This window comes from Syngnathus floridae, chromosome 19 (genome assembly GCF_059516105.1).
Source record: "Syngnathus floridae isolate MCC-2025c chromosome 19, RoL_Sflo_1.0, whole genome shotgun sequence".
Lineage (NCBI taxonomy): Eukaryota > Metazoa > Chordata > Actinopteri > Syngnathiformes > Syngnathidae > Syngnathus > Syngnathus floridae.
This window is the reverse complement of record NC_142431.1, coordinates 7475083-7576033: the sequence shown is the minus strand read 5'-3', so window position 1 is coordinate 7576033 and position 100951 is coordinate 7475083. Positions and strand designations below refer to the sequence as shown.

The window sequence follows — 100951 nt, the reverse complement described above, 5'->3', positions numbered from 1 at the left end:
ACAGAATTTGATTAAAGTCATTACGTGCAGCACATCTTAACCCCCTTTATGAATCTATAGATTCAATTTAATATTGGACCCTGGAGGGGGAAAAAAATAGTATCCAAACTTGTTGTTATTCCACTGCTACCTCACACTTCTAATTAATAAGCAGTCACTAGCCAAAACGGCAACCCATTATTCTTTGGCGTTTTAAGTCCATTACATTCGACTCACAACGTTGCCCGTGGGGCATTTTCACAATGCGCTTTGTTAAATGAAGCACCCGGGGTCTGCTCATTATTTCGACATTTAAACTTTTAGATGCTCCCTATTGTTGTTCCAAAGCTTTTTTTTTCTGTCTACACTAAAGTCGATAGCAAACACGTAAAGACCCTAAAAAGGTTTTTATATTTATTCAACATGTCGATTAATCAGTTATCAGAATTTAATCGGCTAAATATCGGAATCCATATAGGACAGGACAGAGAATAATCCTGCATCGGGTTTGAATTACGCGACATTCACGTTTGACCGTGTCTGCTTCCGTGGAAAATAGACAATTTTCTGCAAGCGGCGAAGCGCGGGACGCCGCACGTTTTCCAATTCTCTCGCCGTGAAAACGCCAAATTGAATCGACAGCAGACACGAAATAATGAGGCAGCGCGAGGCCTTCTGTCAATGACGCACCGAGCCGTCTACGGGCCGCTATCCAACCAACCGACGGGAGACTACATCTTACTCGCGGCGTAAGCGAGGGAGGAAGTTGGAAGCAAAGCGAGGAGGGATAAGAGTATACGTCACCGTGGCAGAATCGGGCCCATTGTTAGGCAGCCAAGGACAAAAATGAGCCGCGCAATTTGGAACGCGGCTCCATCGCTTGTGAGTGTTTATTGTTTCCCCTCTTTGCAAACAATTTCATTACGAATGACAGCGTTCAAGTTGGAAGTGATGGTTTGATTTTTTTTTTTTTCCTCTACTGGCCCTCGTCGTGATTACATGATCCAGGCTGTTATTCGCCGCATCGCGCCGCTCAAAATTTGATCCAAAATTACTCGCATTTCCCTTCTAGCCTCTCGCAAGGAACTGAAATAGAGATAAGTCATCTTCTCAGGTGGAAAAGATTGACATTAACGGGGATGGAGCGTTGTTTCTGAAGATAAATTCAAGTCAGCTCGGAGAGCCGTCTCACGTTAATGCTTCATTTGCAAAGTCGTTATGGACGAAACTAGGATTGAACGTTTTTGACAGCGTGGATAAAATGTTGAGATGTCTCCAGCATCTCCCAGCTCATCTTAATACTATTTAAAAATTGACAATGAGCGTAAAGAAGTAGTTTGTGAATCATGATTACCGTATTTTTCCGACTAAAAGTCGCTCCGCAATATAGGCCGCATTAGCCATAAAATGCACAATAACGTGAAAAAAAAAATGTTGCTCAGGCGTATAAGTCGCATTTTGGGGGAAATTTATTCGGCAAAATCCAACACCAATAACAGACAACGAGCAACAACAGGCTAAACGATAGGTATGCTAACGTGACATAAACACAAATGAAGAGCTGATAACGGGCCTGACGTAACATACAGAGTTATTCAAATAACTATTACATAAATAACACGTTTATAAAAACCACCTGTGTCACTCCAATTCATTAAATCCATCGATCGTCCTTTATGTCAACAATGCCGGCCGGGTGCGCGCTGCTGACGGCGGTTGCACTTCAAAAAATTCCACAGGCCCATATAACGATATATAAATTATATATCAAATAACTATTATATAAGCAATAATAATATCAAACCATCTGTGTCACTCCAAATCATTAAATCCATCGATCGTCCTTTATGTCAACAATGCCGGCCGGGTGCACACAGCTGGCGGCGCTTGCACTTTAAAATATTCCACAGGCCCGTATAACGATATATAAATTATATATCAAATAACTATTATATAAGCAACAATATTATCAAACCATTGTCAACAATGCCGCGCGTGCGCCCTGACGTCAGCGTCGTCGTTATTCCACAGATCTAGTATATACGTAACTATATTGTAGCGTTAACAAAGTACAAGGAAAGAAGTGGGTTTGGTAAATGTCTCTTTATTTAACAAAACAAGAGTTCAATGAGCCAACAACTACTGAACTGTAACGATAAAAACATATACAAGTTGCTACACGAAATAAAATATATCAAATAACTATAACATAAATAGTTCACCGCCACACGGCCCCGAGCAGCAGCGTGGACTTCCAGGCGTGTGGCGGCATGGACTTCCATCCCTGGAGGTGGCACTTGCAGCCATGGAGATGGAAGAGAGCTCCATAGAATAGGACCGGGCGTGCGTAAAAGCCATGTCCGAGCCCCATCCACCGTCCCCGGACAGCCACCTGGCCGAGCGCCGGCTCCCGACTTCCATCCATGGAGGTGAAAGAGAGCTCCGTAGAGTAGGACCGGGCGTGCGTAAAAGCCATAATATTTTTTCAAACCTTCTGTGTCACTCCAAATCATTAAATCCTTCAAACTCTTCGTCCTCCGTGTCACTTACAAACAAAGCCGCTAATGATGCGTGGGGCCCTTCGTCATCTTTGTCATCTCGTGATCGAATCTTTGTCCTTTATGTAAACAACCGCTGAAATTCAAATTACAATAATCCCTTGCTACATTGCAGTTCGTTTATCGCGGTTTCACTTTTTTTTTTTTTTTTTGAAAATTTGTAAAAAAATTCACATATACATAAGTCGCTCCTCAGTATAAGTCGCCCCCCCACCCAAACTATGGAAAAGAAACGCGACTTATAGTACAAAAAATACGGTATGTCATTGTCTTCATTAAATGTGCGCGACCTGGCCACAAGAGGGCACTGTTTCACGGAGACACAAATGAAGACTTTCATAACTACTTTAAGTGACTCAGCGACTGCAGTAAGGGATTTTTTTTACTAAGGATATACAAACCGAATCGGTTGAAGTTGGGAAATTGTGTAGTCAAGTCAAGTCAAGTTTATTTGTATAGCCCTGAATCACAAAGAGTCTCAAAGGGCTTCACATAGCCTAAAATTGACAATTATTCTCAAAGCATCCCCTGATCATAAGCTCCCAAAAGGGCAAGGAAAAACTCAAAAAAACCCTCTTAGGGGAAAATGAGAAACCTTGGGAAGGGACCACAGATGGAAGGATCCCCCTTTCAGGATCACCAGGTTGTAATGGATGCAGAGAGGGCACAAGTAATACATAATATGAAAATCAATGAAAAAATGGATGTCGGAGGTGCCCTCGATTGTCCTGGCAGTGTCTTCAAGGAGGTTGAGCAGCAATTTCTTGGAATTGGTCCCCGAGAATCCAGCTAGCCGCTATCAGCTTTTGCACCACCTAACCCCCTCCCCAGCCAGGGAGGGGGTGGGCAGAGAGAACAACACAAACTCCGGCCAAATCGGCCACTCCAAGTTAGTTAAAGGCCATCTCATAGAAATGTGTCTTTAAACGTGTCTTAAATGTTTCTACTGAGGTAGTAGTTCTAATATCCATTGGTAGGGCATTCCAAAGCTCTGGAGCCCGAATAGAGAATGCTCTAGAACCTGCAGACATTTTCTTGGCCCTCGGTGTAACTAAAAGACTAGAGTTTTGCGAACGAAGGTTACGAGACGGAACATAAGGAACGACTAGGTCGACGAGATATGAAGGCGCTAAGCCATGCAGTGATATATAGGTTAGTAGAAGAACCTTGAAGTCACATCTCAAATGGACCGGGAGCCAATGTAATTTGGCTAATATTGGGGTAATGTGATCAAATTTTCTTGACCGTGAGAGCAGCCTCGCAGCGGCATTTTGCACTAACTGTAGACTTTTGATAGTGGACTTAGGAAGACCAGAGAATAATACATTACAGTAGTCCAGGCGCGACGTGACGAACGCATGTATAATAGTGTCCGCATCCCCGGTCGAGAGGATCGGACGAATCTTAGCAATATTACGAAGGTGAAAAAACGCAATCCTGGTTATATTCTTAATGTGTTTTTGAAAGGAGAGCGTTTGGTCAAATATTACCCTGAGATTAGTTACAGTATCACTCTGAGTGATAGTACGGTTATCTATAGTTATAGTGGTTTCCTTAAATAAGTGTTGATAACGAGTCGGACCAATTATCAACATCTCAGTTTTATCTGGGTTAAGACGAAGGAAGTTGAGAGACATCCATTGCTTGATCTCCGCAAGGCACGCCTCGAGATTACAACAGTCCCGCGGATCTGTCATCGATAACGGCATATATAACTGGGTGTAGTCCGCGTAGCATTGAGAACTAATATTATATTTACGTATTATGTCCCCAAGCGGAGTCATATAAATATTAAATAAAATCGGTCCGAGTACCGATCCCTGTGGGACACCACACGTAACATTATAGAGCTTAGAGGACGTATTGCCTTGGACCATACGGTGCGTCCTGTCTGATAGATAGGAATTGAACCAGCTGAGTGCTGACCCTGAGATACCAACACAACTTTTAAGACGCCCTAATAAAATATCGAAGTCTACAGTGTAAAAGGCAGCACTAAGCTCGAGTAGTAACAATACAGACGACGTATTTGAATCCATAGCTATGAGGAGATCATTAGTCACTTTAGCAAGTGCTGTCTCTGTGGAATGATTAGCTCTAAAACCAGACTGAAAAGCGTCATATCGATTATTGGCGACCATGTAATCAATAAGCTGCTGCGCTACTACTTTTTCAAGAAGTTTTGCTATGAATGGAAGGTTTGAAACTGGCCTAATTACTAATTTACTGTAAAATGTAAATAAAAACAATATACAGTGGAGCCTCAGTTTTTGACCACAATCCATTCCAGAAGGCTGTTCGAGAAGTGAATAGTTCGAATTCCGAATCATGTTTTCCCATTATAAATAATGGGAATAAATTAATCCGTTCCAAGCACAACAAAAAGGCCTTTTTTAAGCATATTTTCATTTTCTCATTTTCGTCCGATCACGCAACTTCAGCACACCACCGAGCGTGCAACCGTAGCGCGTCGCCGACCGCACAACTGCACCGCGCTGGTTGCATTATTGTGACAGAGCCGTCGCTGAAATTTAGAAAATATTTTTAAAGTCCTAATGTACTTTCCAAAATTTAAATGGACATCAGTGCGCAGGGAGAACAATATAGAAAATATTTTTAAAGTCCTAATGGGCTTTCCAAAATTTAAGTGGACCTTAGTGCGCAGGGAGCTTAATTTGGTCCGATCGCGCAACCGCAGCGCGCCGGGCACTCACTGTCGCATTGCTTTAGGTGCGTCTTTGTGTTTTAGGATGGCTTTACTACTCCCACTTGCTTCCTTTGGAGGCATGATTAGAGTTGATGCAATCCTCAGAGTAACGAGAACGTAATAACGAACGAGTCAGTTGGCATGCGGGTCCTCTCGGCTTATCTCGCGAGGTTCGACAACCGAATTTCATCCGACATCCGAAGCAAAAAAATTTCAAATTTTTGTTCGAATACCGATTTGTTCGAGAAACGGGACGTTCGAGAACTGAGGCTCCACTGTACAATGATTTGAAAATCCTTCTCAACCCATATTCAATTGAATACACTACAAAGACAACATATTTAATGTTCAAACTGATAAACTTAATTGTTTTTTGCCAAATAATAATTAACTTGGAATTTCATGGCTGCAACACGTCCAGTAGAAGTTGGGAAAGGTGGTAAAAAATACTGAGAAAGCTGAGGAAAGCTCATCAAACACCTATTTGGAACATCCCACATGTGATCAGGCTAATTGGGGACAGGTGGGTATCATGACTGGGTATAAAAGGAGCCTCCCAAAACATGCTCAGTCATTCACAAGCAAGGATGGGGCGAGGTTCACCACTTTGTCCACAACTGCGTGAGAAAATAGTTGAACAGTTTAAGAACAACATTTCTCAAAGCAAAACTGCAAGGAATTTAGGGATTTCAACATCTACGGTCCATAATATCATCAAAAGGTTCAGAGAATCTGGTGAAATCACTGCACGTAAACTCCACGGCCGGAAACCAAGACTGAATGACCGTGACCTTCGATCCCTCAGACGGCACTGCCTTAAAATCCGACATGAGTGTGTAAAGGATATCACCAAATGCTTCAGGAAAACTACAGAAAACCACTGTCAGTAAATACAGTTCGTCACTACATCAATAAGTGCGGGTTAAAACTCTACCATGCAAAGCAAAAGCCGTTTATGAACAACATCCAGAAACGCTGCCAGGTTCTCTGGGCCAGAGCTCATGTAAAATGGACTGATGCACAATGGAGAATTGTTTTGTGGCCTGATGAGTCCACTTTTCAAATCGTTTTTGGAAACACTGGACGTAATGTCCTCCGGACCAAAGAGGAAGCGGACCATCCGGACTGTCATCAACGCAAAGTTCAAAAGCCAGCATCTGTGATGTATGGGGGTGCATTAGTTCTCATGGCATGGGTGACTTAGATTTCTGTGTAGGCAACATAAATGCTGAAAAGTACATACAGATTTAGGAGCAACATATGCTGCCATCCAAGCGACGTCTTTTTCATGGACGCCGCTGCTTATTTCAGCAAGATAATGCCAAGCCACATTCGGCACGTGTTCAAACAGCGTGGCTTCGAAGAAAAAGAGTCCAGGTTCTACCCTGGCCCGCTTGCAGTCTAGACCTGTCTCCCATTGAAAATGTGTGGCGCATTATGAAGCGTAAAATACGACAGGGAAGACCCCGGACTGTTGAACAACTGAAGCGGTTCATCAAGTAAGAATGGGAAAGAATTCCACGTGAGAAGCTAAGAGAATTAGTCTCCTCTCTTCCAAAACGTTTATTGAGTGTTATTTAAAGGAAAGGTGATGTAACGAAGTGGTAAACATGCCCTTTCCCAACTTCTACTGCACGTGTTGCAGCCATGAAATTCTAAGTTAATTATTATTTGAAAAATAAAATAAACTTTATTAGTTTGAGCATTAAAAATGTTGTCTTTGTAGTGTATTCAATTGAATATAGGTTGAAAAGGATTTTCAAATCATTGTATTTTGTTTTTATTTACATTTTACACAATTTCCCAACTTCAACCGAATCCGGTTTGTGTAATGTTTGTTTGTGCCTATTGTTATTTTGTCTGTCTACAAGTGTTTCTGCACCTTTTGTGTTCATATTGGTTGTGTGGCGTTTCTCAGTAGTACAACGTTTTTACTCCCACTCCTAATTTATTGCCTCTCTGGTCTGAACGTTTTTTTTTTTTTTGGTTCACTCTTGTATGTATGTATGTATGTATGTATGTATGTATGTATGTATGTATGTATGTATGTATGTATGTATGTATGTATGTATGTATGTATGTATATATATATACTTGTCGAGCTAATCCTCTGTGATTCATTACATGTCGTGACTGGTGATTTATGAGCGCACCGCCTCGTTGAGGCTAATGGCAGCCACATTCCACATACCTCGCACATACATGGCCATCCTAGCATTAGATTGAGTATTTCGAGACCAAGCAAAGAAAGAAAGAAAGCTTCTTGGAGGCCTTCTTTCAGTCTTTGACACGCTTCGCTCCGCTGAGCGGGGGCCTTTAAATTGGAAGAGAAAATCTGCTGAATGTGCCTCTGTTCTAATTAAGCGTGTGCGGTTTCCACCCCAAAAATGGATTTTCGACTGTTATTGCTGGGTTGGATTGGAGGACAAACCAAGTTGTTGTAATTGCGTGAGTGCTTAAGCGCATTCACACCACTGTTACTCGACACCTTCAAAAACATTGCAGAGGGGAGTTGAGTTATCGTTTTGCTAGGTAGACATTTATCCCAAATCAAAATCACAATTGAATTTCAAATCATTTTCCAGACCTAGTTTGTGATTATTTATTTATTTTTGTCAGAGTTGTTTTGGACCGGTGTCTCTGGATCATTTATCCGATCATTAGCAAGCTAAATGCGCTGTCGGTGTTGGTATCTTCTGTGATTGATGAGTTAGGCGAGTTGAGGTACTGGCTAGGTACGTTTCATCGTTGCAATCTATTTTCATCCATAAGAAAAGTCTGTCAAATGTTTTATTCATGTAAGCTAAGCCATATGTGAGTTGAGTGAAAAATGAAACAATTTTTTGCAGCCTCAGAAGGCTGCGTTTTGAAATTCAAAGTAATATCTATTCAAGTTAAGTGCATGTTACATCCATGAAAATGAAATGCATAAAGGAAAGGCAAGCGTGTGTCCGTGATTATTAAAAAAAAAAAAAAAAAAAAAAACATAAAAAGGGCCACTCTGAGTAAAGTCAAAAAGGCAACGATAAGGGAATTATTAGGATGCGTTTATGCGAAGCAGTAAACACTTTTCATATTTTGCACAGTCGGCAGAGGACAGAGCGGCTGCATATCAGTGCGGCCATTATTACAGCGCCCGGAGACAATGGCTGCTTGTCATTGAATATCATCCGGGGCGCTGCCTCAAATTGCCGTTCCAATGACTGCAAATGCAAATGATGCATTCAGGTTCAACTGGCCGGTGAAGGAGGTTTACAGATGTCTGCTACTGGATAATTTCCCTCGTTAGCCTCGCCCCCCACACCCCAAGGCTTAATATAATTTATTTTTATATATAAAAGCAGAGTGATTTAAAAAAACAACAACAACACACAGTTGAGCAACATCCATCCATCCATCCATTTTCTGTACCGCTTTGTCCCCACGGGGGTCGCGGGCATGCTGGAGCCTATCTCAGCCGTCATCGGGCAGTAGGCGGGGGACACCCTGAACTGATTGCCAGCGAATCGCAGGGCACACAGAGACGAACAACCATCCGCACTCGCACTGACAACTAGGGGCAATTTGGAGTGTTCAATCGGCCTACCAAGCATGTTTTTGGGATGTGGGAGGAAACTGGAGTGCCCAGAGAAAACCCACGCGGACACGGGGAGATCATGCAAACTCCACACAGGGAGGTGGAATCAGACCCGCACCCTCCTAACTGTAAGGCGGACGTGCTACCCAGTGTCCCACCAAACCGCACTTGAGGTTGAGCAACAACCAAAGCTAATTATTAACCCATAAGTGGCGTTTTCCATTTTATGTGTCACGTGCCTGTCACGTGCCTGTGTCACTAGACTCCCAGCCACACCCCCAATTAAGCTAATCACCAGCACCTGCCACGGCTCGTTGGGCCCGCTCTATTTAAACTCAGTGAATCAAGCCAGCGGTTGTCAGTTGGTCTCTTTACCCTGCCTGTGACGCCACTGCGCACTGTGCCCTGCCCGAACGATTCCCGTTGCCAACTTTGCTCGTGTTCTGACCTGACTCGCCTTGCTCGCTGCCTGTCCTGACTACTCGACCACGTTTTGATCGCCGCCTGCCTCGACCACCAGCTTGCCTCCGACTACGCGCTTCAATGTCCATCAAGCTGCCGAGCCTCACCTGTTAATGACATTCCACAACCTCAAAGCATCATCTCGGTAATAAAAGTTGGGGATGGACTCCAGACCTCTGGCGGCGACGTCTTCCGGAACACACAGCGACTCGAAGGTCATCTGGGCAAGGGCCCTTCTCATGAGCGCCACTTGTCCTTCTGCAGAAATTGAAGACTTGGGGAAAAAAAAAAAAAAACGTGTGTGTGTGTGTGTGTGAGTGTGTGAGACAATAGGCTTTCACTTTTTCCACTGTTTTTCTTTAATACAATCCTGATATTTGCATCCCATTACTCTTCGTGTTGCCGAATAATGCCTCAGATGGTGTGAAATCGCAGGGATGAATCCTATGTCTTAGGCCGGGTTCATATGAGGGTGTCTCCCTGCCTGGAAGTCAAAAGTCATCGCAGGCTCCTTTCCGAAGCAGCACGTTGACAGAGCGCCTGAAACCCGGCAAATGCTACGACTTGCAACGAGAGAATAAAAAGGAAAGCAGAGCTGCTTTCAAACGGCCGCCGTGAATATCAATCTGCTGCACCCGCACGTATCGTGTGACTTGACGAACAACCCCAGTTCGAGTCCTCGTGATAAATGAGGGCGCCGAGACCAAGTTTGAAAGTCATGAAAAATGTATGGCGGCCTAAAGTTCATGTCGGAGGAACCTTTAGTGAGCCTAAAATAAATACTTTTTGTGATCCAGCATTCACACGTGTGTATGTCAAGTTATTAGCTAACCTTGCTAGTCACTTGAAGGTCCCGTCCGACACAATTTTTCCAATATTTCTGTCTGTGAACTGCCAATGGGAAAAAAAAACCACACACAGACAGTCTGGGAACCATGAAGAAAGTCCATTTGCAAAGTCTAATGGCTTCAATAATTTTCCAAATGACTTCAACTCATGACCCATCGTTTCATTTTGATGAATACCTCGATTAATAACCACGTTATGACTTTGGAAGACTCGAGTTGAGTCTTTAAATGTCCGAAGCGAGGTCACTCTAGTCTTTACGATTCTTACATTTCTAGCAATCTATCACGATTCCAAGTCCATGCTACTATGAATCAAGCTAATCAGTTCCAAAATGACAACAAAAAAAGCCCAAAGGCAACATTTATTTAAATTTAGAGTTACATTGAAAGTAGGTTATCTCCCTTCAAGAAGCCACATGCATCTTCACTCATTTTAATTGCAATGTATGTAAGTCTGTATATTTAGCCTCTTCTTTCCACATGGATTTTTATTCCACACGCATGACTCAAAGCGCTCAGCCATTCTGTATGCAAGCATGAAAAAGTCTTTGTGAGCACTTCAAAATGTAACACAAAGAATATTCCAGTAAGGTGCGTTCAAATTCTTTGGCAAGCCTTTTTGGAGGATGTCCAAGTCTCCATCCTCACGTCTCTAAGACGGAAGATCGCAGCGTGCCAAACTTGGCAACAAAGTCGTCCCGGGCTCGCACTAGAGCCTCCTCGTCTATGTACACGACGGGTCTCCTGGCGGTCACAACGTACTGGACCTTCCTGAGGCTCCAGCCCAGCACGTACATGAGTAGGCCGCACACGACGGCCGTGGAGCGGCCCACGCCGGCGTTGCAGTGGACGTAAACGGTGTGGCCGTTCTCCAGCAGACCGTGAAGCAGGAACACGGCCTGAGGGAGCATCCGGATGCGACCTGGGAAGGTTCTGTCGTTGGTTTTTGGTGATATGGATCGGATCGCCTCCATGATGGGAGGTGTTACTGTGGTTCAAATTGTTGGCTTACCCTCAGTGCTCATGTCAGGCGTGGGGATCCTCACGTAGGCGAGGCCGCAGCGGTTATACAACTTCATCATGGCGTCAGGCGTCATGGCTTCGTCAAGGTTCTCTCGGCAGCCGTGGGAGTTGTTCACCACGTCCTCCTCCGTCTGCAAGTTCATCACCGCGCTGATGCCAAGGTCATGCTTCATTTTGATAGTCATGTGTTCCACTCGCCGAGGACAGCTCCCCAGCCAAAGCCTCGGTAGCACCCTGTGGGAGCGACAAACAAGGATGCGCTCAATGAGTTGGAAACGCATTTGCCGAGGATTCATTCTTTGTAGCAGATTAGAACATCTCATGTTACATTTCTGACAGCAAATTGAAAAGAGCAAAGTGAAAGGATATAAAAGGCTAAAGAGGGCAACTGAGGCGCTTGGTTAGTTTGTTTCACCCATACAGGAAAACATTTCGTGACTATACTGGGGATAGGCACTCGATAAATTATTTGACAAACGCTCTGGTTGCCTAGTAACCAAAAGAGATCCTTTTGCCTGTTTCAATTGTGAGGATTCCTCAAGTGAAACTAACTTGTTAAGAGGCTGCTTTTGTTATAATTGTGTTAGAAGTCTCCAAACAACAACCGAAGAATTTGTATCTTAATTATTCATTTGGCACCATGTTGCCGGGTAACCATGTTGACTTGAGGGAAGCTGGCATTCACTGTATAGGCATTAAATAAGAATCTGGCACTTATTAAATTGGATTGATGAAAGCATTGTGGCGTTTTTTGTCTTACCTGGAGAAGTGCATGGCATTCTGACCAGCCACGCTAAAGTAGAAGTTGGTGGTGTGCTTCATCTCGTCCGTGTGGCCCGTCTCTTCGATCCAGTGGCCGATCGGGTGGCAGTAGACGCCGTCCACCACATTCTGCTCATCATAGGTGCATGTTCTGTCGTGGTGTGGCCCGTTGCCTGTGGATAAAAAAAAAAAAGTGCGGCTATTAACTACTATTCACTATTGGGATATTATATTTTTATGTATACGCCTGTCCGGCTTGCTCAAAGTTTAAGTTTGTTGCTGTCAAACAAACGGAGCAGAACATTCAAATTTATCAAAACAGTTCATAAATGGACCAAATAGACTTCCTAGTTCATTTAAAATTAGGTTCAATAAGGAGCACTGACGAAAAGACTCAATTCATTCTCGGATATTTGCTGCTACCGTGTGGTCAAAAGGTAGAATTACGTCATGTAAATTGACCATTTAATTCAACTGCGTCGTGAAGCTTTTTTTGCTTGTGCTGTACCTTCCCAAACGTAATTGCCGTACGTTCTTCGGATGAACTTAAACCACAGTGTGTCCTTAAACGGCTCCCGCAACCGCACGTCACCGAGCCACAGGCACGGCTCCCGGGTCGACACCGAGCTCCGACAGGCTCTCATCCGAACGGCCTTGCTTGGATCCCACTGGCCCATCTCCTCGCGCGAACCCAAAATAAAGAGCTCGACGTGCGGCGAGTCCGCGGTGACAATAACGCCGAATCGGAACAACATGCCGGACATGGTCATGGTCTCATTTGTAGTCGCGATTAAAGTGCAGCTCTTAAAATAAACAAGAGTCCGGTATATTTAGAAGCGTGTTGACGGAAGTAAAAATGTTAACAGTAGCGTTGTCTAGTGGTGGTATTTGGAAATACAGCAGCCCCCACTCCATTTCTTTTTTAATGCAGAAAGTCCAAGTGGTTTTATTCCCTAACAAAGGTTTGTTTAATTAGAAGCCACCAGAATAATTATACTTAGTTTCAATTTATATTGGGAAAGAAAAAATAAATGTCAGTAACAATTCAATTAGAATCAATTGCACTTCAATAATTGTTCATAAAATATGTTTGAAACATTCATTCGAGTACCGCTAGAGGACAGTACTGCCTTGAAAAACAGTTTTGTGATTATAATCCCTCAAGGGAGAATTCAATATATATTTCAGAGCAACATGCTTTTATTAGTGTACAATTTCAGCTTTTCATGTAAAATTCAACGAATTAAACAAGTCTAAAAAGACAAGGAATTGAATCCAACAATTTATTTATGTATTTACTTTTTCAACCACGACCTAAACTTTTAAATGATAGAATCACTCACCATAAAGAATGTTAACGGTCTAGAACAGAGGTTCTCAAATGGGGGTACGCGTACTCCTGGGGGTACGTGAGATTTTACAAAAATATACCGGTATTTAAAAAAAACAAAAAAACAGTAAGCCTGATTGTCTTGAGAATTAGTTATAAAAAGTAAAATACAAAGGTATGTTTTGTATTCAGTATTCAATTTTAATCCTTAATAAAGGGACTCTCCACAAACAAATAGCAGTCACCTGCGGTTGCCTTGATGACGCACTGTAACATGGAGATGTGGCTAAAGCGTAGCAGCGATGCTGCTGTTGAAAACACGGAGAAACAAGTAAAAATGAAGGCAAAACCAGAGCCGACGAAGTACCGACAGTCCATGGAAGACTATTGTTTGATGGGATCTACGTCCACAAGTTGTAACCCACCCAAAGCGCTGTGCTTTTTTTGCGGGGAGAAATTAGCCAACGCTAGCATGAAGCCGGCACATCTCCAGCGGCATCTCGCCACAAAACACGGATGCCATGTTGGTAAGCCACCGGAGCTCTTCAGGAGGAAACTTTCTGACTTCAAGTCATCCCAAGACACAATGCGAAAAGCCTCCATTACATCAGCCAAACCCCTGAAGGCTTCTTATGCGGTTTCTTTGCTCGTAGCTAAAGCCAAAAAACCGTTCACCATAGCTGAAGAGCTGCTGCTCCCCGCCGCTGTTGTATTGGCCGAAACTATGCTAGACAAAATATCTGGGGATACATTAAAAACTGTGCCTTTGTCTAATGACACCGTTTGCCGCAGAATAGACATGACAGATGGGTGCAGACATTTTCGAACAAGTTGTGGGAAAACTTGGCGACTCTTTTTCACTCCCGCTGGATGAATCCACAGATGTCAGTGGAAATGCACAGCTTGTTGCTTTTGTGAGATACATTGAGACTGACATTTGTGAACACATACTTTTCTGCAAAAGTCTGGAGGGGAGAACAACCGGAGAGGACATTTTTAATGTCGTTAACGCATTTTTCTCTGAAAATTGTATCAGCTGGAAATCCTGCAGCAGCGTCTGTACAGATGCGGCTGCATCAATGACGGGCAGTGCGAAAGGGCTCATTGCGCGGATTAAAAAGGAAAACCCGACATTAAGTGGACTCACTGTGTGATTCACAGGGAAGCGTTAGCGTCCAAGAAAATGAGCCCCGTGTTGCATGATGTTTTGAACGACAGCATCACAGTGATCAACTTCATCAAGTCAAGGCCACGTTTGTTCCGCCGCCTCTGTGAAAACATGGGAGCTGAACACACGCAACTCCTCCTGCATACAGAAGCTGGCTCTCTCGAGGGAAGATACTCAACAGGCTGTTGGAGTTCCGAGCTGAAGTGCACACCTTTCTGACAGAGCACGGATCTCCCCATGCCACCTTCGAGAATACGGACTGGCTTGCAAAGCTTTGCTATCTGGCAGATATGTTCAGCAAACTGAACGAACTGAATGTGTCTCTGCAGGGCAAGGACACCAGCATCCTGAACCTGTATGACAAGGTGGGTGGTTTCCTGAAGAAATCAGAGCTGTGGAAAAGGGCATGTGGTCAGGATTTCCCCTGCTTTCCTCAGGTGGATGCTTTTCTCTCCAATGGAGATGTGGAGACAGCACCAGTGAAGTTAGTCATAGTGGGACATTTGGCTAACTTGATAAAGGGCTTTCATTGCTACTTTACTGAGATGGAGGAGAAATCTGCACAGCTGGATTGGGATAGAAACCCATTTCTCTTGTCTGAAGCAAAGAGAAGCAAGCTTCCTGTCACTCACCAGGAAAAACTGATGGAAGTGGCATCTGACCGTGGCCTGCAGATGAAGTTTGGCGCATCCACTCTCACACAGTTTTGGGTGTGTGTGAGGCAGGAGCACCCTGAGCTGGGACAGAAAGCTTTGGAGCAGCTGCTGCCCTTTGCCTCCACATATTTGTGAGACCTCCTTCTCTGCAATGACTGTGAACAAAACAAAGCAAAGAAACAGACTGAGCCTGGAGAAGAACTTGATCACAGCAGTTGCCTCCCTGCCACCAAGGATGACAAAGTGAGGTACAAGCCCATGTTTCTCTCTAAAATGTAGTATGAATGCAAAAGACTCATTCAAGCTTCAAGACTGTTCAATGCTTGTTCAATGCTTGTCAAATCAAAATCAAATGTTCAATGCAACAATTCAATTTTAAGAGAGAAAAAAGTTTCTTTTTTATCCCAAAAGAGGTAAAGTGGATTATTTTTTATGAGCAACTCTTTATTTATTAAGTTATCAATTTATTTTGTAAACAAGATATTATTTATTTATAATTAAGTTAATTTATTTTTGTGAACACATTTTTAGTTATGTATATTTTTATTTCCTTGCAAGAGATTATTACAAGAAAGATTAATATAAATTAGCAGTGTTCTGCATACAGTATTTGAGTTTTGAAAGGGTTTATGCCTTCTTGGTGGTCATTGTTTACTGTTCATCGTTTTTGTTTCTATATGCAATGTTTGAAACATAAATGTGTCTGTCAGGTACATTGCTACAAGTTGTTTAACTTTAATAAATCAAACACTGATGGGACAATCCTGTACCTCTTTCTTTTCGACCAGAAATGTGTTGCGCTGGTCAGGGGTTACTTGGCTGAAAAAATATTTCAAAGGGGGTACATCACTGAAAAAAAGTTTGAGAACCACTGGTCTAGAAGACTAAACAAGAGTTTTTACCTCTTACTCTATAGAGGAATTTGGCTAAAGCAGAGAAGCAGAACTGGTAATATGTAATGCTAATGTTTAAAGCCGTTTAACACTCAACACATGAGTAGAACAACCATGTTGATGCCATGAAAATGATCTTGTCATTTACATGCAGTACTTAGGAAAAGCAGAAGAAAAATACAATTTGCATAACTTTGAACACATTGTTGTAGTCTGTTAAGTGGATATCAAGAAATATAGAATAAATGTTGAATTTTGCATAACGCTCTCGGTTTGGAACGTAACGCCTCGTGTCTCTTCTTACTTCATAATGCTGCTGTCTAATTGACTCGGGTCCAAATTTGTGTACGGCACTTCAAGCTTAGCGTTTCTGGCCTTGATAACATTGCTAAGGTTGGACAAGTCTGCTTGAAACTTCATCATCATCAGCTTGACTTCGGGCTCCTGGAATCGTTCCTCAGGATAGGAACACAGAGAGAATTTGTTTTTGAGTATCACCCCCCGAATTGTCTTTAATGACACTCAACTTACAGAATCCGAGTAGTCCTGTGAGAGCACGTACAGAAGCACGATTGTCTTGACTGACTCGCCGATGTTTGGGAGCGTCTCCAAAATGGTCGCCATGCTGGTTTGTCTTTTGGTGGTTGGAGACGGCTTGCGCAACAGTAAAGAGCCGTTGGGGATGAACATCTGGTAGTCAAACTGGAGGAGCAGATAACGGGTTAGCTCGTCCTTTGTCCTTATAGCCCAGGGGTGTCAAACTCATTTTTGTCGCGGGCCATATTGTAGTCATAGTTTACTTCGGAGGGCCGCTTTGACTGTCAACCCAAATAAATGTATGAACGTCTCGTATACAGTATAGGCTACAAAACAACCTGCAGAATAACAAGTTTTGAAATCAGAGACTAGTAAAAACTGTTCCAACTTTTAAAAAGTTGAATGGTAATAAAAATTGCTTGAAACATCTACTTTTTAAAAATGAAGACAATTTGCAATTTGAGTTTTGACACAAAGTCGATGCACAATTTGTCTTTGCGGGCCAAATATAATTACCGTATTGGCCCGAATATAAGATGATGTTTTTTGCTTGAAATAAGACTGAAAAAGTGGGGGTTGTCTTACATTCGGGATCTCTACATTATACCCATTCACTTGTGCGCAGCGGTAAGTTAAAGGTTGCTGGTATCGACTGAGTATGTTGCTGTGATCGTGTGCGTCTTTGACACAAAGTGAGTATTTCCATTTCATTGTTACTACTGTCCACTGTTGTGCCGTTTGTCCGATCGCGGTTTGCTTCGTGTGCGTGCCGTTTGATTGACAGCTCCGGCTCGCTCCTTTAAGTTTGCCTCGCATCATACGAGTAGCCGTTACGCAGTGCCACGGCGACTAGCGGTCGCCTGCAAATGTATTTTGTTGTCTCGATGACTCATGTTTGGTGTGTTGCAGAGAGTATTTCATTTATGGTTATTTAGTATAGTGGAACCATTACACACAGTTAGTCATGTAATGTGTGTGCCATCTACTAGTGTTGTGTGATGTCAGAAGTTGAGTGTTGACTTACGAGCTGTACTTCTGTCTGTTGCAGAAACACACACACACACACACATACACACACACACACACACACACACACACACACACACACACACACACACACACACACACACACCCTTCACACGCTTCATACAGTAATCACACACTAGAATCACATTCACACACCCAAAGACTCACCCATGCACACTACACACGCCTGCTCTCACATCCTTACGACCAAACGTGTGCCTATATCCTTTTGCCAGTTTGCCTGTATGCCCCTATGAGCCACAGTGCCTGTTACTTTTTTGCCAATAATTCAGTATAGCGATCAAAACTGAACCACGTCTTCCCTCCTGTGTTCTGACCGACACCTGGGGGCGAAAAGAGCATAACCATCCGAGCCAACCTCCTATACAGTCCTCAGGCTCCCCAACAATAGCGGTAGCAGTTTGCATTATTTTATTGCAATGTATTTCCTTATTCAGATTTGTTTCAAGACTACGGTTACAGTTAGACTTCACTTTGATAGTTAATGCAGTTATTGCAATTTTGTTGTTTTATCACAGTAGATTGGTTTATTTATGTATTTATTTATTTAGTTATTTATTTATTGCATTTCAAAAACCAGACGCCATTCATTTACATATGTGATTGCACTTTAGTTTACACATTTAAAGGCTGCCACCATCGTTCCTGTGCCGAAGAAACCTGCACCGTCCTGCTTCAATGACTACCACCCCGTGGCCCTGACGCCCATCATCATGAAGTGCTTTGAGCGGCTTGTCATGGAGCACATCAAATCCGTTCTCCCCCCCACCATTGACCCTTTCCAGTTTGCGTACCATGCTAAACGGTCCTCTGAGGATGCCATTTGCTCTGCCCTCCACTCGGCCCTCACCCACCTGGAGAGAAAGGACTCATATGTGAGGTTGCTGTTTGTGGACTTCAGCTCTGTCTTCAACACTATTGTGCCGCAGCGACTCATCTGCAAACTCGACGAGCTGGGCCTCAGTACCTCCCTCTGCAACTGGCTACTGGACTTTCTCTGTCAGAGGCCTCAGGTGGTGCGTGTTGGCGACAAAATCTCTGCCAGCATCACGCTGAGCACGGGGGCCCCCCAGGGCTGCATGCTCAGTCCACTGCTCTTCACCCTGCTGACGCATGACTGCACTGCGACCTACAGCGACAACCGCATAGTGAAGTTTGCTGACGACACGACTCTGGCGGGTCTCATCACGGGGGGCGACGAGACTCGGTACAGGTCGGAGGTTGACCTTCTGACCACGTGGTGCAGGGACAACAACCTCCTGCTGAACGTCAACAAGACCAAGGAAATCGTCGTTGACTTCCGGAAGGGTCAAGCAAAAGACCAGCCGCTGATCATCGACGGTGCTGTGGTGGAGAGGGTGAGCAGCACCAAGTTCCTGGGGGTGCACATCAGTGAGGACCTCTCCTGGTCGGCAAACACCGCGTCACTGGCAAAGAAAGCTCAGCGCCGCCTGTACTTCCTGCGGAAGCTCAGGCGTGCATGTACTCCTCAGGCAGTCCTAACTACATTCTACCGTGGCACTATTGAGAGCGTCCTCTCCAGTTGCATCGCTGTCCGGGGTGGTAACTGCACTGACCAGAACTTGAAGGCCCTGCAGCGCATAGTGAATACGGCTGGTAAGATTATTGGTGCTTCGCTCCCCTCCCTGAAGGACATTTACACCTCCCATCTCGCCCGCAAGGCAACCGCGATTGTGAGTGATGTGAGTCACCCAGCTCACTCTTTGTTTGACCTTCTGCCCTCTGGGAAGAGGTACAGGAGCCTGCGCTCCCGCACCACCAGACTCGCCAACAGCTTCATTCTCCAGGCTGTTAGGAACTTGAACTCGCTACCCCCTTCTGCGTAGCGTGCTGCACTCTTGCGCCATTTTCTGGAATGTCTGCTGTACGCTCACTTGCTCCTTTTTGCTCTTCTTATTTATTTGTTGTTATTTATTCATTATTTATTCGGCACGCTGTTGTTTACTTGATTGTCTATTGTGTGCCATGTCTTGTCACCGGGGGATAGCAGGGAACGAAATTTCGGTTTCTTTGTGTGTCTTTGGCATGTGAAGAAATTGACAATAAAGCTGACTTTGACTTTGACTTTGACTTGAAATGTTCAGATGTTAAGATGGGATAGACAGTTTTTGCATGATTTGAATGAGGCAAAATAACATGCTTTTTCTCTCGAATATATTGTTATAATCAGATGTAATCATTTTCTGTATAAAAATTAAATTTGGTGTTCAAAAAGTCTTTCTTCAAACTTGAGTCTTGAAAAAGAGGGGGACGTCTTATAATCTGGGTCGTCTTATATTCGGGCCAATACAGTACATTGCGGACCAGAGTTTGACACCCCTGTTTTAGCCCGTCTGTCGGATGTGAATCGTTGCTTCACCTGTCCGTTATTGACGGCAGCATGCTGAGCCGAAACCGTGAAGATCACCAAGGTGATGAACTTGACCACCTCCTCAACATTTTGGAAGGCCTCGGGACACCCTGTGACAAAACATGTGCAAAAAAAGTTTGCTATGCACAGACATTATCTTGAGAAATTCAAATGGGCTTATAACCTGAAGACTTCTTTCCTAAAAAGTAGCGAGTGAAGACCTCCTGGATCCACGCTTGCAGCTCCGAGTCTTGGACCACCTCATTGTTTGAACGATAGTAGTGTCCGACTACAGCCTGCACAAATCTGACAAACAAAAAAAATCACAATCTGACTCTTGGATAGTTCTGGCAATTATGATGATGAAAATTAAAAATAACTACTTGTGGATAATGTTCCAGATTTTAAGGCCATCATCTCTGTAGTAGAAGTCGGGGATGGACTCGAGTCCTCGAGCGGCAATGTCATCCGGTAAGCAGAGCGAGGTGTACGTTAGCTCATCTTGCGCCCGGGCCATTAGCTCGAGAGTGCCATCGACTCCAATTGCACTCTAGTCACAAAATATAAATCACACGAGCCTGGAACACACAAAGGGAAGTTATTTGAAAATCAAAACGGAACTTTTTTTTTTAGGAGATTGAGTCTAAAGGGCAAGACCAATTCCTAGTTGATTAATCAGAGGACAAAAAGCTCATTTTGCTGTGATTGTTTTGTCAGGGCAGTTACTGATCTACTGTACCTTGTGTATGGGGTGAATGGCAGAGATGTTGCGGAAGAGGCTCATGGCCCAGACCTCAGACAAAAAGTGAGTGTTCTTCAGGAGGGAGATGGCCTGGTGAGTCACCATATTTGCATTTGACAAAAATCTTGGCAAGGAGCCAATCCGTCTCCGAGTCACTTGGCAGGAAGATTGGGTTCTCTTCTGAGGGTTCTTGATGCACCTGCCGCAAGAGCGAACCACGTCGGAACACTGACTGAGTGGCGGTACCGTTGCTCTGCGAACTACCTGGATCGCGATGGGCACCAGTTTTTTCTCAGGGTTCACGTACAAGAGACAGAGAGAGGCGGGAACTTGGAGTTCCTCCCCGTGATAGAGTTTCCCAGGTATTCCACTCAGAATCTTCTGGTCGTAGAGGAATATGTTCCCCATCTGTGTGACATTCCAGTGAAGGTTTTAAAATCAAAATGTCTGCCGGGCGATGGAAGTTAAACAATACCTTCATTTCATTAGCCAACGTGCTTCTGTCCTCTAGGAATGGCTTCACCGATTCCTCGCTGACGGGAAAATTTGATGGAAGTTCTGAACAGCGGTTGATGGAACAGGGGTTGGCGCCGTTCAGGAACTGGGCTCCATAAAAGTCATCTTCCTTCCAGTGCTCGGAAACGTAATCTGGCGGGGACGATTCAAGCTAGCTAACGAGACTAATAACAGAAAAGCTAAGCTAGGACCAACCCGACAAATAAATGGATCAACAAATATTTATGAGATCGGCAAAGTGAGTGACTCACCTGATATTTGCGTCTTTCTGGTCCAGAAAATTCTTTTTATGTCTTCAAGGCTCTGCCAATTTTCCTCAGATGTTAGCATCCCCTTCAGCATGACTTCCAAGATCCTGACGTGCAAAAGTTTTCAAATTGTGACTCTTCACAATTCAAGTTTAAAGTCAGATCTGTGAGCTTACCCGACGTACAAAGCCTTCTTTGACTCAAGAAATCATGATATGGACATGCGGGCATCAGCCGGGACATTTGATGCCGTGAAGTCGCTGTGGTGAGGAAGGTTTTCATTGATGTAGGTCCATCTGGAAAGAATTGGCATCGTAATTGAAACCACAATCATATATCTTCTCATTTGCATTCTTACCGGAAAAAGCACATTTTGGATGCCAGTTCGTTTTTGCGATGTTCGATCAGCAACGGGTGCTCGCCTTCGAAAGCCTTCATAGCTTAAAAAAAAGAAATCTTAATGTACAGTAGAAGATAACCGAAAGGGAAACATGAAGCCGAACCTTTTCCCCCCTCTCAGCTCCACGACCTCGTTATTAGAAAGTCATTGGTGACACGGGAAAAGCAGATTTTTCGCAGACGGTTATTTTCGTGCAGAACCACTTGCTTTCGAGGAAAGGAAAACGTTGGCTTTTCTCCACCAAGAGAACTTTCCCCAGAGACGAACTGGTTTGGATGGTGTACGTCCCAGTCTAGAATTTGAAAAAAATAAAAACAAAATAACAAAAATAATATATAAATAACAATAAATAAATAAATAAATAAATAAATAAATAAATAAATAAATAAATAAATAAATACATGATAAATAAATTTGCAATAAATAATAAATAAAAATAATTTAAAAATAAAATCCAATTGTTTTATAATGCGTTAGCATTAGTTGTCAAGCAAATTGGGCAACTCACCGTCTCGGTCATGAAGTTGACACCCCAGTTGTTCGAGTCTGTGGTCTCACTCCGCCCTTTACTCCCGAGCAAGGTGATGAGAATTCGGTCGAACGTGGCCGCAAAGGAGCGCTCACCTGTCACTACTTGCAGTTTGTACTCTACCATACTCGATAAGTATTTGTAGTCCTTAAAAAGCCAACTTGATGGTCAATCGGGTGTCTGCTCAACTGGCACGGCGATGTTCTCTTTTTAATCTTTTCCTCTCTCCCCCTGCAAATGAGTGATCAAATGCAGTATGTAAAATATAAAAAGATTTAAATGTCAAATAGAGGCAAGATTGACAAAGAAATCGTTGAATTCAACAGGCAAAACACACGTAGATGGAAAAAACAAAGTCGAGTCACGACTTAGTCAAACCCCGGAGGACTTGCGAGCCAAGCCGAACGAAACAACGAGCAGAAGCGCAATTCTTTTATTGTTTGTTGTTGACATCAAACAGCAAATATAAAACAAAGTATCACTTCTGTTTTCGGATGGACTCATGGATGGATTCTCAGGTACTTGTTTGCATCTGATACAAAATTGACAAGTTTCCACTTTTTGTCTCAGCGGGTAGACCGAAGAATAACAGTCGCAGATGACAGACTTTAAGAACTGTCAAGACTGTGAAACGTTAAAGACATTACTGCCATCTAGTGGAAAAGCCTTTAATTGTTTTTTTTCTATCATGGCGTAAACGAAGATATTACTTCTTTACTAAAAAACAAAACAAAACAAAATAAATTTACTAATTTACTGCCCCCTAGTGAAAGAACCTTTAATTGGTTTTTAATCACTAACGTCACTGGTGTAGACAAAGATACAAAGATTTAATTTTGCATTTGCAACTAATATAACACCGGTTATTGTCCGAGCCCATATTTTAGTCATTATGATTACCGCCACCAACTTAGAAAGTGTAATCTTGAAAGATAAAAAAGTTACACAAGACAAGTGTTTACTTGTCACCCATCAAGAAGCGCTAATTTACTTAATAATGCTGCTGTCCACTTGACTCGGGTCCAAATATTTGTACGGCACTCCGAGCTTTGCGTTTCTGTCCTTGATAACATTGCTAAGGTCAGCCAAGTCGTCTTGAAACTGCTTCATTATCTGCTTGACTTCGGGCTCCTGGAATCGTTCGTCAGGATAGGAACCCAGCGGAACCTGCCAGCATCGTAAAACAAAAAGTTGTTTTCATCACCTCCAGAAGGAAATCATCAAGTCTTTCATTGCTCAACTTACGGAATCGGAGTAGTTGAGCGTGAGCGCGTATAGAACGGTTGCCGTCATGACCGTCTCGCCGATGTTCGGAAGCGTCTCCAAAATGGTCGCCGTGCTGGTTTGTCCTTTGGCGGTTGGAGACGGCTTGCGCAACAGTAAGGAGCCATTGGGGACGAACATCTGGTAGTCAAACTGGAGAAGCAAAAGAAAACCGATTAGCTCGTCCTTTGTCCTTTTCGTCTGTCTGTCGGATGTGAATCGTTGCTTCACCTGCCCGTTGTTGACTGCAGCATGCTGAGCCGAAACCGTGAAGATCACCATGGTGATGAACTTGACCACCTCCTCAACATTTCGGAAGGCCTCGGGACATCCTGTGGCAAAACATTTTCCAGGTGGAAAAAAAAAGCTTGCTATGCACAGACATTGTCTTGAAAAATTGAAATTGGTTTATTACCTGAAGACTTCTTCCCTAAAAAGCAGCGAGTGAAGATCTCCTGGATCCACGCTTGCAACTCCGAGTCTCGGACCACCTCGTTGTTTGAACGATAGTAGTGTCTTACTACAGCCAGCACAAATCTGACCCCAAAAAAAATCCACAATCTTGGATAGTTGTGGCAAAGACTTATGATGGTGAAAAAAAATATATACTTGTGGATGATGTCCCAGATTTTAAGGCCGTCATCTCTGTAGTAGAAGTCGGGGATGGACTCGAGTCCTCGAGAGCGAATGTCGTCCGGTAAGCAGAGCGAGGTGTACGTTAGCTCGTCTTGCGCCCGGGCCATTAGCTCGAGAGTGCCGTCGACTCCAACTGAACTCTAGTCACGCAAAATATAAATCACACGAGCGAACAACTGGGGCGCAAGGATGGGCCGTACCAATGCAAACGACCCGGAAGGTCCCAACAGAAGCTCGCGGGCCTGAGTGTTGACGTGTAGAATCCAGCGGAAATGAGGGATCACTAACTACACAACAAAAGGAAGTTCAGTTGAAAAGCAGAACATAACATTTTTTTAGAAGATGGTGTTAGACGATGGGCAAGACCGATTCTTAGTCGATTAATCGGAGTACAAAGAGTTCATTTTGCAAAAATTGTTTTGTCAGGACAGTTATTGATCTACTGTACCTTGTAAATGGGATGAATTAGCGGGAAGTTGCGGAGGAGGCTCATGGCCCAGACCTCGGACAAAAAGTGAGTGTTCTTCAGGTGGGTGATGGCCTGGTGAGTCATCATCTCGGCATTTTTCACGATTATCTTTGCGAGGAGCCAATCCGTCTCCGAGTCACTTGGCAGGAAGATTGGGTTCTCTTCTGAGGGTTCTTGATGCACCTGCCACAAGAGCGAACCACGTCAAAACATTGACTGAGCGGCGGTACCGTTGCACTGTGAGTTACCTGGATCGCGATGGGCACCAGTTTTTTCTCGGGGTTCAGGTACAAGAGACAGAGAGGGGCGGGCACTTGGAGTTCCTTCCCGTGATAGAGTTTCCCGGGCATTCCACTCAGAATCTTCAGGTCGTAGAGGAACATGTTCCCTCTCTGTGTGACAGTGACATCACAATTTTGAATGCTTGGCATGGTCAAGTTAAGGAACACCTCACGCGTACCATGAACTCGTTGTACAGAGGCATTCCGATCTCTAGGTACGGCTTCACCATTTCCTCTCTGACTTTGAAGTTTGGAGGAAGTTCTGAGCAGCGTCTTATCAAGCAGGGGTTGATGCCGTTCAGGAACTGGGAACCATAAAAGTCGTCTTCCTTCCAGTGCTCGGCGACGTACTCTGGCGGGAACAATTCAAGCTAGCTAACGAAGCATTTGCGCGGCTGATAACAGAAAAGCTAAGCTAGGACCAACCTGACATTTCTGTTTTTCTGTCTTTGAAGATTGTTTTTATGTCTTCAATAGTTTTCCAGCTTTTTTCATTTCCGAGCATCCCCTTCCACTTGAGCTCCAAAGCCCTAAAGCGCAACCGGATCGAAACGCTTTCAAGAACGCCGACACGATGTTAAACCCCGGTCAACTTACCCCAAAGATAAGGCCGACTCAAATTCTTTAATTCGTGACTTTGACATGCGGATTTCAGCTGGGACGTTTTTGGAACTAAACGAGCTGTGTTGAGGAAGTTTTTTGTTGCTCGAGGCCCATCTGGAAAGGAGATTGTTGTCGTTTAAGACCAAAACGGAAATGTTTTTGTGCTTGCGAAAACTTACTGAAAGTTGCTCTTCTTCGACGCCAGCTCCTTTCGGCGGTGCTCGATCAGCAACGGGTGCTCGTCTTCTGACGCCTTCCTAGCTAAAAAAAAAAAAATATTTTCTTAATGTACAGTAGAAGAAAGATGACAAAGGGAAACATGAAGCCAAACCTTTTCCACCTCTCAGCTCCACCACCTCGTTGTTGGAAAGCCATTGATAACACGGGAAAAGCAGACTCTCCCCCTCAGGGGTGCTCACGGTTATCTTCGAGCAGAACCACTCGTCGTCCCCGAACAAAAAACGAGGGTTCTTCTCCACCTTCACCAGCAGAAGTTTCCCCAGAGACGCTTTGGTTTTGACGATGTACGTGTCATTCTGGAATTTCAAACAAAAAAGAAAATGGAGGATCCAGGTGTTACTCACATTGTCCAACTCACCATCCCAGTCTTGAAGTCAACGCCCCAGTTGTCCAAGTCGGTCTTATCGCTTTGCCCTTGGCTTCCGATCAAGGTGACGAGAATGTGGTCAAAGGTTCCCGCGCATTCCCGCTGGCCCGTCGTTACTTCCAGCTTGTACTCCGCCATGGTCGGACTGTCGTGAGACTGTTTTCAAAGCTGAACTATAAAATGTCTTTGTGGCAGGGGTCGGCAGACGATTCGCACGACAAGAGGCAACGTCGATCTTGAAGTGAGTTGTTGAGCAAGCAGGTAGGTCATGCATCTGAATATTTTAACAACAAAAAAATGCAGGTTGACGCATACCTAGAGACCACAAATGAGCCCACGGGGACATTGTTGTGTTTGCAAGTACAGCGCACAAACTTGTCGAACATGTCGGATCCGTCCAACGTTTCAGTGAGGGGGCAGACTGCAGAAGATATTTGACATTCTTAAGGCTTAAGTGTTGAGTTCTTTTTGCCAGAGAACAAAATGGAGAGCAAAGTTCAAGATTTCAAAACTTTATTGACCAACAATTGTCCCGCAGTTAAACAGCTATGCTGTTTTCAATTTCTTTGGGGTTCAAGTAAAGGTAAGGCAGATGAAGCTCCCCGTTCCTCTTCTCGATGGCATCGCCAATGGTGGATAATTCGACTTGAAAATCTTCAATCATCCTCAAGGCTGCAGGCTCGCTGAACCGTTGAGGGTAGTGACCGAAAGGGATCTGGCCGAGACATGAGGAACACTTTCAGGGCTCGGTGACAACCCACGTAGCTGCCTTGCTTTCCAAACTGCGGCGTCAAACTTACAAAGTCGTCGTACTTCTCGCTTAGGAGCCAAATGACAGACACGGCGAGCGAGCTGAAGGATTTGTTGGGGAGAGTCTCCAGAATGTCATCCATGGTGGCGTTTCCTTTGACGGTTGGTGGAGCCAGATGGAGTTGCAGCGGACCGTTGGGTATCCAACTCAGATAATCAAGATACAGGGAACAAATGAGCGTCAAATGTCGACTTGAGGCAGAGAACTTTGTCTTCACCTGTCCCATGTTAAGTGAAGAATGCCAAGCAGACGCGGTGAAGATCACCATCGTGACAAACTTGATGAGCTCGTCCACATTTTGGATGCTTGAAGGGAAACCTGCGACGATACAGACAAACCAGGAAGTAGATCGCAAACTGATGAAAAAAAACAAAAATCGGCAATACTTGAAGCGGCATTCCCCAGAAAGCCATAATTGAAGATCTCGCTGACCCATTGCTGAAGCTCAGAATCTTCAGACACTTCACCATCCAGCGGATAAAAATACGCCATCACCGCCTTGACGAAGCTGAGTGACGAAATGACAAAGATCCAATATTCTGAAGAGCATCTTCAATGTCCATCAAGCTGCCGAGCCTCACCTGTTAATGACATTCCACAACCTCAAAGCATCATCTCGGTAATAAAAGTTGGGGATGGACTCCAGACCTCTGGCGGCGACGTCTTCCGGAACACACAGCGACTCGAAGGTCATCTGGGCAAGGGCCCTTCTCATGAGCGCCACTTGTCCTTCTGCAGAAATCGAAGACTTGGGGAAAAAAAAACAAAAACGATGAGTCGGCCGATTGGAGGTCAAACGCAAGACAAAATGTTCCTACATGATCAAGTAATCTTCCCGGGCCGTAAACGAGCAACCACGTTGACAAAAAGGATGTTGCGATGATGCGGGATCAGAAGCTGGAAGACATAAGACGTTGACATCACCCGGAAATAACGATGTCCCGCCTTTTGTTTACCTTGTGCAGCGGGTGGACAGCGGGCAGGTTGCGAAGAGTCGCCATTGCAAAAACCTCGGTCATTGAATGAGTGTTGCCCAACCAACAAGCCATGTGAAGTGTCGACGTGCCTCACGTGCACTTTAGCTAATAGCCAATCGGACTCCGAGTCGCCGGGCAGAAAAATGGGATTGTCCTCGGCGGGCCGCTGGCCGAGCTGTGGGAGGGAGCTTGACGATTATCGGAATGCAGATGTGGAACCAGCCGCTTTAAAAAAAAAAAAAACCGAACCTGAATGGCAAGAGGGACTAATTTTTTCTCAGGCGTCAAGTAAGGTAAGCAGAGGGCGGGCGTCAAAGGAACCCATCCATCATTTTGTAATCGGAGATGAAAATGTCGTTCTGGAAGCGCCGTGAGGAGAAGCACAAAAGGTTTTCGCTTTGTCTCGAAATGAGTTTCACCTGTGTTGAGTCACCTCCATCTTTTTCTTCAGAGCGGCGCCTCGGGCCAAAAACGGCTTCACCATTTCATCGGTGACTAGGAAGTTGGACGGCAGCTCAGAGCAGCGTCGAATCACATAAGGGTTGATGCCGTTCAGGAACAGGGACGCGAAAAAGGAATCGTCCTTCCACAGCTGCGAAACGCGTTCTGGACACAGTTCACGATGTTTTAAAATTATTTTCGCTAATCTTTTTATTTTTACTCATTACAATACCTGCAAAGCCCCTTATGATGAAAACCATAAATGGACTTTGTTTTCCCTCGCCCGGACGCGGGTCACCGGGGCCCCCCTCTGGAGCCAGGCCTGGAGGCGGGGCTCGAAGGCGAGCGTCTGGTGGCCGGGTCTTCGCCCATGGGGCCCGGCCGGGCATAGCCCGAAATGGAAACGTGGGTCCCCCTTCCCATGGGCTCACCACCTGTGGGAGGGGCCGAAGGGGTCGGGTGCAATGTGAGCTGGGCGGCAGCCAAAGGCAGGGACCTTGGCGGTCTGATCCCCGGCTGCAGAAGCTGGCTCTTGGGACATGGAATGTCACCTCTCTGGCTGGAAAGGAGCCCGAGCTGGTGTGCGAGGCAGAAAGATTCCGACTAGATATAGTCGGACTAGCCTCCACACACAGTTTGGGTTCCGGTACAAGCCCTCTCGAGAGGGGCTGGACTCTCTTCCACTCTGGAGTTGCCCACGGTGAGAGGCGTCGAGCAGGTGTGGGTATACTTATTGCCCCCCGGCTGGGCGCCTGCACATTGGGGTTCACCCCGGTGAACGAGAGGGTAGCCTCCCTCCGCCTTCGGGTGGGGGGACGGGTCCTGACTGTTGTTTGTGTCTATGCACCAAACAGCAGCTCAGAGTACCCACCCTTCTTGGGGTCCCTGGAGGAAGTGCTGGAGAGCGCTCCTTCTGGGGACTCCATCGTTCTACTGGGTGACTTCAATGCTCACGTGGGCAATGACAGTGAGACCTGGAAGGGCGTGATTGGGAGGAACGGCCCCCCTGATCTGAACCCGAGCGGTGTTCTATTGTTGGACTTCTGTGCTCGACACGGATTTTCAATAATGAACACCATGTTCAAACATAAGGGTGTCCATGTGTGCACTTGGCACCAGGACACCCTAGGCCGCAGTTCGATGATCGACTTTGTAGTCGTGTCATCGGATTTGCGGCCGCAAGTTTTGGACACTCGGGTGAAGAGAGGGGCGGAGCTGTCAACTGATCACCACCTGGTGGTGGGTTGGCTCCGATGGTGGGGGAAGATGCCGGTCCGACCTGGCAGACCCAAACGCTCTGTGAGGGTCTGCTGGGAACGTCTGGCAGAATCTCCTGTCAGGAAGAGCTTCAACTCCCACCTCCGGCAGAGCCTTTCCCACGTCCCGGGGGAGGCGGGGGACATTGAGTCTGAGTGGACCATGTTCCGCGCCTCCATTGTTGAGGCGGCCGACCGGAGCTGTGGCCGTAAGGTCGTTGGTGCCTGTCGTGGCGGCAATCCCCGAACCCGCTGGTGGACACCGGCGGTAAGGGATGCCGTCAAGCTGAAGAAGGAGTCCTATCGGGCCGTTTTGGCCTGCGGGACTCCGGAGGCAGCTGACAGGTACCGGATGGCCAAGCGGAACGCGGCTTCGGCGGTTGCTGAGGCAAAAACCCGGGCGTGGGAGGAGTTCGGTGAGGCCATGGAGAATGACTTTCGGACGGCTTCGAGGAAATTCTGGTCCACCATCCGGCGTCTCAGGAGGGGGAAGCAGTGCAACGTCAACACTGTTTACAGTGGGGATGGCGTGCTGCTGACCTCGACTCGGGACGTCGTGAGTCGGTGGGGAGAATACTTCGAAGACCTCCTCAATTCCACCTACACGCCTTCCATTGAGGAAGCAGGGCCTGGAGACTCTGAGGCGGATTCTCCAATCTCTGGGGCCGAAGTCACTGAGGTAGTCAAAAAACTCCTCGGTGGCAAGGCCCCGGGGGTGGATGAGATCCGCCCGGAGTTCTTAAAGGCTCTGGATGTTGTGGGGCTGTCATGGCTGACACGCCTCTACAACGTTGCGTGGACATCGGGGACAGTGCCTCTGGATTGGCAGACTGGGGTGGTGGTTCCCCTCTTTAAGAAGGGGGACCGGAGGGTGTGTTCCAATTACAGGGGAATCACACTCCTCAGCCTCCCTGGTAAGGTCTATTCAGGGGTGCTGGAGAGGAGGGTCCGTCGGGAGGTCGAACCTCGGATTCAGGAGGAGCAGTGTGGCTTTCGTCCTGGCCGTGGAACAGTGGACCAGCTCTACACCCTCGGCAGGATCCTCGAGGGTGCATGGGAGTTCGCCCAACCAGTCCACATGTGTTTTGTGGACTTGGAGAAGGCGTTCGACCGTGTCCCTCGGGAGGTTCTGTGGAGGGTGCTTCGGGAGTACGGGGTGCCGAGCCAACTGATAAGGGCGGTTCGGTCCCTGTATCACCGATGCCAGAGTCTGGTCCGCATTTCCGGCAGTAAGACGGATTCGTTCCCAGTGAGGGTTGGACTCCGCCAAGGCTGCCCTTTGTCACCGATTCTGTTCATAATTTTTATGGACAGAATTTCTAGGCGCAGCCGAGGCGTTGAGGGGGTCCGGTTTGGGGACCTCAGCATCGCGTCTCTGCTTTTTGCAGATGACGTGGTGCTGTTGGCTTCTTCAGGCCGTGATCTCCAGCTCTCGCTGGAACGATTCGCAGCCGAGTGTGAAGCGGTCGGGATGAGGGTCAGCACCTCCAAATCCGAGTCCATGGTCCTCGATCGGAAAAGGGTGGAATGCCCTCTCCGGATCGGGGATGAGATCCTGCCCCAAGTGGAGGAGTTCAAGTATCTTGGAGTCTTGTTCACGAGTGAGGGGAGGATGGAGCGTGAGATCGACAGGCGGATCGGTGCAGCGTCGGCAGTAATGCGGACCCTGTACCGGTCCGTTGTGGTGAAGAGAGAGCTGAGCCAAAAGGCAAAGCTCTCAATTTACCGGTCGATTTACGCTCCTACCCTCACCTATGGTCACGAGCTATGGGTCGTGACCGAAAGAACGAGATCTCGGATACAAGCGGCCGAAATGAGTTTTCTCCGCAGGATGTCCGGGCTCTCCCTTAGAGATAGGGTGAGAAGCTCGGTCATCCGGGAGAGACTCGGAGTAGAGTCGCTACTCCTCCACGTTGAGAGGAGCCAGATGAGGTGGCTCGGGCATCTTATCAGGATGCCTCCTGGACGCCTCCCTGGGGAGGTGTTCCGGGCATGTCCCACCGGTAGGAGACCCCGGGGACGACCCAGGACGCGCTGGAGAGACTATGTCTCTCAGCTGGCCTGGGAACGCCTTGGGATCCCCCGGGATGAGCTGGATGAAGTGGCTGGGGAGAGGGAAGTCTGGGAGTCCCTCCTAAAGCTGCTGCCCCCGCGACCCGACCCCGGATAAGCGGAAGAAGATGGATGGATGGATGGATGGACAATACCTGCAAACCAGGAAGTCATGTCCTCAAAGTTCTCCCAGTGCCCCGTATTGGTCTCGGTGACTTCTTCCATTCTGGATCAAGTACGTGAAAACAAAATCAGCAGCGTTCGGTCGCCCGCGTGAATTCCAGAATCCGTCAAAAGACTTGCGCAAACATTAGCCTGTCCGCAAACTGCTCCATTTTGGAGATTGAGAAGCGACGTTCTGCGGGGAGCCAATTTTGATTTTTACCACTTAAGACGTAAGACATCCGTTCGGCGTACTCGTCCCATCTGAGGATAGGAAGAAAAAGTCACGCCTTTGCAAAGAAAGATTCTAGCGGGGCGTACTCACTCGAATGTCAACTTCTGTTGGACCAATTCTCGTTTCCGTTGGTCTTGGAGTCGCGGGTACAAGTCTTCAAACGCTTTTGTGGCTGACAGAGAGGAGACAATTTTTTTTTTGTCCCATTGATGTTAAATGCTGAACCACAAACCTCTGCCTCCTCTCAGGAGCACAAGGTCACCCCTGGACAACCACTTGTAGCAGGGGAAGAAGACGTCATCATCCTCAGGAGTCCTCATGAGAACAGTGGAGCAAAACCACGCCCCATCTTGAGATTCCTGGAGAGGATCTTTCTCCACTTGGAGGAGGAGGAGGAATCCCAAGGTGAACGCAGACATCACAGAGAAACTTCCCACCTGCAGGTGACAAATCCCCCCCCCCCCCCCCCCCCAAAAAATGCATTTAAGAACCAATTTTTTTTTTTTCCCCCAACATACCTTTTGGGTTTCATTAAGTGGCCCGGCGCCGGTCAGCTGTATGCGGTTGGACCGGCCCTCGGCACCCAGCATTGTCAAAGGTGCCAGTGTGCGGCATGTTGCCCGTTGTCACCATCAGCGTGTACTCCGCCATTTTACTAACAATAGCGAGCAGGACACTGAATTCATTTTAATTAGACCGCCACACTGCTCTGCCGCTCACCTCGGTTCTACACAAAAACCCGGGTCGAGGCTTCTCTTTTAAGGCCAACCCCCGTTGAGTAGACACTGGTGTGTGGTGTTGACTACTTGATGAGTGAGTGGCGTCAGGTAAGAAAAGCGGTGTCAAACTGAAGGCCCGGGGCCAGATGTGGACCACAAAAGCAGATAATTTGCCTGTTTTTTTGGGGGGGAACCTCCAATGTTGCCAAATAAGTTTAATTATGAATTAAGCGACATTTGGGGAAAAACAGATTTTTTTTTTATTGACATGTTCTCACTCAAAGCAGTCCAGTAAAGCATTTACAAGACCCTGCCCACTTCCGCCGACGGACGTCAAACACGCCATCATGTAAAAACACAATCTTTATTTGATTCAACAGACTGTTAAAGTGAAACAAATACATCGGCTAATAATTCTTAAAATAATTTCACAACATGGACGAATGGCTTAACAGTCAATCAATATAGATTAGAAATATTGTGAGTAGCGTCATTCCTTTGAAATATTTTTTGGGGGAATGATGTAGAAGTAGATGATTGTGTTTCAGCCTTTTTGTGTTCTGATTGCTTTTAAAGTGCATTTTCAGATGCTTCAGTGCTTTTGGATCCCCTGCTAATAATGTTCTGACCACCGATATTTTCGGAGGTTGGTCATGTGCTCCTGCAACAGGCCCATGGCGGGGAGAGGCACTGGCTCGGTCCGGTTCACCACCGTGTTGTACCGGCACTTCTTCAGGTGGTTTGACATGCTGGGGATGTCTGCGAAGCCCCACGACAGAACCGGGCTGAACGCCGTGCTGAACCGCCACACCTGCAGTCCCACAAAAACAAAAACTCAGCATTTCGTACACATTTTAAGTTCTTGGCTGAACTCACTTTGTGTTTAACCTGCCACAACGAACTCTTGTGACCGGCAGAGCATTGCCTGCTCTCCCACTGCAGTTCCACGATACCTCTGGTGTGGAGTAGACCGGAGCACACCTCCCTCATGGTGTGCGACACCAAAGACAGTTGGCACAGGCTGAAGCCATCCAGGAAGCCAGCGATGTGCGACAGTATCTCCAAGGGTAGTTTACTGAACTGGTCCGACTGGTAATCGACTGAGAGTTTGGCCCCAAGATGAGGCTGCACCCCGAAGGACCTCAATAGCCTGTCGTGGACCACCCTGGCCCCCGGGAATGTAGGGTAGAACCTCCGCTGGGAGAAGGTGCAGCCGTAAAAAGCCAGCGGGCAACGGTGCTCCATCCAGCCGTTAAGCCCAGCGTGAATGTCTCCGTGGACGTTGGTGAAGTGCGAAGAAAACTCATCGCGGCGGAAGGACTGAGCGCACACGAAAGGGAACATGTGTTGGTAGCGGGCGTTGCCTAGGACCGAGTAGTTGCTCGGGATGGCCTCCAGGGGTTCTTGAACGAGGCCCAGGCGGAGGACGTGGAAGGGGCTGGGGCAGGAGATTTGCGGGGAGGCGTGGTCGCAGGCGGACGCCGAGGCCATATCGCCGACCCTCGTGTTGGTGACCAGCACGGCCGCCGGGAACGGGAACGTCTGAGTGCCCGAGTGGACCCGACCGCCGTCCAGGTGCAGCGTACCTGAGATCCTTCTGTCCTCTCTGGACTCCTCCAGGCAGAAGATCAAGGCGGCTGTGATCAAGTCCATTTCTCTAAGTCCCGTGGGGTCGTCCTCCTGTTCCAGATCCGAGGTGTCCGCCGCTTTGTCCTCAGTCTTGGTCTCCATGTGACTCTGGCCACAGGGGAGCATCTGATCTTCTGGGTTGTGGTTTTCTAGAACCAGCCCTCTATCTTGTAGCGCCACCTGAGCCCTCAAAGGGGGCGTGGCCACCTCCTGAGCAACCAAGTCCTCCAGACATTCATTGATTAACAAGCTCATTTCTTTTTCTATAGATTCGTTTGTGGTTTGTCCGTTCTGAAACTGCATCGGTCCGTCGAGTCTGCTGGAATGCCAAGTGGCTTCTACTCCTACACCTTCATTAACTGAGTCAGCACCACGAACCAGGTTGGCTCTCTTACTCTGTGCCACCTTGTGCAAAGAAGTCAGAGAAGCAACCAAGTCTTCCAAGCAGCCATTTGTTGATGAACTAGTTTCTTCCATAGCCTCACCCGGGATTCGCCCATTTTGAAGCTGCACGAGTTGGTCCAATCTGCTCACCAGCGTCGTTGCTTCTGCTCTCACACCTTCAACATGGCTATCAGATGAGTTTGCAATGCTAAGCAGCTCCAAAGTGCTGGCTAAGCTCCTCGCCGTCTCCAGAGAGGCCTCGTACAATTCAGGGTAGTGCTCCACGTACAGTCCCTCAATACCGCCGGCAATCCGCTCCCTCGCTGTTCGCAACTCAGACGATCCCAGAGCCGTCACCCTGACGAGCTTACTCGCGGGGTCGGGGGAGTCCCTCTTGATAGCGGGTGCGATGGCAATCAACCTGAGCGACTCCAGTAGAGTACACTGGTCCTGGAGGGCGAGGGCCATGTCGAGCTGCTCCGCTTCACCCATGCCGCGACTCAAGCGCTCGTACGAAGAGTAGTCCGTGCAGCTGACCGGCCAGCGGTTCCACTGCATGGTGCAGCAGACCACCCCGGCCGGACACACCTCCAAATGCGCCGACATCTGGTTGCGCGCCACAGCAGCAGGGCAGCCGGATGCGCTGTTCAGGCACGGCACCCTCAGCAGCGGGCACAGGAGGTGGTGCTCCTCGGCTTTGCACGAGTGAAAGGCCACGCCGCACGCTAAAGTGCAGCCGCTGAGTTCGCAGGAAATCCCTGGCTGAGGTCTGACCGTGCATCTGAGGTTGAAACAGGACATGCAGTGAGCGTGCTCCTCAGCCATTTTGAGGACCTGTGGGACAGACCAAACGTTACACCATTCGTTCATTCATTTTCGAATGTTGTGCTGTCATTAAAGGAAAACTCCACACAGGAAGAAAAATGAAGCCATATTCATGATGCACGGCTCTGAAAGACAATCAACAACATAAAAATAACTACTTTTCATCTTCCAAACTTTTCCATGTATGTAATTCATAAACCTGTGAGCCCACTAAGCCCTTGGAATAGGCACTTATCTGCACAAAACATTTTTTTTTCATTATGCTAAACTATAAAAGCCCATTGTATATTTATGTAGGCTCTATTAAAAAAAAAAGTTTTACTTAAGTACAAAAGTTGAATGAGTACTTCAACTTTTTTTGACTGCTTTTGCCATTGCAGCCAAGCTGCTGGACAGGACTTTGCATCACTTGAATTCAGCCACATAAATCCAAGTAACCATCCAACTTGTGCTGCCGGCCTGTTCAGTCTCAACTCCGTAATTGTTAAGATTACTTTACTTTAGCCGGGGGCTCCTTTTAACATAACAACTGCAAAGCTAACATTGGCTAACAACAATAACAGTGTCGGAAGTTTCACTAGCACCTTCTCCATAAATAAAACAAAACTACACGTACGAGCCAAGCGGGGAGCTTCTCACCTTTTTCTTTATAACACTATGCGTTCAAATAGACAAGAATAAATGCTGCTGTGCGAGTAGTTTATGAAGGATGAACACGGTACGTATCGGTACCTCCACTTCCTTCTCTCGACCCAGGCAGGTCACGTGATCGACGCTTTAGCCTAGCAGCTGATAGCCAGCAAAATCGTAAATACGGTCGTTACTATCGCGTTTATGCGAACTACATTAGACCGCAGATGCAAATCCGCGTGTTAGGGATAAATGACAACCGTGACAAATTCTTGTTAGAATATATTTGCGTCGTACGCTCGATATGGTCGCAACATTGACTGGCTCCGTCCGCTACATACACGTCAACTGAGGCGCCATATTTGTCAGAGCATGAAGCCATTTGTTTCGAACAATGAGCCGGCATTGTGAAACGCAATGCTCTGTAAAGCACACGCGAGGTCAGTGTTGTGCCATATTTGCAGGCAAGCCTCCTTAAAATAAAAAAAAAAAGAAGCCATTTGTATGGATTTGGCAACGCCGCTGCTTTTATGGACGAACATTGGGTGGCACAAACAGACTGCAGTCGCTGTCCTTGGTGCTGAAACACAGTTGACGCCCCCGAGTAGCTGTCGCTCTTCAAACCCCTCAATTCAAACTTAGGACGCTCCACGTCAATCACACTGCTTGTTGGTGACGTCATTCGTATTTCTGAATACGTGTGTGCGTGTGCGTGTGTGTGTGTGATTAGTATACGGCAGCCATCGTTTATGAAAAATTAAAAGAACAAACACGAGATAAAAGCAACAGAACTGCTGGAAGGGTTGCCTCTTGTCCGTCGCCGGAAGTAAAAAAAAAAGTAAGCATTGACCTAACTGTCACGTTAGAAAATTGTCGCCTTTTCTTGCAGATATGCTAATGAGATGGGTGAGAGACCTCTGTGGAGAAATGGAGAGAGACAGCGAGATTGCGAAATAGCAAGGGAGGGTCGGAGAGTGTGATGTGTTAAAGAGAGACCGATGGATGGAGAGAGAGAGAGAGAGAGAGAGAGAGAGAGAGAGAGGGAGAGAGAGAGAGAGACGGACAGACAGAGAGCGAGGGAGTAACAGGGAGTAAGAGAGAGTTGAGAGAGAGACAGAGGGGGGCGCCATGGTGCAAGAATCAAACTAGCGCGATGGTATAAAACTTTGGCGTGGTGAGAGAATGCGAGAGAGAGAGAGAGAGAGAGAGAGAGAGAGCTGCAGATGGTTAAAAGAGAGAGAGCGATGGTGTGAGAACGGGAGGGAGTGAGGGTGAGAAAGAGAGAGCGCGAGAAGACGAGCGCGCGAGAGCCACACGCGCTCAAGAAGACGAGCGAAGGAGGCACGCGGCATGTCTCGAGGATTCAGGTAAGTTTAGACGCCCTTTAGTCACATTTCCACCTAGACTGCATTCACGTTACATGCACGCGGATGAAAGGGCCGCTTAGTGATAGACTACCGACGAGATGCGGCGTGACAATTCCACGGACGTTCTTTTCCTGCTTGTGCTGTCCACAGTGCTGGAATGCGCCTTGAGGCTCAATGGAAGAGTCCACGCCTTCCATTCCAAATGCACGGCGCACAGTGTGACTTGTTTCATGCGTTATTCCAAACAACCTCGTGTCTGATAATGGTGAAAATCATCTTAGAATCTCGATTTAGACTTTAATTATTAATGTAGGCTACAAGTTATCAAACCTGTGCAACTTTCTACTTCCTGTCTAGATGCGCGTACGTGAGGTGCTGGCGCGCCGTACGCAGGTGGCTGAGATAAACGGCGACGTGACCGCGGCTGCTATGTGCCCCCCCTCGGCACAGCCCCGCTAAAGATGGCCCCCCTCGCGCTGCTCCTACTCCCCGCCTTGCTGTCCCGCCTTCCCACGCCTTGCCACGCTGCCGGCATCCACGAGCGGGCCGCCGTGCCTCGCAGCATCTCCCGCTCAGTGGCCCGCATGGACGGCGACGTCATCATCGGCGCCCTCTTCTCCGTGCACCACCAGCCCTCGGCGGAGAAGGTGGCCGAGCGCAAGTGCGGCGACGTCCGTGAGCAGTACGGCATCCAGCGGGTGGAGGCCATGTTCCACACACTGGACCGCATCAACGCCGACCACCAGCTGCTGCCCAACATCAGCCTGGGCTGCGAGATCCGGGACTCCTGCTGGCACTCTTCCGTGGCTCTGGAGCAGAGCATCGAGTTCATCCGTGACTCGCTCATTTCCATTCGTGATGACAAGGACGGCGGCTCCAAGTGGTGCGTGGATGGCCACTCCCACTCCAGCCAGCCGCCGCCTACCAAGAAGCCCATCGCCGGTGTGATCGGGCCGGGCTCCAGCTCAGTGGCCATCCAGGTGCAGAACCTGCTGCAGCTCTTCAACATCCCGCAGATCGCCTACTCGGCGACCAGCATCGACCTGAGCGACAAAACGCTCTTCAAGTACTTCCTGAGGGTGGTGCCCTCTGACGTGCTCCAGGCCCGAGCCATGCTGGACATTGTGCAGCGCTACAACTGGACCTACGTGTCTGCCGTGCACACCGAAGGTGAGCCCGTCCGTCCAGTGACTCCAGGACTGATGTCACAAACCATACATTTCAAATCCAAACTCTGGAAGTATTCCACATGGAGTCCTATACAAGGTCTTGATGTGATCAAGGTCCGGGAACTGGGATGCTCACACACACGTGACATTTTCCCTGGTCTCGTTAAGTGGCACACTACAACTAGCAGGTTAAACATACTCATTAAAGAACATTGTGTCATTCAACAAAACGAGACAATCATTAAAAAAACATTTATGGGAAATAATCACAGTTCAGTTTTATGCCTGATGTTTTATGTCGTCAATGATGAAGGTTTTCTCCGGGAAATTATAAATGCAGCTTGGTTGCCGTGGCAACAGTCAAGGCTGGCTGTGAAAAATGCAAGCCAAGTACCTGCGCGGATGCTGATGTACTCGCCCGGGCTGTCCGCTAATGTGCCCGCCAGATAATTACCCGTAAATATTGCCATGTCGCCGTGGGAGGCTCATATGAGGCTACTGAAAACATCTTAAGAGCAAAAACCTCAACATTGTTTTTCAACATTGCTGTATTTGTCCCGTTAATTTCACCATGCGACGACACGCACGCTCAATTGGATATGTGCGTTTGTAATAATCCAGCGCTCCAGCTTTGTGGTCAGTCCAGACACGGCAGTCCACGCGGATGTAGAAGATTTAAACGAACGGAAAAAAAAGAGAAAAAAACAGCTTTGCTGGGTTTCTTGATTGGGATGCGCTTGGTACCACAGAGCAGCCACGGCCCGCCTTGCCTTTGATTACAGTGGCGAAAATCCCCGACACTCATTATCGCAGGATCAAGTCCGAGCTAACAACACTGAGCCGGAGGCCTTTATAGAAGGGGGCGGGCATGTATTCATTCTAATTAGGGACGGGCATTTCATTACATTTCCTTCATCAACTATCAGGAAGATTCATGATGAATGGAAAATTACCACTGAAATTCACACTATAAATTTTCCCAAAATCAACACAGGCCTAATGTGTTCTTGGCTTCCACAGGGAACTACGGCGAGAGCGGCATGGAGGCCTTCAAGGAGCTGGCCTCCCAGGAGGGCTTGTGCATCGCCCACTCGGACAAGATCTATAGCAACGCCGGCGAGAAGCAGTTTGACCGCCTCTTGAGGAAACTGCGTGAGAGGCTGCCCAAAGCGCGTGTGGTGGTGTGCTTCTGTGAGGGCATGACCGTCCGCAGCCTTCTCATGGCCATGCGACGGTTGGGGGTGTACGACGAGTTCCTTCTGATCGGCAGGTAACTTTCGCTGTAGATGGTGGATGTGCTACTGATGCGCATCGCCAGAGCAACAAAGAAGGAGCGGTGTAGGAATAGCATCGGAAAGACATAATGTGGTGGTCCGCAAGGGTCGATGTTTGGACCACTTATGTTAATGTTTTTTATGAACTTTTAAGTACAGTATTTTTGGGACAAATATTGCATAGGTTGTGACGACTTCATCTATAAGAACCTCTTTTTGAGAATATATCCAGAAGGAGGCGGATTGAAAAAGAAAAGGGAGAGATGGATGCTGTTCTGTTTCTCCGTTTATGTTGTACGGCTAATATTTAATTCATTCCCGTATGTTTAAGTTGCTGGCATGGGGATGGCACTCATTCTTTTCCAATGCAGCTTTTAAATTATCCATAGTGAAGACTCTCTCGGGTTATGAGTTTCTTTTACCGGATTTTTTATTTTTATTTTTTCCCCCCACGTCCATCGGCGATGGGGTGGGAAAGTAGGTCTATAGTTTAGCTTTTTGTGGATGGTCTCCACGGATGCCGATATGCGCGCTTCTGGGTCACAGGAAAAGAGGCGGTCTGAGCCAATTCACGTGATAAGCTGTGTGCTCTTCTGGTTCTCCAGTTTCTCGTTTGCTCATAAACAAAATGGACGCCATACCCGCCAAGTTGGCTGCTGTGATCATATCTCAGGAGCTTGTGGTCACAAAGTGGTTACGACCCGAGTTGAGGAGAAAAAAATGGTCCTCCTTTTTTATTGCCGGTGGGACACATTCAAATTTTGCCTGAGCAAAAAAGAAGCAGGCTGTCGAATACACTTTGTAAAAATGTTTTTTGGACAGCTTTTGTTTTGGCCGCCGGGCGCCAGGCTGCTCATCAGACGAGAGCCAGGTGTGCCAGGTGCTCGACCCACACGCTTTGGCCCCCCGACCTGCAGACTGCTCTTAGCACCACACTTTGCGTCCACTTTCCTCCTGAGTATCTCTTGCCTTTTTAACACAACAGTTTGGCTCTGTGATTTAAAATAATAAACAGTATAGTTGGTTCGGCCAACTAGTGGTTAGCGTTCATAGTTTTTTGTAATCAGATTTTCTGGATGGATTCATCACAAAAATGAAGTTCTGCTGTATGATGGAGGTTCATTTCAGATCACAACAATACATCTGACATCTGTGCTATGTTGAAGGACGCGCTTCCAGTTGATGTGATAAATGATGCTGAATGAACACCTGCTTGGCTCATTACGGTTATAATAGTAGTTTCCCCCCCCCCCAGCAGCATAAAAGCCTTTGGGCCATTGAATTTCTGTAACCGGAGTGATGACATGCTTTCCATATCCTGACACTCTAATTGGCAGAGCACACATGGCCATTGACCTTCCTTACATAACATAATAGACTGGCAAAGAAGAACCTTGTATAACAACTTGTGTCTTTTGTGTTCTTTTTGCGTTCTTTCATATTTTTCTGTCGGTGTTTTCATTATGTATAGCATAGCAAATCACCTATAGCGAACCCTGGTAATTGTATTTAATTTTTATTAATTATTTATTTAATTCCCTTTATTTTCTGTCCTTTTTTAATTTTTGTAAGCACATACTAGCCGTTTTCCACTAAACCTTGGCCACATAGTTTTACAATATTCGCTACATGTCAAGTTTATTTGTATAGCCCTAAATCACAAGCAGCCTCAAAGGGCTTCACATTGACAAACAAATTGACAATTATTCTCAAAGCATCCCCTAATCTTAAACTCCCAAAAGGGCAAGGAAAAACTAAAAAAAAAACCTACCAGGGGAAAAATGAGAAACCTTGAGAAGGGACCACAGATGGAAGGAGCCTCAGGATCACCAGGCTGCAAATACATTATTGTCACAATTGTCTGGCATTATGCCAGAAAGCTAGCGATGTTCAACAGGGCTCAATACTAAGTCCACTTCACACAAAGATTGGCTTGACTTTCCTGTATCAAAAATCTGTCATCGTTTTAGTGATTTAGTTGACCCACAGGCAGAAAAACCAACTCAGACGTCCAGAATGAGTGAAGAGTCTTTATTGGAGGAGCTGCGGTGGAGGTAGAGCGGGATGATCGGAGCCAGGGGCACAGAGCGGGAGCAGCAATGGCGGAGCGTGTGGAGGTAATCTACAAGCAGGATGCACAAGACTTGGTCAGAGAATTCAACGTGGTTGTGGCGGAGATCTTACTGCGGACCAGAGGATCTGAAGAACGTGGCGTTGAAGAGCAAGGCGAGAACTATGAGCGAGGAGCTAGAGGCACAATGTGGAGAAGATCACACTGAAGGGACACTCAGGCGACGAGCAGTTGACAGCATGCTCCTTAAGAGCTCTCCTTTAACGAGCATGATGAGTCGCACCTGGGCCCTATGTACTCTGCCACTCTGCTCACAGTTGCTCCCTGTGGACAAAAGAAGTATGCCACCCCTGACACCACCTCCCCGGCTGCCCAGAAGAGGAAGACGGGAGTGACGACCAGTAGTCCGAGATGAGGGTAGGGTCGCAGATGTGGGAACGGGGCACCCACGACCGGTCCTCATTACCGTAGCCCTCCCAGTCGACGAGGTACTGCCACCCACGGCCCCGCCAACGGGCGCCCATGATCCGTCGGACCGGGTAGACCGGGTCGCCATCAAGATCCCGGGCAGGAGGTGCGGATTCGGCCGGGGGAAGAAGCGCACTGGACTCGACCGGCTTAATCTGTGAGACGTGGAAGGTGGGATGGACTCGGAGGCTCGGAGGAAGATGGAGACGGACCGCCGAGGGACTAATCACTGCCAGGATCTCATATAGCCCGATGAAGCGGGGGACCAGTTTTCGGGACACGGAGTTGAAGGGGACATCTCGAGAGGAAAGCCAGACCTTCTGACCTGGGGAATAAAGTGGGGCAGGCGTGCGTCGTCGGTCGGCATACTTGCGGTTCTGTTTGATGAACTGGTGAATGGCCTTGACGGCGTTGCACCAAACGTTCTTGCAGCGCCGTATATGGTGGCAAACAGACATGACCGCTATCTCCATCTCGTCAGCTGGGAACAGCGGCGGTTGATAACCTAGCGAAATCTCGAACGGGGAGAGTCCTGTAGCAGAGGAGACATGAGAATCGTGGGCATACTCTACCCAGGGGAGAAACTTGTTCCACTTGGATGGGTTATCGGAGCAGAGACATTGGAGCGCGACCTCGAGCTCCTGGTTCAAGCGCTCAGTCTGCCCGTTCGTCTGGGGATGGTAGCCCGATGTCAGGGAGACCTTCACATCGAGGGCTGAACAGAACTGTTTCCACACCTGGGATATGAACTGGGGACCTCGATCGGACAGGATCTCCTGCGGGATACCATGGAGACGGAATACGTGTTTGACGAGAAGCTGAGCTGTCTGGAACGCAGAGGGGAGTTTTCTGAGCGGTACAAGATGACATGACTTGGAGAAACGGTCGACAATGGTGAGGATGGTGGTCATTCCCTGTGAGACGGGCAGGCCAGTTACAAAATCCAATGCAATATGGACCAGGGGAGGTTGGGTATGGCGAGAGGCTGTAGAAGAACAGCAGGGGGTCTATGGGAGGACTTGTTGCGAGCACAGATGGGACAGGCGAGAACACATTCCCTGACGTCCTTGTGGACGGATGGGCACCAGAAGCGTCTGGTGATCAACGCGATGGTGCGGCTGGTCCCGGGATGGGCTGAGAATTTGGCTGAATGAAACCAGTTAATTAGGCGAGGACTGAGGAAGGGACGTAGGTCTTTCCCCGTGGCCCCGTGCCTGAATCGGGTTCCCGTAGCTGAGCCTGAGCAACGAGCCCCTCAATATCCCAGGAGAGGGAGCCTATGGTGCAACTGGGGGGGGAAGGATGGGAGCTGGTTCCTCCACTGACTCGCCGGGAGTAAATTGGCGGGACAAGGCGTCTGGCTTCGTGTTCTGGGAGCCTGGGCGATATGAAATGGACAAATTAAAACGAGAGAAAAACAAGGACCAGCGAGTCTGTCGAGGATTCAGGCGTTTGGCGGACTGTAGATATGACAGATTCTTGTGGGCGGTCCAGACCAGCACGGGTTGCTCAGTGCCCTCCAGCCAGTGACGCCACTCCTCAAGCGCCAACTTAATGGCCAAAAGTTCATCATAATTCCTCTCTGCGGGTGACAGATGTCGGGAGAAAAAGGCACAGGGGTGAAGTTTCCCATCAGAGTCCGAGCGCTGAGACAAGATAGCCCCTACTCCACTGTCGGAAGCATCGACCTCCAGGGTAAATTGTTTGCAGGGATCTGGATAAATCAGGATTGGTGCCTGTGAGAACTTCTCCTTTAAAGTGATGAACGTGGTGTTGGCTTCTTGAGTCCAAGTGAATGTTGTCTTGATAGAGGTCAAGGCTGCTAGGGGAGCGGCCGTCTGACTGTAGTTGCGGATGAATCGGCGGTAAAAGTTGGCAAACCCGAGGAAGCGTTGGACCTGGTTGCGGTTCTCAGGAACAGGCTAGTCCAGGACAGCCTTGATCTTGTCGGGGTCAGGCCGAACTTGACCTCCTTCGAGAATGAATCCCAAGAATGTGACGGACTCTTTGTGGAACTCGCACTTCTCAGCCTTAACAAATAAGCGATTTTCCAAGAGACGCTGCAGCACCAGGCGGACATGATGGCGATGTTCAGAGAGGTTCCGTGAATAGATGAGGATGTCATCAAGGTAGACAAAGACGAATACGTTGCGGAAGTCCCGAAGGACATCGTTGACTAAGGCTTGAAAGACTGCGGGGGCATTGCAAAGTCCAAAAGGCATGACAAGGCACTCGAACTGGCCTAGCGGGGTCTTGAAAGCGGTCTTCCACTCATCTCCCTGGCAGATCCTGACCAGATGATATGCATTGCGGAGGTCGAGCTTGGTGAAGATGGTGGACTCCTGGACTGGTTCAAATGCTGATGAGAGGAGGAGAAGAGGATACCTGTTTTTGACGGTGATGAGGTTGAGGCCACGGTAGTCAATGCAAGGGTGGAGAGTCTTATCCTTCTTGCCCACAAAGACGAAACCTGCCCCCAGGGGTGAGGAGGACGGGTGAATGATGCCTGCGGCCAGTGATTCACTGATACAAGTCTCCATAGTTTGTCTCTCAGTGCGTGAGATATTGTAGTCTACTGGACGGTAGCGGAGCTCCGGGAAGAAGCTCTATGGTGCAATCATAGGGGCGATGTGGTGGTAAGGATGAAGCCTTGCTCTTGTTAAAAACCTGTCCTACGTCATGGTATTCTCTAGGCACTTGTGAAAGATCGATCAGACCAGGTTCCTCAGGTGCTAGTAGGGGCGGACGAGATGGCACAGCAGACTGAAGACAAGAGGACAAGCACGTCGTGGACCAGGACTCGATAGAGCATTCTGACCAGTTGATCTGAGGGTTGTGTCTCTGAAGCCAGGGGAAACCAAGTACAAGGGCTGACAGTCTTACGGGGAAGACATACAAGGAAATGATTTTACGATGGTTGCCAGAGATTATTAGCTCCACGGGTTTGGTGCGTTGGGTTATGCTGGAGAGCCCTCTCCCATCCAGGGCAGAGACGGCGAGAGGCTTAGGGAGAGGTTCCGTCTCGACTTTGGCTCGGGAGACAAATTCCTGGTCGATCAAGTTTCTCTCGCACCCCGAGTTGACCAGCACGCATAGCTTGTAGTGATGGTTGTGCACAGACATCATGGCAGGTAGGGAGAAGTGAGGAGACTTAACACTTGTCGGCTGGTCCGGTGGTCCTCCCCTCAACACCGTCGGACCCTCTCTTTTGGCCGAACCGCACAGTAGGCGATGAAATGATCCAGGGAGCCGCAGTACAGACACTGTCGGGACTTGCGGCGCTGCTGCAGCTCCTCCGGGGAGAGTCGGGCCCGGCCGATCTGCATGGCCTCGGGTTCTGGAGAGGACTGGCTTGGCGATCGCCTGGGCGGACTGGGCCTGGCTAAAAAAAAAAACCTGATCTCTCCTTCGTCTGCTCCCATCGGGAGCTTCTCCGTCTTTCCCTAATTCGGTTGTCCAAACTAATGGCCAGGGAAATCAGGTAGTCTAAAGTCCCTGATTCTTCCAGGACTGCCAGTTCGTCCTTTATGGACTCATTTAAGACATGTAAAAAACCCGTTTTCAAGGCTACAGGGTCCCACCCGGACGCGGCTGCTAACGTACGAAACTCAATAGAAAAATCTGACACGGTGTTGTTCCCTTGCCTAAGCCCCCACAACCGGCGAGACACACCGGTCTGATCGGTCTCAGTCGAAAAGGTCTGCTTAAATTCCTTTAAAAACTTCTTGTAAGAACAGCCAAAATGCCTGCAGTCAGAAAATTGGGCTTTTGCCAAACTAAGGCACTTGCCCGTGAGGAGTCCCAAAATAAACGAGATCTTAGCTCCGTCGTGGGAAAAAGACTGGGGAGACCGATTAAAAACTAGCGAACATTGCAGGAGGAAACCTCCGCAATTACCACCCTCTCCGGAGAACTTCTCCGGATGAGAGGAACGAACCTCGCCAAAGTGCAGACTCGGGGGCGATACTGCGGAGCTCGAGGCGCCAGCTGGCTGCAAGGGGGTTTCTCCGACCTGGGTGTTTTGAAACAATCTGAAGGGACACTCAGGCGACGAGCAGTTGACAGCATGCTCCTTAAGAGCTCTCCTTTAACGAGCATGATGAGTCGCACCTGGGCCCTCTGCACTCTGCCACTCTGCTCACAGTTGCTCCCTGTGGACAAAAGAAGTACGCCACCCCGGACCCTGACAAAATCAGTTTTACCATACTGTCTGTTTTTAGTATAACTTTTTATTTATCAGTTTGTACTGTGCTGTTTTTCCTTTGTGTGTGTGTGTGTGTGTGTGTGTGTGTGTGTGTTTTAACTGCACGATTAACACCAAATATCCCACGTAGTTTGGCGCTCACTAATGTGCGATGAGTCCTTCCTCCCCGCGCACTATTCTTAAATATTCATTTGCTACCTACTAAATTTTCTCAGCACATTGGCAAGCAACACCAGACAACTTTTTCTCTCCCCGCTCGGCCTCCGAAAGAGCCGATCAGCATCTGTTGTCTTTTCTCGTCATCCCTCCGGCTCGTTCTTCTGAGTGGCGGTGTAGTGTCAAACCCGATTGCCGCTCTCCCTTCTAATGCCCGCTCCGAGGCGCTTATTATCATTTGCATAAGCTGCTTTTCCACATGTAACACTAATTTGAGCGCACATGAGATCACTTTCCAAACCATTCTTCTTGGAATTTTCTTGTTGTACCTCTTTAGCCTTCCCGTTCCATAACCATTATTTTCTTAGCATTCTTTTATTTTGTGTACACTAGAATAAAAGCTGCTTTCTGAGCTGTGTTGGCGGCGCCGTCGCCATGCCGATGTTGTTTAGGCTCATGACAGAGGGTTGGTGGGTTCGTCTGGCGGCGGATCTGTCACTCAGTCTGTCAGCAGCGCCCCAAGAATATGGCTGATGTGTGGGAAACAAAAACAAACTTAAGGACTCAATGGCAGCCGCTCGGAAGTACGGCGCTGACATGATCCTACTGTCTGAATAGTTACGACACGCTGAATTAACAATAATGAGGATATCACCAACACCCTCTCGAGCCCTCGACGACTCGTTTTAAAATAGCGCCACGCTAATGTGCGGTTGTTACATTTCCTCAAACTGCAGCACAAATAAATGTCAAATCAAAATACCCCTTTGCTAACAAAAACAGCAGGTTCAGAGGCCTATAAGCAGACTTCTAAATTAATTCAAGCACAAAGACTTGCCCTTAGCTCAAATTGTATTAGCATTTATGTAATTAAAGGCCTTGCCCCGATTAAATTTTTGCCCCAGCGCTATCCTCAGTTGACATTTAAAAAAAAACTTTTTCCATTAACTACCTGAACTTTTATCTTAACTCTTACGTATGGTAGGGTTAGGGTTTCAAACTAGGGTTTCATACTAGGGTTAGGGTTTCAAAATATAGGGTTTAAAGCTAGGAGTGCCATCCCCGACTCCTCCTCCCATCCCTCCCTTCCTCAACAAATACTCGTTTTAAACTAACTCATCCTATTGGTTCTGTGGTATATGGTTTTTGTTGCTTCGCTGGTCTCCAAAAAACACTCGGTGGTCGGTGGCTGGTTCCAGACAAATGAACACTTCAGGGACACATGGCTGATTGGGAAAAGAGTTTATTCAACCGATGTCAGAGTGAAGTCTTTCCAAAAAGTTGAGTGGCCCCAAGGCATGGATGTAAAAAGCCCGAGAGAGAGAGAGCGAGAGAGAGCGAGCCCGCGCTAGAGCGAGCCCGAGCTCCTTCTTTTGTCAGGCCCGTAGCTTTTATACCTGACAAGAAGCTGATGTCACGGCTTTGGGGAACTGTTAGAGATTTGCTCACTCCAACTTATTTTGCAAGAACCACACGAGAGACAAGCAAGTCCTTTTAGACACCTGCAGGTGGAGAGCTCACATGTTGAAGGAGTGAAGTCTAAAACTCTCCCTCCTGCAAGGGCATATTTTTTTTAGAGAAACAGAGTGGGGGTAAGAGTCGGCTGAATAGGAAGCCCTTGTGCTCTAGTCAAAACATATCAGGGGGTGTTTTACGACCTTGTGTAGGATGGGACAAGTTATCTTATTCATTACCGGTTGCATTCCAACATAATCATACGATAAGGATAATCTGAAAAACACTAACATCTCCCTCCTGTTTTATCATATGATTATGCCACCCCAAACAACAAAGACAAGTAAAAAAAAACATATACATATGTATAATGAAGAAAGAAGAATAGTAAAAATAAAAAACAACAAACAACGATAGCAACACTTTCCAGTGAAGATGAGGTACTACCATAATACCCCAGATCAAACTTATTGTGTAAGCGAAAAACCTGCTGGCCAGATGTTATTAGCAGGAAAATTCTCACACGGTCCCTCTGCCTTAGGCAACCAGAATGCTATCAATAAAAAAATAAAAAGAAAAACACAGAAACAGTACATCAGTGTATCCATTACTTGCGAAGCATATTTGATGGTCAAATCAACAAGTTTCCGTAAAACATGCTCAACAGAACAGCATCTACGCAATCCATGTCTCATTATCATTATCACATCTGTCACGTCTAAGAAGTTGTATATGTGCTTGTGTTTTCGTCAGCTGATGATGTTCTAGTCTGTAGGTGTGGCAGCATCGGACAACTCTTGTGACCACAAAACCACGATCCGTTCTGAACAGGCACGTGCACTCATAGGATGCAGGTGAGGCAGTGCTTCCGAACTTCTGGACGAAGTAGGTCCCGTCCGATGGTGCAGCCATGTAGTAGAGCCCTTACACCTTGAAAACGGCTCTCTCATCCTGGCACACAGCGGCGATGTCCAAAACTCCCATCCAGTCTCCTCCTGGAGAGCAGTCATCGTTAACGCAGATGTGGGTCACGTTACCTTGGATGTAACATGTGTAATTCACTCCAGCTGGTCTTTCTGTGTAGGCCACTTGCGGTATTGTTCGTCCTTTAACAGTCACATTGAGATTTGTCCAGAATAGCTGATCATAGGCACCGTCTGCAAGTCCAGGGCGGTAAGGGTCGGCATCCTTGACTGTGACAGCACGGTGTTGATATCCAACTCCTGGATGCCGTGTCCCTGTAAAACAATGCTCTAGACTTTCTTGCTACGTTTCACACAATAATAATGATGAGTAAATCATCAGATACCTCTCGTGCATACACTCCAACAAACGTTAAGTAGATGTGAGATAACTTGCATGAAGTCTACTTAACCAAACATTGAGTAAATATGGGATAACTTAAAAACTGTCCCGGTCAACAACAATTCATAAATAGGAACGACAAGGTATAATAAAGAACTTCTCATTAGCTAAACAAGGAACAAAGGTGCCCTGTTCATAACTAGTGAGGGCCTCTCACAGATAAGACAAGGAAGGAAGTATAAGAACTCCCTAAAACCTGGCAGATGTGTTGGCCTTGAGCGAAGGTATGAGACCTGTGATTCAGGCCGGCCAGCGCTTCTACAAAACTAATTATCCTGACATTTCCCCACTGTTTATCACATATTTGCTCAAATTCACACATCACTGTAAACAACCCCTTTTCTCGACTCTCAGTCGTCGGATCACATTTATGAGGACAAATATGTTTACACCAAAGGATAAACGTTGCGATGTCATCATTCAGAATCCCACGGATCTGGGAAAAGTCTGGTAACACAGATGCAGAAATTTTGTCATCAACATCATCATGTTGCCGCTCAGACATTAGGTATATCTGAGCAATCTCGTCCTCCATGGGCGATATTACTGTAGTGACGAGACGATTAAACAGAGCACGAAGACATGGTATGCAACATCCATACAAGGTGAGCATAGCAGCAAACACTGCTACTGATGGTAAAATTGAGGACACAATGGCGTTATACTTCCCAAAAGCAGTCATCCACTTGTAGAGCTCTTTCATCCTCATTTTGAGGGATCGCAGGCCTGCAATCTGTTGGGGATGAAGGTGCAGCATTGTTCTCCAAACATTGCGCAGATGCCTCCTTTCTCAGACAACAACATATCATGAGCATTGTGGTTCTGGATCGACATTAGGGAAGGCGTGGCTAGCTGTTCATGCACTGCCTCGAGCCCCGCTTGTGTCCGTTTGCCCAATTTCTGCATGTTGTAATGGATGTAATTTATCCTGTCTACGTTCTTGTTCATCGTTCACCAGCAGCAAATGGAGGACTCCCATCCCGCTGCAATTTGGTCATTTAATTCTTATTAATCGGGAACTCCTCTAGGGACTCCAATTGCGTCAATTTCGGTCAAATCATCGTCGCCTCTCAAATTTAAAGATATTTTGGTTTTTACCAGCTTTTTTTCCCAGATCTCGGCATGTTGATGTATATACATTTTCGTTTGACTACATTCTCTGAAAGCAATGGCTTCTTTTTTTTTTTTTTTTTTTCTCTCAATGGATGTTATATAGAATGCTCTGTCACACATTTCACAATCCAGTAGACGTGACAGATTTCACACAATCTTTGGTCAATGGCAACGGTACAACATAAATAATCGATCGCAAATCCATACATATGACATATTCAATTTTTTCTGTCTTTGCAGCTTGTTTTGCCATAAGCAATCAATTGTTTCTTTTTTCAGTTACTCTTATAGTTAGTTACCTGAAACAAATTATCCACATTCATTCTAGATATTCATCCCATTCTTTAACATCTACAGCGGTTGTTGACAAAGTACACATATAAACATCATACTTTCATGGCAGTCCAGATCCGACACAGCAGAACATCATCCTGCAAAGGTCACATTGATCTTTTAAATTGAAGGCATTCAGTGTTTTTGTTTTTGTTGAAACAAGCTCTACAAAAAAAATTTTTTTGTTTTGAAAATGTTTTGAATATGAATCAAATCCATATGTTGCATAAAGCTGACTGACCTGCCCCACTGTCCCTCCTCTTGAGCCATGTGACACGCACCATGGCTCAATATTGCTGGCCATTTGCATAGGTTCTTTCATTTATAGATGCCATTCTCTAATCTTGCCCCTCTTTTCGTCCATAATTGAATTTCACTCTATGGACTTTGTCGCTGCACATCTTTAAAAATGTTTCAGTGATTTAATCTGCTTCTTGTGTGTATAACATTTGAAGTGTCTTTTACGCTGCAGCTTTGTGGTTCCGTCTGCAAGCTTGTTACCTCTTGACACCTTATCAGTCTCGTGTGTGTGTGAACTGTACACGTGCACATAGCTACTTTTCGTGGCAATTGGACTGTTTTCACAACTAGCTTAGCAAGTAAATGGACGGCCTCCCCGAATGGGGAGCGACTCAGCTAGCAAATGATTAGACATTTTCACTTTCTTGTAGTTTCTTTAGTTACTTTTCAATCGTTTTGTCATTGTTTATCAGAAGAATCTTAGAAACTTGAATACAAATCAAAATGTATGTTTTTAATTTTACTCAATTGTATGATTTAGAGAATCCATATATAGTAAAGTGTTGTATTACTACATATGATTTCATCATCATTTAATTTGACTTTCTTTCCAAAACGCTTCTTAATTTCTCAGTTCACACATCTTCTAAATGTGTTACTGGTTCTCCAGTTTTTTCTCTAGTTAATTATCAATCCAAAAGCTACGTTTTCTTTTTAGCATTTAACCTGCTCAAAATCACTCTTTCATCAAAGTTGCTCTACTAATTTTCTATAGTAGTCGCCAACGACTTCAACCATTCAACCTTTCATTCAGGCAATCATTCATCAATGCTCATCATATGCATCTCACACAGTCTCCAAAAAGGAGTCTCACATTGGTCCCAATTCATCCAAGCTCACCACACAACATTCATATATCATTTTCAACTCAAGTTTCCTGGTAGAACAATCCACCAATTCAAAAAAAAACTTAACTAAAAAAAACTACTGGCAAAGTAATCTGAATTTTTTTTCTTTGTTTTTAAATTTGAAGAGCTCAATCCCTCAGATTTAGTTTACATTTAGAATTTTGTAGAATCTTATAACACAACCAATCAATTATTCCTATTAAATGTAGCATTGCAAAATCTTAAATTCACAATTTAGCTTCTTCCAATTCTTGAAAGCATGTTCTGTCGTTTTTTTTTTTCATCTTCGAATTTCTCATGTGTGCTCGACACTTAACATGCACTAGTGTGGATTAGTTTCTGCTCGCAAACAGATTTGTCTTTTTTCCTCTCATTTTTATCTGTCCAAATTGTTTCTGTTCTGCAGTGTAAATTGAATAGACAACAGTCTAGCAAATTTCTTTATACTAAAAGTTTAGCCAATCTTCATCATTTTAACACATACGCACACACATGCAGAGCTCTCGCGTGCGGAAGGTAGGTCCCAGCACCAATGATTCGTCACAGGCTGGCCATTTCCTGTGGTCGATCATGAGATGGTCCCTCCCATGCACACGAGGACAGCACATTCTAATTTTATTTATTTATCTTCTAGAAGCAAGTTGCATTTCTTTACCACTTGATTTGCATATATTAACTTTAGTGTAACACAATTTGATCTCTAGTCATTTGTAATTTGCCACCTCAAAAATATTATTATTATTATTATTAAACTCCTCTTGCCCCTCGCTTGAGCCGCGGCTTGAGCTGCGGCCTTGCACCTGCGCACAGGGGCACAGGGGCATATTGTGTCCTGGTCTGACAAACACTTGTGACCTCATCAGTTTTCATCCTTCTAGCTTTTGTCTCTTGAATTCGTTCTCATCTCTTTGTGAAGATTTCAACCACACACTAGCACTTCTACCACTTCTTCCACATTTCAAATTTCCTTGTACTCCATACATTTTCTTCCACTTCAGCATGTATTGCATACAATTAAGAAATCTACTCGCCATGAACTTCTCATCTCAAAGAAGAGCAGAGCAAGAGATTTACCGTTCTTATTTCCCATCTTAATTATAGTAGATTAAGGTTTTACAATTTTTTTTTCAATTTTTTTTTTCTTTGAGAATCCTCAATGCAGGTTTAAATTGACCTTTCAACAAATTACTAGCCTGTATTAATGCCGTGGATCAATGCTAGAACTGCTATTTAGTCAATTTATCCTACCAGTCACACACTCAATCACACAAACTCCAGCGCTTTTTTAGGCCTCATAGCTCGGACAAACCAAAGCCGTATCTCATAGCTCGGACAAACCAAAGCCGTATCTCATAGCTCGGACAAACCAAAGCCGTATCTCATAGCTCGGATAAACCAAAGCTGTATCTCATAGCTCGGACAAACCAAAGCCGTATCTCATAGCTCGGACAAACCAAAGCCGTATCTCATAGCTCGGATAAACCAAAGCCGTATCTCTCGTGCACCTGTGGCTTTTTACGCGTTTCACAACAACACAATCACACAACTTCAGGGCTTTAACTTACTTGTCCCCTGGTTCGTTGCACTGCCGGGTCCCGTCAATCCACCTCTGTCAGATGAAGGCAGACCTAAGATGCTGGCCCAGCGAAGAATTCTCTTCCCAGGACTTTCTTCTCCAGGCCCTCTTAATGGACGTTGGCTTGTCGACAATGCAGCACGTCCTTCTTCGTCAGACAGATAGCGGGTATGAGGGATCCCGGGTTTCGGCACCAAAATGTTAGAGATTTGCTCACTCCAACTTATTTTGCAAGAACCACACGAGAGACAAGCAAGTCCTTTTAGACACCTGCAGGTGGAGAGCTCACACGTTGAAGGAGTGAAGTCTAAAACTCTCCCTCCTGCAAGGGCATATTTATTAAGAGAAACAGAGTGGGGGTAAGAGTAGGCTGAATAGGAAGCCCTTGTGCTCTAGTCAAAACATATCAGGGGGTGTTTTACGACCTTGTGTAGGATGGGACAAGTTATCTTATTCATTACCGGTTGCATTCCAACATAATCATACGATAAGGATAATCTGAAAAACCCTAACAGGAACAGCTGCAGTTTGAGTCTCAGTCTGCTTGTTTCCCCTAAAAGGTCATCCCTTCAGCTCTCCCTGGTCATGGACAACTGGCCCTTCTATCTTCTACTAAGTACCTATACATTACTGAAACTAAAGCTTCTCTGTACAGCAAAAATTGTTTGATAGTCTTACTGCTACTAGTGGATCATCTGATGCAACATACAGATACGCATAGAGTTCAAAATTCACTTCAGTCCTCCAGGGGCATAGAGTGCATGTGATTAAATGTCTTCCCTGTCAATTAATTCATGGCTTCATAAATATACAAACGTGCACGCCGACTGAAAGTAGACCGAGAGCCGGGAAGCTGTGTCATGAATGGAATGATTTTCCTTCCACTTGTGACCACAATAGGGAACCTTCAAATCCAAGAAGCTCGCTTCTTTGGAAAGAGTGATAGGGGCCATTACAGCGTCATTGTAAATGTCTCCGAGCGCACTTAATGGCTTCACAATCCGCGCTCGCCAAGCCTCGGTGGAGACGACGCTTATTTATCACGCTAGTCCAGCCCATCGATCGCATTGATAAGTGGGGACAGTAAACGGACTGGATCATCTTCACTCTCAGACTTGCCAAAGGTACTCTCAGATTGTACTTCGCTCCAATCGAGTTACAAAGTTGCTCCTCAGGAATTTCCGAATCATATTATAGCGTAATGGGACCCTTGATAATGCGGTTTGGTAAAATTTGTTTTTGTCGCACAATAGATAACCCCCCCCCCATGGTGGTCCGAAAAGAAGTGATGAGTTTCTGCTTCCGCGCCACATAGAGTTCAGAACCATCCTCAGAGAGCAAAGTGAGAAGATGTTTTTTTTTTTTTTTTGCCAGGGAACACATTCATGTCTCCAGTGCCTCGTGAATTATTTGTGCAATGCAGACTCGCTCCCCCCCTCCCCTTACTGTTTCTTCTGTCCTCCTAAAAAAAGCAATCTCCAATCACGCTCCATCAATCGGCTCGTATCGTCTTGCATTTGATTGTGTCTCTTCTCTCCTTTGATGGACGCTAATTATGGCTAGCAAGGTCTAACCTATACAAACACACACGCACGCACACACACACACGTGTGTGAGAGATAATTGCTTCCACTGTGAGTCATCTCTAATTGGCGTGCAGATGTCAGCGGCCGGCGCAGGTACGTATTAAGGCCGCTTCCCACCACGGCTGAGGAAGAACGAGCAGAGTTCGGAGTGCTTGTTTGTCTTTTGTTCACCCGTGTCCTCTGTTTTTCTTAAGCGCATGTCCAAACGAGCTTGTTAGTTTGGCTCCAGGACTGGAAAGTTGACAGTCATACCGGCGACCACGCTCTTGCCTATTTTTGAATTGATGTCTTTTGTTCAGCCGTGTCGTCTGTTTTTCTTAAGTGCATGTCCAAACGAGCTTGTTAGTTTGGCTCCAGGACTGGAAAGCCGACAGTCACACCGGCGGCCGCGCTCTTGTCTATTTTTGAATTGACAGTTGCCGCTCTTCAATTCGAGGTAATCCCGATGGAGTTGTGTTTTTTGTTGTTGTTTTTTTTAAATAAAAAAAAAAAAAAGTTGGGATGGGGTTACAAGGAGGGTGCTTTGAATACTTGCAGCATTTTAGAACGCCTCGTTGTTGTCATGGAAATGCCCAGCGACCGCCTGCTGGGATATATTCCAGCTATCAGCGGTTTGAAGTGCTGATGTTTTTTATTTTTTAACAAAAGTGCCTTTGTCTTAAGATCATCCATTCATCATCCATCCATCCATCCATCCATCCATCCATCCATCCATCCATCCATCCATCCATCCATCCATCCATCCATCCATCCATCCATCCATATGTCAATCCGTCCATCTAATGTGAGCTGCAGCTGGTGTTCATCCTAGTTGACATTGGGCCAGAAATGAGGTACAGGTTTCATTGTTTGCTTCCATTTTTTTTTTTTCCAAGTGGGGTTTTACAGAATCATTGTTGTGCTGGCTCAACATCTCGCTCTGTCTCAACGCAGCGACGGGTGGGCCGACCGTGACGAGGTGGTGGAAGGCTTCGAGCAGGAAGCCAAGGGAGGCATCACCATGAAGCTGCAGTCAGCCGTGGTCACGACCTTCGACGACTACTACCTGAAACTCCGTCTGGACACCAACACCAGGAACCCTTGGTTTGCCGAGTTCTGGCAGTACCGCTTCCAGTGTCGCCTGCCCGGACATCCTCAGGAGAACAAGAACTACAAGAAAGTCTGCGCCGGTGAGTGGGAGCCATTTTGCGTTCTTCTTGTATCAACCCAATCCCAAAAAAAAAAATATCTGTTTTTTTTCTCTCTTGCTCCGAAAAGGTGACCACGGTAAATGTTGGTATTTTTCTCAGATCTTATCAAATTGATTTCATGGAGCAAAACCTTCATGTACTTTCTTGTTTATATTTTTAGACCTTCAAGGTGGTAAGTACATTATTTCACACACTTGTGGTCTTCACTCTGTGAGCACTCAAGTTTGACTGATGCGTGGACACAAAAGACACAATTTGATCACACTGAAATCATTTTGCATGGGGACACAAAAGACAACCACAATTTCTTTATTTTTTTGCATATTCACGGCATATTTCTTCTCAATACCAAATCTGTACCACAGAGGCACGTCCCCACTATATTTTATTTCAAAACAATCCCAAACCATCTGAACGCTCCATCTCGTCTTTGAACAGGAAATGAGAGCCTGCATGAAAACTACGTCCAGGACAGCAAAATGGGCTTTGTTATCAACGCCATCTACGCCATGGCGCACGGTCTCCACGACATGCATCGGGAGATGTGCCCGGGCCAGACTGGGCTGTGCGAGGCCATGGACCCCATCGACGGCAGCAAACTTCTCGACTACCTGCTCAAGACCTCCTTCAGGGGCGTCTCCGGCGAGGACATCTACTTTGACCAGAACGGAGACACCCCCGGACGGTAAATCATCAGAGCGTTAAATGGACCCCGGTATCTATTATGCTCGTATAGAAAATATTGAGCAAGGGAATGATGTAATTGGTTTGGACCGGAACAGATACAGCGCATCGTCCACTTTCATCTGGCTTTAGTCGAACGGATAGCGTTTGACAGTCAAAAGGCTCCAGCGTATCATTCTTTTGTCAGCTGGAGGTTAAAATGAGCCGCCGTCCGCCAGTTTCTCACGTGGCTTCCGAAAGTGAAATTAAAAATTCGACTAACCTGGTGTTGTGGACCTTCCAGGTACGACATTATGAATCTGCAGAACGTGGAGGACGGCCGCTACGATTACATCAACGTGGGCTCCTGGCACGAAGGCGTCCTGAGTATCGACGACAACAAGCTGTGGATGAACAGCAGTGATATGGTGCGCTCGGTGTGCAGTGACCCCTGCTCCAAAGGTCAAATCAAGGTATGGAGCCATGAATTTTTTTTTTTTAAATTAACTTCGTTTCTCTTCTGTACATAATCCTCCACCCGTGTTTCAATTGGCACCTTTGTCACTGCTCGATGCTTTTTTTTTTTTTGGGCAGTAGTGACTCATCGCGTTTGTTCTCTTTGGTAATCATCCAAAGCCTCCTTGGCTGTTAAAGTGACACTGCTTGTTTCTCTTTGTCCAAGGACACGCTTGCCCATTTGTTGGGTAGTTGGTGTCACGCCAATCTGTTTCCTCAAATAGAAATCTGATAATCTTCCAGTTGAATAAACAACACTTTTTTTCCATTCGTGGAAAAAATATATACTCAATCTAAAACTAAACTCAATATGGCTCCATCTGCTGCTGTAGCCGTTCTATTCGAAGAATCATCTTTATTTAAACACTCGCCTCCTTTCCTAGTTTTGGGACATGCCCTGATTTTGCTCATCTGGAGCTGATTGTTTTGAGTAAAATTTACACTAAGTTACCCTGAGGGAGGATGCATCCTCTCCTCATTTTGTATCCTGACCCACTTATCACCCTGCTTTCCATATCACAGCGCTGCTGCTAACAGGGTGCTGAATCCAGAAAAAAAAAAAAAAAGCAGACGTCCTTGTCCTATAAACGGCGTAGCAAAATTCGTCAAGTTGATGAATTGGGACGAGATGACGCGAGCGGCTCGTTTGTGTACTCGCAGGTGATCAGGAAGGGCGAAGTGAGCTGCTGCTGGATCTGCACCACGTGTAAGGAGAATGAGATCGTCCTAGATGAGTTCACCTGCAAGGCTTGCGATCTGGGATGGTGGCCTGCCGACGACTTGGCGGGTAAAAAGATGCGAAACCGCGACTTAGCTCCAATTTTGGGGTTGGAGACACCTCATAACCGGCCCGTTTTGCTTTCCAGGCTGCCAACCGTTGCCTCTGAAGTATCTGGACTGGGCTGATGTGGAATCCATGGTGGCGGTGGCGTTCTCCTGTGTGGGCATCCTCATCACCTCCTTCGTCACCTTCATCTTCATCCAGTACCGCGACACCCCTGTGGTGAAATCCTCCAGCCGAGAGCTGTGCTACATCATCCTGGCGGGCATCTTCTTGGGTTACATCTGCCCCTTCACCCTGATCGCCCGGCCCACTGTTGCCTCCTGCTACCTGCAGCGCCTCCTGGTGGGCCTGTCGTCGGCCATGTGTTACTCGGCGCTGGTGACCAAGACCAACCGCATCGCTCGCATCCTGGCGGGCAGCAAGAAGAAGATCTGCACCCGCAAGCCGCGTTTCATGAGCGCCTGGGCGCAGGTCATCATCGCCTTCATGTTAATCAGCGTCCAGCTCACCCTGGAGGTCACCCTCATCATCCTGGAACCGCCCGAACCGGTCAAGTCGTACCCCAGTATCCGTGAGGTCTACCTTATCTGCAATACCAGCAACTTGGGCATGGTGGCGCCGTTGGGCTACAACGGCCTGCTCATCATGAGCTGCACCTACTACGCCTTCAAGACGCGCAACGTGCCGGCCAATTTCAACGAGGCCAAATACATCGCCTTCACCATGTACACCACCTGCATCATCTGGCTGGCTTTCGTGCCCATCTACTTTGGTTCCAACTACAAAATCATCACCACCTCCTTCTCGGTCAGCCTCAGCGTCACTGTGGCGCTGGGCTGCATGTTCACGCCCAAGATGTACATTATCATCGCCAAGCCCGAGAGGAACGTCCGAAGCGCCTTCACCACATCCGACGTGGTGCGAATGCACGTCGGGGACGGCAAGTCGGCCGCGGCATGCGGGACCAACAGCTTCTTCAACATATTTCGCAGGAAGAAGGCCGTATCTGGCAACGCTAAGTGAGTACGCTCTTTAGTTGTTATTCCAAGTACAGTGGTGCCTTGAGATGTTTTTTTGTTTATGAAGTAGGGCTGTAACGGATTGATAGCATTTGTATTCATTTCAATGGGAAAAGATGATTTGCGTTGCGTGTGGTTTCGGAATGAATTAAACTCGTACCTCAAGGCGCCATCATCACGATGAACACTCAAATATACGTTATATTTGTGCCTTCCTAAATGCATCCTTTGAGCGTTCATGATTCCAAATTGTCTACTGTACTTTCCAGTGTTGTTATGCTAATCAAAATTTTAGGAAAAACAAGCTAATCGATAAGATATTGATGCTAGTTTAGCTGTAACTGACGTTTTTAAAGGATTTACAGTAATACAAATTGCTCACGTCAACTCGAGATTTAGATGGCTTAAGATTAATTCTCTTGAGATTTACAGCAGTGACACAAGGATACTTTTGTGAAGTAAGGAGTTGGGCGGAGTTAACGTTTTCATGTTGTCTCGTACCTCGGCTGCTACAGTATGCCGTCCTCCTCTAACGCTCTTAAATAAGCAGCCTGTCGGCAAATGTCCATGTGTCTCACCTTCTGAGCGCTGCACTGGTGGCTGTGTCATAGCTATTTGCTACCAGCTAGTTAGCTTGTTAGCTAGTGGAAACCTAGCAAAGAACCGGCTGGACATTTTGCTTTGGCGTTGGGCTTTTGTGATGTTTTTCACAACCCTTACTTAAGAAACGAATCAAGCACTGCACTCGCAATAAAGTTAGAGACTAAGTAAGGGCCCACTATCATCCCGTGGGCTGCACATGGCCCCTGTGCCACATGTTTGAGTCCCATGGTCTCGCGGGACACAATGACTTCACAACATGCGAGAAGTTGGCATATTGTGATGTGGCCCTACAAGAAGGAGACAGCGCCCCCTGGTGCTTCCCATGGACCACAAATGAAGCTCATATTTTACTTATCACAGCATGAACGACCCTGACCGACTAATCACAGCGTGCGTGTCACCTTCCAACATTTGTGCTCTAACTCCCTCCTAGGCAGCGCTAGTCGACAGTGCATCCATTTTAGCCGACTCATTAAGTGCGTGTGTCATTGCTCTTTCCATTTTCAATTGGTAATTAGAAAAACTAAACAAATGTTTATTTATCTTATCACAGATTTTAATGTTTCAGTTTTTTTGGGGGCTCTGATTAAATTGAAACGGCATTTCTGAATGAACTTTAAATGCACTATAAATGTAATCGGTGAGTAGTGTATCTTGAGATGAAAACAAAAATGAATTAGTCACCTTTTCACTTATAGATTTTCTATTACCAATTAAAAGAAAGAACAAAAATCGAACTCATCTCATGAGTACAGAAGTTAACAACGGGGTGATCATAATGCTGTGCGCAAACATTATGAATCACGGAAGCTAGCAAATGTCAGTCATGTTGTTTTGTTGCTTTTCTGGAGCGGCCGCCTTATTTCCCCTCCCCGAGATGGTAACTTGAGTCTTTGTCTCGTTTGTAGTTCTAACGGCAAGTCTGTGTCATGGTCTGAATCAGGTGCAAGACACCCTCCGAGCGGGGGCAATGTGTGGCACAGACTGTCTGTGCATGTGAGGAAACAGGAAGCCGGCCTGAATCAGACGGCGGTCATCCGACCCCTAACTAACACCCCCGACCCCCACAGTTGTCAGACCCCCACCGCCCGCGACCTTGGCACAGACCCCCGCCCGCCCCTGCGCGAGCCGCCGCCGTCAGCCCCGCCCGGCGACGACAAGCACCACCCTAGTCACGCTCCCTTAGTGGAAACGCACCACTCACATGCCCCAGTCCCCTCCACCAGCGATTCCTTGATCTTCACGGAGCTCCCCTTGGTGACGCCCCTCCAGGAAGGGGCCCCCCTAGATGAGCGGCTGGACCTTTTGCACGATTACATGTATGATGCCAAGCAGGAGGGGGCAGAGGGGCACAAGCTGGCCCTGGACGACACCCCGGCCCTGTCCCCGCCGTCCCCTTTCAGAGACTCGGTGTGTTCCGAGGATTCCGCTCCGGGGTCCCCCTCCATGGAGTCTATTCTGGGAGGGGCCCACTACACCGCCCAAGCCCTCCGAGACTTTGCACACAGCTCCTCGACACTGTGAGAGCAAAAAAAAAAAAAAAAAAAAAAAATGGTGCACATTTGGCAAGCTTTGACTACTCCTACTTCTTTGTTTATTACCGCCGCCATTTTGCTCGCTTGTGTTTTGTAATTAGGTGTACATTAAAAACACACATAGAAGAACATGGCTGTGTTCGGAATCACTGTGTAGTGCATTAAACAAGTAGTTCTGTACCTCAAACACACAGTATACAGTGCTTAAAGGTTAAATGCAACTGAACTGTACTTGGGCAGTTATTATTTATATAAACTGACATGATTACGGAGTGAATGAATGAATGAATGAATGAATGAATGAATGAATGAATGAATGAATGAATGAATGAATGAATGAATGAATGATTCCAAATACAGCCCATGTCTGAAGGGCTGTTAGCAAACAACAACAGTGCCAAACTCGTCATGCCAAATTCCCCTAAGGTACTGTGCAAAAGTATTGGGTCACCTCCCCCAAGATGCATGATAGTTTGAAGACGCCACAATGATGCCACTTTTTTTTTTTCACAAGTGAGACGTCCATTTAAGGTGTGGCTTTTATTTATCCACATGGACAAGAAATTAACATTATCTCAACTAGTTGTACTAAGTTCATCTTGTTTTTCCTTTTTAATTACTTCACTGGTTTCTTTTATATCAAACAAATTGTTTTAGGTTCATTACCTGACATGTTTCAGCGGTTTCTTCCGCCTTCATCAGAGTGTCCAGTGAAGTGATTATCTCAACTAGCAGTGACCTCAGACTTTTGCACCTTACTGTAAATATAGTCAATCATTGCTAAACAATGATGATTAATTTTATTTATTAAATTAATGATGAGTAACCTACACTACAAAAAAAAGCTTAAATAAGCACAAGACAGTCCAAATGTGCATTTTATTTTGCCTTTTTTAAATTCACTTTAGCTATCACATCCGACCTCATTTAAATATATCAAGAACTGATTTTTTTTTAAAGAAGTGCAGTAAGCTACTTGTTTTTCTGCATCTTGCAAGGTGTGATTGGCGTCAAGACAACCACGAGCCTCTTTCTGTGCGCTGTAGGTGGACATAAGACGTGCCAATGCGGATTGTTACAGCGTAATTTTGCTTTCGACACGTGGCTATATTTTTCTTTTCAGCTGTGTTGTCGTAAGAAGGAAAAAAAAAACCCAAAAAACCATACACACTAACACAGTACTCGTATTTGTAATACTTGTTTTTTCCACACAGGTGGTATGTTTGTAATACAAATACATGTTTCTATATTTAGAATGTCCATAGTCTTAAGCAAAAAAGAAATCAAAGTTTATACCATTGCTTTTTGAACTTTTAAGCTAACTTGTATCCTTTGAGTAAAAGTACCTGCAATGACTAGTTGCTTCTTGTAATGAGATATTTATTCCCACCTTAAGTTTCTTCTACTTTTATCAATAAGAATGCGCATTAATTATAAGATTATACAGTACATGGTGCCAGTGTATTGTATTTCCAAATGTTTTCAAGTTTATGCTAGTGATGGTTTTTATGTCGAAAAAGGAGAAACAGGGTATAGCACCGTGTTGAACAACGCTCGGATGAGCTAGGCCTTTATGTTTTGGACACGTTGGATAAGGTTGTACAATAATAAAAAAACGTTTCTATGGAAAACTCATCGGACATTTCATTTAATATTTGCTGCATGTATGTATTGAGAGCTGCAACGAAACATTTACACGAGTAATGAGCGATATTCATTTAACATATTTTATATTTTTTGTCACCTTATAGTTAACATTTACTCTTTCAAACAATACTACAACATCTGAGCGCCGCCGCTTTATTTTGATGAACGCCCGTCGGGTCAAATTATTAGGAACGGCTCTGATGCAATGCGCAATAACTGTGTCTTGAAAACCTCAAAAGTGACTGGTATTGTGTTTGTAAATTCATATTTTTGTTGTGTTGTTTGTACTTAAATGAACTGTCCTACGGACGGTTGCATAAAGGAAAAAAAAGTTTTTGACAGCAAAAAAGTGTTTTGACACTTCCGGGTCATGTGACGCCTTCTCGGGAGGAGTAAGAGGAGGAGGAAAAATAACTAATTTTTTGCTATGTGGACCAGCCCGGTCCGTGACAGCCCACTTTTCTTTTCCCCCCTCTCGTGCGCGAGGACGAACTCATGACACACACACGCAAAACCACGCACATACACTCACGCACACACACATTCCAATAAAAGTTGAGCTCAAGCGTCGGACTGTCGTTGATGCAGGCGAGCATGGCCGGCGGTTCGGTGTCGGAGTGCAAGGAGTACTTGTTCAAAGTGCTGGTGATCGGGGAACTGGGCGTGGGCAAGACAAGCATCATCAAGCGGTACGTTCACCAGCTCTTCTCCCAGCACTACCGAGCCACCATCGGTGTGGACTTCGCTCTCAAGGTCCTCAATTGGGACGGCAAGACGCTCGTCCGGTTGCAGCTTTGGGACATCGCAGGTAACGCACACGGCAAAAAAAAAGTTTTGCTTTCTAAATTGCCTGACAGATTTCCTTTCAATGTTCATGGCAGCTCATAATTGTCAGAGGAATGTAGGTCACGTTGTTATTATTATCCACTCAACCGCAAGAGCCTGCCCACCTTTGTGGGGCCCTTAGCACATTTCGGATTCATCCTCCTTTTCCGTCCAAAATATTGATTATTAATCTGTTCCACAACAGAAACCACCAATATACATTTCTCCCACCAGAGAAGCAAAATTATTAAATGTAATGATGTATGCAAATCTCTAGTGATGTGCTTTGGCAGTTGAAGCAAATGTTGCTCTGATCGACCAATCGGAGGTTGTATAAATGCTGATGTCATCTGTGACAAAATTGTGAGGATGGATCGGAGCTCCGTTGTATTTAACATTTTACACAATATTACACATCAAAGCATGTGTTCTCCTTTCACAAGATGCTCCATGATAATAGCTCTTAATCAACTAGCTAATCAATCAATTTGACATACATGACGTGATTGTGAGTCATGTGTTTCTGTTTGTGACCTGCTAAATATGATTTGAAATACAGCATGATGTTGATTTTGTGAGCTATTCCGTAAGTTGCAATCCAGTACTTTGATGTTGTGGCCTGTAACTAGCCTGCTAGCAAAAAAAAAATGTGGCTCAACCTTGGCGGAGGTTCACTATTCAAGAACTGTCTGTCTTCTTATAAAATTTGTTGTGTTGCTTATGTCACCCTGTTCTTTTTCTTAATGACTATAATGATGGACTCTGTGTTGATGGTCTTTTCACGTTGGAAGGAATGATAGTCATCAGCCTGAAGCCTCGAAATGTCAAGCCCCATTACACCCTCAATTGATAGTCATGCGTGGATGGAATTGCTTCTCACAAGGTCACGGCAGACAAAATGGTGCACCTGTTAGCATCAATTCAAAAAATCGCTAACAATACTATTAACACTGATGCTGGACGATGACGCTAACACAATTCTGAACTGTATTATTAGTCAAGCAGAACACGACGGGAGGTGTTTTGGATTGTCCGTCCGAATTCTAGCCTGAGCACTGAAGTAGGCGATTCACGGTTGCCATGGAAATGACAGATGACAAGCATCAATTATTTAGAAGCTGTGTCCTTTTAGGACCAAATCGTTACTTATTGTAGCTTCAAATCCTAGTCCTAAATTTGCCCTTCATCTCATCTCTGGTGTACACTGAGTGCTATCACTGGAATTCCTCATATTATGCTAGGTCAACTGAAGGTAAGCGTGGAGCAAGAGCATGTTGGCTGTTGGCGGGCCCTTGCTCAAGGCTCTGCTAGTCTGCAGTAAGATCACATCGTGGTCATGTGCCCACAACTACCTCCGTGACTACAACCTTTATTATGTGACTGTAGATAGTCACAGTACATTTTTTCAGGGGTTATGGTATTAAGATAAAGTTAATACTGAAGGTCCGGGTAGCAATTGCACCACCCATGACTGGACTGTTGTTTGGAGGTACCGAGGGATGTACTACTACTACTACTGCCGCTGCTGCTGCTGTTGCTATACGGCCGCGTCTGGCTTGGACAGTTTCCATGGCAACACGCACACCCACTCAATGGCAACGCATACCAGCGTAGAGCAACTATAGATAATGATGACATCGTCTCGCTATCTCCCACGCACGAAAAATAACTCCCCGTTAGTATTAATGATGTCGGCGACATGCGGGCCGGCTGTATATGTCATTTGTTGTCTGATGTCGTGTGTGTGTGCGCGGCGCTTACACGCTCACACTGTCCATTCCTGTGCTAATTGGGTTAGCAGCATAGGACACGCGTTAGCGTTTTTTAGCTGATCTAACTTTACTCGGTAGAGCTGTTTTGGCTGTTGAGAAAGTTGAATGGTGGCCAACATGGATAGATATATTTGATTTATTATTGAAATAAAAGCATTATCGTGTAGGAACATGACAAGAGGTCATGCTTGATGTTCTTTGTCGTGATGAAATGTTTGTGACTTGAGCTGCGTCAATACATCACGTCATTAGCCCGTACGACCAGCGCTCGTGCGCTTACGCTAGCCTGTCAATAAAATGGCTCGATGCGAGTCTTCTGAGACGTTGCCGGGAGGAGGAGGAGGAGGAGGAGGAGGAGGAGGAGGAGGAGGAGGAGGAGGAGGACGCTCCCACCGGCATGTGGCCTCGCTCCGATATCGACCAAGCGTTAATGACTGCATGTGTCACAAAATCAAAGCAGGCTTCCATTGCTGTTCCACGTATTGAGTTACTGTTACTTTTATAATTACGACTTCAACAAAATATACTGATTTGGTGCAAATATTTTTCTTCTTGTTCCAGTAATGGTGGGCGGGGCATTTGAAGGCCCAATTTGTTGCTACATTTGAAATCAGGTTCTGTTAATTTGCTGCCTTACAAGATCTGGAAATGGAATCTATCAGGTCTTTCCTCCACTGCCGTGTCTCTTGTGCATTTACCTGAGGTTGCATGAAGTAAAATTAGCCTGCCAATTATGAGCAATTAGCGTCAGGCCTTTAGGCCCCCACAGTGGATTCATTGCCAAACACTCGGATCTGCGTCACGTCACTTCATCCACTCATCGGCATGGCCGCTAAATACCTGCACCCAAGCGGAACTCGAGTGTATAGTAAATTTACAGGCCCACTGCACTAGTAGAAAAAAGAAGTGTACCTAAAAAGCTTTTCCGTTCAACATTTTAGCAGCAGTCCTTTGAGTCACCCCATTTGCTCGTGTTAATTCCATTGTGATGTATCATCTCAGATGTTCTCACAGACAGCCCATATGGAGAGAAAAGGCTTATTATGAAGGCAGATTACTTCTCTGCACGGATTAGGCCTCTGGCATAAGGAGGAAAGTGGGTCATGTTTTTTAGGGCTGAGTGTTTGAAGCCTTTTCCGTGCAGTTCCTCAACATTCTTCTGAATTCCAGGTCAGGAACGCTTCGGAAACATGACGCGGGTGTACTACAAGGAGGCGGTGGGGGCCTTTGTGGTTTTTGACGTGACCAGGGGCTCCACGTTCGAGGCCGTGTCCAAGTGGAAGCACGACTTGGACAGCAAAGTGAAGTTGGCCAACGGCAGCCCCATCCCCTCAGTACTGCTGGCCAACAAGTGCGACCAGAAGATAGAGGGATATAACAACACGACGCTGATGGACAATTTCTGCAAGGAGACGGGCTTCCTGGGCTGGTTCGAGACATCGGCCAAGGTGAGGCATATTTCTTTTCAATGCGCTCAGAAAACAGTCTGTTGTTATATAGTTGAATCTTAGCCTAGCCTTGCCTAGCCTAGCTTAGCTAGTCGTCACCAGCTAGCAAGATGCCGCATTGCAAATTGACGGCTTGAAACATGTTTTATAGGACAGTTTTGTATTTTTTCACTGTATACAAAGTAGACACACTCATTTTACATGTTAAAATGTTCTCAGCTGTGTTTTATGCGGTCGCTAACATAACGGGTGCACTTCCCCCTCATGGGAAACAAGACCTCGCGCAGGGGAAGCCGAGGCCGCTTCGTCTTTCCGTATGCTGCAATCATGCCTGTTACGAAACCCGCTTTTGTTCAGCACAGCCGTTTTTTAAACTACTTCAAGATGTTTTGAGCCTGCCTAGGCTGCTGTGATATCACATGACAGCGATTGAGGAGAGCGGCTAACAGGGTTATAGGTAATCTGAGAGAGAATTCTGTTGCAGTGTTGGGGTCATGATGTCACATCTTCGTTAAAATAAATAAATAAATAAATAAATAAATAAATAAAAAATATACTGAAAGTAGTACAGGCTAGAGAAATGCTATGAAATGATGACAATAGGCTGCAAGGAATAAATTCATACAATTTAATGGAACAAATATGTAAAAACTAAATGGCGGCCACATGCAACAAAATAACAAATTACACAACGATAATAAAAGCCACAGTACTGGTTGAGCGTCCCACTACTTCCTCGTCTTGCCCACACATAACTCGGCATCATGTGACTTGGGGGGACGTTAGCGTGACGTGCCCGTTAGTCTTTATGCGTGACACGGCAACCAATCGCTTGCATCTTAACGGCGCTACGTTCATCCGCTGCTTGTCATGAGGGGAAGTGAGAGAGCTACTTCAGTCAGGAGGTTGTTCTGCTTCTCCCATGCAAAAAAAAAATATAAAAATGTCGATCATATGACCAGAGTCACACGCCTTGCATTGATCACGACTGTGAGCTTTGAACAGCAGATTGGACTCGAGTCACAAGTTTTCATTCATAAACAATGATTGACTTGTCAATGTGAACTATAACTTGTGTTGTTGTTTTTTTTTTTGTAAAGATGCACAGTGCTGGGCATTGGCAGGGGGAAGACCATTAATATTTTATTATTATTATTATTTCTTTTATTCACGCTATATCCAAGACATACAACATGATACAACAAACAGTATTACACAGTCGGATGCATGAAAGGTCACCCCAAGCAAGCTATTTAAAGCTTTTGATAGGGGGCCCGGTTTTCCATAAGTATCAGATATTGGCCAGGTATCCTTACATTATGGACAACATACAGATATATAATAGACAATAAATAATAAACACACAATAAGGCACAACAAGCAGTAGACACACAGTAAACATACAACAAGTAATAGATAGTTTCAGTATTCTGGTTACACTGGATTTGATGTGAAGTACATTAGCAATCAATAAATTAAAAACAGGACACAGGTATTCATGCGATTAATAATCAGCACATTAAACATGCATTGATATGAGTTGAGTTTTTAGATTTGCCTTGAAGATGGATATGGATTGCAACATTTTTAGTGTTTCATCAAGCTCATTCCAAATCTGTGGTTCTCTGCACACAATGCTAAAGCTTGTAAAGCTTATAAGTAATATTCATTACCTCATTCCAGCTGCAGTGTGAAGGGCAAAAAAAAAAAAAATGAATGTCTGTTTTCACTTTGTTTCAGTTGGCCTCAGGCTGCCTGAGAAAATCATTTGCCAGTTGTTGCCCACCCAACTGTGTACAATCAAAACGTACAAATGACCATCCACGCTTTGCTCCTCCTGCAGGACAATATCAATGTGGACGAGGCGGCCAAATTCCTGGTGGAGAACATCTTGGCCAATGACAAGGGCTTGCCGTACGAGGAGAGCAACGGAGACCGCATCAAACTGGACCAGGAGACTGTGGCGGCGGAGAGCAAACCGGGCTGTTGCTAACACTCGGCGCACACTAACGGGAACACAGTTCCGCCACGCTGCCCCCAATCCGGGGCGGGAATGCTTTGGGAAAGCTCCAGGAGATTTAATGGTTTAATTTTTTTGATATCTTGATGGTCCCCAAATAGCTTCAGAGTCTCGATCTTCAAACCACTTTACTGTTTATTCCACCATTAACAATTGATCCCAGCCTCTAAATACTTGAAGTTGGCTCATCCATCGGCCCTGGACTTTACCTGACGACAAGGGCTGGGGCTATTTTTTGATTATTATGATGGTGATGATCACGTTAGACAACCGGCAGAGCCTTGCTGCCTTTTATTTGTGTTTGTGTGTGAATCACTTCACTTTTGAGTGTTTTCCACTCTGTACGGAGAAGGGCTATAAAGCCCTTTTTTAAAGAATTGCACTCTTGTTTATGTCGCTCTGCATTCGATTTTACTACTGCGCCACAGTTAAGCATTAACACTGTTATCGTACTGTTTGTATAGCTGTAAAAGTGATTTGTACAGCAGTTTTGACATATTTTGCTGTATTTGCCGCCCCAAAAAAGCCTATGCAATTGAATAAATAGATGGATCCTCACTCCAACAATATACATACATTGTTTTGAACACTTAAAGACAAACACTTGTATTTTAGGAAGCTGAAAGTGGAGATAAGAATATAATATAATATATAAATATAATATCTGATACGCAATATGCATAATAAAATGCCTCAGCGCTCATGCATTGTTTAATATCCAAGATTGAAAAATGTGAACATGTTTTGTGCATCTAATTATATTTTAAGTTTATATGTGAAAATACGGCGAGGAGAATAAACATTTTTACTGATGTATATTGTCTGCCGGTATTGTTAAATGTTCTCCTCATGCTGCCTAGATTAAATTGTATTTATCTTATGTGTTTTTACTTTGGTGTGGATTTTTTACAATACAACAACATTGTTAGTTATATGAAAAGTTTTGTCTGTAGCAATGCATATTAAATGTTTTTTTAAACAAACAGAAAAATAAAATTAAATGAAAAATATTCTCAATTGTGGAAATATTTTTAATTATTATAACCAGTCAAATATAACGAATTAAAAATAGACATTAATTTTGCAAAATGTCAGTAGCATTGTTATTCTAATGTAATTATTTGTTCATTATTTTAAAAAAGCCAGACTTCCGTAAACATCATCAAACGTAAAACTCAAGACTCTGCCTTTGTTACCATGGCAACTCGGGGAAACAATTCAGAGCTGGACCGGAAAAGGGATAATGCACACACTTGCGGCATGCTAGCAAGATATGATCAGAAGATAAACACAACTTTAAAGTTGGATTAAATCTTTATACGTTATGCCAGCGCCACAAATGAAAAATAAGGAGTCCATTTCCAGTAAAGTGTCGGCGAGCGTACAAAGTGAGTTTGGCCTCACGTTGCGTTTAACTACCGTTAGCCACCTGTCACCAGTCTCAATATTCAAACGAGTGTTAGCTTAAAATGTCCATTCGGTTCATTTACTCCACAGGACGGTCATTTGTAGCTTATGGCTTTCGAGAATTCATCATGACTGGCTAGTCTAAACAACTTTGCAGGGTAAAAGGCCCATTTTGAAGGACGTATCACGACGGGGGATTTGCTTGACACATAATGTCCAAAGCCCAGCTCAAGAAAAAGGAGTCCACTTCCAGCAAAATATCCGACGTGCCAGTAGAGTAAGTTGATTTTTATTCTGTAATGCAGACACTAACAAATTTAAGCATAAACATAATATTTAGGAGAGTTTTTTGTGTATTTTTCTGTCAATTCATACATTTGCAGTTTGGTGTTGAACTGTAAGTAGCAACCTTCCTTCAAATATTTTACTCCCTCACCAAGTTTGCTAACCCAATGAGAGCAAACAGAAACTGCTGACAGACTCTGGAGAATAAAGTCTGACTCATGTCTTTTCCCAATTTCAGAGTATGTTCAGCACCCACCATATCCGTGGATAGCCTGGAGGATGTGTGGCCCGAGTGGAATGACGGGGATGTCTACAGGGAGAAATGGGACTCGGGAAAAGCAACAGAAGATTCAAAGAAGCCTCCCCCTCCAAATGTAAAGATTGTTACACTTAAGCGGAACACTAATTAAATAATGACTTTAGCTGCATTGTACGTATGTAATTTTTTTTTTTTAGTTACAGCTGTTCTTTGAGGATCCAGAGGGGAAAATTAGCCTTCCGGCATCTTTGAATGTGCAGTACTGGAGGCGCCCTACAGAGTTTCTCTGCAGCATGGTAAACCTAAACACCTTTCTAGTGCCACTCCCACATGTTGTTTTAATTACAACACATTTCAGTTCCACATCCTACATTGGTATTGCGAAATTCCCAAAGCCTAAAGCTTTTCTAGTTTTTCGTCTCTTTGAATAAGTCATTGCCAGATCGCAATCGTCCTTTTCTCTACCGCTGTCAATAGACTTAAATTAAATCCCTGCGACGGGGAGCTGAGGCCAATCGCTTTCCGCGATGCCGTCTCTCTTCATCTGGGATTTCTAAAGCCTATTTCATCGACGGAAGCGTTGAGGTCGTCTCCCACCCGTTAAACATAGCCACCCTTGACCCTCAGTTGATCTCTGTTGCCATTAGCTAACACAGCTGTTAATATTTAATTAGACATTCATTGGAGTCTATTAAGGTGGCTGGTAGAATGTTCATCGCAGGTTTGGCAGTCAGGGGAGTATCACGGAGAGGCTAGACCGGCAAAGCCCCTCCGCCTCCGTGTTAAGTAGGACACACATTGGTGTTAGCTTGAAAACGGTTAGCTGTGACTGTGGCGCAACTCCGTGTCATATGAACGGACTCATTTCCACCCATGTGTTTTAATTTAGGTGCCCACAGTTGTTGAGAACACACATAGCTTTGACCTGGTGACCTCCAACCACCATCTACTTGGCAGTGAGGTAAATAAATACGAGCCATCAATTATCTTAAATACTTTATGAGTCACTGTTGAGACAAGTTAAAAAAAAACAGAAAAACACTCACTCACTGCCAGCGTTTGTAAATGGACATATTGTTCTCTCTTTCCCTCCCTAAGCTGATGAGGTGGATGATCAGTGAGATCTACATCGTTTGGAAAGTCTTCCACCACCCCGAAGCTTCAGAGCAGCACGACTGGAAACCTTGGGAGCACATCTACTCGCTGTGCAAGACGGGGAAAGGCCACATGCCGCTCTTCAACTGCTACGGGAAATACCTGGTTCGACTCTTCTGGATGGTGAGTAAAGGATCCCAAATGCCAAAGGGTTCTCCCCGACGCAATTAAAATTGCGTGATACATTCACAATAAAAGCGTGGTGATACATCAACTCCATTGACAAGAAAAGCCACGAAACAGCGGTCGCCGTGTCAACCACAGCACGCCAACAGATGGTTATTGCGACGGCATCGAGCGCCCAGTGCCTCCTCGGCTTTATTGTTCGCTCGTCAACCGCTCGTTTCCTTGCCTCGAGCATCTCCCTCTTCAATGGTCTTTTTTTTTTTTTTTTTAATTCACACTATCATTGTTTTTTTTTTTGGTTTTTTTTTTACACTTCACAATTCTACTCTTATCAGGCGAGCGTTGGATCAAAAGCCACTGAAGTAAGGAGAAGTCATTTGGAAGTCAAGTAGACCCGACTCCGAATCCAGTTGCCCTCGATAAACACGACCTGGACGCTGGAGAGTTTTCATCAGCACTTGTGGTTCACTATTTTGTTTGTTCCTCTGTGCGTTCAGGGTTCCTGGCGGAAGATAACGGTGGATGATTTCATGCCCTTCGACAAAGACCACAATCTGCTTCTGCCAGCGTCCGGCTGTCGGGCGGAGCTGTGGCCCATGCTGCTGGCCAAGGCGCTCGTCAAAGTTAATAACACGAGGCCGCTCAGTCGAGATGTCAACAGAAAGTGAGTGTCGTTGAGTTTTTAAATCTCGAGTATATTTTGCTGACTCAACCTTGAGTCCAAGTTGGTGGCATGTCAGTGATGGAGCACGATGGCGTGTCCCGCTGTCTACTGAAGGTTGACCGACGAATTAATCTTTAATCTCAGACAGGAAACAAAGGACTCCCTCCCTCGTTGAAGCATTCATAAATCATAGTGGTGTAGTTTATTTTTTGTGTCCTGGGCCAAGTTGTATTTTAACGCTGAGTTGATGAACTTCTGTAGTGGATTTGTTTCCTTCAGTGCCACGACTGCGGACCAGACACCAGGGATGAGAATCTTCCGCGGATCCGAGGATTTCTGTGTTTTTTTCCGTCGGGAGTATCATTTTCGGGAATCGTGTAGATCCGCTGAGAATTTTTTTTTTAAATGGGGGGGGGGGCTGGCAGCAGTGTTGCGACAACAGCTGCCTTATTTTCGGCAGCATTTTGGCGCTACTTTCATCACATCATTTGCCTACTCATTTGCCTAATTAGCAAAAGCTTTAGCCAGCATGGCGAAAGTTTTAGAGAAAAAAGACGAGGATCGTGCCAGGGAAATAGACAAGTCGAACGGGATCAGGAACTGCTTCAGATGGGCATGGCTCGAGAGCAGCGTCATCTTACAACTCGGAACACAAATACGCTCTTAAAGCAATGCGACAGTGAGCGCCCGGCGCGCTGCGGTTGCGCGATCGGACCAAATTAAGCTCCCTGCACACTGAGGTCCACTTAAATTTTGGAAAGTACATCAGAACTTTAAAAATATTTTCTAAATTTCAGTGATGGCTCTGTCACAATAATGCGATCAGCTACATTTGCGCCTTCGGCGGTGTGCTACAGTTGCGCGATCGGACAAAATTAAGCTCCCTGCGCACTTAGATCCACTTGAATTTTGAAAAATACATCAGGAGTTTAAAAATATTTTCTAAATTTCACCAGCGCGTTGCAGTTGCGCGGTCAGCGACGCACTACGGCTGTGCGTTCGGCGGTACGCTGCGGTTGCGCGATTGGACAAAAATGCGCAAATGAAAAAATGCTTCAAAAAGTCTTGGAACGAAAAAAATGTAATTTAAAAAAAAAAATCCATTATTTGTAATGGGAAAAATAGATTCGGAATTTGACCGATTCGCTTCTCGAACCGCCTTCTGGAACGGATTGTGGTCGAAAACCAAGGCTTGACTGTATTATATTTACCTTGGTAGCCCACCAAGCAGGATTTTTTTTTTTAACAAAACCGTTGAAATTGAGTGATGAAATTAATGGTTTTGGGGTTGCTATACTGCCAAAATCCAGGAGTTTCCAGGGAGCTTATCCCCCTGAGCCCCCTCCGGGGCGTTGCCCCTGGCCCCCTGCGGCCCCCAATGGGGGCCTGTGGGCCCTGCAGCCCCCAATAGGGGCCTGTGACCCCTGCAGCCCCCAATGGGGGCCTGTGGCCTAGAGATGCACCAATCCAACTTTTTCAGTTTCGATACCGATACCGACGCCGTGGCTTTGCGTATCGGTCGATACCCGATACCGATCCGATATTATGGTTGACTTAACAAGCTACATACCTCTACATGTGGAACAGAAAAGACTAAAGGCAATGGCATCAGGCATGACTACACAGTTATTTCCTAAGACAAAATGTAACAAGATAAAGCAGATTAATGCAATGAACTATTTATTTGTGACAAAAATACTTGCGCGATGGCAAATTGTACCGTGGCTCCAGGTGCTCAAGTAAACGTCGGAAGCCCTCGTTTTCAACAACACTCATCGGTTGTCCATCCAAAACCATGAATTCCAGCACTGTTTCAGTAATTCTCATAGCTTTTGAGCTATTGCCTGGGAATTTCTCCCGTCTTTGCAGCGCATCTGCTAACGTTAACTGCTGTGTAGGTCCACCTCCCGCTCCCTTTGATCTGCTCAACTGCTGGAACTCCCGGTGCTCGGTTGCGTGGTGTTTCTGGAGATGCTTAATTACATTGGTAGTACTATAACTGGCAATACTACCGCCACCCCTGGCAACATTAGCTTTGCAGACATTACAAACTGCCGTCGAGCTAGTTGGCGTGTTCATTTTAAAGTATCTCCACACAGCTGACTCTTTCGTTCGCTCCATGTTTGCGTTTGTTTCGAAAACTCTCGTGGCATGCGGCACACGTGCTGCTGACGTATGACGTAGCCCACGTCCCAATAGGAAAGGATTAAGGAAAGGATCGGCTCACAGATCGGCTGCATTTTCCGATACCCGATCCATTTATTTTGTTGATATCAGGGCCGATATCCGATCCAGATATCTCTACTGTGGCCCCTGGCCCACTGCGGACCCCATTGGGGGGGGCCTGCGGCCCCTGGCCCCCTGCAGCAAGTGGGGGGGGGGGGGCTTTGGCCCCCCCAGTTGGGCATGCGGCCCCCAGACCCCGGCTACTTTTCAGTGTTTTTTTTCATTTGCTGTAATCATCCCTGAGACACAACAATTCCCATGTGGGCCAATTAGAGTTTATCGGGGCCATCTGTTTCCACGGAAACACTGTCATAAACTGAGTGCTTGAATGTTCTCAAAATCTTCATAGATGCCAAGCGTTATAATTTATTTGGATTGTAATGTTATCATATTTTTGAATGCATACCGTAATTTCCGGTGTATAAGCCGCACCGGTGTATAAGCTGCACCAGCTAAAATTTGGGGATATTTTAGTTTTTTTCTTACATAAGCCGCACCGGACTATAAGCCACACATGCGCACGAGTTTTTTTACAAAGAAAGACAGTACACAGAAAGCCTTTATGAAGTTTGAATAACATGCTTTAACATGTCTTTCTAAACATTGCCTGTGACGCAGCAGTAGTACCGCAGCAACACGGAAGTGTGCACGCGAGTTATTAACAAAGAAATACTGGACAAAGAAAGCTTTTTTAAAGTTTTAATAACATACCTTAACATTTCTATCCCAACAGTGCCTGTGACGCACACGGAAGTAACACAGCACTAATAGGGTTTGATTAAATAAAACGTATCGGTAAAAGTCACTGAGACGCGGCGGTAACACAGCAGCAACACGGTAGCACAGCACTCACAGGGCTAGTTAAAGTAAAAGTAAAAAAAAGAGCTTCATCGTCTTCATCTTCCTCCTGTGCACTGAAACCGTCGAAGTCTTCCTCCTCAATTTCCGATTGGAATAGCGTTAGATATCCTTCGCCACACACTTTCTCAGTATCTCTTTCGTCGTCGTTTTTATCCATTTCTTCTAGCATTTTCCATGATTAGGGTCTGTTCATGCTAATCTTATTCATGCACAAAGCGCTAAATAACATTAAACTAGCGAGCGACACGTAGACGGGACCACGAAATAAAGAAAAGGGTGCCGCAACACAATGTCATCAACATCGACTGCCTTTAGCTTAAAAGCGGCATCATATGCATTTCTTTTGTCCCCTATAATGACGGTTTTGTCCCCCATAATGACGGTTTGTGTATAAAAGCTTCCTTTCAGTAATGTCCGTCTTGACCGCGTTCTGCGTGATGCGCGAAATGTTGTAAACGCAAACTAGCACGTCTTCTTCGGCGCATTATCTCTTCTTCGCCTGTCTCGCTCTTGCTTCCTGCTAGTGAGCCCCCTGGAGGCCGGAGGCCGTAAAAATCCATAAGTACGCCGTGCCGTCATTTAAGCCTCAGGGTTCAAAGTAACCTTCTGAATAAAATGCATTAAAAGTTCACATTCATTACAACTTGTTTTTGGTGAGCAAAATGTCAGAAGAATTGAATTTGAATGCTGACTGATTGGGTTTTAATACAATGCAAATGGTCCAAACAGCGCCACTGCTTTGTGTAATCTCTGAGTCACATGGCAGAGTAAGAGAAAGGGTTTAGAGCACTGGTGTCAAACTCAAGGCCCGGGGGCCAGATACGGCCCGCCACATCATTCTATGTGGCCCACGAAGACAAATTGTGCATCAAATTCGTGTGTCATTACTAGAATTGCAAATTGTCTTCACTTTTAATATCTTTTTTTTTAAATATTTGACCAGTTTTTACTCGTCTGATTTGAAAATGAGTTATTTCTCAGTTTGTTTTGTAGCTTTTACTGTATATAATAGTGTTAAGAGTAAAAGTGATCAAGTCATCACAAAAATCCCGAAAAAAATCTTATATAAGCCGCACCTGACTATAAGCCGCAGGGTTCAAAATTTTGGAAAAAGTCGCGGCTTATACACCGGAAATTATAGTACTTGTTTTTCCCCTCTCAGTAAAATGTCACAGCTCTCCGACGAGATAGGCGAGTTCAACTTCATCCACCACCTTACCGGCTGGATCCCGGAAATCAGTCCAATAAAGTAAGTAAGTCTCACGTTTCAACGTTAATCTTACGAATTTGCAATAAATATGATTCTCCAACCTCCTCCCAGCTATGTGTGCCGAAGAAAAACGTGGGATTTCTTGCAAGGCAACATCCCGGCATTTGTGCACAAATGCTTGAAAGCGCATCAGAAGAAGCACCAGAGGAGGAGCTCTGAACACAGGAGCCATCACGACGTGGACAAAGGTCAGCTCACAAACGTAGAATTCGACATATGCCACCTTTGGGCGTGGCTTTGCTGATGAGACGGCTTTCTGTTTTCCTCAACTCATGTATTATGGAGCGCGAGAGGTGGGCTCGTCCTTGCGCGGCGAACTATAAATAAAGCAGCAGAGGGAGCAGCGGTCAGGCAAAGAGCTTGTCGCATAATGGCGACGTCAAGATAACAAGATAATTGTCTCAATATAATTTTATTATATTATATGGCTTGTATAATTTCATCCTAGCTACCTGTTTTATTGTAAAAGGGCAGCTGCTCCTTTCGTAGTATCCAATCCATATTAAATTTCTATAAATTGCAACACAGAAGCACTCCCATCATGGCTCTATATGGTCCTGTTAAATGGACAACCTATGTCCCCGAGCGAGTTCTTATCTTGGAATACACTTTGGGATGGTCCGATTGTAGATAACCTCGACACCGTTCGAATCGAGTGGCCGATCAAGATTAACTTGATTTAAGAAATGAAATTTTTTTTTTTTTAAATGACACTCTGAATTTACTATCGTTGATGTTTCTCAGACCAGACCAAATCGGTGGTTTGTGCCAGCTTCTATCCCAATCAGCTACACGATGATCCCTTTGTGTACACAAAACTGGTGCGTATTGTGCCGGGTTAGTTGCTGTGAATGAGTATGACCTGCTTGAAATGACACTTAATAAAAATTAAATATAAAAATTCAACTTAACATTCAACATTCATTGTATTTTTATTTAGTTCATTATTATTTATTATTATTTATTTGATTTTGATTTTTCATATTCTTTTTTTCAGCTGTAAAGCTGATTGTTGTAAAATGTATTTTATTTTTCATATATATATATATATATATTTTTTTTTTTTTTCCCTGTAAAGCTGACTGTTGTAAAATTCCAACTCGCAGGCCGATTCCTCTGAGGCTCTCCGTCGCTACAACCTGTGTTTGCGCCACAGCCACGTGGTTCTGTTGACCCAAACCCGAACGTGCCCGTTGGACTTACCGCACCAGCCTCCGCCTGAGCCACGGTGGAAACTGGTCCGCAAGAAACCCGAGAAGCCCGTTATCACCGATGAGCCGAAAAGTAAGCAGAAGAGAACGAGAATACCATTTTGTGAAATTCTGTGAGGGGGGCATAGGTCACGGATAAATACGAGCGGAGAGCAAAGCAAATTCTAAATCAGCATGAGAGGTTATACGGCGTTGGAAGATAGCCACAATATTTCACTAGTGAGATGAGTGGCTCGCTTGTCTGAAACGAGATAAAGAGTGGGCGTTCTGTCTGTTTTGTGTTCCCCCCTTATCACAGTCATTCCTTTGTCCAAACCTGAAGAGTTCATCGGCATCGCCAGCCCCTTCATTGAGCAGCGTGTCAAGAGCCCTCCGAGCCTCTCCGCTGAATGGTGCGTGCATGTGTGTGTGTGCTCTGACATATTTTCAAAGGATGAATCATATCTGCCATCTTATACATTTCACCAGCGTTGTAGACAAAGATGTGACGCGTGGCTCATCAGTAGACGACACAGTCCATTCCCGCAAACGTCTCGGCGTATGATGCGCTTGCCGCACGATGTACACTCTCATGATACGCGATTGTTATGTCAGGGCTGACAAATGGAGCGTCCCAAAGAAGGAGCCCTACACGCCCCCTCTGGAGTCCATCCCCGAGGGAGCGGAGAACGAAGGCCGCGAGCCCGTCAACCCCTACACGCCCGAAAACGAGGTTAACAGTGAAATCCTCGTCGAGGAGGTGGAGGTACTTGTGATTGCGCCATTTTTTATTTATTTTTTATGCCTTGAATATCAACGGCGGGGTATCGGCAGTTTCGACTATAGCAATTTTTTAAATTGTATCATTTTGAGGCCTCACAAGTCAGTTCTTGCCCTCGCTTCCACGCACAGCTCATCACGTAGGCGTTCTGTGTCAGTGCCAACAAGACAGCCATCACCCGGTCTCAAAGTCACTTCTGTCGTCCCCCCCAGCCAGGGCACAAGTGACCGAGGGGCACATCTGCACCAAAGACGGAGCCAGCAATAGACGGGAGACCGAGGCGGGCGGTAACACCACAATAAAGAGAGCGTGGGAATCACAAAGGCAGCGCTACGGCTAATGAAAAGCAAAGCGAATGAAAAATAGGGAGAAGCCGCCGAGTAGGAAATCGAGATGTGGAATTACGTATCGTGCAGATGGAAAGGGGGAAAAAAAGGAAAAGCAGTGCAATTAGAGGGTGAGCCTTCAGTGTCTATCTCTCCTGGGAAGGAGGGGGGCTTATTATTACCTATCACTCTCAGCCTACAGAGGAATAGCCGAGATGAATCGCCCTCTTGTGTAACTGGGACCAGTTATAGCGAGGTTACACCAGGGCTACACATGGGCACAAGCTGTCGTTCAGTGTGTGTGTGTGCGCACGTGACGGATCATGCATCCGTTGTCGGTGATGTGAGAAGGTGTTTTTTGCCTCTTTGACCCCCCCACCCTCCTGGTTCTGTTAACTCTCGCCAAAAATTCAACATCTGTGCTGAGGACCCACCCCCCCTTGTCAGGATTAAAAACAGAAAAAGATGGTGGTGTCACATGACGTTGCTAATACCCCCCCTGAACACCACCCAATGGTTCTTTCGGTCTATGTTTAATGTGCTTTCAAGAATTAGGCCCCTTATGCAAGCAAGCACGCCGCCTTAACCTCGACTATTCTCGGAATGCGGTTAATCACCGAAGGTTTTCCGCGCTATTTTGTTTACTTGGAGGTCCAATCCAAATAGGTAAAGTTTTTACTTTGCTTTACTATTTCATTCAAGAATCGGAAAACATCAGTGGAGAGAACTATAACTTATCAAGAAAGTCACTCGGGGAGAAGAGACTTAACTCTGCTGGCTTTGTCAAATAAAGCACCAGGAAGTCTGGGATTATAGAGATAGTCTCTCTCCCAGTTTTTGGTCCAGGATGGTGATTTGGTCACAAAAAATAGCTTTCTAATCAGAAGGCAGCAGATTAAAAAAAAAAAAAATAACCCTCAGGAGTCTTTCATGTGAGCTCTGTCATGTAAGACAAGCGGTCTGTATTGACCAACATTCTGCTTTCATTTCATACTTGCTGACTTTTGCATCGAAGCATGTTTGGGAGAGTGTGCCTCTTAATCACAAGGCTCATTTTCTGTCCACACACATACACACACACTTAGGCAAATTAGGCAAATAAGCGGTGACTCACATGTGAGCTTTCCGCTTTTTGTTGCCAAGGAAGTTTTCGTCAAGAGCTCCTCCTCCTATGTTAAGTTTTTTTTTTTTTTTGACACATTGCTTTCCTCAATGACTAAATAGAATGAAATGAATGTTTATACCTCATGAGTGCCTGTCTTGGCCACCAAGAGGCAGTAATCAAACTAGTTCTACTTCCGCTGTAAATAACTGTCCGTTATTTTTTATAGAGATTTTTTTTTTTTAGAAATATTTTTCATAAATAATGTATGCATTTGAGAATTATGTCATCTACATGAGTTGCTCCACCGTTTGTATTTAAATAGCCATTAGTTAAATGTTCTTGTTAATGGTGTTTCCCAAGCTTGCCAATTCTCAAGGCAACATTGTTTGGTTGTTTTAAATATACTACTTGTAATCGTCTTTGTTTTATGTTTACTTTTACAATGAACAAACTGTGAGTGGCATTAGACAAAAAAAATGGTCACTTTCTTGTCAAAGTTCTTTTTATTGTGATGCGACACCGTCTGCCCGCTGAGACACAATATGATGGAATTTGCTAATGACTCATTAGGAAAATTGAATCAATTGTCAAGCAAATGAACATGAAATCGGAGTAGTTCAGTAAGCCCCCCCCCTCCCCCCCAACCGGATGTAATTAACATGCTAAACAACAACATAATAACTCTTCATCTGTTAGTGACAGTCAGAGTAAATTAGCAACGCTATTCCCCTAGTGGTGTTGTGGCGCAGCAGCAAGGGAGGAGCAGCCCTTGTCACATTAAAGCCCGTCTGCTGTCCCGCGGTGATCATCGGGGACGGCGCACCGCCACAGCTGTCACCGAGTCACCAGAGATGTCTGTGGCACGACGCGTCTCCGGGCTGCGCTCCTCCATGCTTTTTTACAACTCAACTGCTCACTCCTTTTCTCTTTCTCTCTCTCTATGTGTCCCTTCAGGTTCCCGCCGAGGACAAGAAGAAGGACGACGATGCCGTGTCCATTGGTAAACGCTGCCACTTTGCAATTTAAAAGAGAATGATTAACACCAGGGCTGTGGACTCGGTCGGATTTTTGCACCGAGTCCGAGTCCGGCCTCTTGACCACCGAGTCCGAGTCAGTGTCCGAGTCCGAGTTCGAGTCAGAGTCCGGCTGTCCATTTTTTCTGTTAATTCGTGTGACTGCTTAGTCTTTATTCAAGGCTAATTTAGATCAAAATCAAAATAATGATATAAGCTGGGTGACATAATCATCCTTGACATTGGTACATAATGTAAACATTAGCCTAAGTGCAACTCAACGTGGCCGCATTGATTGTAAGCAGGGCTGTGGACAGTATTCCTACGCGCATTCTCAGCAGCATGATGAAAATAAAATTGAACGTATTTTTTTTTTATTGTCGGACTCGGTGGACTCGGTCAAAATCAGCACCGAGTCCGAGTCCGGCAAAAATGACCGAGACCGACCGAGTCCCCGAGTCCGAGTCCACAGCCCTGATTTAACACAATGTCAACTCTGGCCATCATAACTAATTTATTACTTGAGCAATATCCATCCATCCATCCATCTTCTTCCGCTTATCCGGGGTCGGGTCGCGGGGGCAGCAGCTTTAGGAGGGACTCCCAGACTTCCCTCTCCCCAGCCACTTCATCCAGCTCATCCCGGGGGATCCCAAGGCGTTCCCAGGCCAGCTGAGAGACATAGTCTCTCCAGCGCGTCCTGGGTCGTCCCCGGGGTCTCCTACCGGTGGGACATGCCCGGAACACCTCCCCAGGGAGGCGTCCAGGAGGCATCCTGATAAGATGCCCGAGGCACCTCATCTGGCTCCTCTCAACGTGGAGGAGTAGCGACTCTACTCCGAGTCTCTCCCGGATGACCGAGCTTCTCACCCTATCTCTAAGGGAGAGCCCGGACATCCTGCGGAGAAAACTCATTTCGGCCGCTTGTATCCGAGATCTCGTTCTTTCGGTCACGACCCATAGCTCGTGACCATAGGTGAGGGTAGGAGCGTAAATCGACCGGTAAATTGAGAGCTTTGCCTTTTGGCTCAGCTCTCTCTTCACCACAACGGACCGGTACAGGGTCCGCATTACTGCCGACGCTGCACCGATCCGCCTGTCGATCTCACGCTCCATCCTCCCCTCACTCGTGAACAAGACTCCAAGATACTTGAACTCCTCCACTTGGGGCAGGATCTCATCCCCGATCCGGAGAGGGCATTCCACCCTTTTCCGATCGAGGACCATGGACTCGGATTTGGAGGAGCTGACCCTCATCCCGACGGCTTCACACTCGGCTGCGAATTGTTCCAGCGAGAGCTGGAGATCACGGCCTGAAGAAGCCAACAGCACCACGTCATCTGCAAAAAGCAGAGACGCGATGCTGAGGTCCCCAAACCGGACCCCCTCAATGCCTCGGCTGCGCCTAGAAATTCTGTCCATAAAAATTATGAACAGAATCGGTGACAAAGGGCAGCCTTGGCGGAGTCCAACCCTCACTGGGAACGAATCCGTCTTACTGCCGGAAATGCGGACCAGACTCTGGCATCGGTGATACAGGGACCGAACCGCCCTTATCAGTTGGCTCGGCACCCCGTACTCGCGAAGCACCCTCCACAGAACCTCCCGAGGGACACGGTCGAACGCCTTCTCCAAGTCCACAAAACACATGTGGACTGGTTGGGCGAACTCCCATGCACCCTCGAGGATCCTGCCGAGGGTGTAGAGCTGGTCCACTGTTCCACGGCCAGGACGAAAGCCACACTGCTCCTCCTGAATCCGAGGTTCGACCTCCCGACGGACCCTCCTCTCCAGCACCCCTGAATAGACCTTACCAGGGAGGCTGAGGAGTGTGATTCCCCTGTAATTGGAACACACCCTCCGGTCCCCCTTCTTAAAGAGGGGAACCACCACCCCAGTCTGCCAATCCAGAGGCACTGTCCCCGATGTCCACGCAACGTTGTAGAGACGTGTCAGCCATGACAGCCCCACAACATCCAGAGCCTTTAAGAACTCCGGGCGGATCTCATCCACCCCCGGGGCCTTGCCACCGAGGAGTTTTTTGACTACCTCAGTGACTTCGACCCCAGAGATTGGAGAATCCGCCTCAGAGTCTCCAGGCCCTGCTTCCTCAATGGAAGGCGTGTAGGTGGAATTGAGGAGGTCTTCGAAGTACTCTCCCCACCGACTCACGACGTCCCGAGTCGAGGTCAACAGCACGCCATCCCCACTGTAAACAGTGTTGACGTTGCACTGCTTCCCCCTCCTGAGACGCCGGATGGTGGACCAGAATTTCCTCGAAGCCGTCCGAAAGTCATTCTCCATGGCCTCACCGAACTCCTCCCACGCCCGGGTTTTTGCCTCAGCAACCGCCGAAGCCGCGTTCCGCTTGGCCATCCGGTACCTGTCAGCTGCCTCCGGAGTCCCGCAGGCCAAAACGGCCCGATAGGACTCCTTCTTCAGCTTGACGGCATCCCTTACCGCCGGTGTCCACCAGCGGGTTCGGGGATTGCCGCCACGACAGGCACCAACGACCTTACGGCCACAGCAATAATAAAAAAAAAACACAAGAACACTTTTTATTGTATTAATTTTATTTTTCATTTTTTTATTTTTAGTAGTACGAGTCTAATTGCACATCCGCAACAGTAGGTGGCAGTAGCGATCACACTTTAATTTCAGGCAAATTAATGCACAAACAGCTCTCTACATTTCCTACAGTAAATAAAGTTTCCAGGTAAATGTTGTTTTAATTTAAAAAAAAAAAAAAAAAGGTACAGAGAGTTTCCTGGCTCTGCGTCATCTCTTGGAAAGCTAACAAAGTTTTCAACTCGCCCACTTTTCGCTGCGTCCATCTTCCTCTGCACGCCTCCTTCAGTCGGCCGAGACACTTACAAGAAGACAGTGCCTTTAGACAGCTGGGCAGTTTTTCCCTCTGCCCTCGTTCAGTTGCTAAGTAACACCTGAACGGGCGACCGTTCCTCAAGCGTCAGCGACTGTGTTGCCCTTGTGTTGTATGTGCGCGGCGCTCACTGGATTGGGTGTGCGCCTATGTCTGAAGGACTCGAACTCCAGATGCCTTGAGTAAAATCTTAAGTGGGCGAGTGGGAGTAAGGACGCCATTACGTGGGAGTCGGGCCAATTCCGCTCAGTCCGTTTAAGATAGCGGTTTGATGATAACTGGCTTGGGGGAAAGTGTTGTGCTGTCTGAGTCTTCACAGGCTACGTGACATTAAAATCCTGTTCCTGTGCAAGGATGCTGTAAATTGTTGCAAATAGTTTCTCTACTAACTGGGTGTCATCTTGGAAAAGAAACGGAGGCATAAACATTTTTCTTGCCAATAAGAAATGAATACTATGTAAATAAAATTGGATTTAATCACTTTTCAGAACCGCCGAGTGTAGTAAAACAGCCTGTCGTCAAACCCATCCTACCAGAGGCCTGGGTGGAATTGGAGGATTTTCCGAAATGTTTCTGGTAACACACATTCATTCTAAAACCTTTTAATGGGATTTTTGAGATTTTTTTTCCCCCCTTCTAGTCGCTTGTTGGTGTTCCACAACCCCGAAATGTACCCACACCATGCCCAGAAGTCTCTTCTTAAGGTACAAACCTTTTTGAGTGGCGGATTATGATCCATCCAACCAATTATTCACGCCTGTGGATAATTGGTTGTCTATGTTTTTATTTGTGGGACGAGGATGGAGGATTTTGATTAAAACGTTTCATGGCAAATTGGCAGTGTAAACTTTTAGAACCCTCAGGCCACGCAATGAAAGCTAATATTGAAGCTTGTCCTCGATTGCCTTAGTTATTTGTACACCCTCAAGATGTTTGGCTGTGGACGAGCGTTTGCATATCAGCTCGGATAGGGACGATTCTGCTTGTCATTCCAAACACGTCCACGTCTCCCGCCTCCCTTGTCGTCTCCTTTATCACCGTTGTTGCTGCTCTTCTGTTCTCCTGGTATTTTTTTTTTTTTGCTTTGTCTTGTCTATCTCGCCTGACTTACTCCACTCTCCTAGCCTCTTTTCCATTCAGCCGAGCCTCTATCAGTTGATCCATCATCCCCTCCCTGTGGCTTCCAGTGCTTCTTTTCTCCTCCTTGTCTGCCATCTTGCTGATAAGTTGCCCCCGTGTGTGTGTGTGTGTGTGTCTCAGTGTTCATATGCGCGAGGGACTTACTACTTGTGTGTGGACAGCCTGCATCCCTCCGAGTTCCTCATCAGTTTTTCTGGCCTGCTTCGCTGGGGAGAAATAGACAGCGGTAAGAAGTCACATGTGCATGTAACCCACATCCAAATATATATTACGAAGGTCACGTGATCTGCAGATGGATTCACAGTGGCGCCTTGAGATATGAGAAAGCTGCCTTGGGTTTTTTGAAATGCATTCCATGGCTTGAAAGAGTTAATATTAGCGCCGTACTGATGAGCAGAGAAGAGTTTAGACATTAAATTTTTTGTTCAATGTCAAAAGATGAGCGCAGAATAAATTAGCAATCTCAAGGCACCACTGTGGTATATGTATAGCAAGTATAATAACGTGAATGTTATCCCGTACATCTGTGCTGACGCCGCCCTTTTTGACCCTCTCAGCCAATGACGATTCATCAACTCCCTGCCCCGCCCTTCTCCAGGCCGCCCCGTTCCACTGGAAGAGCAGACAGTGTCAGCAGCCCATCGTCACCATCGAGACCAACTGCACAAAATCCACCGTGCTTAACTTGCCCGAGGGGTAGGGACATAGTCTGTGTTAAAAATTCAGGACTTGTCTCCATTTTCGCAAATCGTCTTTCCCTTCATCCGGCTTCATCTCAATTTTGGATGCCGTCTATTCTATACGGCGCCTGCCGGTGCTCGTCCGTCGCGTTAGTATGCGATGGCTGAATTATGTAAAGCTAATGGAGCCGTGGAAATAGAGTTCCACTTTTCCTCAGGTCTGACCAGACCGTGAACTCTGCTCGGCGCTTAAGAGAACGCACCAGACTGCTGCTTCTTCGACTGGGACAATCTCCGTGTCACTATAAACATGTTTCAAATCACTTTGTAACCTCCAAAGTGTAACACGTTCCATGCAAGGGGGGTAAAAAAAAAATTTGGAAAAAAAAATCACCATTGCATGTTTGCTCTCTCACCTTCAGGCGCCATGTTTTGTCCTTTCACACGTACGCAGAGCTGGGCTACAATGTGCATCTGTTTAGCAAAACACCTTTCTCCTTTGGGGAGGAGGATGACATTATGTGGCTCTGCACCAAGGTGAATCACGCAAGCTCACTTTCATCACCGCTTGAGCATATTTTTGGAATATTTTTTTAATAGCTATATACTAGCAATCAAAACATTTCCATAATATGTGGTAACTAGATATGTATAAAACCATTTTTTCTTCTTTCCATAGGAAAGTGTCCGTTTTAAGGAGAGAGCTAAGGCCATCATGTGTGCCCTGACCAGAGTGGTGGCTTCCTTTCATGACCACCAGCATGGGCAAAATCCTGAAATCAGACACAGCCTGGAGGAAGCTTGCAGTCCCAAACAAATCCCGCTGGAAAACTGGCACGTACAAAAGGTGAAATTATTTTTTTTTTTTTTTTAATTTCTACATTGGTGCTAAAATAAAACGTCTCCTCTCGTGTGTGTGCGGTGGGGCCCTCAGGTTTTCAGCCTGGCTGTCTATCATATGCTGTGTGATGCCCTGGGCAGGGAAATGACCCCGCAGGAGCGCTTTGCGGTTTTGGCCCTCACTGCCGACCCTTCACTGTTAGCTAGGACGCGTAGGCCGCACTCCCCTGCATGTAACGTGTAATTTCTGTGTGGACATTGTTGCATACATTATTACAAATATTACCAAATGAAACAATAGTTTTTGTTGCTCTTCCAAAAGCGTGTCAAGAATCAAAGCCTCCGGAAACGTGGATTGACAGGCAGCCAACAGAGGAAGAGGTCAAGGCAGCCATTGTGCTGCAAGCTGCGTTCAGGGGACTTTTGGCGCGAGAGGTCTACAGATCCTCCAAAGCAGGTACACGCTGCTTTTATTTGATATAATATTTGAAAGGTCAAATATTATGCTTGAAGAAGGAGAGTGGGCTAGTTTATCGTTGGGAATGTGAAGAGGCAGCAGCACATCTGTCTTTATGAGGGGAGAGTCCGACGCGCTGTCCAAACGCATAAAAGCACGCGCTAGGCACCGACTGCTTCTTCTGGTTACAATTTGATCCAGGCCCGTGTCACGTATCGAGCCTCTGAGCAGAGGATGACACTGCCACTCTTTCTAATACCTTCTGACAGAGCGCGGCTCGCTACCATGCTAATACATACACACGAGGCAGCGCATGCTAGCAGTGGTTCTGGGCGGGCTGAAGGCTAGGCTATACTTTCGTGTTCCCATATAGGGTCCTCCAAACATGGCTGCCACTAAAATTGAAAACTGATTAATTAAGGGAAGCAGTCAGCCTCTTCTGCAGCAGAACAATTCTTTCTTAGTTTATGTTCACGCTATGTTCCCTCGGGTGATAAATATGATAAAAGTCAAAGTCAGAGTCTTCATCTCTCTGTGGCTCGCCTCGACCCCAATGTATCACTTTCAGAGAGGGGGAGGCCGTTAGAAAAAAGTAGCTGGCTTGCTAAATCGTGAGACAAAACTATGTGACACCTGTGCACGTGCAAGACAAGTTGACGCCATTGCGATGGTCTTGCGTGGAAATGCAGTAAGAACGTTCCCCTCCCCCCAGCCCCCGACCCCCGCCCGGCGAGGCAAAATAGGCTTTTTGCTCGAAAGTAGGTCAACCCCAATAAATGTTTCATGTATTGGCAACGTGCATTGTCTTTCATCTTTAATCGTGCTCCTCCTGTCGTGCAGGCACCAAGGAGAGCATCTGCGCGTCTGCTGTGCTTTCCGACATGTGGGTAAAGGTGGAATGCGACGTTGACAAACACGCCACCTCCCTTCTCCGGTAAATGAAGGTTACTCTTGTCAGGGGTTTTTTTTCCCAGTCGTTCACATCTTAGACTTTATGCCTTCAAACCAGCGGCAAAAATGCTACAGCGCCGCTCTGTACAATACGCGCTCTATATTTGATATCCTTTCATCCCTTTGAGCTCCCCGCGCTCTGCCACACGCCCGAAATTGGCTCTCTCTCCCGGTTGCGGCGGCCAGGCAGGGAGCATTTTTTTTTTTTTTTTCCCACATTGTGTTCCATCTTTTATCCCAGCGGTACCATCTGCTGTTTATCCATACGTGGTTCCAACGCAGCTCACGGCGTCTGCCGTATGACCCACCGCCTGGGGAAGTACGTTTTTTTGCACTAGCGTTAAAGGCCTGTGGACATTGTGCTCCCCCCCTCCCTCGGGAAAAAAATAGAATTAGTATTAAAGCTTTTTTTAGTCAAGCTGTCAATGACACGGGCAATAATAATTTGTTCCGCTGCTTAGGTACATGTTTGAGCTGTTTGATAGGAAAAGCCCAATCTACCCGTGTCAGCTGGATGAATGGACTAAAGTAGTCTTCACGGACTACTCTGTAAACCTCCTGGACAAAGCCAACTCCTGGATCTTGGTCTTTAGGTCGGACATCTTTTGTCATCGTGACTGTTCTTTTTCCATCTCCCTTGTAAATTTGACTGGCTTCTTTCTCCGCGTCGTATGCGTGTGAAGAGAGGTGTTCTTTTTCACGAAGGAGACGCTGCTGTTCACAAAGGTCGACAGTCCGGTCCCGTATTCTCGGCTGCACATCATCAATAACGACACCGGAGAAGATCTAAGCAAGCTCTTCACAAAAGTCCCGCCCCATCTTTATCAACCCAATGAGGTTTGAGCGGCGTGTTTTAGGTTTATTGTGAAATTGTGATCTGACAAGCTCATGTCATATAACAAATTGAATTTTTTTTTTCTGCAGCTGGGTTACACGTTTGTCGCCGAGGTTCTCACGCCTGACTTGCCACCCGCCAACGCCAAGTGGACGATGCGCTTCATTACCACCCGAGAGCCTCTCCCAAAATTGCCTCGTGCGCCTCCGCTCGAAACGTTTGCTGTGCAGGAATTCCAGGATTACTACATTCCCAACATTTATAATATTATATGTGGGTAAGACCAACAAACACTCACAGTATTCCTCTTGTAAATCTAACATGGTAAAAATAACGGCTGACGGCAATTGTGTTTTTTTCTTTTTTTTTCTTTTCTTGCAGTTACACGGTGAAGGTGACCGTGCCTCTCGTCGGCACCGTTCACTTTCAGACATCCAGCCGTTACGTCAAGATACGTCTGTCAATCATGGAGCAAGAGACGGTCGTGGCCAGCGCCATCGGCCAAGGCCACGTCATCATTCCCGTCGCCAACTTCCTGCCCAATGAAGAGAGGGAGGAGGTGGAGGAGGAGGAGGAGGAGGAGGAGGAGGAGGAGGAAGAGGAGGAGGAGCCTTCAGGTTTGGGACCGTATGGGAATCAGTGTGTTCAAATTTCTTTTTTTTTTCAACAGTCGATGTTTTTATACTTGTATGAAGGGGTTCAGTTAATGATTATTTTAACGATTATGAATTTTAAATATGATTTTTAAACCATGTCTTATACAATGACTTGGAAGTCAACTGGATCAGATTTAGTTCCACTTTTTTTAAGGTTCCATTGTATTGTCCTTAGAATGAACCACACTCCACCAAGGAGAAACTTTTTCCTCTCTTTAATTTGCTTTCCACTTCCCGCTGCAATAACAGGGCTCGACGTTTGTCTTTTTATTTTCCTCCGACTCAGGCCTTTGCTCTGCTCGTTACAGCTCCCAATGGCGCGGTAGAGGAGAACCAGCACGCGGCCCAGGAGGAAGAGATCAAAGCGTTAGACAGCCAGGACGAAGACAAGGAGACCAGTACGTCGGGGAAATCGGACTGCGAAGATGACCACTTGCCGCCGCCCATCAAGCCGCCGGTAACGCCGACTGCGTGGATTCGCCAGTTGCTCTGTTGCTACTGTCTGACTTAGCAGCACTTTAACTATTAAACGCCCGAGATGTTTTTTTTTTAATTAAACACCACCGAGCAATCACGCAGAGGCGCTAATGAAGAATGACCAATAGTGTGGACGGTAATGAGGTGGATCATGTCGAATCCCGTGAAGCATCAGCAGGCGGGAGTAAACGCATATTGATTTGTCCTTACGTTCAATTCCAGCCGGCGTTATGTGATTAAGGCCACAGGAGACATTTTGATCCTAGGTATTGGCAAATTGAGTTTGAGCCGTTTAAATCTTTTTTTTTTTTTTTTTAATGTATGACAGGATTACAGGTATTTGCTGAGGGCAGAGGTGCTGTATCACAGCTGGAATTTGGATGAGTCCCAGTTGGCCTTCGCTAATCTGCTCAGTTTCAAAGAAACCCAAGGTACCCAAAGTAAAAATTTTCATATTTATTCATGTGCATCACAGTGACGTCCGGTGAGGGTTGGGGTTGGTGAGGCACTGACTCAGAGTCAGATTTACAAACGTACTGTATGACGCTAAGGCACTGACTCGCAAGTCAGATTTACAAGCATACATGGTTGTTTTCCCATTCTTGATTAAATTTAATAACATTTTAAACACACCACTGTACATTTAAACACACCACTGCAGTATTCTTACCTTTACTTGTAAATGAAGTCTTTTTTAGAGTACCAATCCTTTTGAAACAAACGTTTTGTAGTCCGTCCCGGGAGGCCCGTAATTTGAATTAATCCTCGCAAATCTGGCGTTGGTCTTCCCTTACTTATGATTTCTTGCTTTGACTGAAAGTCAAGTTTTGAAAAATCTTTGAGATTATATCCTCGATTCTCAGGGAAAACAAAGCCAAATAGCAACGCGTTAGCACCGAATGTTGTTGGTTGTTTTTATTTTCTTTTTTTTCTTCTTAATTTACTCCCGCATTTACTCGTGTCGTGAACTATTAGCCGCCGGCTCACTATCGCCCCATCTTTGACGCAAAAGTACTGGCTGCCTCAAGGCCCGTATTTTCCCGCTGACTGCAAGCACGCGCCATTTGCACGCGCTCAGTACAGTGTGTGAGTGGTGCACACTCTGACACGCACGCCCTGAGAGGCACTACCTGTCACTGCCTCAGCCTCCATGATGCTCGTCTCCCGTTGTTATTTGAAGAAAAAATACAGCTATTTTGACTATGAAAATGATCCAAATGTATAGGAAACACACCAAAATTGCATTAAAAGCGTAGACTACAGGACAGATATTATATTATGTTATATTATACTATTCATTTTCTAACAACTTATGGTGACAGCTGAGGAAACCATGTTTAGCCCTTTACCCCCCCTGGTGGCAAGATGAGGCACTGCCTCTCCTATGAGTGCATGTGCCTGGTGCATCATATAAATAAACAGAACCTGGCTGATCAGTATGAACCGGGTACACTGCATTGTCCATTCGGTATGAGCAATACAATAAATGAATTTAAAATCACGCCCGCGTCGGCGGACTTAATTATCCTTTTACATTAGCAAAACTTTCAGAATTCTCGAGTGATGAATTAATTTTAGCAGGCCAGGTGAGCGTCGGTGCACAAGAGGCACTTACATCCTTTGCAATTTGCACAAGGTGCGCGTGACAGCAATCATCCTTGTCTTGATGACTCGCTACTAGCTCTATATGAATCTTGTAGTCCAGCGACCGCACGAGCCTCCTATAGTTCACCACCAGGCTTGAGCAAGTGGGTCAATGGGAAATAAGTTTGCTCTTCTTGTGCCCTGGGAAATATCTCAGCAGGAAAGTGAATTAATTTCACCCAGTTATGTCACGTCTCAACGGCGAGGCTGTGCCCTTGATCATGCTCCCTCTATATGCTACATGGTTAGCTCACGCCACGCCGCACTTTGAGCATCCCCCAAATAGTGGCGCGTGCATGTTTAATGCGCGCCTGCCCGCAAGCCCCAGTAAAATCCTGCTTTTAAACTCTCGCTGCTCAGCACACAACCCCATTTTGTTTTCATTAACGGGGTTTGTGCACCTGTGCATGATAACAGACTTTATCGTATATGGCTTTTATTATCACAAAATAGCACGGTGATGAATTTCCAAATGGCTTCAATGAGAGCAACTTGGTGGTCGGGCTAAATGATGGATTGTTGTGGGGAGGGAGTCTTTTTTTCTTTTGTTCCTCTCGGCGTCCATTTTAGTTGGGAAGTGCAACAGTGCCATCTAGCACACAAGTGCGTACGCGGCACAGTCCCCAAGGATTTTTGTTTTTCATTTTAGGTGGGGAATGAGGTTTTACAATATTTTGACACCACCCAAAGTTGAGTGACGAGGCAGATGAGCTAACTGCCTTGCTGCCTATCCTAGCCATAAAACTTGGATGAAATATTTTCACATTTGAATATGTCTTGAGCTGCGATACAAGTTTAAAGAAAAGCTAGTCACGGAATTCTAAAGTTAAAATAAAATAGAATAAAACCAGTCAACGCTTTTGAAGACGCCTGACAGACATGGAATGTTACAGAGCAATAGTGACACCTAGTGGTAATTTTGGGTAAATCAGCTGAGGAAATTGAATGCGACAATGAATCTCTCTGTTTGCAAAATGCAGTGTTCTTTCCGGAGGAATTGACGGAATCGGTCTCCGCCACATCGGGCAGCGATGAACCGAGCACTGACGCAGCCAAAGTCAACCGGAAAGGCGAAGATGACAAAAGGAACAGCAGCTCCTCATCTGTCTCCAAGGAAGAAATGGTAATACAGTTTATCACAGATGCCAACATTGCAACATAAAGACAATAATTTGTACAAATATTCTACTGCAGGGATTTTTTTTTCTATCTTCAAGCTGAAATCAATATGGAGATATGGCATTAAACTGTGTTTCTCCATCCATCCATCCATCCATCCATCCATCCATCCATCCATCCATCCATCCATCCATCCATCCATCCATCCATCCATCCATCCATCCATCTTCTTCCGCTTATCCGGGGTCGGGTCGCGGGGGCAGCAGCTTTAGGAGGGACTCCCAGACTTCCCTCTCCCCAGCCACTTCATCCAGCTCATCCCGGGGGATCCCAAGGCGTTCCCAGGCCAGCTGAAAGACATAGTCTCTCCAGCGCGTCCTGGGTCGTCCCCGGGGTCTCCTACCGGTGGGACATGCCCGGAACACCTCCCCAGGGAGGCGTCCAGGAGGCATTCTGATAAGATGCCCGAGCCACCTCATCTGGCTCCTCTCAACGTGGAGGAGTAGCGACTCTACTCCGAGTCTCTCCCGGATGACAGAGCTTCTCACCCCATCTCTAAGGGAGAGCCCGGACATCCTGCGGAGAAAACTCATTTCGGCCGCTTGTATCCGGAATAAAAATTATGAACAGAATCGGTGACAAAGGGCAGCCTTGGCGGAGTCCAACCCTCACTGGGAACGAATCCGACTTACTGCCGGAAATGCGGGCCAGACTCTGGCATCGGTGATACAGGGACCGAACCGCCTTTATCAGTTGGCTCGGCACCCCGTACTCCCGAAGCACCCTCCACAGAACCTCCCGAGGGACACGGTCGAACGCCTTCTCCAAGTCCACAAAACACATGTGGACTGGTTGGGCGAACTCCCATGCACCCTCGAGGATCCCGCCGAGGGTGTAGAGCTGGTCCACTGTTCCACGGCCAGGACGAAAGCCACTCTGCTCCTCCTGAATCCGAGGTTCGACCTCCCGACGGACCCTCCTCTCCAGCACCCCTGAATAGACCTTACCAGGGAGGCTGAGGAGTGTGATTCCCCTGTAATTGGAACACACCCTCCGGTCCCCCTTCTTAAAGAGGGGAACCACCACCCCAGTCTGCCAATCCAGAGGCACTGTCCCCGATGTCCACGCAACGTTGTAGAGGCGTGTCAGCCATGACAGCCCCACAACATCCAGAGCCTTTAAGAACTCCGGGCGGATCTCATCCACCCCCGGGGCCTTGCCACCGAGGAGTTTTTTAACTACCTCAGTGACTTCGACCCCAGAGATTGGAGAATCCGCCTCAGAGTCTCCAGGCCCTGCTTCCTCAATGGAAGGCGTATAGGTGGAATTGAGGAGGTCTTCGAAGTATTCTCCCCACCGACTCACGACGTCCCGAGTCGAGGTCAGCAGCATGCCATCCCCACTGTAAACAGTGTTGACGTTGCACTGCTTCCCCCTCCTGAGACGCCGGATGGTGGACCAGAATTTCCTCAAAGCCGTCCGAAAGTCATTCTCCATGGCCTCACCAAACTCCTCCCACGCCCGGGTTTTTCCCTCAGCAACCGCCGAAGCCGCGTTCCGCTTGGCCATCCGGTACCTGTCAGCTGCCTCCGGAGTCCCGCAGGCCAAAACGGCCCAATAGGACTCCTTCTTCAGCTTGACGGCATCCCTTACCGCCGGTGTCCACCAGCGGGTTCGGGGATTGCCGCCACGACAGGCACCAACGACCTTACGGCCACAGCTCCGGTCGGCCGCCTCAACAATGGAGGCGCGGAACATGGTCCACTCAGACTCAATGTCCCCCGCCTCCCCCGGGACGTGGGAAAAGCTCTGCCGGAGGTGGGAGTTGAAGCTCTTCCTGACAGGAGATTCTGCCAGACGTTCCCAGCAGACCCTCACAGAGCGTTTGGGTCTGCCAGGTCGTACTGGCATCTTCCCCCACCATCGGAGCCAACCCACCACCAGGTGGTGATCAGTTGACAGCTCCGCCCCTCTCTTCACCCGACCCCTTCGGCCCCTCCCACAGGTGGTGAGCCCATGGGAAGGGGGACCCACGTTTCCTTTTCGGGCTATGCCCGGCCGGGCCCCATGGGCGAAGGCCCGGCCACCAGACGCTCGCCTTCGAGCCCCGCCTCCAGGCCTGGCTCCAGAGAGAGGCCCCGGTGACCCGCGTCCGGGCGAGGGAAAACGAAGTCCATTTATTTCAATCGTCATAAGGGGCTTCTGTGAGCCGTGCTTTGTCTGGCCCCTCACCTCGGACCCGTTTGCCATGGGTGACCCTACCAGGGGCATGAAGCCCCCGACAACATGGCTCCTAGGATCATAGGGGCACGCAAACCCCTCCACCACGATAAGGTGACGACTCACGGAGGGGACTGTGTTTCTCCATTTCAGTTTTTATATTATACGGTTGTTGCGGTGGCTTTAGAGTGCCTCAAGTAGCGCAAGTGTGTGCATGTCACATAATTGTCTAAATCTTACTTTGAAACCTTCAACTGCGCGACCTTAAGGAGAGACAAATAAAATGTTAATTGACCTATCAAGCTAGTCTCAGACAGAGACACTACAAAATAAACGTGGTTTTATTTGTGGATGCGGATTTTCACCTGTTATGGCTAGGACACGTCCCTCGCAATAAACACAGAATGTTTGCTATGCGTCTTAATCATGAGCGCAATCAAATTTGAAAGGCAGATTTTTTGTTTTTTTTCCAACGTGCCGGCTCTCCGCAGCGCATTTCCATTTGAATGTTTTCTTTCATTAGCGGCACAGCGTCGTTGGAAGATGCCCATGTCATGATCTGCGAATAAATTAACTGAACAATGACATATAATATTCAGGCAGCGCTGCATTGTGGAAGAAAAAAAAAATCAAAATCCAGGCAGGGTTTCTCATTGAAAGAGACAGACTCATCGTGTGTTTACAGCGCGGTGACCTTCAGATGTGTTTGCGCCGGTGTGTTTTCTTTGTTTTGTGCAGTGTCTCGACTTGAGCAAGGCCAACTACACACTACATGTGGCGGTCGACAAGAGCCAAGCTGAGAGCATCGTGGTGAAGAAGGATGTTGAGCGAATAGAGCAAATCAAGGCTATTAAAAGAGCCTGGGAGGCGGCTGAACCGGGCCGCGCTGCCAAGGTAACAGAGTGGCTGCCTGTGTCGGGAAGGGAGGCAAAAGTATGGGGACGCGCCACTTTTGTTCACCCTTACAGTGCATCTTGGTTTTTGGTTTTGTTGACAGGACAGTTGGCTTGTGGTCACGGTTGCGAAATATTTGGAACTATAAATTGCCGAGAGATACTGGATAATTGTGGGAAAAAAATTATAACTACATTGATAAAAAAATATTTCTGACACATGACACCACGGTATAGTGCCACCTACTGGCGAGGAAGACTCTGGTATCGGCAGGTTTCGTGAGTACCTGATACCTTGAAATAAAACCGGTATTGCCCCACTTCAAGTACTCACCCCTAGTCTGAATGTTTCCAATCAATTTTGCATCCCAATACTTTTGTCTGTATGTCGTGTTACTCTCTCATTGTGTGTCATGATCTTTGTGTTGTCCAAGGCGTGGCAGCTACGTCTCAAGTGGCTTAGTCAATTCTACTTCACCCAAGATGGTGATGATCCCGCTCCAGAGCCGGCCACCACCGAATCGGGTAGGTGGCGACGTCCACACACTTGAAGCGCTTCATCTTGCACTCCTTCTAATATTTGTTCCCCACAAGATGACGACGGCGGCGGCGGCTTCAGTCCTACTCCGCCCGATGCTCCCAGTATACCAATTGAAGAACTCCTAAGCATCGTTGTTCCTCCGTTAGACTGCACACCGTTCATCAGGTGTGGGTCCCTCTGCTAAAGAATCTTTAGAGCGCCTTGTTGTCAGCCCCAAGTGTGCGCACTTGCAGAGAAAACTTTGTACACAAGCCGTTACAAATTCCCCAAAATATATTTGCACACATACAGTATAATTCTTCGCGCCCGTCCGTATCTAAAGTGCCAAGTCAGCGAAGGGCCTCCATCCCAGCGGCCGTGCGCTTTTGTCTCGCATGTCATCAGCTCTGCCATTCGCCACCTCGCCTTCCCTCGCACAGGCCATCCCCCCCGGCCGTGACAAATGAGCCGGTATTTGGGTCTCTTAATCAAAAAGCTATTTTAGGACCCCCGTTGAGCTCATCGCGCCAGTGAGATGTGCCCTCTCTTGTCACCCCCCCCTCGTGTGTGTGTGTGTGTGCGTGCGTGTGCGCGCAGCTGTTAATGGCTCCTGACAGTGTGGGCTGCAAAATGGTTGAAAGGCCGTCTCACAACACACACAGTCCGCTGTAATAGGCTGTACTGGCCAATGCTCATTAAGTCTTACTTCAGTGGCACAGCTACTGGCTTCCCCTCATCACTAACTCCAGAAAACGGCAAACGCTTTGTTGTTTCCCCTCCATCTCCGTTTGCACCTTCGATGGCCACTTTTCCTCTTTCCTTTAACTCCAAACTTTTTGCTAACTGCCTCCATTTCTGGCTCTGCTCGTTCCCCTCCGCTTATCGCACACGGACAGACACGGGGAAATACACTGCTGTTTTACAGCGGCATTACAATGAAGCCTTAAAGCGGGAAGACTCGCACCAATGTCGTTTTTTGGATTTATGGCCAGGCGTGCGAGATAAAACTCGGATTGTCAGGTCGCCCTGCACATTTTCTACATCTGCCGCCACGGTTCCATTCAGACGGCATACACGTGCGTATTTTTTTGGTAAACGGCCAACTTGCGAGATGTTAACAAGTTTCGTGTGTAATTAAAACAGAAGGAAAAACGATACCCCGATCCTGTTGGACCCTGAACTCGAGGAGAGCCAGCGGAGGGAGCGCTTAGAACGCATCCAGGCTTACCAGATGGAGCGCGACCTGCTAATGGAGGAGCGTGAACGCACGGCCGCCACCAGGAGGGAACGCATGCAAAGCATCCTGACGCAATATGAAGACCAGCAGGTCACCTCGCCGTCGTTCTCATGCACGTCGACGACCGCCGATTGAGCCCCCATGAAAACATCTCTCATCAAAACTGTCTGTTTCCAGACGGCGATGGTGCAGGAGCAACAGAAATTCCATGACATACGCACGCAGCAGAATCAAAAATCCTCAGACACTCGCAAATGGCTTAATAATCGCATAAACAGGAGAGAAGATAAAATCACGGCGGATGAAGCCTAACAGGCCGCGAAACAAAATCTCACTTGGCCTTATGCGAGGCGTTTTTTTTTTTTTTTTCTTTTTCGAGCGAGGCAGCCGCAAAGTGCCAAATAATACAACTTCAGGACCTCAGCATGACTTTGAGAATACAAAAAGAGTTTTGTACTGTCAGTGGAAACGGGGACAAAAATCCTTCTGGCTGTGAAAATGACACTTCCAACCAATGTGCAATTGTTTCAGTCTCTTGCACAAATGTAAAACAAGCTGGATAAATGGACTTACTGTACTTGGCAGTTGTTCACTTTTTGCCGGCTCATTCCAGATTTTTAAATTATGTAACAAATATAATTTGTGAAGTTTTCTTTCGACGATTTCACAAAAGAGAAAAGAAAAAAAAAGTGCTAAGCAGAACTGGCGTACTGAAATGCATGTCTATGGTTATTACAGTCAATAAAAAAAAGAATTTTTGAAATAAAGTAAAAATGAAAATGCTTTTAAAGAGGCAACTGAAACTACGGCCAAATTTTGGTTTGTCAACAAACAAAGGAAGGTCAACCAGATGTTTCCGAATTGTAGTTTACTTTACGACACGATACTATATATCACTGGTTCTCAAACTTTTTTCAGTGATGTACCCTTTAAAATATTTTTTCAGCCAAGTACCCCCTGACCAGCGCAGCACATTTCTGGTCGAAAAGAAAGAGGTACAGGATTGTCCCATCAGTGTTTAATTTATTAAAGTTAAACAACTTGTAGCAATGTACCTGACAGACACATTTATGTTTCAAACATTGCATATAGAAACAAAAATGATAAACAGTAAACAGTGACCACCAAGAAGGCATAAACCCTTTCAAAACTCAAATACTGTATGGAGAACACTGCTAATTTATATGAATCTTTCTTGTAATAATCTCTTGCAAGGAAATAAAAATATACATAACTAAAGATGTGTTCACAAAAATAAATTAACTTAATTATGAATAAATAATATCTTCTTTACAACATAAATTGATAACTTAATAATAAATAAAGATTTGCTCATAAAAAATAATCCACTTTACCTCTTTTGGGATAAAAAAACTTTTTTCTCTTAAAATTGAATTGTTGCATTGAACATTTGATTTTGATTTGACAAGCATTGAACAGTCTTGAAGCTTGAATGAGTCTTTTGCACTCGTACTACATTTTAGTGAGAAACATGGGCTTGTACCTCACTTTGTCATCCTTGGTGGCAGGGAGGCAACTGCTGTGATCAAGTTCTTCTACAGGCTCAGTCTGTTTCTTTGCTTTGTTTTGATCACAGTCATTGCAGAGAAGGAGGTCTCACATAAATAGGTGGAGCCAAAGGGCAGCAGCTGCTCCAAAGCTTTCTGTCCCAGCTCAGGGTGCTCCTGCCTCACACACACCCAAAACTGTGTGAGAGTGGATGCGCCAAACTTCATCTGCAGGCCACGGTTAGATGCCACTTCCAGTTTTTTTCTGGTGAGTGACAGGAAGCTTGCTTCTCTTTGCTTCAGACAAGAGAAATGGGTTTCTCACCCAATCCAGCTGTGCAGATTTCTCCTCCATGTCAGCAAAGTAGCAATGAAAGCCATTTATCAAGTTAGCCAAATGTCCCACTATGACTAACTTCACTGAAGCTGTCTCCACATCTTCATTGGAAAGAAAAGCATCCACCTGATGAAAGCAGGTGAAATCCTCCTGACCACATGCCCTTTTCCACAGCTCTGTTTTCTTCAGGAAACCACCCACCTTGTCATACAGGTTCAGGATGCTGGTGTCCTTGCCCTGCAGAGACA

At 46.2% G+C, this 100951-nt stretch overlaps 7 protein-coding genes, 1 long non-coding RNA gene and 2 pseudogenes across 15 annotated transcripts; 5 read left to right on the top strand and 5 right to left on the bottom strand.

The window, feature by feature from the left end:
• Nucleotides 1-10464: 10464 nt before the first annotated feature.
• On the bottom strand, nt 10465-12790 carry epm2a (EPM2A glucan phosphatase, laforin). 2 transcript variants are annotated; one of them, XM_088362625.1, is made up of 4 exons: nt 12425-12790; nt 11915-12089; nt 11144-11388; nt 10465-11064 (listed from the first exon to the last, which is right to left on the bottom strand). In XM_088362625.1, the coding sequence occupies exons 1-4, from the start codon at nt 12684-12686 to the stop codon at nt 10883-10885; spliced, it is 864 nt and encodes a 287-aa protein (XP_088218751.1). In that variant the 5' UTR covers nt 12687-12790; the 3' UTR covers nt 10465-10882. The 2 variants fall into 2 exon arrangements, with proteins under 2 accessions (XP_088218751.1, XP_088218750.1); XM_088362624.1 differs by having other exon boundaries at nt 10465-11053; nt 12425-12789.
• Nucleotides 12791-13515: 725 nt separating this feature from the next.
• Nucleotides 13516-16230, top strand: LOC148382012 (uncharacterized). The gene is made up of 2 exons (XR_015854455.1): nt 13516-13773; nt 14408-16230. It is a non-coding gene; the product is annotated as an uncharacterized LOC148382012 (long non-coding RNA).
• Nucleotides 16231-16263: 33 nt separating this feature from the next.
• Nucleotides 16264-22741, bottom strand: LOC148382010 (arachidonate 12-lipoxygenase, 12R-type-like; annotated as a pseudogene). The gene is made up of 13 exons (XR_015854454.1): nt 22333-22741; nt 21923-22116; nt 21783-21864; nt 21601-21720; nt 21428-21531; nt 21136-21308; nt 20925-21068; nt 20658-20859; nt 20504-20581; nt 20302-20468; nt 20103-20224; nt 19928-20028; nt 16264-16665 (listed from the first exon to the last, which is right to left on the bottom strand). The product of XR_015854454.1 is annotated as an arachidonate 12-lipoxygenase, 12R-type-like (transcript).
• LOC148382011 (uncharacterized) lies at nt 18592-19463 on the top strand. The gene is made up of 2 exons (XM_088362431.1): nt 18592-19164; nt 19230-19463. Exons 1-2 carry the CDS (start codon nt 18627-18629, stop codon nt 19247-19249), a joined length of 558 nt encoding a protein of 185 aa, XP_088218557.1. The 5' UTR covers nt 18592-18626; the 3' UTR covers nt 19250-19463.
• Nucleotides 22742-22928: 187 nt separating the features above from the next.
• Nucleotides 22929-26669, bottom strand: LOC148382009 (hydroperoxide isomerase ALOXE3-like). Its single transcript, XM_088362430.1, has 14 exons — nt 26204-26669; nt 25937-26141; nt 25785-25866; nt 25600-25719; nt 25429-25532; nt 25182-25354; nt 24970-25113; nt 24701-24904; nt 24453-24539; nt 24226-24392; nt 24032-24153; nt 23848-23948; nt 23599-23769; nt 22929-23520 (listed from the first exon to the last, which is right to left on the bottom strand). Exons 1-14 carry the CDS (start codon nt 26348-26350, stop codon nt 23341-23343), a joined length of 2007 nt encoding a protein of 668 aa, XP_088218556.1. The 5' UTR covers nt 26351-26669; the 3' UTR covers nt 22929-23340.
• Nucleotides 26670-26739: 70 nt separating this feature from the next.
• On the bottom strand, nt 26740-32904 carry LOC148382008 (polyunsaturated fatty acid lipoxygenase ALOX8-like; annotated as a pseudogene). Its single transcript, XR_015854445.1, has 13 exons — nt 32665-32904; nt 32379-32583; nt 32237-32318; nt 32059-32175; nt 31905-31975; nt 28434-28606; nt 28250-28359; nt 27980-28175; nt 27842-27920; nt 27605-27771; nt 27410-27531; nt 27013-27341; nt 26740-26927 (listed from the first exon to the last, which is right to left on the bottom strand). The product of XR_015854445.1 is annotated as a polyunsaturated fatty acid lipoxygenase ALOX8-like (transcript).
• Nucleotides 32905-33215: 311 nt separating this feature from the next.
• fbxo30b (F-box protein 30b) lies at nt 33216-36729 on the bottom strand. Its single transcript, XM_088362363.1, has 3 exons — nt 36343-36729; nt 33742-35712; nt 33216-33676 (listed from the first exon to the last, which is right to left on the bottom strand). The coding sequence occupies exons 2-3, from the start codon at nt 35701-35703 to the stop codon at nt 33479-33481; spliced, it is 2160 nt and encodes a 719-aa protein (XP_088218489.1). The 5' UTR covers nt 35704-35712; nt 36343-36729; the 3' UTR covers nt 33216-33478.
• A 123-nt stretch (nt 36730-36852) lies between these two features.
• Nucleotides 36853-62159, top strand: grm1a (glutamate receptor, metabotropic 1a). 2 transcript variants are annotated; one of them, XM_088362362.1, is made up of 9 exons: nt 36853-37700; nt 38058-38870; nt 39890-40139; nt 56552-56787; nt 57247-57493; nt 57776-57944; nt 58648-58774; nt 58854-59790; nt 61337-61591. In XM_088362362.1, the coding sequence occupies exons 2-9, from the start codon at nt 38162-38164 to the stop codon at nt 61443-61445; spliced, it is 2784 nt and encodes a 927-aa protein (XP_088218488.1). In that variant the 5' UTR covers nt 36853-37700; nt 38058-38161; the 3' UTR covers nt 61446-61591. The 2 variants fall into 2 exon arrangements, with proteins under 2 accessions (XP_088218488.1, XP_088218487.1); XM_088362361.1 differs by having other exon boundaries at nt 36854-37700; nt 61302-62159.
• Nucleotides 62160-63966: 1807 nt separating this feature from the next.
• Nucleotides 63967-70657, top strand: rab32a (RAB32a, member RAS oncogene family). Its single transcript, XM_088362364.1, has 3 exons — nt 63967-64383; nt 67343-67620; nt 69464-70657. Exons 1-3 carry the CDS (start codon nt 64158-64160, stop codon nt 69611-69613), a joined length of 654 nt encoding a protein of 217 aa, XP_088218490.1. The 5' UTR covers nt 63967-64157; the 3' UTR covers nt 69614-70657.
• Nucleotides 70658-70852: 195 nt separating this feature from the next.
• On the top strand, nt 70853-99380 carry adgb (androglobin). Of its 4 annotated transcripts, none has more exons than XM_088362358.1 (35): nt 70853-71028; nt 71205-71324; nt 71571-71706; nt 71789-71887; nt 72481-72552; nt 72690-72869; nt 73370-73536; nt 77786-77872; nt 77945-78081; nt 78638-78714; nt 79000-79177; nt 79403-79496; nt 79699-79849; nt 82250-82295; nt 85678-85765; nt 85830-85893; nt 86450-86555; nt 86887-87025; nt 87432-87546; nt 87689-87856; nt 87944-88082; nt 88172-88306; nt 89147-89240; nt 89719-89850; nt 89941-90094; nt 90182-90369; nt 90474-90709; nt 91057-91205; nt 91554-91656; nt 93850-93992; nt 96947-97102; nt 97536-97626; nt 97696-97807; nt 98765-98948; nt 99036-99380. In XM_088362358.1, exons 2-35 carry the CDS (start codon nt 71260-71262, stop codon nt 99168-99170), a joined length of 4320 nt encoding a protein of 1439 aa, XP_088218484.1. In that variant the 5' UTR covers nt 70853-71028; nt 71205-71259; the 3' UTR covers nt 99171-99380. The 4 variants fall into 4 exon arrangements, 3 of the variants coding, with proteins under 3 accessions (XP_088218484.1, XP_088218483.1, XP_088218485.1); XM_088362357.1 differs by having other exon boundaries at nt 71138-71324; XR_015854444.1 differs by lacking the exons at nt 98765-98948; nt 99036-99380 and having other exon boundaries at nt 71138-71324; nt 96947-97380; nt 97696-97753.
• Nucleotides 99381-100951: the final 1571 nt, after the last annotated feature.

Excerpts from the sequence above, each read along its gene's own strand:
- epm2a (XM_088362624.1), bottom strand. The coding sequence starts at position 12,686 with ATGACCATGTCCGGCATGTTGTTCCGATTCGGCGTTATTGTCACCGCG. Across the intron at positions 12,090-12,424 it reads CGGCAATTACGTTTGGGAAG|GCAACGGGCCACACCACGAC; the intron begins GTACAGCACAAG and ends TTTTATCCACAG. Across the intron at positions 11,054-11,143 it reads GCCTGACATGAGCACTGAGG|GTCGCATCCGGATGCTCCCT; the intron begins GTAAGCCAACAA and ends GAACCTTCCCAG.
- LOC148382011 (XM_088362431.1), top strand. The coding sequence starts at position 18,627 with ATGCTCAGTCCACTGCTCTTCACCCTGCTGACGCATGACTGCACTGCG. Across the intron at positions 19,165-19,229 it reads GCGCATAGTGAATACGGCTG|GCAACCGCGATTGTGAGTGA; the intron begins GTAAGATTATTG and ends CTCGCCCGCAAG.
- LOC148382009 (XM_088362430.1), bottom strand. The coding sequence starts at position 26,350 with ATGGCGGAGTACAAGCTGGAAGTAACGACGGGCCAGCGGGAATGCGCG. Across the intron at positions 24,154-24,225 it reads ATCTGGGACATCATCCACAA|ATTTGTGCTGGCTGTAGTAA; the intron begins GTATATATTTTT and ends TTTTGGGGTCAG. Across the intron at positions 23,770-23,847 it reads CTGCAGTCAACAACGGGCAG|TTTGACTACCAGATGTTCGT; the intron begins GTGAAGCAACGA and ends TTGCTTCTCCAG.
- fbxo30b (XM_088362363.1), bottom strand. The coding sequence starts at position 35,703 with ATGGCTGAGGAGCACGCTCACTGCATGTCCTGTTTCAACCTCAGATGC. Across the intron at positions 33,677-33,741 it reads TGTGGCAGGTTAAACACAAA|GTGTGGCGGTTCAGCACGGC; the intron begins GTGAGTTCAGCC and ends GTGGGACTGCAG.
- grm1a (XM_088362361.1), top strand. The coding sequence starts at position 38,162 with ATGGCCCCCCTCGCGCTGCTCCTACTCCCCGCCTTGCTGTCCCGCCTT. Across the intron at positions 57,494-57,775 it reads AACGGAGACACCCCCGGACG|GTACGACATTATGAATCTGC; the intron begins GTAAATCATCAG and ends TGGACCTTCCAG. Across the intron at positions 59,791-61,301 it reads GCCGTATCTGGCAACGCTAA|TTCTAACGGCAAGTCTGTGT; the intron begins GTGAGTACGCTC and ends TCTCGTTTGTAG.
- rab32a (XM_088362364.1), top strand. The coding sequence starts at position 64,158 with ATGCAGGCGAGCATGGCCGGCGGTTCGGTGTCGGAGTGCAAGGAGTAC. Across the intron at positions 64,384-67,342 it reads GCAGCTTTGGGACATCGCAG|GTCAGGAACGCTTCGGAAAC; the intron begins GTAACGCACACG and ends TCTGAATTCCAG. Across the intron at positions 67,621-69,463 it reads GGTTCGAGACATCGGCCAAG|GACAATATCAATGTGGACGA; the intron begins GTGAGGCATATT and ends CTCCTCCTGCAG.
- adgb (XM_088362358.1), top strand. The coding sequence starts at position 71,260 with ATGTCCAAAGCCCAGCTCAAGAAAAAGGAGTCCACTTCCAGCAAAATA. Across the intron at positions 87,857-87,943 it reads AAAACTGGCACGTACAAAAG|GTTTTCAGCCTGGCTGTCTA; the intron begins GTGAAATTATTT and ends TGGGGCCCTCAG. Across the intron at positions 98,949-99,035 it reads CGCAATATGAAGACCAGCAG|ACGGCGATGGTGCAGGAGCA; the intron begins GTCACCTCGCCG and ends GTCTGTTTCCAG.